The sequence below is a fragment of the Leptonotus elevatus genome, chromosome 1, assembly GCF_054856555.1.
Source record: "Leptonotus elevatus isolate MCC_2025b chromosome 1, RoL_Lele_1.0, whole genome shotgun sequence".
Lineage (NCBI taxonomy): Eukaryota > Metazoa > Chordata > Actinopteri > Syngnathiformes > Syngnathidae > Leptonotus > Leptonotus elevatus.
This window is the reverse complement of record NC_141239.1, coordinates 28473981-28585583: the sequence shown is the minus strand read 5'-3', so window position 1 is coordinate 28585583 and position 111603 is coordinate 28473981. Positions and strand designations below refer to the sequence as shown.

Here is a 111603-nt window from a genome sequence, read left to right as displayed (position 1 = left end):
GCAGATTCTTAACTCATTCACTGCCATTGACGGCTATAGACGTCAAAAATTCATTTGAACTATTTCTAGTAGTTTAACTTTTTTTTAAACTTTTGTTAACAAGAAACAACCAAAAAATATTGTACATTTAGAACAGATATTTGTGATTAATTGTGAGTTAACTATTGAGGTCATGCGATTAATTACAATTACAATTATTTTTTAATAATCTATTTAAAAAAATAAAAATAAAAATCATACTCTTGTTAACAAAAGTGGAAAAAAATGTTAAACGAATAGAAATTGTTCATATGAATTTTTGACGTTTATAGCCGTCAATGGCAGTGAATGAGTTAATAACCTTACAGTGTGTAAAGAAAAACATGTTGACACCCTCGCTTGTTTAAAAAAAAAAAACATCTAAACTTGGATGTTATGAAATCCTCATATTGTTGTGAAGTATATTTTCACTTCCACCAAGGGGATTATTATTATTTTTTTTATAATCCTTTTTTGTTTGTTCATCTGCCACTCTCTCTAACAGGATTTAATTCCCAAAAGTATTTTTGCTGGAGTATAAAAGATAGAAGAAATGGCAATAGAATCGATTATTTCAAACATCAATCCAAAAGCATGGAAGCAAACACACAATCGCACGCACACACGCGCACACACACAGCACAAACGTGTGCCGAGTTGTGCTGCTTGTCAACATTTTCCCACAGTCTCCTCAACAGCCTCCCTCCCTTTTTGGTGATCGTGTCACGTGGTGTCAGGGAGGAGAAGAATGGGAGCGACAAGGAACGTAAAAGAAAAAAAGGGGGAGAGAGAAAAAAGAGACAAGCTGTCCTGCCACTTTTGAAAAGGACGGCGTTGAATGCCGGGGCCCGTGCAGGTTAGCTGTTGCCATGGCTCTCGCCTAGGAGATGCCTCGTGACGAACAAAAATGGGCCTGCGCCTTCACGCTCTCTCTCTCTCTCTCTCTCTCTCTCTCTTTCTCTCTCTCTCTCTCTCTCTCTCTCTCTCTCTCTCTCTCTCTCTCTCTCTCTCTCTCTCTCTCTCTCTCTCTCTCTCTCTCTCTCTCTCTCTCTCTCTCTCTCTCTCCCTCCCTCCCTCTCTCTCTCTCTCTCTCTCTCTCTCACCACTGCTGATTGAGGAGAGAAGAGAAGCGCTTCCTTCCTTCCTCCCTTCTTTCCTTGCCCCGCGTCTGCGCCGACGCTTTCCTTCCGCTCGCTGCGCTGACGTCATCAGTCACCATATCGTGCACTGCGCAACGCATGGAACTCATTTCCACGTGAATGAAAAGCAAGTTTGTATGCGGAGACATTAGGGCCTTTGGGGTCGCCATCCCGCGGAGGGGAAAAGCACTTTGTAGCTTTATGTGTCATTCCGCAGCGCAACAGAAGGAAAAGCTCCGAAGTGGAACTGCACGATGTGTTCCGTTGTTCTCTTTGAAAAATAATTTTCCCAGAGGAAATGCTGCAAAACAATCGATTTGTTCCAAACACATCATAAAAAAAATAATAATTGAGCATTCTTAAGAGTTAATAAAATTATCCAGAGAAGTCAACAACTTTACAAGATAAAACTGAAGTAAAATCCTTTAAAGATCCTCACATCTGCCTGGTCAAAATCCTTTTTGTGTGTTAAACGATAATATCGGTGGCCGATAATTATCGGCAATTATCAACCACTTTGACATCCTACAAATAAACCAAATAATGTTTAAAAACATGACTGTTTTTGTTTTGGCAAACTCAAAATGAGTTTTTCTTTGAAGCAGAGATATCAATACAATTCCGCTTCATGGCGCTTTACACAATGTTTACATCTATTCGTCCATGTTAGCGTTATAGTAGGACTCAAAAGTATATTTGTATTCAAGTTAATTTTGCAAACAATTATCGACATCGGCACGTTCTAAATTATTGGTTTATCGGTATCGGTTGAAAATAGCATTATCGTGCATCCCCAGTGTTAATTAAACATGTTGTAGCACTCGATAATGTAAAAATTCCCTGAAAATGTGACAAAATGTGCACTTAATTCGATCAAAAAGGTATAACGGCGTATTAGGGCCACGTATAATTTTATTATATTTTTTTAGAGGGCGGGAGCAATATTCCGAGAAAAAACACTCGCAAATTTGCCACTTTATAAACTCGCAAATTTACGAGTTTTTTTTCTTGCAAATTTGCCACTTTATAAAGTGGTAGATTGGTGTGAAAAAAAATCTGAAACTTAGCTATTAGCTATAGTCTAATTGTGATGATTCGTTGGTGGTTAATGGGACACCGTTTATAAAATGAAACGGCAGGATGGAGACTGATTCATTCTTAAATTAAAACTTTACTCGTCATTCCCCGCAGCCAGAGCGACAACACTTCCTGATCCCCTATCAGCTGACTAGCACTAACCAATCAGATGCTAGCATACCATAGGTAAATGCAAGTGAATGACGGAGAGCAGCAGATTTGACACATCAATTTAGATACTTGTACAAAAAAATACCAACATTTATGAATGTGTAAATAATCATTCTGGAATCATAAATGTATGTACAAGTAAATATACATTTTAACAAATTAACTTAAATGCTTGATCGTCTGAGTGTGGAGCCATAATTGCATTTCAGTTCATTTGAACTCATTCACTGCCATAAATTCATTTGAACTATTTCTATTAGTGTAACATTTTTTCCACTTTTGTTAACAAGAGCATGAGAACCTAGATTTTTTTATTGTACATTTAGATTACATAAAATGTGTGATTAATCGTGAGTTAACTAGTGAAGTGATGCGATTAATTACGATTAAAAAATGTAATCGTCTGACGCCCCTAATTTTTAATACTCTTTATTAAATCACGTCAGGCAATTAAAAATGTTCCCTAACGATTAATCACAAATTTTATATCTGTTCTAAATGTACAATAAAAAAATTCTAGGTTTTCATACTCTTGTTAACAAAAGTGGGAAAAATGTTAAACTAATAAAAAAAAGTTCAAATGAATTCTTGACGTCTATAGCCGTCAATGGCAGTGAATGAGTTCATATAGAAATTGGATTATTTCTGCAAGTAAATGGAGTTGCGATGATGGCCACGTAGCACTGGACCACATTTTGGTCTGATGATGATGTCATCGATGGAGGTGAAAGTGTGCCAGTTGTGAGGGCGCAATCTGGCTCCCGTCCTACTAAATCAGTAATCCATCCCCATGCTGTCACCCCAAATCCTCACGTGTGCTAAATATATGCATAACACGTATGCAAACAGCCTCAAAACAGACTACTTGTGGGGGATTATCTGTCTGTGTGGTGTCTGATTCCACACGGGGGGGCTAACCCTGATTGCCCCCTTCCTACCCCCTTACAAAAATACCAAGTCAATCTCTACCCCACGCCAGCTTCCACTCGATTGGGTAATCGTGCAACGAGGGTGGAGGCAACTCTTGAGGGTGAGAGGTCAAGGCCTGGTCTGATGCAGAAAGAGAGAGACTTTTATGTAAGCCCGCTGCTGTAATTCCAGACACGCTCGCTGAAAGCAGGCGAGGGGATTGAAGTCTTCAAGTCAGCATTCTCGCAGGGTTTTTTGCTGGGGAAACAATGGAGGGCAAGTAGTCCAGGCTTAGCATGCTAACACTGGCTAATTAGCATACACCATGAGGTTGAGTTTGATTTGACATGGTCTATTTTGCATAGTATATTAAACAGATGAATGAAATAGAGTATCAGTATTCTCAATGTATATTACTTGTATCCCAAAAGTTACTTAATCAAATGTAACTGAGTAAATGTACTGTACTATGTCAAACAATGACATAGCTGCAATGAGGGTGGGATCTTTTTTTGTCCTCTGCTGTTTAAAAAATAAAATAAAAATCCTTATCCACCTCTGACCAGAAGCATCTAAAAGTCCCCGAAGTCTTTTGAGCTTAAAGAACAATACTTTACTCTGAAGGTATGGTCACGGTGTTTGGGTGATAGAGGAGGAAGGTAACTCCCGCAGTCGCCTTTATTCCACTGACCTCACCCTGACCCGGCAAGGGTTAAATCCTGTTTGGAGCCATTTGAGAAACATGAGCAGCTCACATGCGCAACCTGTTTCAGACTCACTAAATCAAAAGCGAGTCGGCTGGAGTGAAGATAAGACTTGCGTACATGTATGTGTGAGATCATTTGTGGGAGTGATTCACTGTTTTAGTGGTTTGCTCATTTTATGATTTTAGGTAGAAAAAAAATGTTGACTCGATGACCTTTCATTATGTGCCGCCATCTGTGAGGTTAGGCTACTTGAAAGGTCACGACCACAGAATAGGTAAGTAACAGCCGGAGGGTTTAGGCCGTCATTGTCGATAAGGCTCAAATTAGCTTCCTAGTTTTCGTTTAGCTCCATTGTCTTAAAGCAAGGGTGTCAAACTCCGGTCCTCGAGGCCCGGAGTCCTGCAGGTTTGAGAGGTTTCCCTACTGGAACTGCAGCTGATTCCAATTAACAGAATCATTATCAGGCTTATTCAGAGCTTGCTGATGAGCTGATCATGAATCAGCTGTGTTGAAGATGGGGAAATATCCAAAACCTGCGGGACTCCGGCCCTCGAGGACCGGATCTCGCCATCCCTGTCTTAGAGCACTGTTTCCTCGAGTACCCCTATCCAGCCTGTTTTCCATGTCTCCAACGGCCAACACAGGTGTTTCAAACAATCAGCTAATCAGAAAGCTCTGCATGAAGACTGATAACGATCCTCAGCTGTGCTGGCTGAGGGAGACATGGAAAACAGGCTGGATAGGGGTACTTGAGGACCAGGGTTGAGAACCACTGTCTTAGAGTATGAACAAAACGTTCAACAAAGCGTTTTCTGATGACAAAATACAAACTAGCGATGTTAGCTTGCAGACAGATGAGGATGCTTGCTGTGGGAGGATCCTGTGTGACGTCATGGTTTGATGGTTTTGCACATTTGGAGGAGGATTTAGAGAGGCAGGTGGCTCATTCTTGTTGTGCCATCAATTGCACCAAATTGTATTTTTTTTTTTTATTGCATTCCCACCGAAAGGGGCTCCATAAAAAAAAAGAAAAGAAGCCTGAGCCTGAGCCTGAGCCTGAGCCTGGATTGCGGCTAATGCTAACAGGGTTTGTGAGGCTCACTTTCAATAAGTACTTGTGACTGCAAATGTGCTATTTGGGGAGGATTTAAAAAATAAAGAATCGAGTTTGTGCAGTCGAAATTCGGAGTCATGTTGTTTTTGCGGTCTGATTCAGGTGTTTCAAAGCACGATCGACAGCCACCCTGACTTGTTCCTCACCTTGAAATGGGCTATCCTGGACTGCTAAACCCGAAGGCTAAAGAAATAGGAACGGAAGGCAACAAGTACCAAAATTCCTATAAATGAGACAAAATATACTTTTTATGTCTAGTTTTATACTTGAGTGTCCACATCTTGTTCATCTTATCTGAATAAATATGACATTCTGGATCCGTGTTTTGATACCTGCCAGCCTGACGCAGTAGCCTAGTTGTAAGTCCCATTCGGACGGCTGCGTTAAAGGTGCTAATATCAGTGGCGTCTCTGGCATGAAAAGTTGAGTGGGCCACAAAAGTAGGCACTTTACATCCACAAGCAGCAAAGCCGACACAATAAATTCTAATTCAATTCAAGATCACAATCCGGTGGAAAAGCGCTATATAAATGAAGTAGCCTACCATTTTTGCATAGCCTTACAATTTAAGGCTGTGAATAAAACCTTTGAATGGTGAAAAATAGGGCTGCGCAATTATTACACTCCACGATTACAAAATTGGCATGATCGTAAACAAAAATAAATGATTATTAATACTCATGTTGAGTTTGAATTTTATATATTTGCACCTTTTTTTTAAATGACTAATTTGATAAATCTTGTTTGCTCCAAAAGGAATTTACATAGTTATAGTGTTTCAAATAATTGTATTTGTCTTCATATTTTTAAATGTTTAAACATTTTCTTGTTTTGTATCAAAAAAACAATGGTTTTGAATAATAATAATTAGTTATTATTTTTTCTATAATCGAACAGCCCTTGTTCAAAAATAAAAATGCTACTCACCAGTGCTGTTCATTCAGCTTAACTTTATTTCCAATTGGCCAGATTTTCTTTGCTGCTTCAAATTCAACACATGGAAACGTTTTGCTGAAATGACTGAAAAGTGTGCCGAATCTGTGTGCAAAATCTCACCTTCACTTGAGCCATAACAAGCTTCATTCATAACGAGACAGCTGCAGCGTTTTGCTCCTTCCGTTTCTGCAGCGCTGCCTCTCTCTGATGACGTCATCAACTCATCTATTCCATTCATATTGTTGCTTTGCTATTAAGTCGTCTTTGTGCTCCCGATGAAAACGAACAAGATGACAGACGAGGTTAGACAGGAATCTCCATGGACTATGATGTTTGCTGATGACATTATGATCTGTAGTGAGAGCAGGGAACAGGTGGAGGAGAAGCAAGAGCCGTAGCAAGACGGAGTATCGGTGTGTGAATGGAAGGGACCTAAGTGGAAGAGTGAGGTTACAGGGAGAAGAGACCAAGAAGGTGGAGGAGTTTAAGAATTTAGGGTCAACAGTCCAGTGCAAGTCCAGAGATTGTGCAGAAGAGGCGTGTGCAGACAGGCTGGAACGGGTGGAGAATAGTGTCAGGTGTGATGTGTGATAGAAGACTTTCAGCTGGAGGTGGCAGAAATGAAGATGCTGAGGTTCTCTTTGGGAGTGACCAGGATGGATAGAATCAGGAATGAGTACGTCCCGAGGGACAGCAGGTTTGGACATGTCCAGAGGAGAAATAGTGAGTATATTGGCAGGAGGATGCTGAGTTTCCAAATGCCAGGGAGGGGGTCTGGAGGAAGACCAAAGAGGAGGTTTATGGATGTAGTTAAAGAGGACATGAAGGTCAGGTAGAGGACAGGCTTAGATGGAGGCAACTGATTGGCTGTGGTCACCCTTGAAGGGAAAAGCCGAAAGGAAAAGAAGAAATGTGTTGATAGGGTCTTGACGTTACTTGACTGATGTCACGTGACGTCCCTTGCCCTTCGGCTGTTAAAGTGCATACTGGCGATTTTGTCCGCCAAGCTTATTGTTGTACGTCGCATCGAGACAGCGTGGCTGAGCCTATCATTTTCTGCCAACCAAACAACATTTGTCAACAAAGGATCCTCCAATTAGCAACTCTGAAACTAACTAGCTAGCATGTACAATGTTATCTTTGATATGCTAGCAGTGAGATTTTTGTTTCGACAGTATTTGATTCACGGTGGCCCATGAGTAGTACAAATAATGATTCAAAAAGGAAACAAAACAGAAAACCTAACTAAGTTAAGCCAAAACTAACCACATATTTGTCTACTAGCTGTATTGTCATGGAAAAGTAAGGGAAGTGGAAGACTACTGAACACATATAGGCCTACAGTAAATCACGTTGTTGGTATACACACATTCCATAGATTTGGAAGTCGATTTGTATTGTTCACTGTTTAGGAAATAAAACTTAGCTAACTCATTTTAATGTTAATGTAATTTGAATAATTCACCTGTGCTAATGATGGCTTGCTAGCTAGCAGATGGATGGTTGGGTGGATAGCGAGAAAGAAAGAAAATGAAAGAATTGATTTATAATTTTATCATTTCTAACTGAATAGTTTATAGATATAATAACTCATGTGCTATGCAAATGTTTGATAGCCTACTTTGTTATACCTAGTGAATAAATAGTATAGGGTGGTACTGTAAATTGCTAGATAGGTAGGCAGGTACGTTTTAATTAGATGACATTTTAACCAAAAAAAACGACTAAATCTAGCTAATGTTAACAATTTCAAATATTTCTTGAACTAGAAAGCAGAATGGATCCGATTTTTTTCCCATAACTGCGCCACATTTGCATGTTGCTAGGCAGACTTCATAGGGCACATTCGACCCCACTAATTGTGCTTACGATGCTGTCGTTGGCAACTTGGGGCTCTGCTGCCAAAGTAATCAGGAAAAAGGACGGCGAAGACTGCCAGAAAGCTAGACAAAAATGAAACTGGAGCAAAAAAAAGAGCCTGTTTGAGATGTGAGGAGTGTCTGGAAACAAAGTCTGTGTGTGTGTGTGTGCATGGTCTTGTTTTTGTTACATAGTGGGGCCTACAGTTGCGGGGCCCACCCGTCCATGTGGGGCCATTTTGCTGGGCCCCACAAGTTTAGACCTCTTTTTGAGGGTCAAGACTTGGTTTTAGAGTTTAGGTTTGAATTGGGTTATGGTTGAGGTTAGGGTAAGGAATAGGGGTAGGCAATCATTTTTGATTGTTGGGGTTAGGGGGAGGGGCTAAGAAATGCATTATGGTAATGAGATGACCCCACAAAGATAGTAAAACAAACCTTTGTGTGCGTGTGTGTGGGTGTGCGTGTGTGCGTGTGTGTGTGTTTAAAATTAGACTCTCTTCCTGCTAATTTTGGACACCTGCGTCCTGTCATAGTTAAAACATCCTGGCTTTCATCCCGGTGTCCGTCTCTGTAAACTGATGCAGTTGTGTTGTTGCAAACACAACAAACTATTGTTCGTATCGACACATAATCCTAAATCGGCTTCAAAGTTTGCAAGTCAGAGTCTGAGCCCGTCACATGACCGCACTGTTATTCTACCATGAATGCTGAATGAAGCAGAAGGCCCTCATTGGCTTCTTTAATGTGACCCTCAAGCTAAAGATTGGAAGCACAGATGTCAATGCATGACCAGGATACAATCTGCCTAACAGAATTTGAGCATGGAAAACTAAATCAAAACTAAATAAAAAATAAAAAATATGTCATCTCAAAGGATCATTGACTTCAAGATTGATTGGAATTTCAATAGTTCTTTCAATTGTAAACTATGGACAACCGATCATCTAATCAATCTATGTATCATGTTGAGGAGTTATTGTAATGCATTATCACATGAGTTGTATCGAACATAAAAATATTTTGCATACGCAACATACGTTATTGACAACTTATGGCATGATCAGACCAAATGACAGGTGACCAAGAATAGAACCTTGCGGTACCCCATATGTCCTCGGGAGTGACTCTGATGCATGGTAACCTGTTATCAGCAGCAAGCGGAGCGCTTCAAACTATTTTAGGACCAATGAGTGATCTGATTTCTGTTGAGATTTTCTAAATAACAATAAGTCCACAGCGTAACTTCGAGAGGTTGTTTTGGCGCCTGATGCCGTTGGACTTTGTTACGCTTGTCTAGCTTCGTGTTACCTAACTAAGGCCTGCAGCACACACTCACTGATGTGAACCACCATGAAAAAAAAAGACAGTTGGCAGTTGATTTTTGAGGACTTAATGTTACTTAAACCTGTGCCAGTCATAAAACCCAACACCAACCCTACAACCATTACCAGTCATGAAGCGTTCCTATTTTACAGCTAATTTATGATGATGGATGCTGTAACGAGCCCCCTTGTTGTGTCTAAGCGTCCCTCGGTGATGATATATTAAGCAAGCTGACAAATCGAGACGGCCGTTAATCTCGGCAGTCGGCCTCCACCTCGTCTTCCCGTGTTGTCGCTCTCCTGGGCCGCACCTGTCACATTAGCCTCAAGTTGTCAGCTGCCACTCCACATCGGCTCGCGCGTCACATGGTTTTGCGTGGATTTATGCCAAAATCAGGGGGAACGAGGCAATAAAAGAGGGAATACCCTCAGGCACAACGTGGGTAAAAGGTGTACCAATAATAATAATAATAATAAAATGAGGGTGTGACTGGCTCATCCCCAAAACAGCATTTAAAGCATTAATGCACACAAGATCATCACTAAATTAACGACCTCAGTCTTTTTTTATGGAATCCCATAAAATGAAGTGGATGGAGAAATGTGCTTATTATTAGTCAGCTGATTTAGCACGAGCAGCACACCGCAACAATTTTTTTTCTTCCTCTCACAACATGGCCACAAATGAGGCGGCAGGGAAAAGACGGGTTGTCCGAGCGGGGGGGTGGGTGTGTCAGCCTCTTAAAGTCCCCCAACCCCCCAAGTTAAGAATGACGGGAGCAGCTGAGACGACCGCACAAATAATAAACGTCACGGCTTGTCAAGTACACTGTGATAACAAGACACGACACAGGAAACAAGGCAACATTTTCACAATAAGAGAAAGGTTGAGCTATCTATCCATTAATCTTTCTTTCTGTCTGTCTATATACCTGTCCCTCCATCCGTCTATCAGCCATCAATTATCCATCACTATGGTACCCTTTGCTATATTTATCCATCCGTCTATCAAAATGTCCACCCATGCATCATCCATCCAGCTTTCTATCCATGTATAAAACGTATCTACCCATCCATCTATTTTCCTGAATACTCGGCACAAGATCAGGTAAAATACTGGGCGTCTAAGAACAGACACATGCGGGACTCCGTCCTTTCCAGGCCAATGATTTTTTTGTTGTTTTTCTGCCTAAGATTCCCAACAGAAAAGTCTACATTACCATTTTCAAAATAGCATGAAAATTGGGTGCAATCCCATATACTATGTTAAATAAAAGTACAAAGTGGTCACATATGGTGGCAGGACTTGAGGAAGGGCTGTGACGCCCTTGCGTGGAACCCCAAAGTGCGCGTAATGATAAGTTTGGCGCCTCGGTTAGTAGCTCACAGCCACTAGTGCGCGTGCAATTCGTTCCTTTAGCAATAACAGTGCATCACATAAACTTGTGGACATATAGGGAAAATAAACTGAAAAATCATACTCAAGTACTGTACACATAACATTATAAAATATATATATATGATGAAAACCATTTACATGCAATAATATAGCATGCAATCCATCCACCCCTTTCTATAGAGCTTGTCCTCATTAAGGTCCCGGGTGAGTTTGAGCCTATCCCAGCTACTGGACTGGTCGCCAGTCAGTCACAGGGCAGAAATAACCATTCACATTCACATCTATGAACAATTTAGAGTTTTTAAATGAACCTAAACAGGCTTGTTTTGGGAATATAGAAAGAAGCTGAGATTTGAACCCGAAACTTCAGCTGGGAGGTAGCTAAATATATAAAACAATATAAATACAGTATGTTAAATTAATGTTTTTGGAAAGACAATATTGAAAAATGGATCATGAATATAAATAATGTACTGTTAGATTAATTTAAAAATAATAATGCTTATACTGCATATTTGGTGTTAGCTTTACCTTATTGTGAAAATACATAACTCATTGTAGATTCAACCTGACTTAACACACTCATTTTGAACAAAGTGACCGAAGAAAAACTCCAGAACTAGTGAAAATCTATTAAATGCAACTGCGCATGCGTTAAGGGTTGTGACCATACAAATAGTAGGCTGTATATAAAATGCGGTTATTGTCTGTCAGTGTCAGCCAGCAATTCATTTATTTACAAGAGCGCGGAGTGAATTTGTGTTGTCTGTGCGTGGACGTGCGTGTGTGAACATGCGCAGAGGCGCAGGAGGAGGAGGGAGAGGGGGAGGAGGAGGAGGGGGAGGAGGAGGGGGCTAATCTTCACGCGCGTTATGCGGAGCGCAGTTTTTGCGTGGCTCTCATCCAGTGAGCAGCAGCACAACAAACTGGACTTGAACGCATCAGCACCTTGCCGTACCCTCCGTGGTGGGCTTTTTTCTTTTCTTTCGCGAGATGATTAAACAAAGGAGTTGAGTGGTAGGGAGGAGGGGGAAAGGGAAATCACCACGCTCTTCTGCGTTGGACCTGTCGGGACACATCCGCGGGTGGGGGTCAGCTGATCCGCTGTTCCATGCCATTCGAGCTGCTGCGACCACCGCCGGTTCCGAAAGCAAGTCCGTGGGAAGCATCTGAGCCGGCGGCGCGCGTGTGGATGCGAAGAGTCGAGGCGGACGACGCGGCTTTTTTCCGAAATGTGACATTTTGTGCACGGACTCTGGTCGACGCTGCGCAGAGCACCTCCTTCACTCGTCCACCCACCAGCGGATCTATTTGCATCGATTAAAAACAAAAAAGGTCGGTCGTGTGCATCATGTCACCATAAATAGCTAATTTCCAATGCATTAGAGTAGAAGGGGCGGGGGGTAATGAATAACCTGCAGTGAATGTGTGTTGTCTGCACAATGCACGATTGCACAAAGCTCAAATGATTTTTTTAATTTATTTTTTAACACACTCAGCATCATTTGACCTCCCCACAAAAAGCATGTTGGTGTAACTCTTGTTTGTTGGCGCTGGCGTCCTCCATTTTCATCCCTCGAACACACACACACACACACACACACGCACGCACGCACACACAGTGTGTGATATTTTGGGGAGTGTCAAGCAGTCCATCATTGTTAAGAGGTGAGGTGTCATTCTTTATTCCAGGCACACACACATTTGTAACAATGCCGCCTCAAACAAACACTCTTCTGGAATGCCCCGGGGAGCCTCCATGTGGCCAACATTGTCAAGAGGAGAAGGGCTGGTGGGGGGTGCTAGAAAAAGAGCATTCTCTACATGTGTGTGTGTTTGCATTCAGCTGCTCCTTAGGTCAGCTAAAAGCAAGAGTGCACCCCCTCTTTTTTTTGTTGTTAGTGGGAACCCCAGCGGCACGGCGCTGCCTGGAACTCAGTTGGAAATGAAGCTCAAATAGCCACTTGGGTGCCATTACGGGAAGAGGACGCTTCCAGTGGAAATGGGCGCCTGTGGATGCATCGGCGTACGTTAGTCTCGGCCAATAGATTTGAGCCTTGTTACTGTCAGTTTGTCAATTTGAAGGAATGCTACATGTGCACGTTGTTTGGCTTACAGCGGTGCCTTGAGATACAAGCTGTCGTTTGATGTTTGTTTTTTTCATTGACTTGGGAGCAAAAATCGGACATACGAGCACTATGCGGTGGCAGTGAACTCAGCTCACTCCAAAACAAGTAGTGGTTTGGCCTTCCCAGTTGAAGTTAGCTGTCAAAGTAAACAACATATTGTTTATTTGAAACAACCACACAGTTGGGAATCTCCGCCGTCTTAATGCAAACACACAATGCAAAAGGTCAAAGGCGGCTAACGAATAGCATCAGAGTGGCAGTGTTGTAAGCTATAACTTATAACCCTTCAGGCATATATACGTTATCATCTGTGAAAAAAATGACTGATATTACTGCAGCTGACTGAGTCGGCACTGAAGCTCTTCTATTATACTGCCCCCTGGTGGCCAAGACACACATATCAGAAACAGCAGAAGAATGTCCATTGAATTAAGCAAAAAATACATACATATTACATATTACATTATTACTGACTGTGTTTACATAAGGTGCAATATACAACAGTGCTATTTTCCTTATTAAAATCACATTAAAAAATAATAATTGTTAAACTTAAATCTCACGTACACCCTCCCCCAAGGAGGCTGTGTTTTCCTCAACGAGGTTGAAAGATTGGAGGACTGAGAATCTAATTTTCACCGCTGGAAATGATGGAAATTGGATTAGTCTGTTGGTAGCACGGTAGCTAAGTGGTTAGCATATCTGCTTCACTGTTCTCAAGTTCTGGGTTTGAATCTTCACCCATTGTAACAACATGCATGTTAGGTTCATTGAAGACTCTTAATTGTCATCGGTGTGATGGTGGGTGTGAACTATGAAGCTGCTGATAGTGCGGTGGAGGTCTTGAGTGTGTGTGAGAGCGTGTGTATTTTTGTGTGGACTCTATGCGCTCCAGTTTTTTAAATTTATTTTTTATTAATGGCAATGTCCCTGTTTTCCCTTTCCATTTATGGGCGTGCATCAACCCATCCACCACACACACTCACATACAGATCACATTCACAAACAGCTCTCACACACATACAGACCATACAGTCACGAGCACGCACACAACCAGATCACACAAAAACGCACATTCTGATCACATAAACATTTGTGTGTGCACAGATCACAAACGCACACGCATGCATATCACACACGCATTTGCAGAAGTCTCACACACACACCCGCACGCACACACTTTTGCTCTGCCTTGCCACCCATCACTTGTTTATGATGTTAACGATCTCCCGCAAATCAATTGCCGCCACTTGCGTGTGTGTGAGTTGTGTATTTATAACCCGCGGAAGTGAAAGACGACCACATGGCTGTAAACATGACTCGGAGTCTATTTTGGACAGTTTGGGATGTGCCCGCACACACCATCAAACCCCACCTGACAAGCCATATTATGTGTTTATGTGAAGGGGGGGGGGGGGGGTGTTAATCACCGGCACATTTAATTGCCAAGTCAATTAGCATATGGTCCTGCTGCGAGTCCCTGTCCCATGCTAATGAGACCTAATTAGGCCGATCGGGGACGCCCTGAAGAGGCTGGCAAATCTTCTTTTCATTTTTCCGCATGTTGACTCTCAGCAGTCACTCAGCCTTCAGTTGACCCCCACCCCCACCCCAACACCCCTAGCCCTAAAATTTCATCACCAAGTCTGACTATTTTATTGCGTCGTACATCATTCTTGAAGATGAAAAGGATTGCTAACATCATCGCGGTGAACGGAGAGACAAACGATGGATGCATGACGTTGTTTAACTCGGAAGTGGATTTCAGTACATTGTGCGTTATTTTGCAACCCCCCCGCAACCACCTCCCACCCCCAACCTAAGTGCCTGCCTGCTAGCTGTCCAAAAGGGGACAAACGACAGCAAAATAATAGCACGATTACTACGCGAACAACGGCGCTGTTGTCTGGAAAGTCCCTCACAACAAGCATGTGTCCTGTCAGCAGGTCCGTGAGTAAGAGGACTTCATGCCACTTGCTCAAATTGAAACAACACACAAGTTATTCTTGCTCAAGAGAGCAGAAGAAGCCTAAAGATCAAACCTCAGCACTAAACTTTATACATTTAAGTTGAGAAAACAGTGGAATCTCAAAAGGTCAAATACAGTTTCCCGGGATAGGAAAAAAAGAAAGTAGTACCTGGACTCCAATGCCAGCATTTCCCATTGAGATGAATTGAAATGCCATTGTAACTGGTTTTACAAATTGTAATATGTTGAATCCATTTTCAGGGTCAACAACGTAAAACCTTCATGAACTGCGCAGGTGACGACAAGTTACAGTGTAACATTATAACGCAAAAAAAGTTAAGCAATGTCAAATAAACCAAATATAAAGTAAAACTACTAATATGACTGAAATCAAGTTTTTAAATGTCTAGTAAGTGTAAAAGACGTTATGTACGTTTTATTTCAAGTATTGGGTATCGTCGATCAGATGCGTATTGAGGCCATTTTTGGGGGTGCTCCTTCCTTTTACCAGTGGCGTGTGTGCATGGTGTGTGTGTGTGTCTGCACAAAAAAAAAAGGAAGTAGCCTCACGGAGTAGGTCATGGACATAAGATTGTTTTTCAGCAAACAAAAGCTCCATTTTGAAGTATTTGTATTAAAGACAAGATGTAAAAAGGCAGACACAAATTTGTTTTGTTCATATGTTTTATACATGTCTGCACTTCACCCATTCACAGTCTTGTACATGCATTATTATTATTTTGTAGATTCTAGCACATTTCTTTTTTGGGATGTGTATGTAATGTATGTTTTTTTTTATAACATAGTACAGACAAGTACAGTAAAAAAAAAATCATTCTGTATTAAGTTAATGTCTGTTAACATATTTTAAATGTTGTGTGTTTCATTTAAAAGAAAATGTCAAAAACAAGTCCAAGGTCCATTTTTGTTAATTCTCACTGTAAACGGTTGGGAAATCATGCATACTGTCAATGCATATGTTGAGGAGCTATTATATTAAAAAAAAGTACCCTTCTCAAGAAATTAGGGTTGGGGTATGTTTATATTTCAAGTCCTTTTCTCCTTTGCATAACTTTTATTAGATTCGGTTTACTCACTGACTTCCCATGCAAATTTTGGAGCGGAAAGTAACCCCAAACCACGACAAGCTACCGATCACATACCACCTCGTTGTAGTACCCAAGCACCCCTAAATGTCTTTATAGCACCCCTAAATGTCTTTATAGCACCCCTAAACCTCTAATCCTAGAATCGCCTGAAGCACACTGATACCAAACACTGATAATTAAGGGAAAAAAATCTGACATTGAATAAGGCCATTTGACACATCGTTGAATCATCATGTGTGTCAGAAAGGGTCGTAATTTTCTGTCATTGTATTGATTGAAATGTTATGTAGCTAACAACTAGCAGAGAAACAACAGATATATATAGAAAGAAAGAAAGAAAGAAAGAAAAAACTAACAAAGAAAGAAGTACACTGAGCATCCGGCTGCAGTCTCAAGTGTCATGATCCACGAGCGCCATTGCTTCGCAAAATGACCTCATCAGCTGGATCGATAAGTTGCCACGTGCACACACACATTGACTATAACGGCCGGTTACACAATGAGAATGGAGAGAAGTCGTTAAATGGCAATAATTGTCTTAATTATTACCGTTGTGCTATGACAGTCGCACGCATTGGACGGCGTTGTTTATCACCAACACATGTGGCGAGCGATCATGTGACCACCATGCATTAAGCACCAAAGGGATTATGTACTGCAACTGCTTTTCTTTTCTCTATGGCTGTGTTGGGAGTCATTTGCATATTCCCTGCTCCCTAATCATGATACAGTACAGTGTAGGGATTATTATACAGCTTTGGAAAAAAAATTGACAACCATTGACAAATGATCCGTTTCTCAGATTTGACTTTTTATATACATATTGCATATGACAGTGTTTATTTTATTCTTGAACCCCTCAAAACACAACAACTGAATTCCAACCTTAACCTTTCGTAAGCACTTTTTGTAACGTCCTTATTTGGTGCCGTGCCCTGAGATGGTTTCTAACGTCAAATGTTTGCCTTGGCTCAAAGGTTGAAAAACACGGATATAGGGAATAACCCGTACTCAATACTCATTCACACTACATAATGGCAAAGTCACTATATAGGGCACGATATAGAGCATAGGGAGTGATTCCTAACACAGCCTATGTGCAGCAGCAGTTGCACAACTGGCAGGAGCTGGATCACCCCCCCCCCCCCCCCATGTTACATAAGACGCACAGAATGGAGTCAAGGAAGAGCAGGGAGAGGGGAAGCCAAAATGGAAGGGGGAGAGGGCAGAGGAGAGGGATGTAATTGGGAAGGAGATGCAGAGGAGACGTGCTATTGAAAGGCCAAATGGCAGGCTTTAAAATGGAGGAAGGAAGAGAAACAAGATGAAACGCTATCTTCTTTGAGCTCGATTACAATTCAACACAATACGTGTCTATGACATTTTCCCATAGAAATCATCCAGCCATCATGCTTGGTCTCTGTCTGTGCCCAGTCAATCGCAGTCAACTCACATTCACGTGTAAGGAAGCTCACATTCATGTTCTTTGGAATATGTGAGAAAGCGGGCAAACATACAAACTCCACACAGAAAGGCCAAGAATTGAACCGAGAACCTCTCACCTCTGAGCGAAAAGCTCCAAAATGTTCAACCAAACAATTAATTACAATGAATTTAAGTCCTTTAGCATAATGCTAACATATAATGTACAACGCTATTGATAGGCTAAAATCAATTAGCATCAGTTATGGTAATTATAAAACTTCAAAAACTGCTACTTCTACACCGCAATCATCACATCGGATTAAAGCCCTTTAGCTTAATGCTAACATCCATCCATCCATCCATTTTCTGTACCGCTTGTCCTCACAAGGGTCACAGGGGTTGCTGGAGCCTATCCCAGCTGGCTTCGGGCAGTAGGCGGGGTACACCCTGAACTGGTTGCCAGCCAATCGCAGGGCACACAGAGACGAACAACCATACTCACAATCACACCTATGGACAATTTGGAGAGTCCAATTCACCTGCCATGCATAATGCTAACATAAAATGTGAAATATATAAGAAAGCGGGCAAACATACAAACTCCACACAGAAAGACTAAGAATGGTAACCTCGAACCTCTCGACTCTGAGCGAAAAGCTCCACAATGTTCAACCAAACAATTAATTACAATGAATTCAAGTCATTTAGCATAATGCTAACATATAATGTACTATTGACAGGCTAAAGGAAATTAGCACCCATTAAAAAACCAATAGGGTGTAAACTAACCGCAATAATTGTGTCGATTGTATCATATTGTTGAACTTCAGTTGTATTTTGTGACTCACAAAAAGAGGATTAGTGTGATGTCCAGCATCTTGTGCTTGCATGTGAAGGTCTACTTTGTGATTTTGCATGTGACTGCCTTGCACGCATGTGATTTTGTGTGCGTTGCCACTGGCTCTTCTGTGTGTGCGTGTCCTGCAGCCAGAGCAACCATCTGTGCGAGAAGGAGTGACAGGGCGACAGAGGGTGGGGGTGCCGGGGCGAGGGTCTTCCTGCCTCATGTTGCGAGGGTCTCCACTGCCTTCTTCTTCATGCTTGCTCATTAAGAGCCGACAAAGAAGAAGAGCGCTCACGAATGAAAAAGGAAAGCATGAGACAGAGGCGGAGCTGTCCACTCTGCTTAATACGGCCGGGCGAGCGCTCTCTTGTCTCCGTCAAGATGGGGGAGGTAACCATGGTTACCGGTGGGGCTGGCCAGGAAAACAATGCTTTTCGGAGGAGCTCAAGTGCGTCTTGAATGTGAAGGTGGCGTGCACATCACAAACCACTGTTTCTGTGTGTGTTTTGGTGACTCATCCCTGGGGTGTGTGGGGGTGGGGGTGGGGGGGTGTTGGGGGGTTAACTAACAGGCACTAAAGTGAAACTACAGCAGGGAAACAGGGAGGGCCAAGAAAATTTCGCCGGGTGCAAATCCCGGCGGGGTACATGAAAGAGATGTAAACACATGAATATACACCATGCATGCATATTAGAACACTCGGGAGGTGCCCCATGAATAATCATCATTTACTTTTAGGGGTAAACAAGTGCTACTCATTCACTGACAGACATTTTACAGCATTTTCAAGAGATACCCCCCCCCCCCTTCTTTTATAATTGTTAGTAATATATACAATGCAGCCGTTTCTCCCAGTAGACCGCCAAACTGTGCTGATCCAAAATGGGGTATCGATGTCACCTACTGGTGGTTGCACATCAGTAAAGTTGCTTCCAAGTTCTAAATTTACAGCAGATCAGCATCCCTACTGAAAAATGTCATTGAGGAGTATGAGATAAAAACACATGATTATTATTTTGGGAACAGAGAAGTGATACATGAAAAGGCCCTGAAATGTTTTTTGCTTTGCACGTGTCGTGTCACCAGTCACATCATTAGGTTCGTTTTAGATTGCCACCATCCGAGCAATATGCTGTTCATTTAAAATCTTAAAACCTTGTGCAAACCCTGATGTGAAACCAGCGTCACAAACGTTCGTCCCTCAGTGGCATACGGGCTTTACAGCTTACCATCCCGACAAAAAAAGTGTTTTTAATACTATTGTTCAGTTTTCATGGCATTAGATGTCTGAAGAGAGCAATCGGCAAATAAAGGCTAAAAAAAAACATCTCGCCTGTTTTGAGCTATTCCGAGATTTGAGACTTCAACTCTGTTTCTTTGTTCTGGAGCTTTAGTGAGTTTTTTTCTTCTTCTGGAGATTCAGATCTCTTCTTTTTCAAGTGCCAAGAGAGTTTCTTCCTCAAACAACTTGACCCATTTTTGTGACATCATCGAAAAGAGTATTACGTCATTTAAAAGCTGTGTAACATCCTTTACAACTTCATATTTTTAAAATGGCCGCTAAAAATATTTGTTTATTTTCAATCCAATGCAAATTATTGTTGTTGCTTCAAGAAAAAAAATAATCACAAAGTTTGGTGATATGCTAATGTCCTGTAGTCATATAAAGGACTGTAACTATAAAAGTAATGTTGTATTATGTTAGCTATAGCATATTAGCATGGCAAAAACGGAGCTTGTACATTTCCTTGCTTTTGAATGTGGTGCATTGGCAGGTTGATAACATTTCTGCAGACTTTAGGGTGAAAATCGGGCCGCAGTCGTTCATGAGTTGCGGCTGTGCTGCGTTTCCGATGGTCGCCATCCTTCTCCTCAGCTTTTATGATCTGGTTTATGAGCACAATGGCTGTCTTTGAACATTTCCCCCTCCCTCACCTACTTCTCTCTTGTCTTGTTTTTCTTTTTAAAGAGATGGCGTTCCCCTGGTTCCCGGTTGTGTTCCTGCTGCTGCTTACCCACGGGGCACAGGGCCAAGACCCCGAGGACTCGGAGTCGCTGCCCACGGGCTGCGGTTGGGGCCTGGGCCGGCCCTACACCCTCCTGTGCGACCTGGACGCCGTGTGGGGCGTGGCGGTGGAGAGCGTTGCCGCGGGCGGTATTCTGGTGGCCGTCCTGCTGGCCTTGGTCCTGCTGTGCCGCCTGCGCCACATCGGCGAGGCGGAGAAGCGCAGCGGCGTGGGGCCCGTCCTGCTGCTGCTCCTGGGCGTGGTGGGCTTGTTCGGCCTGAGCTTCGCCTACCTGATCGAGCAGGACGAGTCGCTGTGTCTGCTGCGGCGGGCCATGTGGGGCCTCCTGTTCGCCCTTTGCTTCTCCTGCTTGCTGGTGCAGGGGGTGCGCCTGCGCCGGGTGGGCCGGGAGCACCGAAGCCCGGGCGGGTGCGCCCTGACGGGCCTGGCGTTGGGCCTGAGCGCCGTACAGGGCATCATCGCCGCCGAGTGGCTCCTCCTGACGGTGCTGAGGGAGGGCCGGGCCGCCTGCGAGTACCTCCCCATGGACTTCTCACTAGCCTGCAGCTACGTGCTAGCGCTGCTGCTTGCCGCCTTGACTGCCGCCGCGCTGGCCCTCTGCGGCAAGACGCGGCAGTGGCGCTGCAACGCCATCTGGCTGCTGGTCACCTGTCTCCTATCCTTGCTGCTGTGGGTGGCCTGGGTGGGCTTCTACCTGTACGGCAACGACTGGCTGGAGAAGTCGCCGGAATGGAACGAGCCGGCGCTGGCCGTGGCGCTGGTGGCCCAGGGTTGGCTGCTGCTCATCTTCCACGCCATTCCCGAGGCACACCTGTGCATGAAGCCGCCGCCGCAGCCCATCGCGCCGGACTACTTCGACACGTCGCAGAACTCCACACGGATGAGGGAGACCAGCTTCGACGAAGACATCCCGCTTTCTCACCGGCAATTTGTGGAGAATCAAGGCTACGGATACAACGATGAGAACACCGCAGGTACGGCGCGGTCACAACCTTAAGTGGGAGGCGGAGCAAGTAGAAGCAAACTGAAACGTGTCACGCACATACCTGAAAATGCTAAACTCACAAATGAACCAGTGAGAACTTTTGTGAGGTTTTTGTCATTTTGATAGGAGAGTGATTCCATGTTTTATGGCTCCAATCAAATCTGGAGGATTTATAGCGTGGTGATTTATATTCTGGGTAATTGTTTGTAGAGAAATTGTGGTTTTCCGCATTTTGTGGGCATTTTGCCAAATATAATCATTTTGGTCTTGGATCACAATGCATTGTTTTGTCCTCTACTGCTGTCGACTTCACTTTCTTAGGTTGTATCTCCATCACAATCATCTAGGTTGCCTGAAAAAAAAAGAAATGGATTCTGGATTTTTTTTTTAGTGCAATAGTGGTCCACGCATCCATCAATCTATCAATATTTTATGAAAGATGACAAACAACATTCAGTAAAAACTCTGCTTACTTCCTGAGCCTTCAGTCCATCTCTGAATCTCACTTTGTTGGATGTTTTTTGTGGGTGGTGAAGCCTGTTTTCATGGGTGCGGCCATCTTGGAAATGGGAGTTGGCCCAGTGTTGACAACAATAATGGACTGCCCCCTATATGTCAACATAGGAATGATTATTAGTCATCTGAAAATATAAGTATTTTTTCTATTCATTTCAGGGGGGAAAACGTTACTGTAATGTCCTCGCATGTGGGCAAGGAGAGCCACAATTGCTAATTGCAACAACCAGTGAAAAACAGAAATACAAACTGACAATTTTGCTCACAAATGAATTGCTGTAGGCCTTGATGCTCACACTGAACGAGTCCCGACATCAGCTCCTGACACTCAGTAGGCCACACCCCTTAAAGGCACACATCTAACACATGAATATTGCAGTACATATAGCAATTAGGAGACATTCCTCCAATAAATACGACCATATAGGTCATTTTGAAAAGGTGCCAAATTACCAAGTGTTTGCAAAAATCCAAAAGAAAGGTTCGAACCCGGTTGGTCTGGTCCAAAGACAAGTGCTTATCTGGCTGAGCAATTTGGCCAGTGATTGGTTTTGTGTTGTCTACATGTTTTGTTAGTATTGACTACATGTTTTCTAGCGGTCTACAACCTCACTGTGCCTTTTCCTAACCTCAACCATTCGTGTCCCATGTAAAGACGAAACGTCACTGAAACGTCATCCTAACCCCAACGACGGCAAATTGACATACAAACATTCGAAAAACACGATGATCATTACCTGCCCGTTAGCTCAGTAAGATTCGTTCAACATTCAACTTCCGAACAGATGACCCAGGTTTGATTCCCATTACTTTCCCCTATTTAACATGGCTGATACATGGCCGAAAGAGGTCGCTAAACTACAGTACGTAACAATTGGTCGTATTTTGGTGCATGGTAAAACGACCAATATGGTCGTTATTGTTGGATTTGTTGGCAATTAGGGCCCGACCGAGATGAATGAAAATAATATATATTTGGCTGATGCAGATTGTGATATTCGGTTGGATAAAAGTCTGATAACCGATTAATTGACTGATATACAAATATATATATATATATATATATATATTTGATTTTAAAAGTGCAAATAACAGCCAATTACATCAACTGGCCAATTAGTCGTAATTAAAAGTAATTACATTTTATAAAACAATTTTCCCCTTTACTTTGTTTTTATACACTATAGTGGTATATGTATTAAAAAGATCATGTTAAATAAAACTTTTTGGGAGAAGTTGGAACTATGGGAGTTTGGGATTGCCAATGTGGAGTAAACATTTTTGACTGGCAAATAGGTTCGAACATATTAAATCTATTCAAAGGTATTTGCAAACACGTTCTATTTTGCATACAAGTATGTTTGAGCGGTTGATTGTATTTGCAAAAATGTTCAAACGTACTTGTAAATACGTTTGTTTTAAATACAATCAAACATATTTAAATACATGATGGGTTGACTTGCGCATGTGCTTGTAAAAAAGAGCATTTTTAGCATTTATGCTAAATCATACCAATATGTTCATAAAAGAAGTACATCAATATTGTTTATTTGTAATTTATATGATTTATTATTATGTCTGCAGTGCATGATTTCCGTTATGTGTTATATTTATGTGCATATGCAAGTCAATATCCTGTGGCATTATGGGAAAAAATGCAAATTCTTTAGCATTTAGCCTCTAAGTATGTTTGAACGTACTTGGAAATACGTTCAAACTTATTTGCAAGTCAAAAATGTTTACTCCACATTGGCATTTCCTCACTTTCGTATGGAACTGATTAACGGCATCTCAATACATCTGAAAAGAGCAAATTGATTTGATGTCCTACAAGTAAGTTGGTCACGGAATTAATGAAATGTGAATTGTGGGTGGGGGGCAACAGGAGGGACATTTCTGCACTCTCAGCTGAAGATGCGCGATGACTCAGTCAATCAGCGACTGACTAATGTTTCCGTCTAGGCCTGAGAAGCGGCAGCGGCGGCGGCGGCGGAGGCGGCGGCGGAGGCGGCGGCGGACAACACAGCAGCAACCCGGGCGCCAGGCCCAGCGCCCCCTTCCGCAGCAACGTCTACCAGCCCACCGAGATGACTATGATCCTGAACGGGGGAGCGGTGAGTACATCCTCCCAGTCGCAGGTACACACGCCGCTTACGCGCCGCTCGCTTGGCTCGCTTCGCCGACCGCCAACCGGACTGCATGCACAACCGTGTGCGCGTCTCTGGATCCTTCCGACAAAGCGAGGGTTCCAGCCGTGAGTGTCTGCATGTTCCAGCGTGGCTCACCGAAAAAAAACCTTTCAGCATTTATTCCATTATATTCAGATTACCGTCTATGTACGGTACAGCCCTGTTACGAATATTGTGAATAGCGAAAATACCCAAGTCATGGAAGGACATGAAGAATTGCATCACATGAAGCGCCTCAACTGACTTCAACATAGTTCCTTGGCACCAAGAGGCCAAAGGATGTCCAAGTAACACTTTTATTACTATTAGCAAGTCTTTCGAACGGGCAAATTTGCAAATGCAGAATTGTGAATATGCTAGCCGGTTCACTGCACTTGTACGCTCTAACTAGTCAGACAACTAAGCGCACAAATAGAACAACTAGTGCACATTTGTAGAACAAATGCCTTACTAGTAACATTACATTACTAGTACAAAAGTGTAGGATATCAAGGATATTGATTTGAGAATATATTGGATATCCTTCATATCTGGATAAAGGTCCATGTACTAGTATGCTCTTTGGCATACTAAGTATAGTTCAGTGTACATCTGTGCGGCAGGTTTATAATAGTTTGGGATTTTCCAATATAGTTAGTTTTTATTTCATTTAGACTTTTTCTTTTTTTAAATTCAGTTTTAATAGGTTTTTAAGGTAAGTTTCTTAGTTTTTTATTTAAAAAAATTCATTTTAGTTTAGTTTTTAGAGAGGGTTTCTTAGTTTTTAATATATTTTTTTCAAAATGCTTCATTTTAGTTCAGTTTTTATTAGTCTTAGTATTAGTTAGAAAAAAATAATATATATATATATATAGATATATATAGATATATGCCATGTTTGTCAAGTGCAAAATAATAATAAAAAAAGGTCACTAACTCTTGTGTTATATTTGTAAACTAATGACTGTTTGATCTTCTGTCTTTTCTGTGCCGACATACGGCAATTATTGAAATAGACCTAATTTGAAATGACCCCTGAAAGCTCAAATTGACATTATAATTAGTTTCATAAACCTAAAATGTAGTTTTTACATTTTAATTGTATTTCATTGTATGTTATTGTGTTAGTTTTCTATAATTATAATAACCTTGTTGTGTGCTTCTAATGCTACTTGTGCAGCAGTAAATGCTAGCTAGTAGAATTTTAGAATGCCATGACATGTAGTTGTCCTACTCGTGAGGAAGCAGGTACTGTTACATACACCTTCAGCTGGATATCAAATATGCTCAAACAGATTTATGAAAAGCCATTTGAGAATATATTTGATATCCTTGATAAACAACTACTGACATTCTCAAATTCCACATGCTTCACTGTGCGCAGATGTCAACTGTAATAGTTTTGCCTCACTAGTAACATGCATGGGCCTTAACTCATTCACTGCCATTAACGCCTATATACGTCAAAAATTCATTTGAACTATTTTTATCAGTTTAACACTTTTTTGCACGTTTGTTAACAAGAGTATGAAAATCTATAATTTTTTTATTGTATATTTAGAACAGATATAAAATCGTGAATTAACTCGTGAAGTCATGCGAATAAATACAGTCACAAATTTTAATCGCCTGACGCCCCTAATTTTTAATAATCTTTTCTTTTTTATTTATTTTTTTAAAAGAAGAAAAGACTATTAAAAATGAGGTGTGTCAGGTGATTAAACTTTTTCATTGTAATTAATTGCATGACTTTACGAGTTAATTACCAAAAAAAAAAGAAGAAGATTATAAAAAATTTGGGGCGTCAGGTGATTACAATTTTTAATTGTAATTAATTGCATGGCTTCACTAGTTAACTCACGATTAATAACACATTTTATATCTGTTCTAAATGTGCAATAATTTTTTTTTATAGGTTTTCATACTCTTGTTAACAAAAGTGGGGAAACAAATGTTAAACTAATAGAAATAGTTCAAATGAATGATTTTGACGTATATAGGCGTCAATGGCAGTGTATGAGCTAAGCCGGATATCAAGATATGGAATAAATGCTCAAATGGCTTTCCATAGAGGTCTGCATTTTGTAAGCACGTGCATGGATGGGCTTTGACACAAATGGTCATTCAGTTGACGTTGATTTGTGTATGGCCGAGTGGGGAAGAGAGTGCGTAAATAAGCCGCAATGCTATCTGTCCTGCCGTTCATTAAACACGATGAATGGCCGCTCTGGCTTTCCATTTAGCTGCTATGCAACCACACAAGGGCGGCGCAGACGCGGAGGCAACAGCGGCTAAAATATAGCCTCTTGTCACCATTTTTAGTACTGTATTGTCGTTGGTTTTTTTATTGCTGAAAGGCTGCGAACAAATCCGCTTCACACGTTCACATATTAAAGCAACAACATGGCACTTATTTTACTACTTACAGTGGATATAAACACCACGCCTTACAATGAAGCATGGTGATGGCAGCAGTATGATTTGAGGCAGTTTTTCTTCAGACGGAACCCGGGGCCTTAGTCAAGGTGGTGGCAATAAACAGCTCCAAATACAAGTCAGTGTTTTCACAAAACTTTCAGGGTTTTATGAGAAAGAAAATAAAAAAAAATACTTTCAACAACTGAACTTTATCTAGAGTTTAAATAGTAGCAGGTATGTGCTGACTCCCATTTAATATGAGGTTGAATGCGATTGGTTCATTTTGAACACAGCCATGATAAGATGGTGTGCACATTTTGTCTTTTTTTTTTATATACTGTGTAACAAAAACCTGACATTTGAATGGGGGGTTATGTAGACTTTTTATATCCACTGTACTCCTCTGAGATTAAGAAATCTATTTTGAAAATAACATTGCAATGTAGACAAAAGTGTGTGTGGGGGGGGGATTTTCAATCGACTTAAAACATTAAAATTTAATTTTGTGACTTGTGAATTATGAACACATTTATTTTGCTAATTATATTGGACTTAACCAAATAGAATGTATTTATTATTCTAATATTCAGTTGTTTTTTATACTATCTCTGATTGGCTGTAAGAAATTGCAACTTTGTATTGCATAAGAGAGGGCGTGAATTAAAATATGAATTAATTTATAGTAGAATTAATTAATTTTGTATTATTGCAATGGTATTTATTTACAATAATTGGGTTATTGTATATATTTTGGTCATTTCCCCCCATTATTTCATACATTTTCCCACTAATTATTACGCATGTGTGGATGGCGGTGTGTAATAATAACTACATATATGCACCACCTGTGCAAGTGCATGAGCGTGACGACGCATGTGTGGTTGTTGTACAACAGAGCAGCTTAAGTTAATTTAATACTAGAAATCAAATTCAGACTCTAACTGAAGTGAAGTATTTTTGTTTATATAATATGCTTTGATCCAAATGGAATTTGTATTATTGGTGTTTTAATCGCTTTTGGCTGTGGAAGTCTATACAAGACTTCTCAGCATATTTACAACTTAGCTCATTCACTGCCATTGACGGCTATGAACGTCAAAAATTCATTTGAACTATTTCTATTTGTTTAACATTTCCACTTTTGTTAACAAGAGTATGAAAACATAGATTTTTTTTAAAATAATCTTTTTTTAAGAAAAGATTATTAAAAATTAGGGGCATCAGGCGATTAAAATTTGTAATGACTTCAATAGTTAACTCACGATTAATCACAAATTTTATATCTGTTCAAAATGTACAATAATTTTCTTTTAGGTTTTCATACTCTTGTTAACAAAAGTGGAAGAAAAAAAAGTTTAACTAATAGAAATAGTTCAAATGAATTATTTACGTCTATAGCCGTCATTGGCAGTGAATGAGTTAGCATTGAAATGGACTGATTTGTAAACATATTGTACAGCTTGTCAATCACAGCCATAACACAATTTTATTTTTGTGCCACACCCTGCAGGTGCCCTCGGCCCCTCCCACTTACACGGGTAGGCAGCTGTGGTGAGCGGAGGGAGATCGTACAGACGGCGAGGGGGGCGGCGCAGAGTTTCGAAGGGGAAGCCAGCGTACTTCAAAAAATACACGGATGCCACTTTCACTCTGTACAAACTGCGTGCCAATCAATTACTGTGTGTAAAAAGGAGGCCATGGAGGACAGAGCTAAATGTCTTCAAGCACATGAATCTCGAAAGAAGGAAAAGTACACCAAAAAACAAATAGCGTGGCTTTTTCTTTGGCTTGACTTCAGTACTGTTAAGCATCCCTAAAACTGTGAACATCATTCATTTGGCTCTGTCCTCCATCAGTCCTCAGTGTCAACAACAACCCCCCCACCCTTTCAAAACGGTGTATACGATGACACATAAAAGGAGCCCCCCCCCCCCCCCCCCAGGCTTTTATGGGTTTTTTGCATGGACACAAGAAGTGACACGGACAACAACAACAAAAAAATCACCTGCACAGAAGCACTGGAAACGAGCATCCCGACCGGCACCTTCGAATCTAGGCCAAACGCCGGGGAACTTTATCACACGGGAGGAAATGGAGCGAGGAAGTTTCTGCAAGACAACACTATATTTAGAGTGAGATGTGTGGAGACAACCGAGATCAGATTTGCAGTTGGAGGTTGGAAAATGAGGAGGAGGGGGCGGGAGAGTGCAAGTGTGGAATCTTCCTTCCTTTGGTCAGAGAAAATGAGTGGGAGCGGCCGTCATCTTCCTCCCCCTTCCTCCTCTTCGCGTCTGGAAGACGGTCTCCATTTCAATGCTGCTTCTATTTGATCCCGTCACCGGCTCGCACTGAGAAGCCGTGTACATACTGAAGTAGTGACGTGTATATACAATATATATACATACCAACAAAAGCCAGATTGCTTGTTTACTTTTTTTTTTCTATTATCAATTAACCACGGGCTGTTTAGACCAGTGTTTCCCAACCTCGAGTGAGCCGATGCACATGCTGTACCACATCAATAAGAATGATCTTGTCACACTTTCTTCACTCTACTTGGTATCAAATCTGGGCCTGTTTTGTTGAACCTTCTGCCCATCTTGGGATCCAAAGCATCCGCTCCACAAACAGAGGCGTGGCTTCAGTGACAGGCTGCTAATTGTAGATTATTCACTATCGCAGGATTTTGTGGTGATTATTTTTTTCCTTGCTGACTTCCTCTTCACTCAACAGGCCAGGCCCGCCTCTTAAAGAAACACGCATTCAATGTCACTGATACGACAGTGTAGAACGTGAGGATGGAGACCCCATTTGAACAAAATGGCACCTGCACCTCATCTGCACATGTTTTGGTATCATATGCATATGTTGTCAAATATATAGAAACTATTTGCGGTGGTGGTCTGGAACATAACGCCGCGAGGGATTACTGTACTTTATTGTGTTGTATGAATGGCAACAGGTGAACATGGAGGTTAATTGTACCTTCTGGCATCCAGTGGATGAACATTTTATTATCCTGCCTGTCACTATACATTGCTGTCATAGATAGAAGATCATTATTTGTAGTAGATCATTTTTACACCAACGTGCAAAGTGCTAAGTGGTTGGGAATCACGAGTTTAGACGCATAATATGATGTGTCAACTGCTATGTTTATTTTAATTCTTTCTCAAATGGTTGCTTTACATTCATGCATTTGTGTGCTCTTACATTCTTTTTTTTTTGGAAACTTTTTTTTAACATTATTATTAGCTAGATCATTTTAAGTTCGGGCAGTGTTTGTTTTTTCGCATCGAGATAAAAAAAAAAAATGCTGTGAATATTAGTCGCATTTCATGCAGTAACAGAGACGAGACTTTAATACTGTTGAGAGTAGCTACAAGCAGCAGAGCAGGGGAACAGGCGCAGCGGAGCCCTCACAGCAACACATGACTAAGAAAAGGCCACTGCAGTGTGTTTATGTCTGTTCTAAAACAGGAACCACTACACGACAGGCACAAACACAGCTTGCCCTGAAAAGCTAGCTACACGAGCAACAGGAACAGAGGCTAATGTGTGATGCAGTGGGTAAGATTAGCAACAGGGGTGGGGGGGCGTTAATATGGGGTACAGGAACAGGGTCAACATAAGGTATAGAAGGGTTTATATGAGCTACAAGAAGAATGTTTATCACGGGGAACAGGAACAGAGGTTATTATGAGTCACAGGAACAAAGATTAACATGAGCAGCAATAACATGGATTAGCATTTGTGACACGAACACGGCTCAGCTAAAGTAGCAAGGGTTAGCATGGGTGGACAGAAACAATGGTTAACAGGGGCAAGAGGAACAAGGGTGAACAACATGGGCTACCTGAACAAGAGTTGACATGGCAACATCAACAGACGCTAACGATGGGTTGCAGGTAGGCTGCGGGAACAAAGCACAGCGTTGGTTACGGGAGCGAGGGTTAGCATGGTCAGCAATGACAGTTAATGGGCAACAGGAACCAGGGTGAGAAATATGGGCAATGTACACGCCAGTTCACATACAGGATCATGGTTTAACATGGAGAGTGGAACAAGGTTAATGTCAATGACTCCAGCAACAAGGGTTAATAGTTAGAAATATAACAAAGTTAACGTCACAGGCTGTAGAAACAAGATTCATCTCATGAGCTACAGCAACAACCGTTAACAAGGGCAACATGAGCAAGGGATGCCACACAAGCTACTGTCATGGGCTACAGGAACAAGGACAAAGTTCACATGGTCAGGAAACAGTAAATAGTGGCAATGGGACCATGGGCAACAGGAACAAGGTTAATACCACCTACAGGAACAGGAGTTCATGTGGTCAAGAACCATGGTTGACTCATTCATTGTCAGCTGTTTTCAAAGGAGTTGCTCATTTTGTAGCCGCCTTAGGGCTTTTTCATGGATCTTTCAAACCCCACAGAACATTATTGTGTTCTGTTACAATTATACACGGAAGTGGCCAAAACTAAGAGAAGACTCCGATTTTCTGTTGGCTTTTTCCGTTCTTTAGTAATCATCAGATTTGATTTCCCCGAAAGTGATGGTGTCTGACCAAAAAGGGGAGAAAACTTGCTCTTTTTTGGTGAAAGCAGAACAGCGATTTTGGCAACAATATTTTGTGACACTCCTGACTATGAAACAAAATCAAGACTAGAAAAAAAAAAGCCATTCAAAGTCTATTGCGAACCAAAACAGCAGCATGTAATATCTTTCTGTCAAGGCTCTAGTTGAATTTTTACCTGGCATTCGTCATTTTCTCCACAAACTGTCAGCTTTTCTCACACTCTAAACACACACTTGCTACGTACTCCCGCAGCACATTTTCTTTTCACACCTTATTCTGTTCAAGTGTGTTGACAAGCACAAATCCATCCCCTAATTTTTATCTTCTACTCAAAAGCTCTGCTGCTCACAAAAAAAAGAGCAATCCAACGTCGCCATCTACAGGAATCTTTTAGTCATTACAGTGGTTTGCAAAGTGTGTGAGCCGTCTTCCACACCGACCTGTTAAAAAAACATACTTGACAAACGTGTCAAGGGCAGTAAACGGAATGACTCCCGTTGACGAACAGAAACGTCCGCGGCAGTGAATGAGTTAACGGGGCAACGGGAACAAGAGTTCGCAACATGGGCAGCAGGAACAGGGTTTATCATGGGAACAGGAACAAGAGTTGGCATACAGGAACAAGGCTTAAACAGCAAGCAGAGGCTATAGACGAACATGCGCTACCTGAACTCGGGTTAACGTTGACGACGTGAAAGTGTCAAGAGCTACCGGGGGACGTTTTCAACACTTGTGATGTTTTCACTCAGTGTGGAGTATTTAATTTTTTTTTTAAAAAAGTGACTTTGTAGATTTTGCACTGTCGACTACCTACAGCTGTATGTGTGCATGCTCAGCACCATTTCTACATGTGTAAGACCTTTCTCTCAGACGTACTTTTGAATACTAGCTATTTATGTGGAGGTCATGTGACAACAATCTTCATTTCAGTGTACATCAGATGACACATTCAATGTCTGTCAAGGGAAGCGGATTCTTAAGCTTCACATTAGAAGGGAAATGGGTCTTAAAAAATATATCTATATATTGCCATCATCGCTTGACCCAGAAAGACTTTGAAAGAGGGTACGAACTCTTCCACCTGATATATCATCTCTGTGTTCTAAATGTGGTGAATTTGCACAACATTTCTATGTAAAGTGGAGGTGGGTGGCTGGTTTTGGGTGAGGGGAGGGTCAGTGTCACTTATCCTCCCCCAGGTTTTGCCTCGTCCTTGCCTGTCCTGTCCTGATGTGTGTCGCCTTCAGACTGTTCCATCGGGACAGCTGACGGAGGGGGGTGATATTGTTTTTCACAGCTGTGACTGTGCAGTGACGCAGCATGCCTAATTCATCCTACCCCCCGCCACTACTAGCAAATATGATATTTAAAAAAAGGAAAAAAAAGAAACACTTAACTCTTTCTGTAACTAATTCAGGAAAATATGTTCAATAAAAGTGTCATGTTTAGGTACATTTGACTGGATGCGACTTTGTTTCAAGGACCCAATATTACGTGTTTTTTATGTATGGAGGACCAAAATTGCCAAAATTTGAAATCATTAAATGGCTAAATAAAGAAATGACTAAAAGTGAAAATAAAAATGAATGAAATAAAATAAAATTTGAAAATAAAATAAAATTAAATAAACTATATATATATATGTATATATATATATATATGAAAATAAAAATAGATCTAAAATTATATAATTCAAAAATGTAATATTAATGTATTTATGTATATACCTGTGTATATATATATTTTTTTCCATTTATATTTTTTAATATCCGTTTTTATTTTCACTTTGTCATTTATTTTTTATTTTGGCAGTTTTGGCCCTCCATATTCATGCACTAAACAAAGAAAAACACTAATCTGGTTACACACAATTGCACATTGCAGAAATTCGACAGTACACATATTTATATGGTGCCTTTAATTTGAAATTAGAAATCCATACAAGCTTGATATTTGTATTATCCGATATATTGACTCGAGCCCTATATGTAAACTAAATCAATTGATTCCTAGCCTATGAACATTTTTCTCAAATAGTGGCTAGGTGTATCATCAAGAAGGAAAAAATGTTTCTCTGCCCAACATGGGTGAAAAAAATGTGTATAGTATGTTATTGCCGTTGTTCAATATTGCTAGTGTGCTAACCAAAACAGCAGCACATAGCACCTTTCAGATGAATTACAGTGTGGAGACTTGCCAGATGTTGGTAGTCCCTACCGCACTATTAAAGATGATCCTGCATGATGTGGGTACAAGTCCAGACTGTGATATGTGGTGATGACATTACTAGACAAATCGAATGGAGCCCAAGACTTTTACTGGCGCAGACTGCTGCCCAAATGCTGCGATCCAGTTTCAGTCAGGCCCGGTGCGCGACTGCGCACATATCACATATCCTCAGAATGAAATGGATCGTTTTATCATGTCGTCCAACAAATGCACCAGCTGCCTCCCGGGCTCCCAAGCGTCCGCAAAGGAAGATCCATGACCCTCGCCGTCCTGTTCGGCCAGGTGTTGTGCATCAGCCGTTTATCACGGGGCCACGCTACATAAAATGGCTACTTTGTGCTGCAAAGACGGGAAAGAGCCAGGATAGCTTATGTGGCAACATTTTTTGTCGATTAAGAGCAAGAAAAGCCACATTAGGTACACAAATTAAATACAATATATTTGTGTTTGGAATTTGGGAGTTAACAGAATGTTGCTAGTAGTAAGTGAAATGTCATAAAAAGCTTCATTTTAATCCAAAATATCCCTATAAATAGCTAAATTTGAGAAACTGACCATTTAGCCATATTCTCTTGACGTGATCCGGAGCTGTGAAAGGCAAAAATATTTGCAACAGCTCTCCAAGATGCAGTTCACTGCAAAATACAACAGCCACAAACCTTCAAAGGACTAAACATGTGCTTACTTTTAACTGGAGCCGAAAAGGACGCCACACATCCTCACTCTTTAACAGTAGTTAAATCATGTGATTTGTACCTGCCTGTGAGCAGATAAACAACAAAACATACTGACAAGAAAAACACAGTGTATCATAACTGCATAGAATGATAATATCTTTAAAATAAAAAAAGTCAAGTAAAATTATTTTTTTAACCGGTTAAAAAAAAAAAGTTGGTAAGTACTAAGTAGAGAAAGAACGGTACTAATGATTTATTCATTTATTTTTTTCATTAGGTAAAATTAATAAACAACATAATATAAATATAAATGCTCTCTGATCTAGAACTAAATAGAGCAGAAAGAAGACAAGTCTTCATAACCAAATAATGATAATTGCATTTAATGAAGTATAAATTAGTTATCTAGCAAAAAAATATTACAAGAAATGGAAAAAAGGAAAAAAAATTGTGATTTTCTTAAATTTGATATTTATGCAATTATTTATATAAATATACAACAATATTTTTCTGGGTTTATACTTTGAAATGTACAAGTATTTTATAAGTGAGTTTAATTGTTAATACACAAACATTTATCATATAATAATTCACATCTGAGGCTTGTGTGTATGTATGTATATATATATATATATATATATTTTTTTTTTAATATAAGATTGAGTGGGTGGAGAAACCTTTTTCTTTTTTATATATATATATTTTTTAATCCCCCGTTATTGAACTATTTATTTGTTTCTATATTGGTGGTCAATGTAAGTTTTGAAAGAAAGATAACGCTGCTCTTTATCACCTGCTTCCCCAAGGGGAAGGTTTCCTGATAAACAGGACAGAAGGTGCAGCTCTGCACAATGGAGTCTCCCTTTTCCTCTGTTCTCACTTCCTGGCCTCAGTGGAACATTTTGGATTAAATTATTTTTTTTATTATTACAATAAGTGTCTGTTGACTTAACGACAGTATGGTGACACGTGAAGCGGAAGTACAGCGAGATTGACAGCATGCACAAGGCAATGGAAGCAATCAGCCGATTGGACGCGCATATCCCAGCATGAAACCCCCCCACTTTGCTGCATTTGATTGCTTACAAGCTTTTTAATGGCCCGTGTGACGGATGCCTTGGGGTCAGCGTGACATCCATCTACGACTGATTAACAGCCTTGTAAACGCTAGAAGAATTAGTCTGTAAGCTCAACCTTTGTGGCCCCTTCAGACCGCATAGATGGTTGCAGTGGACACGACATATTCGCGTGTCTAAGCCAATAAAACGCATCATTTGGATGATGTCAACACTTCTGGTTCATGATTGGATCTTAACTAACCAATCACAATTGCAAGTCGATTTGTATGATGTTCATGTTTAAATGTTATAAGCTTGGTAAGTTTACAACACGTTTAAGCCATATTATCCTAAAAACACGAGACCCCCCCCCCCTTGAATAAATAAAATAAAATAAAATAAAATAAAATATAAAATAAATTCCATGTTTTTCTTATGTGGGAAAAGAGTCAAAATCAGTAAAAAAAAAAAAATCTTAATTTGCCCAGCAGAAAAAAAATGGGGTCTGAAGGGACTACACTGCACACCCCCTCTTGTCAAAGAAGAGGTGTTTGCCTGTCTTCAGCCTAGTTTGGATTTGGAAACATGAACCACTTACAAAAAGTTCAGAAGTTTGGGCTTTAAGGTGAAATTTCAGAATGAACCAAATTCAACATTCTCTAGTCATTTGTTCAATTATTTCAGTACAGTATAAATGTTTTCACAACTTTGGGTTCTCTATCAAGGAGCTAAATGTAAAACATTGTGATACTACACTTTATGAATGGATGACTGCATTTTAAGTAGTGTTGTTCCGATACCGGTAGGCCCCGATACTGCATTAAAACAGTGGTATCGGTATCGGTGGGTACTTACAAGTAACTTGCCGATACCATTCATTCTGACGCTAATATAGGACTTTGGATGCAGCATCTTGTGTCTTGCACAACATTCACTGATGTGTGACATGTTCACTAAGATATCCTATTGGCCCTTGAATGCTCTAAACCAATGGCAGGGCAGCTTTTTCATGTTGAAAAAAACTTAGGTATCGGTATGGTATCGGCATGGGCCGATACTGCAAAGATGGGTATCGGAATCGGTATCGGAATCCAAAAAAACGGTATCGGAACAACACAAATTTTAAGTACGTGAAACACTTTGCAATACACGTGTCAGAAAAGTTCCAGGACTGACGTCACAAAAGACATCTAAAATCCAAAAGAAAAGTAATCTCCCAAGAGTATACTCGAGTATAGTATACTAGACTACACTTTTCCATCCTCTTCGGCTGTGACTTCATGCAATCCTGGAAGCATTCTTTATCATCAACTTGATATCATCCATGACTTCGAAGCTGATCTTGTGGTTGGGCGGTTGCTAGGAACCGTCAGATGCTCAGGGCATTGTGAACAGATATATTGTCAGAGTGTAGCAACCGCAAGTTTTTCTGCCACAACTCTCGCACAAAGCCGGAAACTCGCATTTTGTATTTCTATTGACACCAGTCCTGAAACTTGAAATTTGTGTCCTCTAAGTTGGTGACGATGTTGCCGAGGACCTGGACACCGATTCCGTGCATTCCAGCTCATCCACGCTGGGCAGGCTGGGCATCAGTCGCTCGCCGCCATCCGGGGTGATCAGTGGGGTGTGGAAAGACATGCTTAGCGGGGCGGGAGAGAGCACACTGACGCACAAGTCGGAATTGTCCGACTCTGTGCTTTCAGTGGTCTCTGTCATGGTTGTCCCCACTGCGGACGGACAAAAGGCACATCTTATTAGTCTGTGGGTGATTGTGCACAAGAACGCTTCCAACGAGGACTTGCTTTTCTTCTCTATTTATATCGTATTGAATAATTCAACCACTGAATACAGTTATGTAACATGTTTGCGTACATGTCAGATGCATGGCACATGATTTTCCATTAGCGACGTTTGTGTCTGTTTCCTTTCAAAACCATTGGAAGACTCGCATAATCCGAGTGGCATCACGCGTCCATCATGTCGCAGGCAAGCCATGCGTGATGTGATTGATGAGGTGCCGAGAGCTGCACCTGCCCTCCGTTCCTTCACCTCGCGCCCTCAAAGGATCAGCGCGGGTCCCTCTGCGGGTCACTCACGCAGCTTATTGTTTTTCCGCCTGACTGATGCGCACATCGTGCTGTGAAATGTGAAATGGCAGCTGTTGCCCGATCGGCTTGGAGAGCGAGCGTGCGGTCAGGCAGGGGAAGGGAAGGGAAGAAGTGGGCGGGGGGAGGGGTGGCTTCCAAAAATAATCCCACTTTTCTGTGCTTGTTTTTTTTTTAATGTTTTCACACATCTTAAACAAGAGTGGAATCAAACTGATTTGACTCACATGCTGATCTATCTTGTTGTGCTTTGGAAAGGGGAGAGTGGGGCTGTGGGGGCAGCTGACAGTCACTCACTGAAGCCCCCCCCCCAGTTAGATAGAATGTCAGGTCAGCAGCCATGCCGTGGTGAGGAATGTGCGTGAGCCGAAACCGGCAGCGTTTACAGTCAGGCGGGGACAGCACGCTGCTTAGTCAGCATCATCTCAAGGAGTCACCACACAAGTGGATTTGGATTTTTCTTGGCCTGGTTTTGGTGATGCCCCCATAGAAGGGTACCAGTGTTGGCAAAAGTGGGGTGTGTGGGTAGAGGGTAATGATGTGGTATGCTTTGGGTCATGAACTGTTCCTCTCAGTATATGGTGGAACTGGTGGATGGATGAAGAGTGCGATCGAGAGAGAACTGGTGAACCATGATGATGATGGTGTTATACTTTGACCTCTCCCTTTTGATGGATGGATGGATGGCGTTGACACATAATGTGGTATGCTTTGGATTAGGAGTGTGTGTGTGCGTGCATGTGTGTGTGTGTGTGCACTAGGTTTTTGTTACATAGTGGGGCCAACATTTCAGGAATTCACAGAGTTGTGGGGCCCACCCTTCCATTTGGGGCCATTTTGCTGAGCCCCACAAGTATAGACCTCCTTTCGAGGGTCAAGAGTTAGTTTTAGAGTTTAGGTTTGAATTGGGTTATGGTTTAGGTTAGGGTAAGGAATGGGGTTAGGCAATCATTTTTGATGGTTGGGGTCAGGGGAAGTGCCTAGGAAATGCATTATGCCAATGAGATGGCCCTACAAAGATAGTAAAACAAACGTGTGTGTGTGTGTGTGTGTGTGTGTGTGTGTGTGCACTAGTTTTTTGTTACATAGTGGGGCCAACATTTCAGGAATTCACAGAGTTGTGGGGCCCACCCTTCCATGTGGGGCCATTTTGCTGAGCTCCACAAGTATAGACCTCTTTTTGAGGGTCAAGAGTTAGTTTTAGAGTTTAGGTTTGAATTGGGTTATGGTTGAGGTTAGGGTAAGGAATAGGGGTAGTCAATCATTTTTGATGGTTGGGGTTTGGGGGAGGGGCTAGGAAATGCATTATGTCAATGAGATGGCCCCACAAAGATAGTAAAACAAACGTGTGTGTGTGTGTCCCACAACAGCTGAGTAGGGAGTAAATGTTAGCTGTGATAGAAATGCAACTTGTTGAGAGAAATTAGCTTTGTACTTGTAGACACATTCAAACACACACGGCCTAACATTTCTTTCTTGCGTGGACAAGACGATGTCCAAGCCCCCCAAAATGGCCACACAAAAAGGTGGTTTGGTTAAAAAATAACCCAAATTTTATGAGCCCTAGTTCTGTGCCCTGGTGCAAGCGCAGTCTAAATATGTGTGTCGATGGGAGTTTTTCTTTCTTTTGGCATTTTGCTTGACTACCTCCTTTGTGGGAGGGAACATAGCCGATTTCCGTCCAATCGAAGCGGCTCCCAGCTCAATCCCTTTAAATTCAGTGCAGAGAGAGGTGCACGTCTACATGCCGGAAGGACTTTGCAGGAAATCACTGTTTAATTAATTGATTTCGTCACTGATTCAGAGAGACTGTGCCACGCTGTAAAACATGTATGTAAAGCTCAAAATCATGTCTGCCTGCGCATCGGGTCAAATCCGACAAAATTGCGTTACACCACCTGTACCAACATTTAGACCTGCTTTTAGCTAGTCTAAAACCTAGTCTACTTTTGTTCACCAAGGGGCAATATAATACATTGGTACACCTATTGTGGCATAACATCGTCTACCAAATCACTAAAACGCTAAACTAGACTCATCCCGGCACGAAAATGAGCATCTACCCGTTTTTATGCTGAGTTTACGGGTGCCCATATATAAGAATAGGGCCCTTTGAGTTATTCATTTAACCCTAAAAGTTGTGTCCAATGAACGACCTACAAAATAAACAAAAAAACAAAAATGGGTTGTTTTGTGCCAGAAAACACCAAAAATGGAGTTGTCTAGTACAAAACAACAATTGTTTTCAGAGTGCAATTTAGGTTATCTTTGGCAAAACGTTTTTTAGAATAAGATGACCTAAGTTCCGCCCAAAGATATAAGACATGACCCCCACCCACCCACACCTTACTTCCTCTGCATCTCCTCTTCTTCTCATGCATGTACCCAGCCCCTATCCTCGTTCTGCCTCTCACACACATACACACAAACACACGCCGAGCCCTGCAGACATTTCCTCTCTTCTTGGCTTGTCGTCTTTCTCCTCCTTTCTTTGCCTCCCTTCATCTCTGCCCTCATTCCTAATGTGTCTTTGCCACGCATCCTCATCCTTTTGGCTTCCGCGCCACACGAAGATGAATGCCGCCTCTCTGACTGTACAATGCGTAGAACGCTACAGCTGCACCGTAGCTGGTGCGAACATGGTGGTGAACGTGCGTCAGCGTGCTGTTGAGCGACGCCATTGCGATGAGTTTCCTCTCACCTCGCTTCTCTACCCGAGTCCAGAAATCCGTGACGGCCTTGGGAATGTCACGGGTTACCCTCAGGTTCTTTTGCCACTGCCGCAGCTTCTGCACATGAGGCTGCGCCCTGACCTACATACAACACAAACGCATAACATCATCATCATCATCATCATCACACACACACATATGTGTGACCCTCCAGTAAACTTCTTGTTTTTATTTTCTGGCTTGAAGATGGCTGTACATGGAAAGGTTGCTCGATTCATGTATGCCCTCATACAATACATATTAAATAACACTCTAAAAACAGTTGGGTCAAAAGTAACCCAATTGCGGATAGATAATTGACCGATCCACTTTATGGGTCAATTTGATCCAACTTTCTGGGTTGTTTTATACAAAATGACCCATTTTGACCCAAGTAAAGGGTCTGACCAATATTTATGTGTTGTTTTACACTAAAAGACCAATTTCTTGACTTATAGTTGAGTCAAATTGAGTAGAGTAGAGGATCGGTCCATTTTTGACCCATAGTTGGGTTATTTTTGAACCAACGGATTTTAGAGTTCCTAATGCTCAAAATGTTTTCTTATGATACCTGATGACATGCTGGAATGTTTTCTTACTAAGTGGGAATAAAAGACTAATGTTAAGTGCTTATACTTGCATAGCTTCTAGTGAGGAATGCTGAAATGTTACTTAAAAAATGGCCTGCGCGGTTAATTAATTTATACATTGGTGACAGTTGAAATCTGGAGCAAATTAATTAACATTAATCCAATGGGACAACTGTCACAGAATGAACTGGGTTGGACTTTGGAGGTTCCACCGGCTGAAATACAGGCAAACAGTGAAAATAATCCTGTGCTAGAGAGTCAAAGGCACGTTGCACATTCCGACTTCAAAAGCCACAAAGTGACACTCTGGCCTGTCGTCGCGCGGCCTTTTGTTTGGCGCAAAGCTGCCTGGGACTCAATTCAACTCTGCCGGCGTGCAGCTATGCCTTCAGTCAACATGTTCACCCGGCTGTTCACTTTTCGCTGACTCACGCTGTCGTCATCCAAGTGAGCGACCTGCGCGACCTTTCCCGCAGAAAAACAAGTCAAGGAATGCGAAAAAAAACAAAAACGTTTGGAGTTTTATCAGCCGGTATAGAGTTTTGAAAAATAACCGTAATAATTGTTTTCCATTTCCTCAATATTGCAATTGCAATTTAATACGTGATTATTTTATCAATGTCCTCTACGTGTATTTTTTGAAGAAATACAAACAATTATTTAATCTGTATTACGATAAACAATATGAGACTTATTTGACATAAATGTTTTAGTCTCAGCTCAGAGTACCCATCCTTTTTGGAGTCCTTGGAAGGTGTGTTGGAGAGCGCTCGTCCAGAGACTCGCTCGTTTTGCCTGAGGACTGGCTCACGTGGGCAACGACAGTGAGACGTCACGGATTGTCCATAACGAACACCGTGTTCAATCATAAAGGTGTCGATATGTGCACGCCGCATTTCAATGATCGACTTTGTGGCATCGACATGTTTTGGACACTCGGTTGAAGAGATGGGCGGAGCTGTCAACTGATCACCACCTGCTGGTGTGTTGGCTCCGATGGTGACAAGGCAGACCCAAACGTATTGTTAGGGTCTGCTGGGAACGTCTGGCACAATCCCGTCAGAAAGAGTTTCAATTCCCACCTCTGGCAGAACTTCACCCTTGTTCCGGGGGAGGTGGGGGACATTGAGTCTGAGTGGACCATGTTCCTCCATTGTTGAGGTGGTCGGTGTCTGTCGTGGCTGGGATGCCGTCAAGCTGAAGAGAAGTCTTAATTGGCCTGTGCGACTTATAGACAGCTGACAGGTACCGGCTGGCCAAGCGGAACGTAGCTTCGGTGGCCGCTGAGGCAAAAACTCGGGCTTGGGAGGAATTTGGTGAGGCCATTGAAAACGACTCACGAACGGCTTTGAGGAAATTCTGGTCCACCATCCAGCAGGAAAGCATTGCACCATAAACACTGTGTACAAGTGGAAATGGGGTGCTGCTGACCTCGACTCGGGGCGATGTTTAACGGTGGGGAGAATACTTCGAAGACCTCCTTAATTCCATCGACACGCCTTCCTTTGAGGAAGCAGGGTCTGGGGACTCTGAGGTGGGCCCCCCTATCTCTGGGGTCGAAGTCACTGAAGCTCCTCGGTGGCAGGGCCCCCGGGGTGGATGAGACCCACCCGGAGTTCCTTAAGGCTCTGGATGTTGTGGGGCTGTTGTGGTTGACACTCCTCTACAACATTGTGTGGACATCGGGGACAGTGCCTCTAGATTGGCAGACCAGGGAGGTGGTCCCCCTTTTTAAGAAGGGGGACCGTAGGGTGTGTTCCAACTATAGAGAGATAACACTCTTAAGCCTCCCTAGTACGTTCTATTCAGGTTTGCTGAAGAGGAGGGTCAATTGAGAAGTCGAATCTCAGATTCAGGAGGAGCAGTGTGGCTTTCGTCCCGGCCGTGAAACAGTGGATCAGCTCTACATCCTAGGCAGGGTCCTCGAGGGTGCATGGGAGTTCGCCCAACCAGTCTACATGTGTTTTGTAGATTTGGAAAAGGCGTTCGACAAATGTCCCTCAGGAAGTGCTGTGGGGGGTGCTTCAGGAGTACAGGGTACCGAGCTCCCTGATACGGGCTGTTTGGTCCCTTTACAACCAGTGTCAGAGTTTGGTCCACATTAAGTAAGTCGGATTTGTTCCCGGTGACTCCACCAAAGTTGCCCTTTGTCACTGATTCTGTTCCTATATTTTTATGGACAGAATTTCTAGGCGCAGCCGGAGGCATTGAGGGGGTCCGGTTTGGTGGCCTCAACATTGCATCTCTGCTTTTTGCAGATGATGTGGTGCTGTTGGCTTCTTCAAGTCGTGATCTCCAACTCTCACTGGAGCGGTTCGCAGCCGAGTGTGAAGCGGTTGGGATGAAGATCAGCACCTCCAAATCCGAGACCATGGTCCTCAGTTGGAAAAGGGTGGGGTGCCCTCTCCGGGTCAGGAATGAGATCCTGCCCTAAGTGGAGGAGTTCAATAATCTTGAGGTCTTGTTCACAAGTGAGGGCAGGATGGAGTGGGAGCTCGACGGGCAGATCAGGGCAGCGTCTGCTGTGATGCGGACTCTGAAATAAGAAGATCCCGGATACAAGCGGCCAAAATGAGTTTCCTTCGCAGGGGGTCCGGGCTCTTCCTGAGAGGTAGGGTGAGAAGCTCGGTCATCTGGGATGGGACTTGGGAGTTGAGCCTGCTCCTCTGCTTGAGAGGAACTAGTTGAAGTGGCTCGGGCATCTGCTTCAGATGCCCCCTGGACGCCTTCCTGGAGAAGTGTTCCGGGCATGTCCCACCAACGGGTTACCCCGGGGACGACCCAGGACATGCTGGAGAGACTATGTATCTCGGCTGGCCTGGGAGTGCCGATTTCGCCGGAGGAGCTGGTTGAAACGGCTGTGGAGAGGGAAGTCTGGGCTTCCCTGCTAAAGCTGCTGCCCTCCCGACCCGACTCCGGATAAGCGGCAGATTATGGATGGATGGATGTTTTACTCTTATAGCTTAGCCTTACGATAAGAGAAAGGAAAATGAACCATGAATGAATTAAGAGTTCGACTTCGTCTTTTAAGCATTTACGATGACCACTCGACAAAATTCAACCAAACAAGTGTTGCGGAGTCTTCAGGGAGTCCGCGTGTGTATTTGGAGAATTCTTGCATGAGCGTGGCCACGCGTGGGCCTTCTATTCAAACCATTCATGTACGGCGGCAAGCGGCTCATTCAGCCGGAAATGCAGACCTACTTCTGCTCTTGACTCCACAGCAAACTGGGTGAACGGCAGTGTGTGTGTTTTTGTGTATGTGCCACTCTTAGCTCTTTTCACCCTTATGTCAAGTGGAATCAGCACTCACGCTGGCCCACTTTTTTGACAAAAAACAGCGCATGACGAGTGCACTCGGACAACTTGGTTTAGCCAATGAATGTAGACTTAAAAGTGCCTGTAAAGTCGAATTAAAAATGCCTTTGAGAAATTTGTCACACTAGAGAGAACAGTGTCGTTAACAAATCTGGCGAATTTGAAGGATTAAAAAGAACATAAATACATCAGCAAGTCTATGAAATGCTGTTTCAAATTGTGAAAAAAACACAAGTCATTCTCTCCGCTGTCAAACACTGTGGGTGTACATTCCATGCGTTGAACCATGCCCCGCTCAACTGTCAGTCAAATCTAAGTCCTGAGAAAAATGGATGTCTCTTATCTGTCTTATGTCTACACATAAACACGTTTGAGACGCTAAAACCTAACCACTTAAATATATCCCACCAGGTTGTCGCCTGGCTTTTATACGCCCGCAACTACGTGGCGCTCTAAACTTAAGTGGCCAAGCCATTGGGTGCCCCTGACCACACGCTGCATGTCAAGTCAGAGACTTAACTTGAACAATTCTTCAAGAGGGAATTACGTTCTGATCCGCGTGAGTTTTAACACTTCTTTTAATGCGCCGATTTATTTTAGCTTGTGGTAAATACACGTATTAGGCTTAAAATTCAAATTACGCTTACAGCAACTGTTTGTCGAGCCTCGGAGCAAACCACAACTATTCCTTACTTTTGCTTTAACAAGCAATGCAGCATTCGAGTCATGTGTTTGTTTGTATACGTTTAAACACAAACAGGCTCAACACCTCTGACAAAATAACAACCTGCTCCAATTTCCTATTTGTATATGATTGTTTCTCCGTAATTGCAAAAGGCAATGGCAGCCATGTGACTCGGTGGCCCACATGAAACGCTTCGACGAGCCGAGAGCTAAACCCCGACTGCTTTCCCCCCGATCCTTTGCATTATTAAAGGCTTTACATAATTTCTTTGCTGACAACTTCCTTTTCTATTTTTTCCTCTTCTTGCTTGCATGTTTTGGTTCTTACACTTGTTAGAACCTCTCAGAAAAAAAAGAAAACAAACCAAATAGCTTGAAAGCTGTCATCCCGACGCTGATCGGACGTCATTTGTGGTCGACGTGAAGGATGGCGAAGTGTGTCCAGTGGATGCGAATCACACCGACTTGCGTAAACGTGAAGCCGGTTTATTACACAGTGCCAACTCACACTCAGTTGACCGTCTCCCACAGAGTCTGGGAAGTCTTCGCCATCAGCTGAGTGTGTGTGAGCAGTATACGTATGTGTGTGTGCATTACAGTCGCAGGCATGCATGGATGAATGGATTAGCGAGCGGTGCTAAGGCACACGGTGTAAAGACGATTATGTAATATGTTGAGACCCCCGCAGTCTTTGCTAGAGTTTGACAGGAGCGAGGACAACAGACAATCGCATTAAGCGTGAGCTTGTTTTCCATTCGTCTACACTGCGCAATGTTTTGATGCAGATGCAAAATAGCAAACACACACACACACATTTTTCTTGATTTTTCTGTTATATTGCAGTCAAAGCTGCGTCACACAGGTTATATAACAGCTGAGAGAGTGTAAGAGTGTTTGTGTGTGTGTGTGTGTGTGTGTGTGTGTGTGTGTGTGTGTGTGCGTGTGCATGCGAGGAGGAGTGCTTCGGGTGGTGAAGAGCTGACAAGAGCAGAAAATTTGAATGACGAGAAACGATAATCCTATGAGGCTATTATTACGTCAAAAATATTTGCTGATAAAAATAGAGGACTGACTCAAACAGGAATTAATTTGCATATTTCCATCTGCAAATTTTTAGTAATGGATACAGCCACGGGACACAACATTAGGTACACATACACAATGGGATGGGATCCAAGAGATTAGATTGAATTTTGCTTCAGTTCAATAGACATTGTGCTTTTCCTTCTGGTGTGCACATTTTAGCCATCTGGGGGCATTCCCAGATAAGTACGGATATACAGTACAGGACATCGCCACAAGTTACTCCTCTGTAAAGTACAATATTATTAATAGTTCTTCTCAGAGGACAAAGAATATATGCCTGTGATAGTTGAACGGTGTAGAACTATAAAATTATATGTATGAGGTTTTGGAGATATAAGCTGATACCAGGACTGCGTGCTGGCAGTGAACCCAACTCACAACAAGTAACAGTTTTGGCAGAAAAACTAAATAACAATACTTACAGCATATATTCTTTATACTCAAAGAAAAATGACAAAGCAGTGCAGTGTAGCATCCTCTCCAGTTTCCTAACACTGAACATGCTACAAATCAAACTAGTAACTGAATCCTTATGCACCGACACTTTGAAATAATGTCATGTTTTTCTTTTGGAAATTTGGGCAAAAATTTTTTTTCTTTAAAATCAGATTCATCAATTAATCGAAAAAGTCATCAACAGATTATTAAAATTAATACATTTAACAATGTGCAGCTAATTCATGTGATCGTTAGCGGAAAGGTTAAAACCATAATCGAGACACCTTAAATGTTATTATGGCTTATGATTCTTCATCATTTATGCCTGCATGACCAAAGCCATACATAAGAGTTTGGCCAACTCTGTTTCAGCAGGGTAACAAGATGGCTTCCCTATGTCATGTGACCAGCAGTTGACCAATCACGCTGTCACACTGTGATTGGTCAACTGCTGGTCACATGACATATGGACGCCCTCTTGTTACCCTGCTGAAACCAAGTTGGCCAAACTCTCTCAATGGGGTATATGCCATGGAGGAGGCGGGACTTCCGACTTCCGGGTTTTATACATCAACTTTGCTTCCGGTTCCGGTTTGGGACGTGTGGGCCGCGTCCCAGTGCTTGCGCTTCCGCCTTTGTGCCCCTCGGTTGCGCATTCCCGTCGACAGGTGCGAGTGTTAAGTGTGTCTGTCTCAGCTGTCCGAAGCATTTCAGAGAGCTGAGACACGGTTGGGGGGGCGCAGGGGTGGGGGCGCAAGTGTTGGAACGCGGCCATCAGCGGCCGGAAACGACGCTGATGTGTGGAACCTGGAAGTCCATGGCATCTATCCCATATATGGCTCTATGCATGACTGTATCATACTGCCCCTAGTGGCCAAATCGTACTCACCAGTATAGCCACAACAAATTAAGCATGATGTACAAACTGTTTTATTCACATTATATTTCATTATCTATTCATGTATGTTTTTTTAAGTACAACATAATATAATCTATTCATGTATGTTTTTTTAAGTACAACATAATAGAATGGTCTTTTCCTTATTAAGAGACACATTGCATTTTTTTGTTGTTGGGTTTTTGGAAGCGTCTGAAATGGATTAATGGCACTTCCATATATTTCAATGGCGAAAGATACTTTGTGATACGTGCGTGGTCACACAACGGATTGAACATGCATCTCAAGTCACAACTACATGTTGATTATTGGAGATGTCGTGAAACAAATCTAATCCTTTGCTTGATACGCATAAGCTTAGAAGTAGCTCTCAATAATTAGCAGTAATCCCTCCCTGCCGGTGTCACTCAAAACTGAGCTTTGTCAAGACGCCATTAATTTGAGCAGTTGTACATCATTCTGGAGCCATGCGACAGATTTAGTTAGTTGGTAATTGGTTCCATCCATAAATGGTCACATGCTTTTTGCAAAGGCACAACGTGCCACACACGCATAATCACCAACCCCCCAGACACACACACACACACACACTGAGTCACCGCATGCCCAAAATATCTTGTGTATCTTAAATAAGTTATGATCCTCTTGTGCCAACAACGCCAAAACCTTCCGTCAACTTTGCAGCCCTTCAGTGCTGTGTTCAAGGCCTCCACGAGGAATACAATGAATGTCTTACTAAGTTTGTTCCACTAGTACCACTTTTGCCACATTAGTAGACAATCAAACATTACCACAACTCTAGCTAGCAGGGATGTGCCCCATACTAGCAGCTTTCTGGACCCGACCCGAAGTAGTGGAAGTAGTGGGTGGTACACCCTCATCGTTTTACTACTAGCATACATTTTCTTATGTTTGAGCATTTCTTCCATATGTTTGATATGCAGCTGAAGGTCATTATACAAGTACCTTCTGAAGCCATGTTACTAATGAGGCAAAACTATGCACTAGTTGACAACTGTGTACTAGTAGTATATCCAGCAACATAATATAAAATGTGAAGAGTTAGCACCAACTGCGTTCGTAGTTTTATTAGTAGCACATATTTGTCAACTAGTGCACAGTTTTGCCTCACTAGAAACATGCAGTTGTCCATGACAAGGTTGCCCAACTATAGTAAGAAATGTCACTAGTGACAGCCTAGTCATTCTACTAGTGTGCTGAATTGTCTTACTAGTGAGGGCAGAGAGCGTACTAGTAGTGCTCAAACTGCATTTTCAAGAGAAATGATAGGTAGCTGGTTCTCTACCGCCACCTATCGCCAGTCAATTGAATCTGCATCCAAGCATTTCTCCTGTGCATGAAAACGAAAAGGAACAAATAGAAACAAACATGGCAGCTACATATATTTGAGTGTATGGAAATGTCTGCTTTTTAGTTGTTAGTTGTTACGGTGTGCTGGACTGTTTCTCACAGCGGGAGGGAATGAAACCCGACGTCAGCTGATGACATAAAGCCAGGAGATGCTGAATGTGATGTTTACGCCCTGCAGGCCCAGCGAGCAACTATCGTGAAAGCGCAAACCAATTGCGCCCTCTGCTGGGTTCCACTGGAGTCGAGCCTTTCTGATAGATTTGAAATGTTCTCTGTGTGCTCACGTTGTGTGTTCCCGGGCACGTTGGCTTCCTCACACTTTCCAAAAAACAAGCATGTTGTGTTATTATCTCTAAATTGTCCATAGGTGTGAATGTTTATCTATGCGTCCTGTGATTGGCTGACCAACAGTTTAAGGTCTATCCCACCTCTTTGAACACTTGAACTACATTGTGAATATGCTTTGTGCGTTGTGTTCTTGTCTAACGTACCTTGTAACCCCTCCAGAAGGACTGGATGATCAAAGCAGCCTGCTCGTCACTCAGCTGCAGGAAAAGAGGAATAGGAGGCCTCGGACTGACAACACAAAGTTTCGTTTCATTTGCATAATGAAACAAGGTGCGAGAAATCAAGTTCAGACTTGATACAGACATGTACGACGGCGTATTAGGGCCACGTATAAATATATATATTTTTCAGAGGGCGGGGGCAATATTCCGAGAGAAAAAAACTCGCAAATGTGCCTCTTTATAAAGTCGAAAATTTACAAGGGTTTTTTTCTCGCGAATTTGCGAGTTTATAAAGTGGTAAATTTGCGAGGGAAAAAAACTCAGAAACATACGAGAAATACACGTATAAGTCTAATTGTGATGATTCGTTGGTGGTTAATGGGACACCGTTTATAAAATGAAAAGGCAGGATAGAGAAGTATTCATTCTTAAATTAAAACTTTACTCGTCATTCACTGCATCCAGAGCGACAACACTTCCTGATCCCCTATCAGCTGACTAACACTAACCAATCAGATGCTAGCATTTATGATTATGGATCTGAACTGCTCCTTCTGTGGCTCCAAATCAGAGACTCTTGTGCATCTGTTTTGGAAATGTACGTATGCTCGCAAGCTATGGCAAGACATTTGCAAATTTATTTTGGACAATATCTTTTGTAATTTTGAGCTTTCCTTACCGAATGCTTTGTTTGGATTTTAGAACTATGACAATTCATTTGAAAAATATTATTTTAATTAATCTTGGTAAGTTTTATATTCATAAATGTAAATGTATAAAAGCGAAACCTTTTTTTTCTTTCTGTTTTTGAAAGTGATGGATGTATATTTACAGTCTATCTCTACTTCCAAAAATAAGAAGGCTATCAAAACCTTAATTTTGTGTTCTCATTTTGGTGTTTTTAATATTTCTTAGTTTAAGACCCCTGACATATTTTTTCTTTTCTTTCTTTTTTTCCCCCTTTTTTCTTTACTGTTATTGTGAGATTGTTGTGTACTGTGATGATTGTTTGCTTAATGTTTGCCATGTTTGGCTTTTGATTTCAATTTGTTAAATAAAGCAATTTAAAGAAATAAACAAACAAAAATCACATGCTAGCATACCATAGGTAAATGCAAGTGAATGACGAAGAGCAGCAGATTCGACACATCAATTTAGATACTTGTACAAAAAAAATACCAAAATGTATGAACGTGTAAATGATAATTCTGGAAACATAAATGTACAAGTAAATATACATTTTAACAAATCAACTTAAATGCCTGATCGTCCGGGTGTGGACCTTCGCAAAGTGAGATGTCTTTGTCGCTGGCCAGTGGCCGTACACGACGCTTCAAAGAGCGAATGCTTAACATGATATGGTTAATCTATGCTAAAGCGATTACTATCTCCTTATTTGGAAACCAGACCGGAAAGTATTGGCACAAACAGTCGAGTAGTACGCTACGTGTATTTCTCATAAGTTTTTGAGGGTTTTTTCTCGCAAAGCTGCCACTCGAAAAGTTTTTAAAGTGGCAAATTTGCGAGTTATATTCTCAGAATATTGCCCCCGCCCTCCAATTTTTTTTTATACGTGGTCCTAATACGCCGTCGTAGATATGTGATGATGATAACCAACATTAGAAATATTCTTTAAAAAGCAACACTCACTGCATGCTGAGCCAGGCTCTGACAAATGGGATGTTGTTGAACTGTCGGGGCGGCTGTCCTTGTCTGCGCGGGTTGTGACTGGCAAAGAGTGAGAAAGCAGGAAAAGATGGAAACAAACGCATCACCTTCGGCTCCCTCGAAAATGAGACGGCTGCTCATCTCAAAGGGCTGTTCAAGGACGCAACTGAACTTTTTGACCACAAAACAATATGGTATGGCAGAATCCACGTGACTTACTTGTAGAGCCACTCCACCAGGAAGTCGATGGGGTTAAATGTTATTACCTTCTTCTGAAACACAAATAAATACATTAGTAGAATGATTGCAAAGCATTACAAAAAAAAATAGTTTTTAGTTAAGTATTATTGCCACCATGATAATGAGATATATACAGTTTGTACAGTGCTACAAAATACACATTGCTTTAATAGAACAAACAAGTAAAATGGTAGAAAGTGAATGGATGGGAAAAAAAAGACGCCATTGTGAATTTCCCACTTAAAATCTAATAAACAGCAAAAGTATAGAGGAAATGTCAATGCAATTTATCCTAACATTGTCATGCTTGTTTTCTCACCACCTACCACTTTGGGCACACGTGTACAATGTCAACAATTCTACATTTACAAAGACACCATTTGTCCGTTTTGAGTGATTTTTGGTGTTCAACTGCAAACCAGTCTGGTCCAAAATGAAAACGAGCACACCTGCAGACAGCCTTGCTTCTCCGCTTCTTTCAGGACAGCCTCAAGTGCAGGCACCAGTACAGGGAACACCTTCTCTTCCATGTACTGCGTGACCGGATCTGCCGCACACAAGGCGTAATGAGGACGCTTATCTGATTAGAACCAACAAATGGCGATGTCATGTTACGTTGAAACGGTTGTGGACAGAAAGAAGGGTGAGCTCGTTTTTTGTGGCACAGCGGAGGATGGACTCCAAATACGGAGAAACCAGCATGGGCAGGGTGGTGCAGAAGCGGGTCCAGGTCTAACAGTAGTGCATTCTCCTCCTCCTCATCATCCTCCAACACCTACACATTCGATGGTTAAAGGTCAGGGAAAGCAAGGCCGGCCAGCCTAAACACTATGAAATGCACTGACCTACATTTGTATCTAAATTCTAATATTCGTTCCATCAAAAATTTTATTTATTCCAAACTGTCGTCTTCACTTCATAGCATTTCTTTTCCAGCATATGTATGTTACATTATTATTTTTTTGTCCAATCAGATTTCAGCCTCCATGTGTTGCCATGTCACTGCAATCTGCACAAAGCCTTCACAATTAGGGATGAGTCGTTCGCAAACGAGCCGGTAGTGAACTATGAGAGCCGGCTCCCTCCCTCAAGAGCCAGCTCCGTCATTCTCTCATTCTCTCATTCTCTCATTCTCTCATTCTCTCATTCTCTCATTCTCTCTCTCTCTCTCCGCTGCTCAAGGAGGGAGAGACGGGAAGGGGAGGGGCAAGGGTATGCACGTGTGCCGCGTCTCCGCCAGTCAGAGACAGACAGGAGGAAGAGAAAACACAGAAGAAGATAGTTGAAGTTTTTAGTTTTTCTGAATGCCAATTTGAAATAAAACAAGGTCTTTTATCCTGGACCTGGTGAGTAGCTTATAATATTTGTTTTGTTCGCCGCTGCTGTTGCACTTAAATGACTTCTCACTATTTGTGTTATTTGGTTGTTATTTTGATTGTTGTGGTTGAAATTTTTATTTTGTTGCTTATTTATTGTTTGTAGCCTTTTTAACTTTCAATAAAATACAACAAAAATCATTTTCTTTGCTTGATAATTGTTGCTATTTGCAGTCAGTAGTCATTTATCAAAATGTATGCTAAATTTGTCGTATTTAAAAAAAAAAGCTCAAGTTAAAAGAGCCGTCTCTTTTCACTGAGCCGATCCAAATGAACCGGATCACCCACAAGATCCGAAAAATTGTGGTACACGGGCTCCCTCTAGTGGTATATGCATAAAACATGTTTAAAGCTAAATAAATAAAAACATTACAGTACATTTTCCCAAGTATGATTTAGCTACTTAACTTTAAAGTACAATAAAATGAACAATCCACGCAGCGATGAAAAAATAGGAAGTCTGTGGACATGCTTACCTTTGCAGAGGAGTTGCTCCCTTTGCAGGGTTGTGAAAAGGTCCCGACAGGGCAGGGAGGAGAGGGCAGTCCTGCTTCAAAGTCTTCAAAGAAACACATGAAGACAAATATGACTTTATTTGCTGTAAACATGATCACGTACATTTTCATCTGTAAGTACTAGTTACCATATCAATTACTTCAATTATTATTACCCAAATTTGGATGACTTTAAATTGCATGTAAGATGGCAGCGTTGTCATTTTACCGGCACAAACCTCCTCCCAAAGGGCCCTTTTGCAACCAGCTGTGTTCGGAACTCGGGGGGAGTCTTCAAGTTGGCAGCTAAACATGGTTGATATTGGAACTCCTCAAATGTGAGTTAGAAATTATGACTTTGACAAATATTGACAATTTAACTGGCTACTCAAGTAAACATGAGCGCTGTCAATTAAAATACACAAGAAAACGGCTGGTCTCTGCCTGACGTTGCATTCATCACGGACTACAAGGATTGTATATGTTGTTGCCAAGCGGTTGCTAGGCAGTCACTCGTTGCTAAGGAAGTGCAGACCAATCACCTCCGGCAGTTAAATGCACAGGGTACTTCCATATCGTACATGATCTCATTTCTTTTTTCTTTTCTTTTAATATAACAGTTTTTTTTCATTTAACGATTTAGAAACAGGCAAAGTTATGAAAACGGAGAAAACTAAAACGAAGAGAAACCAGGGGAAATTATGTCTCTTTTCTTTACCTCATCGCTTGTTGTTCAAACGACCACTAGAAGGCGTTCAAGGACAATTAACAGACAACAAAGGCTCAGCAGGAATGCGTGGGAGTAAAATGTAGTTTATTTTTACGAAAACCTTTTATTTTTAAATACTGTAGCTGAGAACAATTATTCAACTTCATATTTGTTTTTTTTCAACAGTTTTCCCTCCTTTTTTCAAGTACCTCTGTTCAGTAACATCACTATACAAACATTTGTAAGATTTTGTTTTCTTAAGTTGTTTTTATAAATGTTTGAAGTAAATTATTGTATTTATTGTTGTACATGCGCGAGCGGCGAACAGTCGAACACTCTCTGTAGCGTCTACTAACAAGTTAAACCCAAGCTAAAATTCCCTACATGCATTAAAGTAAAGCATTTAATAAATGTTTGTGTTTGACATCCAGAATATTTGTTCAAGTCAAAATATTGGGGTTATTTAAATCCATTTAAAATTATGCAAGTAATTAACTGATTAGAAAAAGAGGAGGATGAGTATGGGCACTCGATCAAAAAATATTGAAGACATCCTCATAACATTAAATGTTGAAATAATTAACACATAACAGGTGCTCTTCAAGTTTGGAGGGCAAAAAAAACCTTTTTAATTAAGCGATTAAGCGTGATTAATCAGAATTCTAAAATGTGATTAATCTGATTTAAAAAAAACATTTGACAGCTCTAATAAAAATATAACTAACCATGATTTAAAACCGAAAAGTTAATTCAGATAAAATTCTTTAAATGTAATACCACTGAACTGTTCTTAGGGGGTGATTCATTTACACTCCACTAGAGGGAACCACATGCAACTTTAGGAATCACTGAGGTTGTGAGGTTAAAGCATTTTTTGTTTTGTTTTGTTTTGTTTTGAACAACTTGAAAATTTCAGATTTGGTGACAGCCATTGACCTGTCAACATTTCCTGGAAAAGTGTGTTGATTGATTGAGTGATTGATTGATTGATTGTTTGATTGATTGGCTGACCCATTTCTGGGTCTGGCCAGTCCTTTTGGACCTAAAAGTGAGTTCTGCAGCAATTTTGGAAAAAGTGTGTTTGCCCTCACACTCACATACTTGCAATGCTGATTCTTGCACAATACTTTTCTTAACACCACATGACCAATTTTTGCTCTTTTCAGCTCGAGCATTCTTGCATACAAGAAAATATTCATTTGTCTTTAATTTATTTTGTGCCGGGGGGGCTGGGGGGGGGGGGGGTTGTTTTGAAAAGACAACCCATTGGGATATCGTTACTCTTGAGAATATTAAGAGGATGCTGTGAACATTTTCAATTAAAAGTACACAAACATAAGCAGATGATATTTATGTAATGATTATTTAGTTATATTTTAATGGTTTCCACGGTAAGCGTGATGATTCCCAAGAGGGCTCATTTCAATGCTTTCCCAATAAAGAAAATGACTTGTGTTATTTAAGCGTCGCTGTCATGTGGAGGACACTTTCCATCAGCCTCTCTGGGGAATTGATACGACTCTTCTGAACGCTCAGAGAACAAAGATTAGCCAATAAGCGAGATAACAAGGAACAAAATACAATAAACTTATGGCCTGTGGGCTATTAATGGCCCGTGAGAGCGCTTGATCCGGCCCCAAAACAAACGAAACCTTATAGAATCTGTTATATAACAATGTTTTTTAAAAAGCTTAAAATAGGACATCCTACTGTTAGCAATGCAAATGACTGTATTTGTTATTCAGATGGCCGACTGCTAATGATTGCGTTTTAACTTATGTTCTGCCCTGTGGGGGCTTTCTGCCACATTCCGGTCATTCAACCTTGTTTATGAGCAAAGTTCAAAAGAGCGCGTGTGTTTTTCAAAGAGAAGACGCAAGGATCGACCGCATCAGCGCAGACAATTCAGAGTAAGGGCATGCTCTTTGACAGGGATGCTTCTCCAGTTAAGAGGGCAGAATTTATTTCAAGTGTCAGCAAAATGTGCAGCGAGATAAATGGATTGCTCGAGGGTCTCTAACTGTATCCCTCGGACTGCCAGTGTTAATAAAATATAGTAGGATTAGGAGCTAGCATACTGGAAAAAATGGGGATCCCCCTTCATTAATTCCATGTGCTGCAATAGTTTCCTGGCACTAATCGATTTTGAACACATTTAGTCATTACTTAGAGGTGGATATCAAAATGTTGCTTTTATGAAGATAATTAACTCATTCACTGCCATTGATGGCTATAAACGTTAAAAATTAATTTTAATTACTATTTCTATTAGTTAAAATTCCCCCCCACTTTTGTTAAAAAGAGTATAAAAACCTATAAAAAAACTTTTATTGTACATTTAGAACAGATATAAAAATTGTGATTAATCGTGAGTTAACTAGGGAAGTCATGCGATTAATTACGATTTAAAATTTGAACCGGCCGAAGCCCCGAATTTGTAATAATCTTTTTTCTTTGTTTTATTCATTCACTGCCATTGACAGCTATAAAGGTCAAAAATTCATTTGAACTATTTCTATTAGTTTAAGATGTTTTCCACTTTAGTTAACAAGAGTATGAAAACCTAGATTTTTTTTTATTGTACGTTAATTAGAACAGATATACATTGTGTGATATATTCATGTGTTAACTAGTGAAGTCATGCCATTAGCCCTGAATTTTAAATAATCTTTTTTTATTTATTATTTTTTGTTTTTGTTTTAATGAATTCATGACAGTGAATGAGTTCAACTCAGTTTTCTCAACAACAACAAAAAAGAGGCACAGATACTACAGTGAGGCTGGCAACCGGCACCTCACATGACTGAGTTTAATAATGCAAAATCAATTTTCATGTGATTACTTGCTTCATCAATGGGATCATCTGTGAAATACTCAATTATAAAAAATATTTGATATCTGCAGCCCTATGTGACACATTATCAGAATCATCCTAATTAGAAAACATGAGGAAGGAGGGAGGGGGATGAGAGGGGGGGGGGATCCAGACTATGCCGCTATAGAGAGAGGGGCACAGTATGGGATTAGGGGGGAAATACTGTATCTTAAAATAATACTAAATAATAAAAATACTTGCCTGGCAGCCATAAATGTTTTCAACGCAACAAGAAGTGAGTTAAACCTCACACCTGGCTTTTGGAATTATGACCCAGAATCGTATTTTGCAAGATCTGTGTGCAAAAGAGCCTCATGAGTACAACAGGCCTTTTCCACTCGCTTCATCCAATCGGTGCAAACAGTCCAAAATTGAGTTTGACATTTGGGTGGCCATCGGGCATGAGTCAGCGACCAATCTGCAGCAAAGAACAATTTCCTGGCATGTTAAGATGCTACTTCCTCATTTTCGGCTCCCTCTGGAAAATGGGATGACCTCGGGAGGTGGAGATGGGCCGCGGGAGCTAAATGAAAGTCGAGAGTGCATGCGCTAGAGAGGGGGGGGGGGGGGGGGCAGGCATCTGCGGCTCAAAGTTCACTTTGCCGCCTGACTATTTATGAAACAAAGTTTAGTGACCTCTGCCTCTCAAGGACACACACACACACACACACACACACATACCTTACTGCAGCAATAATGAGATCAAACAAATACAACAAAGGTTAACTTCCAGCAACATCATATCAGTTAATGGAAAAGAAAAACTATACCACATTTCGCTGAATTGTGGTTCCTCAACTACATAAGGAGGAGGAGCCATTCACGTTACACCTTTATTTGTAAAACAAACAAAAATAATGTTTTTAATAGTGTTACACAATATAATGTTGAATGAAAGTGCAATTGTTTGGCAACCAATCCGTTGTGTAGCTCGGCCTCTTGTCCAAAGTCAGCTTGGCTAGGTTTTAGTTGACCAGCAAGCCCTACTATCTGCACCTTGTTTTCATTAGGGTTGCGGGTGAGAGTCGAGGCGGTGTACACCCTGGATTGGTCACCAGCCAATCACAGGGCCCATATAGTGCAAAGGCCATCATGTTGGTGGAGTTAGTGCCTTGACATACAAGTTCATTTGTTTCCTGACCACAATAGCATCTCAAATCATGTTTCCCCATCTAAATGAATGGTTATGTGATTAATTTGTTCCTAACCCCCTCAAAAAACACACAAAAATCCAGTTTTTAAATGTTTTTCTATTTAATTGTATTTTATATAATGAAAGTTGCACTCAATATGTCACACTATATAAAAACACAGCAATGGGGTGTATGCCACGGAGGAGGCGGGACTTTCGACTTCTGTGTTTCCAGTTACTGTTGTTGTGGGCTGCGTCCCAGTATTTGCGCTTCCGCTCTTGCGCCCCTAGGTTGCACATTCCCGTCGATGGGTGCGAGTGTGTAGTGTGTCAGTCTCAGTTCTCCGAAGCATTTCAGAGAGCTGCGTGGTTGGGAAGCGCAGGGGTGGGGGTGCAAGTGTTGGGACGCGGCGAGGGTGTGTGACTTATGGAAGTTGGAAGTCCGTGGCATCTACCCCATAACATTTGCTCTCACATAACCATTTGTTCCGTTCCTTGTTCTTCCTCTGTGGTGTTTATTGGCAGTTGGCTAACCAACCAGTGGTTGGATTTTGTGATGTTTGTTGGCGCCATCTAGCAGTAGGGGGTCTGAAGTGCACTCCTATCTCAAAATTTTTGCTCATAGTTTTTGCTCAAAGGCTAAGTGAAGGATTGTATGATCTAGAAAAAAAATTCCTTTAAGTAATCTAATTTGAATACATCACTGCAATTTAAGCTTGTTATTTCAGAAGTGTGTATCAAATTAGTAGCCTTTGGCAATAATTATACCCCAAAAGTCCTTTTCTGTTTTAAGAAGGTTGTGCTAATCCCCTCAAAAAACACACAAAAATCCACTTTTTAAATGTTTAAAAACCAAAGCCAAAGTTGGCTGGTGACCATGCGGAAGTGTCCTTGAGCAAGACACTGAACCCTGATTTGCTCTCCGTGGAGCTTGCAGCGTCTTGCATGGCAGCAGCTGCCAACTGGTGCACGAGTGCATGTGTGTGTGCGAATGGGTAAATGTGAGGCTTCAATTGTAAAGCACTTTGGGCACCATATGGTGTAGTTAAAGCGCTATATAAAAAGCAGTCCATTGAGGGCCACCGTTTAGGCTCTGTGAGGACATATTTGAATTGTGATTAGTTAAAGCAAAAGTCAAGTTACATTTTTTTATTTACGATCACCTGCTTTTATCTATCTCAGGCCATTTTGTCACCTGCTGTCGACTGAAAATGACATCACAGTGCCTAATGCTGGGTTCAGACGGAACATGAAATATCTTATTGCAAATGGCTGACCCTGGATTGGGTAAAAATATGTGAATTTATTACACAAACACAATATTAATCCGAATACCGTGTTTCGGCAAGTGATGGCGCATAGAACACATTATTGTTAAGAAAATTCTGGACTTAACTTCCCCATTGCTAAGATTTACTACATTAGAATTTAGATCAGTGCTGCTGCTGTTCAGGCCAACAGAGTGTGATCGCTTACATTTTAAAAACCAGCACCTGCATTAGAGATAGGATCGAGAAGATGTACCTAAAAGTGTGGCCGGTGAGTGAACACATTACCTGGACATCTTATACAATTAAGACACCACTTAGCGATCTGACACACACACACATACACGCACACTAAATAAATACCCCCCCCCCCGTGACGTCACATGAGTAAAAGGAGCGCGTGCGGCGCCGGAGCAAGCCTCCAGTGGCATGACATCAACCACAGAGCCACATCCACCTTAATTATCATGTCCTCCCCCCACTAACCGTTTAAGATGAAACTTTTCACTTGGCACGGCCACGAAGCACGATAATTGATTCTTGGGAGAGGTGGGGGGGGAAAGAAGTTTTGGATAAAAAAAAAAAAAGCAGGAGCCACTCTTGTCTTTTTTTGCCACATGCTCTCAGGATGAGACGGAGTACTGACGCGGACCGAAGCAGGCGAACACCCCGCAACCGGTAAATACGTTTTTTTTCCCCCTACACTTTGAAAGCGTTGTTGAGAACGCGAAGTTTATCCGAGGGTTGTTGCGTCAAAGCGAGTTGAGTTACTTTATCACTGTCGCTCAAATGCGACGTTATCCCAAGCCGGTTTCGATCTACAGTCTGCAGCCTGTCAGTGTCGGCATCAGAGAGCTCTGAACACACGCACAGTACAGCTGTGGAAATAATTAAGTGTTAAGTGATCACTTTCTTAGATTTATAGTTAGCCTGTTTGAGTAAGATGAGCATTTTTGTTGAATTCTCTGCTTTGTTTGCAGGAAATGAAAATTAAATAAATAAAAGGATCTGCGATGTTTATACAAGACACTCAGTGTCGTTTTATGAGGTAGGCCTACACCTGCACAATCTAAAAATATGCAACACAATTGTGCAGCGGCTGTGATGCTCAGGCGTTAATTTGACTGTTTCTTATTGTTGTTAACTTGTTGTATTATCATATGAGAGCTGTTTAGAATATTTGTGAGTAAAAATGCGGTCTCCTGTAACACTCTGCTCTTCAAAACAAGTTTATACAAGCAAATTGACATATACCATACTTGATAAAATAATATTTATTAATAAAAACAAGTATTTATAAAGGCCTGCTGTAAAAGTAAAGTTCAGTCAAAATCTAATTTAGTAACTTGGGTCTACCACTAAAAGTGATGCCATACAATATTCATTTGATTTTTGCCATGGTTAACATGAATGATTTTCATAAAAAATATTTACTGTAATTATGACATATTGAAGTTACAAATGGAGCATATTGTCACGTACCCTTTTCTATTTCTCTAAAAAGAAAATGAGAACTTTTCACACTTATTTACATTGACACAATTGTATAAAACTGCAAGTTTTGTTGTTGTTGTTGTTGCTATAGCTCAGTCTAGCTGTTTGTATTTACTTTCGCAAAACACAGTGAACTAGTTGGATAGCATAAGAATGCTGTCATGCGGCACACAAACCCAGTGACTGCCGTACTCAGCGTTTTTCATGTCATTTGTTTTACGGACTAGAAGTGTTTTCCTACGAATATTTAAAATAAGTATGACTTCGCTGACGCCATTGCTTAAAATTTGCATTGCCCTCATCTTTGCAAAATCCTTCAATCTTGAAAACCCACTACTTTTCTGGAAATCTAAATATTGCTTGAGTTACCAAACACTGCATTGCTCAAGGTGATGTCATTCCTTTTATTGCTATCATATACTGGTTCACACCAACATCAATGCAATGCCTTCCCAAAAATCATATTCAATCGGTAGTTTAATTTGCTTTTTTTTTTTTAAATGCCAATTTATTTTGCTGTCATTAAAGTCTGTGCTTGTGCTTCGCCCCCTGACGAAAAGAGAAAAAATATGAAATTGACCACATTTGGACATATGAGGTTTCGATATAAGCCTACTGTATACAAGCTAATGATAGGAATTCAAGCAAACATGAAATTGTATGGCTGCTTGATGATCTATACAAATAAACATGGCCACATTTTACAGTCTTTCTGAGCCCCGACTGACAGTTTGCTACTTTAAAGCAGATGAAGCCAGAGAGTTTACAAACTGCACTGTCAAGTTCAGAACATTTTTAGTCCAACCAATTCATAAATCATTTGTCAGACACATTATTGGATTCGATTGCATGTTTAAGACTGGAACACTGACAAACAGATGTGCACCATGTTTAAATAAACATTTATAAAATTGACTTTTATAAATGAGCTTTGCAGCAGTAGCAGCGGCAGATGGAATATGTGCTAATAATCAGTAATTGCATTTGTGGCCGTGCCTGACAGATCCAGCAGAGTATGGACCAAAACTGACTAAATAAATAAATAAATGACTAAAAGTGAAAATAAAAAATATATATAATTCAAAAACTAAATACAAATGTATTTATTTATATATATTTATATATATATATATATGTATATATATATATATATATATATTTATATGTAAATAAATTGTTTTTATATATATATATATATCAATAAATTGTTGTTTTTATTTCCATTTATATAGATTTTTTTATATTTAATTTTCAAATTATATATATATTTTTATATCCATTTTTATTGTCACTTTTAGTCATTTATTTATTGATTTTAAATGTGGCAGTTTTGGTCCTCCATACTTGAGGTCTCTAGTTTAATTTTCCCAGGAGCAAAAAAGTTAAAATTGTAACAAATGCATCTTAGCCGTGTTTGTAGCAGATTCTAGCGAGCAGCAGCTTCCACGGAAACCGTTCACCTGCCTCATATAGCAACCAAATAAGGTCGAAATACACCATAATTGTGACCGTCGCCCTGCAGCACAAAATTGAACAGAAGATGCACGTCATAACGACATCCGACCTACCTTAATAGATAGCAAATGTCTTCTTCGGTCCAGACAAGTTTGTAATCCAAACAGAGATTTAGAATGAACGTTAAAGAGGTAATTGGTTCTCGGCCGGAAAGCCGTTTGGCTCAGTGCGCAAACGGGCGTTTTTGTTGTTTTCTTCCCTGCTGGCTCTTGTTTTTTTTTTCTCCCCACGCTAGTTTGAAAGAGCAGCGGCTCGGATTTAGGAGCGGCGGAGCGCCACCGCTGAGTGAATTAAACGGAATCACTGAGGTTTAAGCCTCATTTCACCGATTCCTGTTTATGAGCCTTCAGCTCATCACTGACATTTGATTCTCAAACGCGGTCATTCATCATGCATGTAATTATGAAAGGGCCAAGTTGTGATAAGTAGAAACTAGAATGCTGTCTGGCTTCAACAAAATAGTAGTGCTAGCAAGACTATTACCTTTGTAAACAAGCCAATGTTAGCCACCGCTGCTACATTGATAGTATGACTTCTTCACAATATGAATGTTGCAAATTCAGCATCTCTTCTGAATTCCCTCAGATTCCTGAACATCCTTCGCTCTTTTTCTGTTTACTAGCGTGTTAGTAGTTGGATATTCCAAAATAGTCAGCAAAACTCCTGAACAGGTCAGCTTGAGGCTGCTGGGGCATACCGGTGACTGGATTGTGTCCGGCAAATTATTGGCATCTCATCAGTCACGCCCTTCTCTCTAATTGTTTGTTCTTCCTCGGGCTTCAAACCTCCGCAAAACACCATTGACAGGGTAATTAGCAATCATAGATAGATAGATACATGGATGGATGGATGGATGGATGGATGGATGGATGGATATGTCCCAAAGTCGATTTTATTTAAATTATTTTATGCTGTCTTACCTTTGTTTGTGTGTGCCTTTATTGGGAGCACTGTTCATGTTGTACTTGATTTGGCCACTTAGGGGCAGTGTGGTTCCACGCGGTCTGATACACCGTTAAGTTGTAGTTACATTAGAGAGTAGAAGTGAAAAGTCACAATCAAGTTATTCCAATAAAAGTTGTTTTTTTGCAGCGTGGAACCGTTCTTTTGAGTGATAAAAGTGCCGCGAGTAGAGCACTAATTAGAATTAGCGAGTCAGACTGGAGTAGATCATTACAATTCCTTGCACATCTATAGATTGAAGCAAAAATCATCATTGTCAATCAAATAATTTTGAATCAAAAATTGTTTTTAATCAAAAATTGATTCTGAATCGAATTGCACACCCAAAAATCTGAATGGAATCGAATCGTGAGACATTCAAAGATTCCCACCCCTAATAAATAAATAGATAGATAGATAGATAGATAGATAGATAGATAGATAGATAGATAGATAGATAGATAGATAGATAGATAGATAGATAGATAGATAGATAGATAGATAGATAGATAGATAGATAGATAGATAGATAGATAGAATATAATTTCCCCAATCGATCGACATCTTGCAGCTCACAGCCAACGGAGCATATATGCACATACACATGCAAGACAGGCAGCCATTAATCAACCAGTGAGTCCAAACAATAGATGTAAATAAATGGGCCTCAGTTATGAGCCAATGCCCTCAATTGAGGTACTAAACAGTCTAATTGCTGTTGGGACAAAGGACCTCCTGAAGCGTTCAGTCCAGGAGTGTATAGAGAATAGATGTTTTGATAATGAAGAACCCTCAAACAATTGCTGCTTTAATACTCATAGCATAGCAACACATACAAACAGAGCATACAACAATACAGGCATATTTTCTCTGTGCTCTGTAAGAACAACAAATATTTGTGGCACAATTTGGTACTACACCTAACCCTCAATTTGGATTGCATGTAGCCTCTAATGTAAAAAACAATCCAAAAATATATGTCTTATAAAAACCACGATCTCGCGGGGAGCCAATGAGGAATTGTAATTGGCATTTTAATAGTCCGGCAGTGTTTTGGCTCCTAATTGGAGCCAATTGAACAGCATCACGGAGTGCAAGAACAATTTGGGCACGTCCATCTTGTACTCCGCCGCCACGGCTAATATCATTAAGGCCGTTAAGCACGCAAATATATTCAGCATACGTGTACACGCAATGAAAACAAGCGTCTGTGCTGTGCCTGGCCGCGCGCTTGATGAGTGAGCGTTGCATGTTGTTTTAAGTGGTGATCGGCGCACACATCGCAGCTCTCTGGCTGTGTGAGCGCTTCCATGCATACGAAATAAGCACAAGAGCACTTTATGTGTCATTTTGCCTCCACTCAGCCATTTCTACTACTAACAGTTTCGATTATGTAACTCAGGAAAGACTTGGCAGGTGACACATTTGATTACATTTGTTTGCCTGTTAGGTTGTGTGTTTGGCGAGACTCACCATTTCGAGGACTCGGGCGGTAAATTGGCCTGAAGGAATATTCGGTATTTCTGTCTTCCATAGTCATCATGAATGTGGTCAGTATCGCCAGAGGTTGTAAAAGAGAGAAGAGGAACATTGCATTACATTATCCTCACCCACTTTTCAATGTTGTACAGAAAAAGAAATCCAATCGTGGCTGTATGGCGGGTTTTCAAGTGACCATTTTTTTATGGGATATTAAAGCCAACAGGCAAATCCAAATTAAGGATTGCACACTTTCAGTGTAGTACCACTTTGTACCTTAAAACGTCAGGCAGCACTGAGGTCTACTGGAACAGATGTAGCGTAGTTAGGACCAAGAAGAAGAAGAGGTAGCAAACGTCCACAACTATAAATATGTATGCCTGCGAGGATTTTCGGATGCCTAATCTGTTTACATGTGCTGCTGCTACTTTTGTGTTGAAGTAAATGTTAATAATAATAGTTGTTTGAAGAATTTAAATGTTTGGAACATTGATGCTAAACTTTATTTAGCCAGTCTATGGTGTTTCACATCCTATCCTAGCATTAAGATAGCGAACTTTGGTGTAGTGTTACAATACAACATATTTGATACTCTTTTCTTGGATGTGTTATTTTTACAACAAACTTAAATTTGATCATTTCCCTATTGGGGGAATAATACATTCTTCCTTAATTCTTATCTTAACTAGGAGTGACATACAGCTTGAAGCTCACATTGCCTCTAATTTGGAGAGTGGTGGTACTTAAAAAAAAAGAAAAAGTTAAACTATGTTTAATGGGATACTTGACTCATTGAGCCATTTTCAACAGTAAGAAGATAATGTTTTGTCTATAATTAATGTGATAACATTATTATTTTACATGAACAATTAATACCACTGTATATATATGACTGGATAGCCGATAGCCCATACACGCCCGGGCAAGCAGTTGAAGCCGCAAGGCGGCCATCTTACTCCCCCCATTGCGCGAGCAGACTACTGTATAAACTGTACGTATACTGTATGTAGAGATTAGACATATACAGCTCGTAGGCTCTTAGTATAGGGCCGGGGGTGGTCACTGTTTTTTAACAAGTGGCCCGTATGTGCTGCTTTGAAGACCCCCTTTTCTTTTATCGCTTAGTTCCTTACACCCTAATATTAGATTTGGCAGAGGCATCTTCTGTTGAATTACAGTTCTAATTCTTTAATAACAAGTTTCCTCCTGTAAACATAATTAAGCATATCATTTATACATGTATTTAAGGCAAGTTGTAAAATGTCTGAAGTCCTCTTGTTAATGTTTAACAAATTTAAAACATCATAAATCATGTTTTACTTCGTACAGTCTCAAATGTTCTTCAATATTGATTCTGTAAATGCATAGGATCGTTTGCGAGAAACTTTTTGGGAGGAGGAGCAATATGGCGGCCTCGCGGCTTCAAATTCAGATCAGTGATTAATACCTTTAAAAACTATTTTACCACTTGCTGTCGAGTGTCGACTTAATATGACATCACCTGTGCTAAGCAATCATGGCTAAGTTTGCTGAACAAACTGCTGCCGTTAAATTTTTTTTTTTTTTTTATAGTGCCTTATCAACACCATATGGCCCAAAAACAGGTCAGCCGTGATTGGTCGTTACCTATTTCCTCAGCGCAGGTGATGTCATCTTCAGTCGACAGCAAATGGGAAAATGTTCATTGTACATGAAAAATAATGACATTATCAAATGAATTCTGGAAAAGATATTCACTTTTTACAGCTGAAAATGGCTCAATGAGTCAAGTATCCCTTTGAGGCGAGCAGGAGGGATATATTAAAGCCATCTTTTTGCGCTACCTCCAGCTATCTAAATCTTCCCGTATTTCATCCATCAGTCTCCTACCTGACAGCTTCCTTTCCAGCATCCTTTTATATCCAGTGTCCCACCTCTCAACTTGTCCAAACCATCTCCATCTGGCCTCTCTATCTTTGTCTCCAAACTGTCCATTCTCGATCGTCCTCATCAATCCCAAGGACATTCTCAGCATTTATTTATTTTCTTTTTTTTCCCAATCAGCCATACAACACTACCATAAAATAAAACCTTTCTTTTCATTTGAGCTGCTACGCTTCTGTCACAGATCACCCCTGACTTAAAAACGATGCGATGTAGTGCAGTACTAGATGACTCCACAGCACAACCACATTAACAACATAACATAATCTTTGACAGCGCCAATCAAAATGAAGAATGATTCTCTTTGTAAAGGAATGTGATTCCATTGAGCCTTGGTGGAGGATCTTATTAAATTGCGTAGGTGTATCTCGTAAGGGTTGAAAAGGATGGAGTTGAAAGGCAGCAGCTTGTTTGAGGCTGCTGGAGAAAGGATGATGATGAATGGCTTCACTCCATTGCATTCAACATTGATCGTAAGGGCCATCTACTCATAAAAAAGGAGAAAGAAACCTGCGAGAAGCCAGAAGCGAGATGAGCCGAGCGGCAGGACACAAAAGAGTATCAAGAAACAAGAGATGACACTCAGGAGATCCTCAAGCCCGACGTGGTGGGCATAAGTGTGACCACCGCCACCATGTACGCCTGCAGGCTGCTTGTTGGGCTTGGCGCCAAACATTATGAATCCAGGAGGTTGCTAAGAATAGCCCGCCACTACAAAGAGCTGTCACTCTGGATTGTAACAGAGTGCTGATAAGGGTCCATAAGGGTGATGTTGCCGCCGGGCGCAGGCAGCTCACGACACCTTCCCCACACACATGATACACTTTATCAACAGAGATAGGGTGCTGGCTGCTGTGAGAACATATTACGTTAAGTTGTAGGGGAATAAAAGTACTTGGCGCAACTTTTCACACAAAATGTAATTAGCAGATTCAATCTTAAAACTCAGCAAGCAGGCTGTCAATTCTTAGTTTATTTGCACCTTCTTCAAGGTTCTACTGTAGGAATAACCAGGTGTCCCATTACTTATGACCACTCAAGAAAATGAGCTCCACTGTAGCAGTGCTCTGTGGATTAATTCATGCAGGCAATTATGGCGCCTCCTCTGGGGGCTACTTAAATCAGCATTAATATGAATAAACAGTCACAGGTGTCACGCTTTGAAAACACACCAGGGCTGACCCGCAATAAATTTTCCTTCAGCTACACATGACAGCTTTAACAACATGTTAATAAAAATGACATTTGCCAGATTTGATGTCAAAGCTTTTTTTTTCCCGCTACACTTGGGCTGAACAATTTTTCAAATTCAAATCCACATCTCAGTGTAATAGAATGCAAGTCAAATTGCAATTTGAAGGCAAAAAATGCTTAAATATGCTTGACTTTTTCACAATTTATTTATTTATTTATTAACTCATTCACTGCTTTACATTCATTTGAACTATTTCTATTAGTTTAATTTTTTTTCTACTTTTTTTAACAAGAATAAGAAAACCTTGATTTTTTTATTGTACATTTCGAACAGATATAAAATTTGTGAGTTAACTAGTGAAGTCATGTGATTAATTACAATTAAAAAATTTATTCACATGACACCCCTAATTTTTAATAAAATGTTATTTAAAAAAAAAAAAGATAGAAAAGAAAAGATTTTTAAAAATTAGGGGCGTCAGGCAATTAATATAAGTAATCTTAATTAATCACATTAACTTCACTAGTTAACTCACAAATTTTATATCTGTTCGAAATGTACAATCTTTTTTTTCTAGGTTTTCATACTCTTGTTAACAAAAGTAAAAACAAATGTTAAACTAATAGAAATAGTTTTCGATTTTTTGACGTCTATCGCCGCCAATGGCAGTGAATGAGTTAGCATAGTGTCGAGTCACTAATCAAGTTCATTGCAAGTGCAATCCACAAGCAATTGTTTCCTGAAACATGAAAAAAAAAAGCATATTAAATCACAATCGCAATAGTAGGGGGGGGGGGGGGGGTTAAATTACCCAGCAGTTTTTCTATCATTTAGCACTATACTACACACACACTCACTTTCTCTCTGTACATGCGCACAAACACGTTCTTAATATACCCAATTTAAAAAGGGAAGCATAAGAACCAATCCCTTCCTGTTCAGGAGCAGGAAACATCTCCTGCCTATTGAATAGACATCGACTCCCATGTCGCCCGCAGACACTTTTAAACGGATCATTTATTTTTATTCAGGCACGTGCTGCCTTAAATGGATAAGTTGAAAGTTTATCACATCTTCCCCCAAGTGTGTACCGAGCTGTTCTCCAAGCAAAGAGTGAAACCTCTTAATGTAACCTCCAAAACAAGCGTTTATCCCGCCCCCTACCCCAGAAGGAAACCCAATTACTGATGTGCTCTTTAAGGGGCCAATAAAACCACACACTTGGAGAAGAAAAGTGATGGTTTAAATGTGACGTAAACATGAATCAGTTCCCTGTAAAGGCCTCTTTTGTTTTTTTGTGTTTTTTTTTTTTAAGTTCTTATGAGACACTGTCTGGTCAAAAGTTCACGAGACATCCATTAATTAATAAAATAATAAAATAAAACTCTTCATCTTTGGCATTTTGGATAGTTGTGTGCAACTTTGAGGTGAGCTGAGTTTAGTCTGTATGAACTTTTGTGTTCCCATACTTTTGTCCATAAACAATTGTTGGGTATGTTGTAGCTATAATGCGACTGCTAGGGCTGGGGGCTTAAAATTCATATCGTGACAAACAAAATAAAAACAAAGATATCATGTAATTGTGAGAACATTTATTGTGCAAATATCAAAAGCCCAAATAAACTCAGTACTCTATTGTGCAAAGGAACACAATAACATTACTGATAGTATGAATATTTTATAACTTTTGACCTTATAGGCTCCCCCTTTTGACTGATTTATGCAGTAACGTGCTGATTCATTTAAAATTTTCGGACGTGTGTGCTTGCTGTACACCTGCTCTTATTATTTTCTCTCTAGACATTTATTAATTTACCTACTAAATGTGCTTTGTTCATGGTTACTCACCGCTGTAATGCCGTTCCAGCCGGTTCTGTTGAAAGTGTACTTTAGCTGTTTCGCTAATCACGTTAGCATGGCTTTGTCCTCCTTACTTGTCAAAAGCATACTGTTAACTTATTCTGCGCAATGGAGGAAAGGATTATTGACTTAGAGGAGTCTTTCTGTATCATAAAAGGACAGTGTTGAGCTAGCTGCAGCTTGTGCTAGTGTGGCGCCTGTTAGCTTAGCGCCTAGCATTCTCCTGACAGTTCCAGAACATGGTTCGTTCTTTAACCCCAAAAAAAAAACCCAATGCTTCAAGATCTTTGGTCAGATTTGTTTCAGGCTTTTGTGTCCACTAGAGAGTTAAAATTGAAGTTCTATCTTTCAATTTTACTAATTCACACATTGTTCATAGGGTTTAGTTTTCCATAACAATAACAACAAAAGACAAATTCAATCGTTTGGGTGGATGGTTCCCAATCAGTTACTCCCCATTTACAATTCCCCAAATCCTTATTTTGCCGCATGGCCCATGTTCTACACTAGAAGCAGCAGCAGATACGGAACCCAGAACATTCCATCACTTCAGCGCGGCCTGGGTGTCTGCCAGCAGCGTACCTTCCTGCCCATGTGAACAAACGTAGAGTGTTGTAATGGCGCCTGCGCTACAGTGGGAAACGGTCAGATTAATCAAGCTGACAGGCCAAAAAAAAAAAACAGCGTCCCGATATCAGAGTAGGTCAAAGGGATTTTTTTTTTCTTCACTCGGCTTGTGTGGTTCACTAGTCAGACAACATCACTGACAGCTGCTGTAAAGCGTCCACATGGAAGAAAACCAACGAAACAACAGACTGACTTGAGCATGTTCTCTTTGGAGAGCGGCCAAACACAGAAACACTTCAAACACATCCTTCCTGACTTCATCTGGTCAAGAAAGATCCACAGAGGAGACATTTAGGATGATAAAGTCCAGTGTACTCTTCTCGCCGTACCTTCACGCAATACAAAATCCACCTCGCCACAGGAAAAAGACACTAAGTCGGTAGACCTCTCATGTATAATTTTTTTTTTTTGAAACAGCTCTCAGTTTGATACAATATGTCGTTCTACATCACTGCAAACTACGCCACATTAATAAAAATATTGGTGACTTAAGAGATGTGACAGCAAGGAAATAAACAGTAGCAGGCAATGGCAATATTGATTGTTGGCATATTCACATTTCTATATAAATATTCATTTGTGACACTATTTGTCTGGTGTTGTGGGCCAGAGTGGTTGTTGGACGTGAAGCTGCTGACAAATGTGTGTTTTCCATTTGTGCAAACGGTTGCTCATTTAACCCAGAGTTTTCTTAATGTCCTCAACTCAAGACCCACATAATTGTGGTTTTGTTCCAAACCAACAAAAGAACATCGTGTATTGCCATAATGAAGTTACCGGAACAGACAGGAAGCAAATAGCCCTTTTCTCAGAAATGTGCTGCTTGATAAGACGAGTACGATGCGACCAAAGTTTCAAAGACTTTTGGAGTTTGGCCTGAAAGCAATGAGAAATTAGTGTGAATATTTTACAGGAAGAAAAAAAAAGAATGTCTCCGCCAATTCTCGGAACGTAGATGGTTCGTCATGGCTCAGAATCTTAGCTAAAATTTCAACCATAACCCCATTCTTAATAAAGTCAATTAGCATTAGTAGCTTGTAGCTAGCATTTGTTCCTGATTAGCTGGGAAAGCTAGGACAGTGGGTCGTCGACGCTCATACAGCAGCTGGTAGCTCTTTAGTCAGACGTGCTTGAAGACATTTTCACACCGAGTCAGAAACAATGACGTCATTAACTATCATAAGTACAAGTAAACGCCGTTGGCCAACTTCATACCAGCCGCAGACTTCTAACAAGCGCTAGAGAAAATGGATGCTCACATTTGCACGGTCGTCTGGTGGCTAACACGTCTGCCTTGCAGTCAAGAAGTTCTGGGTTTGAATCTTATTTGAATGTTCTCCCCATGGTTATGTGGGTTTTTGTCAAGGTACTGTGGTTTCCTATCACATTCCAAAACCATGCATGATCGGTTAATTAAAAACTACATTGTCTGTTTGCGTGAATGGTTGTTGGTCAGATGTGTCCTGTATACATACCAATAACCCGAATGAGGAGAAGTGATATAGAAGATGGACAGATGATGATTTTATCTGCAGAAATTAGCATTTTCAGTGGATTAGAGTTCTTCTTTTTTTCCCACATGAAATCCTACCAATTTCTCATGAGAGCAAGCTCTTAACGGATTATCACATGGCAGTCGCATATCTGTCAACGCTTGCAGTTGCAGAACAAGGGCAAGTTAATGGAGTGAAAGTGGAGAGCCATCGATCCATATGTTCGTACTTAAACCAGCCTTGAAGAATCCTCTGGCACTTTGCGAGTCATGCCATAAAAATAAAACTTATGGCTGGATTTAGACGGTCGTGACTGGCGTTATCAGACATGTCAAGTGGGTGTGTCGAGGCGCGGGGTCGAAGAGGTCAGTGGGTTGAGATGACGGAAAGATCAGTTGCGCTAACTCGTTCAAGGCAGAATCAACCCAATCAAGAGTGAACGCGGCTGATGCGATTAACTGACTGATGACTCGCCCACTCGCACCGAGCGCACGTGACTCATCGGCCGAGCGGCGGGCACGGGCCGTGTGCGTTAAAATGGTGGCCTTCACGTCTGCTTCATGTCTGGCTGAGTGGGCGGTGTGATTCACGGGGCCCTTTCGGGAGTTTAAATTCCTCTTCAGCGCACATAAAGCCGAGAGCGCAGCGCAAAGATTTACGGCGTATAAATCGATAGCAGCAGAGGATGGAAAGTGACGAGGGCGATGAAAGAACGCAACACGCTTTTGCTTTTCTCTTGACTCTTTTGGTTTGTTCGAATCCACGCTGAAGAGGCCCTCATAATACCTACTCCCCTCTTCACGTGCGATAACGCCGGTCAAGGTTCAAGTGTCATTCGATTAGGGCAGCGCAGCGCACAAACAGTGCTTGTTTGAGCTTTTTTTCACTTGGCTAGAAGGATGTGCGTCAATGCGTCGGCTCGCACGCCCCTTCGCCAGCAATTATAACCTTTATTCATCGGCAATACATGCAAGACTTCGCTTGAGAGGGTTGAGCAATTCATCAAATTCATCGCATTGCAGTAGAATACAATTTTCGAGACTGAAATATGGGGGGAGCAATCTCTGCTCCATTTTAGTCAGTCAGTTGGCTTTATTTTTGGTATATTTTATTTATTGAGTTAATTAGTTATTTACATACAGTGTTTTGAAGTTCAGTGCTTAAGAAGGGCAGTCCACATGTTTACATAACATTGTTTCAGTTCAAGTGGTAAAGCCAAAGATTTGTTTGCATTACGACTTACTGACTGTCTGTTTTCGCCATCTATTAAATCTGATATTGTTTATTGTAATACAGATGAATTTATTACTTGTGTTTGTTTGGAGAAAAAAAAATACACGGTGATGGTAAATGAACATACATAGTGCTTTGCACACCACCTGTTGTGGCGTACATGGCTCAGGAGGTAGAGCGGCGTCATCTAGTAAGGAAGGGAAAAAAGACAAGGTACCTGCACTTTCCATGTATCTATCAAGTTACTGTCACAAGTGTCATTTTTTTGCAAACATCTCATATGATGTCACCCAGCGCGAGCAGACAACCAACACACATTCCGACCAAATTTCATTACAACTGCCTTGTATACTGTAAAGAGAAAATGAGACTAAACTAACCATCCTCTCATAACAAGATAAGCGCTGTGACGAGTAATAACATTGACTTGCAATTTAAATCAGTGACGTACGCTGCACAAAACTGTGTATGAGAAGGAATGTATGTATTGTGTGAGGCCTCATAGTTACAGTAACTACGCATATATTTTGAAGCATATCAGTCATACATGGAGTCATATTCCTTAAGGAGCTACACAGTGGGAGTTTTATCTATTATTTCCCGCTGGCTATATGGAAAAAAATCTATTTCACTCACTCACACACACACGCAAGTTGTCGTGAACATTGTGTGGTCTCAGGGAAGACATATTATATACAAGTTTTTCATTTTCCCTGCTGTAGCGCCAGCGCAGTTCATGCGTGATGAGCTGCTGCAGCATAAAGCGTCCAACGAGAGGAAAGACAATTCCCACCAGTGGGGAGAAGAATCTAGTGGGGCTCCACTCACACATATTTCTTTGAACGTGTGGTGGGAGACATGCAAAACATACAGAAGATAAGTTTTCCAAAAAACGGAAATCGGGTCAAACTGAGCGTCCGCAGTGTATTACCACATTGTGCCACAGCATGCGAGGCAGCACTGAGTACTGGAAGAGATGCAATGTTGAGGGAGAGGCAGAGTAGATCCCCAACTACTGTAGCTTCATCAAATGTTTGCCATTCCCATAGAGCAGAGTGAATATATACCTGTGAGTATCATATGCTCTCTTTGTATGTATTGCTGCTCCATGTGTGTTGAAGTAGAAGTAGTGTAACGTAAATGCTAGTTTACGTTAGCCTGTCATTACCGTTTTACATTATATGCTAGCATTACGCTTTGTCCTCCTTACTTGTCAAAAGCATACTGTTAACTTATTCTCCGCAATGGAGGAAAGGATTATTGACTTAGAGGAGTCTTTCTGTATCATGAAAGGACAGCGTTTAGCTAGCTTGCAGCTTGTGTTAGTGTGGCGCCTGTTAGCTTAGCGCCTAGCATTCTCCTGACAGTTCCAGATCATGGTTCGTTCTTTAACCCCCCGAATGGCCCATGTTCTGACTAGAAGCAGCAGCAGATACGGAACCCAGAACATTCCATCACTTCAGCGCGTTAGCCTGTCAATACCGTTTTACATTATATGCTAGCGTTAAGTTAGTGAACTAGCATTAGATAAAATTATATAGTTTGGTTGAACATTTTGGTGCTTAAATATGTTTTTTGTTTGATGTTTTACCGTAAACTTCTACTGGACATATACTTAGCGCGAAGCAAGCATGCTTTGCGTCTTATTTGGAGAGAGTGTGAAAAGGCGCTAAAGAGTAATTTTCATAAGTGTAAATGTGTAGCCGGCAACCAGTTCGTGTTGACATTGTACTGAGCGGCGCCTGATTTGACAAAAACAACTTGCTCTTGCGTCACGGAGGACAACTCCTGGTGTCGTCAGAGAAGACGCGCCAGGAGGGACTCGTAGGGACATTGACCTTCCATTTAGATCACATGAGTATAAACACACATACTGTACACATGCACACTCCTTCCTGTGGACTGGCACGTGACTGCGGCAAACAAAACAACTGCGTGTCTTCATTAAGCCTGTGATGATGGGAAATGGATGCAGGTCACATGTAACGTATGTTACACAAAGAAAAATTGAAGGATTCAAGTGCCACTTCTACATTCTTTAATTATAATTCATCAAATAAGCTAAAACCAATCCACCCATCAATTATATATTGTTTTTAGATATACAATGGACTTTTAGAGTTATTTTGAAGGAGTGATATATCTCAGCTTTATGTTACTGCTAGAATATATTTTACAACCAAAACAAGAGCAATCTAAAGTAAGCGGACATCTTAAAAGCTGTTTACTTAAGGATCATTCATGTAATAAGGTCTCAAACTGCACCTTGACGCGGCGCAGAAGGTGGAGCCAGTTGAGAAACCCAATTGATTGCTTCGCAAACTGAATTGTCTTTATTCACCAGAGAATTATAAAGAGATTGGTACTATTTTGATGGTAAATAGTTTAGTTGCGTCTTTGTATATTTTGAAAAGCTCTACATAACACAACTACTGGTGTAGGGACGACATAGAAGACTTACTGGTTTCACGGTATAATGCGGTTTTAAAAAGGCATGGTGTCAGAACCACTAAAACCTTCCATCAGCATTGTGAGCTGTTTTTGTTTTGTTTTGACATAATACAATATTATACAATACTATTATATATAACACGTTCTTGATTTAACATTTGCAACCAGCTATGAGTGTTAGCGTGTCTACAACTAGCGAAATAAATACTACAGACTCTTTACCACGGCCAATAAATACTTAAGCTAACATCAGCTTGTTTCTGTTTTGATGTTACTTCACAAAGCAGAGCACTAGCTGCTCCTTTTCTGTATTCTTACTATTTTAGTATTTTTACAGTTGCACTATATTTTGATTTTACATTACATTTAGAAAAATGCCAATTTTTATTTTCTTTTTATAGTTGCTTATGTACTAAATATTAGGTGTTGTTTAAAAATAAAGTATATTGAGTTCAATGGTAAAAAAGGAGCGGTTATTTAATAAATAAATAAATAAAATAAACCTATTTTAGAGCTATAATATCAATCCCATGATACCACAATATTTTGGCTCAAGGTTATACCGTCAGTATCTTATTAGCAAATGAATGAGCTATGCAGCTGAGTAACTGAAACATGCCCAAAAAGGTTGTATTGCCTGGAGCTGGCACTGTATTTTTATTAGACAAGGCTACGGCCTAACTAAATAAAGTTACTTCCCTGCTGTCAACGTACTTCCTTGAAAGCAACGGATGCCACAATACGGCACCGACATAGCTTTTTATATAAGACAAGGCAAATGATGGACCAATGCCCCAATTTGCAAATTGCTAATGTAGGGAGCTACAGTCAGAGTCGTTGTTGTTGTTCTTGGTGTATCCAACCCCAGACCCACGTTTTCTTTATTAAATCATGTTCTGGACCATTTCAAATGTATTTTTAACATTCATATGCTCTAGACCATTAAAAGAAGGACGGGAGACTGCAAATTGTCTGCAAACTCACTTTGGACTCGACTGTTTTACAGCAAGAAAATGCAAAGACAACATCTCCCCTGACTACTTTGAGACGCAATCTTTTCCTCTCCCCACGCAGATTATATGTATTTCTATGCTTATTTGTACCTCTTAAGTAGCCGAGGGGCTGGGACTTGTGTCTATGTGGTGATTCACGGCCGTCAACGTGTGCTCAGGTCTCATCCCCGCCTCCTTCTTCAAGAGGAGCCATGAGACAGCCGTTGCAATGTTGTCATCAAACTAAACAGCATCAAATATTTAACGCTCGCCAGCCCACATGTACAACATCCATCATGCTGCATGTTTGCAAAAAAAAAGAAAAAAGAAAATAAACAGTCATATGAGCTAGTGGGAGGAAGATGCATTTGAACTCAGCCATTACTGTCTGCTCGTGCCAGAGGGTAAAAAGTCGCCTCAGTCACGGAGTGCAAACCTGACATGATGTCTGCACTCACTTCAACAGAAGCTTGTGGTTTTCAATGTGGTGGTAATCTTGTTGGCACAATAAATTAGTAAAAGGGTTCACGGCACTACATTAACTGCCGAACAAGTGCAAAAATAATTTCTTCTATTAAAACAAGCTTGAATTCATGTAAAATAAAACGATTTACTGTCCAATCAGTATAGCTGGAATGTATTAGTTGGTGACACTTTAAAAAAAAAAAATCATACATGTTTGTCTCACGTCTATGTATGTGACATCGGGGAGTCTGCGTGTGAGAGTCTGGCCGTGAACAGTGGTCAGCGGCAGATCTTGTGAGGCTGTGTTACTGTTCTCCTGGCACTCAATGACTGAAATGGCCAAAAAGTGCATCAGCAACACCGGCTCTCTTTTCCCACATGCACATATTATCTCAAATAAAGCCTGTCAAAGTACTCACTCACCCTTTGTTGGTTGAGATGCAACAGGAATGTTTTTAGCGGAGTAAAACTGCGATTTGGTCTTAATTTTTCATCTTGAGGTCACATGACCACGCACAGTTCATGCAGAGGCGGAGACGGTTTCGCAGACAGTTGAAGTGGACAACGTTTTTTCCAATGAGTTCATAATTTGTTAAAAATAAATAATAAAAATAACAGACAAAGTGGGTGCTGACCATCATGATCAATTTAAAAAAAAAAATATTTTATTGAACACATCTGGACATATGAGTTTTCAGGAGGAGGTTTAATTCCGTAAAATCCAGTTTTTGATCAAATTTGTAATATTTTGCTTACTTTATTTAGGTAGCATAAAAAGGACAAACAGTGAGTGGAGCGTCTGTATACATGCTACATAGGGCCAACTGTATGTGTGTGCGTGTGTGTGTTTTTGTGTGTGCATCTGGGACGAGCCCAAGTATAATCTTGTGAGTCACTGCCGGTTGCCCAGCGACAGCCAAGGAATCGACAGTTTCAAACGACGTGTAAATTTCTTGAGCCAGTCTCTAAATGTGGAACTGCTTCTTTATGGTACAAACTATTGTGTGTGTGTATATATATATATATATATATATATATATATATATACGTACGCTTATCTGTTTTACGGCCTAATTAGCTTCTGTTTGCCGATGACATGACCTAAATGGCGTGGCCACTTTAAGACAGCCTTTTTTTTTTCCACTTGAAAAACACTACACTCATAACCCCCTCATGAGCAAATATCTTGATTGAATTTTCACATGTTGGCATAGGCCTCATACTATTAATAATGAAGTGTGAGGAGTTGGGTTGACTTTGTCCATCTCGCTACACTTGCAAGGGCTGCCATTTTTCCAACCTTTTCATGTCGCTGTTGGAAAAAGGCAAAAACATGCCAGCTTTTCTTGGCAATATGAAATGAACTATTGGTTTGGCAAAGCCATGTGGTTTAAGCAGGTCATAGAGTAAAAAATAGAGGTATTAGGGCCATAATTGGGAAAAATATGACAATAAAGTCATTATCTTGGGAAATGTATGTAGTATTTTGAGAAAAAAAGTTGACATTTTTCCAATAAAAAAATCTTAAGAGAATATTTTTTATTTCCCCCCAAAAATATGTATACTTTTTTCTTTTCTTTTTTTTTGGTGTAGTCTTCTGGGCCCAGTATTTCAAAAATGTATAAATATCCAATATGCAATTACAGATGAATGGCTGTAGCCTGCAGGGATGCATATTGCATGACCCAAATGACACGTCTATGACATGCACATCAGGCTGCAGTTCACTGGCCTGATTGAATGAATGACGCTGATGGTGCTATGCAAGCGTGGCGCTGGCGTCTTGGCCACCGAATCGTCTCGCTTCCGCTCCGAAAATTGTTCTACTACTGTTTCTCATCTTGCATGCGTGTGTGTGTGTTTGCACGCCGCTATGACTTGAACTAACGTGTGTGTTTAATTCTCCCATCCAAGCTGGGTCACTTGCGACGAGTGAACCCAAAGCTTGACATGGGAAAATAAACAACTACGAGCGGCCTTTTTTTTCTAGGAATGTGGCTGAAGTGTTAACGTGGCAGCGTTGCGTGCCAGCGCGCATGCACACACACACACACACGCAGACACACACTCGGCGGCTCTTTCGGTGTCACTGAGGCAAACAAGCAGCTGCAGTAGCCAACGAGCAATCAGCTGGGATCAAGTCTGAGGGGCCTCGGGGTAACTGATTATTTTTGCAAACATTACACACCACCTGAGACAAAGCTGACAATTGCGGTCAGGGCCAGCAAGGTCTTCTCTGCTGGCCGAAACACTTTCAAAAGCACTGACCTACATTGACAACCCAAGTTATAAAATTTACTCCATGAAACAGTATTCATTTTTTCCCAACAGTCTCTTCTCTTCATTTGCTAGCGTTTCTCGTGGCTGCACTGCCTTAAGTGTGTGTTTGTTTTTATCCAATCAGATTTCAGAAGCTACTTGTTGCCATGTCTCTTTAATCTGCCCAGGGCAATCAAAATCAGTAGTGCTGGCCAATGGAACGTAACCTTCAGCACTTTAGCAATGGAACTGTTTCTTTAGCCGACCCGATTTAAAATTCACTCTCACAAGGCCCTCGATGACAACAGCCATTCGCCGTCATCTGATTGGTTGTTCAGAGCAAAGCAATCAACTTAATGAGCAAAACACGTCTGTAGCAAATCATTGATTAATTTTTTTCATTGTATTAGATTAATATTGATTCAGCATGACTCCAGATGAAAAATGTAGCACAATTGCGTACTGATATATTGTGTTTTAGTATAGCATGGACGGTTTCTATAATTGCCACACAATATTGGCGGTATTAAGATATAAGTCAGGTAAATCCTCAGTGAAGGTCTGATGCTCAAATGCACACTCCATCACTGGTGTGCGTGCGTGTGTGTGTTGTCATTAATTTGTGTGCAGAAAATAAAATACAGACCTATTATTATTATTATTATTAATAACTCATTCACTGCCATTGACGGCTATAGACGTCAAAAAATAATTTTAACTATTTCTATTAGTTTAATGTTTTTTTTTTTTTTACTTTTGTTAACAAGAGTATGAAAACCTAGAAAAAAATTATTGTACATTTCGAACAGATATAAAATTTGTGATTAATCGTGAAGTAATGTGATTAATTACGATTACTAATATTAATTGTCTGATGCCCCTAATTTTTAATAATCTTTTCTTTTTTTAAATCTTATTATTATTATTATTTTTAAATAATACAAGATTATTAAAAATTAGGGGCGTCAGGTGATTTAAAAAAAAAATTGTTATTAAGTTAGTTAACTCACGATTAATCACAAATTTGATATCTGTTCGAAATGTACAGTAAAAAAATTCTAGGTTTTATAACTCTTGATAAAAAAAGTAGAAAAAAAACGTTAAACTAATAGAAATAGTACAAATTAATTTATGGCAATGAATGAGTTGTATTATTATTATGATTATTATTATTTTTTTTATTTTTTTTATTATTATTATTATTATATATCCAAAGTTGATATCAATGGTATTTATTTGGTCCTTGCACTTCAACACATTAAACAGCATTATAGAAGAACAGCAAGCAAACGACTCAGTAGGACAACATATAACGGATAATTTAAATGAAATTGATCGGGCCGATTGGACACCCTTTTTTAATGGCAAGTATTCAAAAGGATCATCAAACTTTGAAGCCATGCTCAACACATGACAAATGACATATAATACAAATAAACAAAAAATAAATACAACTTTGCAGTTTAAGCCATGTGTTTAGCATAACTGGTGCTGATTCAGGCTCACTTGAGCAAATTCCCGAGAACGAGTTTGTCCAAGTACTGGAATCCATACAAAATGGCTACTTCAAAACAAAAATGATTTTCTCAATTTCAGGCAATTTCTCATTTTGTATGACTGTATTAAGTGATCGCTGACTTTGGACAACATCCATGAAAATAGAAGATGTCTTCATGTTTATAAACAAGCACACACAAAATAGTGCAAAGGCCTGGGGGCCACTAACTAAGTTCCCTGTAGAGCACAGTCATATTTCAAACCCGGGAAGTAAAAAGATAAACTCGGCATTTCATTTGCCTTATTATCAGTAGCCGCAGTGGATTTATCTGATTTCTGATCTCACGAAAACAACATTTGGTTTGGCTTGTTAGTTTATTTCTCCGGGCAAGAGAATACACAACTGAGTATGCGGTAACCATGGCGACACGAGAATTGATGAACTTGGGCTCCATTGAGGATTAGTTGTATGAATGTATGAATCAATGTTGGACTTGGTGAGAAGTTTTTGTTGACTCCATCCCCATTAGACTTAATTAAGAATAGTTTATCAGATGGTCTTAGTGCCAAAGTGGCAAACAGTATCTGAGCTTCCAATCGGATTTTGGCCAAAAGCAAAGCCAAATCACATCGGAAAGGAAAAACCCTTCATCCTTTAAGAATTCTTAATCCTAGTCAAAATAGAAAGTGTAAGAATTGTCACTAATTTCCATTTTGGGTGACTTCCTCAGATGGATGCACATTAAGCAGTAGCAATGGGGGACTTGACTTTAAATTGGTATTCATGAAACTCGACTTTAACTTTGAACTACTGACTTGACAAAACTTTCCCATTTTCATTTTTAATATGTGCATTTTTTTAAGATAGTGTGCCATTTGTTTGGCTTTTGAAAAGAAATATATTTTTTAGTTTAGTTTATATATTTTCAAAAGCTGACTATGTTATGCAGCACTTGTTTTGAATCTCATCAGTAAATAAATAATGACAAGGTCTTCCCGTTTGAAGATTACAGAGCACTTTGCTGCTATCCAAACAGGACAGCGTCGCGACTGAGATTTTAATCCGGGACAAGTAATGAATGTTCATTTATCGGCAAGAGGCTGCAGCACGGATGGAAAGAGCGTATTTTATCAATGTGATCAGATTGAATGTAATCTGTGTTTAAAAGCAGAGTGCATTGTGTAATCAAGTGAGTCTTGCTATGATGGCCGGTCGCAGGGAAATTATGACATTGCAGTAGAACTTTATATAAAACAATAACTCAAGTGCATAAATCTCATTCTACTAATGTAATTGAAATCATGAAAACATTAATTGATTTATGAACTGAAATATAAAAGTGTCATGTAAACATAACCCTATTAAGTAGAAGTCCTCAATTATTTTTCACCATTTCAGTTTTAATGACATTTTTGGGGTACGGCTACAACTGACCTCAGTGACACAAAAAATGGAAAAAATGATCCAAAAGTCGGGTTTGACAGCCAGCGTGTGGAGCAGTGCTCAGGGCTGGCATGTCTGCTCGTCGTGGCATACAAATTCCTGCCACGGAGGCGTTAGGCAAATCACTGGATATTTTCAAGGCTCAAACATGACTTATATGTAGGAATAAGCATAAGAAAGATGAGGGATAAAGTTGCTCAGTTGTCCTGGTCATAGTAGAGATATTTGATTGACAGTTGAGCAGGGTCTGATTTCAGGTCATTGAGTTGACACCCACAGCTTCTGAGAGTGGAGGCAAAGGCTTGATTGTTCATTTTGAAGCGTCATTTTAGATACTTTTTAGTTTTTGTAATTTGACAGGGTTAACAACACTCTTCTTTGTGATATGTTAAATTTACGGGGTTCAAAAATGCCTTGTTCAATGATTTACCATGGTTTATTTTATTTTAATTTTTCAGAGGAACTAATGTGTCAGTTTTTGTGCAGCTTTGCCATTTTTGGCTACTTAAAGGAACATTTGGTAACAAATTAATGAATTAATCAATCAATCAATTAATTAATTAATCAATTTATTCATTTATTCATTTATTCTTTTATTCATTTATTCATTTGTTCATTTATTCATTTATTCATTTGTTCATTTATTTATTTATTGTATTTATTTATTTCTTATTTTTTATTCATTTTTTCATTAAATTTTATTTCATTTTATTTCATTTCATTTATTTCATTTATTTATTTTAATTCAATATTCACCTGGAAAATTTTACCTATAGTCATTCAACATAGCTACCATGGCTTGAAAATGAAAACTAGAATGACACAATTTGTCTCTCGGATGTCTTAAAGCAGCACTAAGGAACTTTCAGTTGATGTTAATTGTAGCTGCGTCATATGGACAAAAGCGGTATTGTTATACCTGAAGGAAGACCACATTTCCCATGAGGACAAGTGCATTGCGTCGTTTTTGAGCTCACGCCAGCGAGTGAAATCCGGGCCAATGTTGATCCTTGAATGTCCTTTTATACAGGTAGCCTCCCTTTTTCCATTTTGTCTCCTCAGACAAAACTTTTCAGTTATTTTGCAGCTTCTGCCTGGAAAGCAATAATCGCGCATCATCATTCAAGTTGACTTCCATCTTTGAAACGAATGGGGAAAGGGGGAAGTGACATACTGTATGCCATAAAGCAATCAGCACATTTGTAGTTTTTTGTGTGGCAGTGTTCCTACCGTCCTCCTCAAAGTTGCTTAATGCCAGTAAAAACGTTACAGACCCCCTCAGGCCATGGCAAAGGTATCATTCGACTACTTTTAAGTCCATGTTTCATCAGAAGAGTTATGAAAATATTTTATTAAGGTTTGAAAAGTTCCTTAGTGCTACTTTAATGGTTTTGTGATGCTGACTGTTTCACTCTGTTGGCAATTTCTTGATTTTTCTCCGCTTTCATTCCTGACAAGGTGGCCCAGTTAAGCAACACAAGGCCATAAAAAACAATCTATAAAAATGCCATTCAAAAATCCGTCCACCCACAAACATAGCAGAAAGCGTGTACAGTGTTGTGGGAGGAGATGATCATCGAAGCGTCCCTGTGGATTTTTTGCTGTGGCCTCTTCCCCCTGACATCGACTAACAAGCGCATTCACGCTCTTCCCACACATGACGTGAGCACAATGCAGGTACATGGCTAACGTTTCACAGGCGTTCATCATTGTTTGCCAACCATATTCACCAGATGTGACCCCTATAGAGACTTGACAAAAACAAATCAATAACGCGCCCAGCCAAGGAGGAGGAGGGAGAGGCTGGGAGAAAACCACTGCATCCTCATAGATTGTTATGCAAGACCCTCTGCTTTTGGGTTTCAGATCACAGGTTAACCGTTAATGTCCTTTTGTTTCCTGTTGGTTCGTATGCGAGCGGAGGATGTGACTTTTTGATACAGGAAATGGGACTGATTAGCCTCAAGCAGGTTATCCAAAGTTAGTCGTGTTCTTGCATTAATGCCGCATTGACGAACTGACCGCGATCCCGTAACAACCTCGCAGTGCCTTTGACCCCTGGTAGCATAGGGTTTGGATATCCCTTGAAAATCAATAGGGTTTTTCATGGAGATCAACATTCCATGAACATTCGAACAAGGTTGGCTGAGTTGTAGAACTAGAAAGGGAAAATTGTTAACCCTTTAGTATACAAGAGACAGGTCACGCATTTTGAGAATAATGAGAGATACAGTACCAGTGAACAAAATCGGATTAATTGTCTAGGAAATATCTGTCCATTTCTCCTCTGCCTCATGTAACTGGCACCAAAACACAAAAATTTTGCTTTATTTCATAGCAAAAATGACACGAGAGTTATGCTTTCTTATCCTCACAGTAAAAAAAAAAAAAAGATTATATGAGGTAAAATTTTATGTAAAATACTTCATACTACAACTTCTTGGGTATTAATTACTGTGAATGGCTACCGGTTACATACACACTTCTAAAATAAAAAAAATTGCTGGAGTCACCTTTAGTGATTTCTTTTTTCAATAACGAGATTGATAGTGATCACGTCAATGATTTCTCACAATGATGATCAATAATCATTTAACAAGTTAGCAAACATAAATATCAATTTCCAACACTGTGTCTATAAATCTCTGGAAAAAATGTAAATTTCCAACTGATCAATTCTACACCATCCCTAGGAAATCACAATGTCCCATCACTAGTGAGTTATTCATTTTACAACATCTCCTCAGTTATGGTGGTGATATTTTTTTCAAGTAGCTCTAAGGCAGAAAGCTGAGCGGTAGGGCCCTAAAACAGCATAACAAGCATACGCATTTGGACTTTGATCGCAGTTTGGCCATTTCTGAGGGGTATTTTCCAAAATCAATGTCTTCTCGGGGGGGCTGAGTAATCAGTGACACTGAAAATCCTTATCTAGTCCGTGAAAACATTCTAAAACGGACATCAAGCTAGAGGCCCGGCAGAACAATAGAGGCCCACCGACTAAATATTAGTTGTGACATATTTTGCAAACACGGCAGAGCAGACTCACGCCGCCGGACAGCGAATAGTCAAAGTCCTGCTCTTTAATAATCCATTTGACAAGCGAGAGCCCTGGCGGACTGACCAAATTAGGCCATGACCGAGGTGGCGAAGGTTACGCGGTTGTTAGCGACGCGTGTATACAACAACGGGGAAGCCATTGCTCACAAACACACGTCCTGTATTGCGTCTATGTGACACAACACAAGAGTTTAGCTGTCAGTAAACTGTTAAGTGGACCTTGCTGCTATTTCAATGAATTTACCAGGAAATGTCTTGACCAAAATTGTCAACAAATATATGCCTCCTATAGTTACTTCATGGCGCATTATCCAAACTCTAGATGGGAGCAGATTGCGCGATTGACGTGACGTCCTGTCTAGCTAGCGGCTAGCCAAGGTGCATAGCGGGACGTGTAGCCCATTATCGTCCTCATGTAACTTCAGCCTAAAGCGGTTGAGTGCGCGTGCGCATGACCTCACATCATGTTCAAAATACGTTGTTGTTGTGTTTTTTTTAATACAAGGTCTTCGTGCGTATGCTTGACAAGAGTTGTCCTGCATGTTTGCTTTGTTGGTCATTCATTTAACGAACATCTGTTCAGGCTACGCCGGAAAACAAAGCGTTTTTATTCAATTCATTTTTTTTGCAGCAGAACCGTTATTATGTTGTAAAGAGGCTTGATTTTAATCCCTGTTGATCTCCTTCAAACGCATACAGTGTTGTTTGATTGTTCCATTTGTTTGCGCATGCAAGTGAATGAATGAGGAACCCTCCAAACAAAACAATAGCGAGTGTTAACACAAATTGTCCGACATGCACTTGAATATCTTGTACTTTTGTGCCTACTCAGCAATTTTTCCTCATTCAGTAGTGCGTGTCACGCATTTTTTACCCACACAAACATCGTCCAATCGAATAGTTTTTTTTCAACCAATTCAGCTCAAATGACAATTCAGTTGAGCGTTCATCACTGAAAAAGTCCAAGGCAAATGAAACAAGGTGAAAATGAATAGCCACTATTGGAACACTGACTGTTAGTGAAAGCCGCACACATAAGTGTGAATTTTGAATTATTTTAGTCACAAATTATTATTTTTTAAATATATTCATTTGTCCTGTTTCCTGACAAACAAACTGGAATCACCCATTGCCCAAATTGCTGTTTTGCCCAAGATCAAGAAAGCAACTACTAACGTCACAGGGTGCCTGGATGGTCAACATTCTGAGTCTAGTAAATGCCCTGATAAAAGCCACCGACCATGATTGTATATGATATATGATCTTAAAAGCAAGTATCACCTAAATGCCTATATAAACCACATACACAGTGCTAAAACATACAGTCAACACACCAAGCAGCCTAACGGGGTATATGCCACGGAGGAGGCGGGACTTCCGACTTCCTGGTTTTCACACATCAGCTATGTTTCCTGTTTGCAACGCGTGGGCCACGCCCCAGTTTGTGCGCTTCCGTCTTTGTGCCCCTCGGTTGCAACTGTGTAATGTCTCTGAGTTGAGAGCGCGGTTGAGGGGCACAGGGGTAGGGGTGCGAGTGTTGGAACGCAGCCATCAGTGGCCGGAAACAACACTTCTGTGTGAAACCCGGAAGTCATGAGCCCGTGGCATCTACCCCATACCAAATGTCAAAACTTAGTTGGTCAGAAACCAACACAAAACTTGGCGACGCAATATGCTAACTCCACAACTCTACCGCTACTAACAGCTGGAATGCTACATATTGGATCAGCGACAACATTAAAAGTCTTCAAAAACACACAAACCAAATCAACAGCCAAAAACACAAAAAACATCACAGCCAAAGGCAATAACGATTTGTCTTCCCGGTGACGTCTTCTGAAGAAATATCAACCGTAGTGGGAAAGCGCTATAACCGAATTGCTCATGTTTATTTGGAAAATGTGTTGACAACTTGACTTGTTTTAGCAAGGTGACAATCTTTTACATGTGTTTAAATTAATTACTTAATTAATTATGATTAAATTCCTTCTAAATAAAAATAGAATGACTTATTACCTCATTCAAATGATTTCTTTGGCATACTTTAGAGGAAAATTGTAACCATCTTTGCCTTACCTGCCAATGACCCGGCCCATCTGTTTGTTTTTAAAAATCCAACGTGGCATTTGGGCATGAAAGTTTGCCCGCCCCTGTGTGAGTTGCCAGTCAAATATGTGGATTTAGAGACTGCAAAAAGTGTGTCAAAAACCTTAACATTACATTAAATGAATGCCTATAATAACAATATAAGCACATTTACTTGGCTTTTAAAGAATACATTTACTTTAGCATCAGGTCAAACTTTTATTCAAAAAACATGCATGCAAGGCATCTAATTGTTTCATTGGAATAACCTAATCGTGCTGTTTTGGAAATTTTTTCAACCCCACTCGCTGCGTTTTATGGAAATAGCATTAATCCAAATGGATGTCGTTTGCTTGTTAGTGAGAAATAGAAAGTGCTTCAACATGGTACCGTGTGCAACATAAAACAACAGCGTAATTATCCTGCAAGTTGGACTCCAGCCCCCCACCAATGCCGGCCTTGCTTCCTGTGCTCATATCTGAGCAGACGTACCATATTATATACTGTACATGTCACGTCGGCACGGATCCAGCAGGCAGGATTATTCATCAAGGCTTCTTTATCTGTCTTCATCTGCTCCGGCCTAGCGTAATGGTAATTAACGATGCTAAATCAGGGATATATACATTGCTCTGAATATTTTCATTTCCCCCATCTCATGTTCATCAGTGCGCTTAAGAATGGCACAGAATATGAATATTTCATACACAAAGAAAAAGTGATGAATACTTAATAGGCCTTATGGAGCTCATGTGGCCTTGAAGATCCACATCTCAAGTGCGACAGAGCTGCAGCCATAAGCAAAATATCGGGGTCACGGGGCATCTCCCGCTCTGCCGCCTGTTAATCATTGTCCTCCAACTGGCAGAACAACAACGCTAGGCCTTCGTGGTTGTTAGCAAGGCTGGTTGTGTTTGTCAGGGGAGAGAATGGAGAGAGTGAGTATGATAATAAGAACCACGCTACTATATTTAAAATGTGTGGGAAGAGCTTGGAGAATTTCCTTGTCACTTTCACATTAAGTTGCAGTCATGTAAATTGAGCCTTATTTTGAATGACAGTGTGTAAATGACACCCCCTAAACATATTTATAATTGTCTATATGAATAGTTTACGCAGTAAATATATAACCTTTGATTTGAGAAGCACACTAGGTCGACACAAGATGGCACCTAAGCGTTGTCAAAACTGATTTGAAGCCTGGATTAGCGGGCCGTGTGAATTTGGTCGAGTCGCACTGGAAGTTATGTCATGTGGCTGACAAATTTGACCGTTGAAGAACGCAGCCCACGAACTCAGCTTCCGTTGAAGTGACACATGTCAAACAAGCTTATATGTCGGGGAGCAGCCTTGGTTGTTAGTCTGAAACTATATAAAAAGTGTTTGGGGTTCATATCTTGGCGTATATTTAGGGTTTAAATGATTACTATAGCCAATCATAAACATTTGTGGGTGGGACATGTCTACTATTTGTCAATTTAGCAAAACCGCATAAACTGCCTTCTGTAATTCCGCTAGCGTAGTGCTAACACACAACGCAAAATGCGATAGGCAGGCTAATGGTAACATATTAAAATAATAATTATGCTCATAGGCATAATGTTTATCCTCTGAGAAAAGTGACTATATTGTTATTGCAATTTATTAGTGACAGTCTTCACTGTTTTGTCGTTAAATTGACATGTAGTAGGTCTGTATGTATTATACTGCCCCATGGGGGTCAAGGCATGTACACCACAAGGAGCAGCACAATGCACAAATTCTTCGTTCTTTACATTTTATTGAGTTATGTTCTAACTTCTCACCTTATGTCTTTCATACAGTACAATTCTGTAAAGTCTTCACTGTGCACTTTTTTTTGGGGGGGGGGTGATGGATTGAGATTGATCTCTATGGGGAAAGATGTTTTCAGATGCCATTCCCACATTCTTCACTTGATTAGGCTGCTCTTTCTTCTGGACTAGTGTTTAAAAAAAGCAAAAGCAAAATGCATACCCTGTCACATGACGAAAACCCTTCATGTTGTACATACATGATAGTGATGTGGTGACTCGGGTTGATCTGATGCCCGTCGGCGCCCGAGGTAATCAGCTAATGCTTCCTGTAGGTCATTCCACTGTACAGGCCATTAGGAAAGCATTCCTCTTTGCTTTAGATGCTATCTGAGGTCCCGCTCCCATGCCGTCGGACATTTACATTTTCTTGCCTTTGTTTAGAATGTTCAGACAAAACACAGCTGAGGAGAGGGGGGAAAAATGTGTCTTGACTCCATACATCTGTCCTCCGTGTCAGCCCGCAAAGACCAGAACCGAATGAAATTTGAAACGTTTTAGCCAAAAATGTTTCCACGGTCAAGGTGTTTTTTGCAGAAACGTTTCAGATTTCGTCACGTTCTCCCGCTTCACGTTTAAGCGCTCTCCTGCGCGGGCCATGCGAAGGTGAGTGACAGCAGGCCGACGTGCGGCCGGGCAACATGAGTGAGTCACCAGGATGGAAATGGGACGGGTCCGACTCACAATGACCTCTTGAGTATACTACACTTTCCAATGTGCCTCTTTCCGCTTTTGGCTCATGTGTTACGTGACATTGGCAATGTATGTGTGTGCGTGTGCGTGTGTCATCCAGGTAGTGTGGATAAGGCCCCTCCTTCCCCCAATGAGGTGAAAACCCTCCACATCCAGCAGAATTCCCCCCTCCCCCAGCCCACACCTGCACCCCCATTGACAAAGGCATGTCGCGGCTCTTCCTGCTTTTGGCAATGCTCCTCGTCTCCGGCAGCATCCAGGTTGGTCCGCTACATGTGCACACAATGGACACAACAAGAGGTACACCCATTGGTTAATTGAATCAAATCCAAGATTTACAACAATCAGAGGTATCGATTTGAACAATATGTTTATTCTTGTGGTTGTTGTTGATATTCTTACTTTGCCATATATGGTCATAGATGCTTGTGTGGTAGCTAACAGGTTTTAAAACAAACATTTTGAGTCTCTCTTTTTTTTTTTTTTTATAAAGTGCAAATTGTTTCAAATAAATGTAATTAGGGCTGTCAAAAGTAAAGCGTTAACTCTGGAGATTAATTTTAACTCGTTAAAGCGTTACAAAAAATGTATTCAGTTTTATTCACTTCCTGTTACGGCCTATAACCTGCAGCCAAACTTAGCCACTGGTGCAAATACAGACATAGGTAGTTTTACTTTCAGTTTTTCTTGACACTTGCTGTAATTTGTGCACTTTTCAAATCCAAATAGCATATTAGATGTGCGTCTTCATATACCAACTTAAAGTGAAATAACTTGCTCAAGTTCCCTCCACTAGGCTTCGCAAATCAGCCCCTCTCAAATGTGCTGCCTGCAAGCGAAAAGTTTCCATGAGAAAAAAAGATGGCTTGTAAAGCTGAGTCTATTTTGATCGTTTTGTTTAACAGCTGTATTTTACTGAAGTATTCTATTCAAGTACCCAAAAAATTTGATGATAAATATACTTTCTATTTCATGATTTTACTTTAATTCCAAGATTTTACTCAAGTAAATATCTGTTACAAGCTTTGAAGAAAAAAGTAGAAGCAGAAGTAGAAAAATTTGATTAATCGCGATTAATTAGTTAAAAAATGTTAATCGTTTGACAGCACTAATCTATTACTGGTGTTGGGCCAAAACCTTGTTTGTTCAAAACGACATGATTTTTCAGCCATTATAGAGAATACATTTTCAAGACTTTAAATTGGTTAATAAAAATGACACCCACACACGAGGGCTGACCAAAAGCATCGATTTTTGAAAAAATATGAAATTTGCCTAATTGTGACTTCCAAGGAGCGATATTGGTGTTTTCCATGTGGGTCGTGTATTTCTTCCTCACCTCCGTTGCCCTCTGAGAAAATCCAGAGCAACGTGGTGATGTGCTCATCTAAGCAAACTGTCATGTTTTGTTAACGCCATGTGTTTAATGTCACCCTGTACGCCCCCCCATCATGCCTTGTGTCCGTCTCAAATTCTTATCGCGCTTCTGTCCCACCTGGTGACCACGGAGGGCCAGTAAAAGCATGCAAAGAGTGTATCTGGTATATAGCATATTTGCTCATCACTTGAACCTCCCCTCCCTACGCCACTTTAGATGTCCCCCGCCGTCACCATGGATCAACTGCACGAGAGCTGGAAATTGTACATGGACGAGTGTGAACGCAACAACAGCAGAGCCCCGCCGAGCATTGGTGAGCTAAACTACCCTCATGACAACAAAATATTGCACACGAACAACAAAACAATGCACTAGTAAAAGCACTGACCTACATTTACGACCAAAATATTTATTGCATGAAATTGGATTCCTTTTTTCTTAACACGCTATTGTAATCTTTTTTCAGGGTTCGGAGGGTTACTTTTAAAATGTAATCCATTACAGTCACAAGTTACCTGCTAAAAAACGTAGTTAGTAATGTAATCCAAGTGCCATAATATTAAAGTAATGTAACTATTACTTTTGGATTACTCCAATATTGAGTATGCTCATGAAGACAAAATAAAAATAAATATTACCACAATATAGATTCTATACAATGTGCCCCTTCTATTTGCGGGTGATAGGGACACGGGCAGCCTACAAATAGCAAAAACCACGGGTGGTTGTCGACACATTTGACCTCCAAAGGCGTAAAATTAGCAGGTCAACCGAGTCCTTCTCATTCTGTGCGCAAGCAGTTTTATTGTTTTTACATTTCACTACACTATGAGATTATTCCTATTTCCATTGAGGCTAACTGGAGGACTGTGTTCAACTACAGTGACAAGATAAACTGGGAGAGCCAAGATGAAAGCTCTCATAAACACAAGTTCATGAGTGGAAGCTTTCAGCTTAATGTCAAGATGAAAGCGCCATCGTGGTCTCAACGGTATTGCTTCTGTGTTATTGTTTCCCGCAGTGCTCGTGTGCAACAGAACCTTTGACAAGTACGCATGCTGGCCCGACGGGCTGCCTAACACTACGGTCAGCGTATCGTGTCCATGGTATCTACCGTGGTACCAAAAAGGTATGATTAATAATGTGGCAGTTGATACGTCCTGGAATACTTTTATTTTATTTTATTATTATTATTTTATTTTATTGTATTTATTTTTCCTTAGAGAGCTCAGTATTGTTCATGCTGTAATTTTACCTATTTGACATGTCATCATCATTACATTTATTTTTTAATTTTGAATTTTTTTTAAAATGTTTTTATTAAAAAAAAAATACATTTTTTTTTTATTATTTTTTTTTTTATTATTATTATTATTATTTTTTTTTTTTTTGTATGTGGGTGAGTATGTGCGTGTGTATGTGTGTGTGCATGTGAGTGTGTACTCATTAGTTCACGTCCCGGAATACTTTGAAATAGGTTAAGTGTGTGGTTTTTTGGGGAGTGTAGTTCAGCACGGCCTGGTGTACCAGGAGTGTGACGCTAACGGCCAGTGGCTAACCATGAAGAACACCAGCGAGTGTGACTCCAGCGGCCCCAGTCAGGTAAGGCTGTCCAACATTGATCATTTGAATCCCTCAAAATCCCTCAAAAATGATTAAATGACGCTGTTTGTTTTTGCAGCAGTACTACGGCCACATTCGGATCATGTACACAGTGGGGTACTCCCTATCTCTGGTGGCTCTGGTGTTGGCTTTAAGCATTCTCATATTCTTCAGGTAAAAGGCGAATATCCTTGTTGTGGTTTTAAAAGTGGAACAAATGTGTCCTGTCGCCCAACAGGAAGCTGCACTGCATGAGGAATAACATCCACATGAACCTGTTTGCATCCTTCATCCTGCGAGCATTGTCCATCCTTATTAAAGACGCGCTGATGGAGGCTAACATCGCATCGCAGGACCTGAGCCGGGACCAGGAGCAAGGATTCTCACGGGCCTCCGTGTCACCCGTGGACCTGCTGGTCAACAATGAGGTCTGTGGACAATCTTCAAGACTCTTATATTATGTCAATGTGGGAATTCACACCTAGCGACAAGAAAATTCTCCCAAAGAGGGAATGCTCAGGTATCAGTGAGGAAAATCCATGAATGCAATGACTCTGGCCTGGCAGATAACCGTGAGCTGCCGTGTTGCCGCGGTGATGATGCAGTACAGCATCTTGGCCAACAGCTACTGGCTCCTGGTGGAAGGCATCTACCTTCACAACCTGCTGGTCATCACCGTATTTACAGAGAGGAACTACTTCCAGATCTACCTGTGCATCGGCTGGGGTGAGCCGGACCTCGACAGCTGCAAGTCAGCATAGAAGACTGATGCACAATCATGCTAATAATAATATCGTCATCATTTCTTCACAGGTACACCGTTGTTATTCCTTGTTCCCTGGGTGATCGCTAAATATCTCTATGAGAATCATGAGTAAGTTTCTGCATTGTTTTCATGTTGCCTTTTGTCTTATTGTCTTTCTCAGCTAAACTAAGGTTGAAAAAAAATGTATAAGAAAAAAAATAACTCAAGGTCAAACAATCTAAGATAAACTAAGCTTAGATAAATTAAGATAAATTTAGGTCTCTCAGGGGTGTCAAACTCATAATAGCTCAGGGGCCACATGGAGGAAAATATATTACCAAGGGCCAGATTGGCAAAATCATTGTACATAATAATGAAAAAACATTTCTTTTTAAATGCTGTCAATTTTACGCAGATTTTCGCTATTTGCAGGCCAGCCCTAAATTGCGGGGCCCAACTGTAAATAACACGAATGCAAATGGACCACTGCAACACTTTGCCCATAGGAGTTCCGGGCGTGTTATATCTACCTATTTTGCATATACCTGCATATTGTTCCCAGAATGCATTGTGTGGTGCCGTTAATCAAGTTATAAGGACATTGATCCTTTTCATATGTGTAGTAGAATGTGTCTCTTATTCAGCACGTTTGTGTTTGATTTATGTTAGTCTATGTTTTTAATTTTTTTTATTAAACAAACTAACTTTAAATTGCATGTAAAATAACGACATCCAGAGCAATTCCGTGTACAAGTTGCATTGCTCATCTGAGGATTGCTTGTGAAATTACGAATTTATATGCTTTGATTGTGGCCGGTTGATTAATTGATCCGACATTACTCTTTTTTTTTTTATTAATTTTTTTACTTTACGCAGTCATCTTGCGGGCCGCATTACACCCTTTTGGCCATATGTTTGACACCCCTGCTGTAAATGGTGGCATTTTCCCTCCAAATTTGCTGTTTTTTGTATGTTTTATTATATATATTTTTTTGAGTACTACTAGTACTCAAGTAGGAGTAGTATTACTTTTGTTGCCCATTTATCAGTAGTATAGTAAAAATGAATGGAAATATAAAAAGTCAAAATTGACTTCGCTTGTCAATTTCCAATGTGCGCCCATAAAATTTCAGGTTAGGGGCCACTGTGCTCCTAGTAAAAAAGTTAGTCCCGAACGCTGCTAAATTAATCTTATTTAGGAGCAGATAAAGTGAAACTTGGATACTATAAAAGCTACATTAAGATAAACCAACTATGCTAAAATAACTTAAACTCAGACTGTTAATTAACAGTGCAGGTAACTATTCAAAACTAATAACCTAAGGTAGTTAAGATTAACTAAACAAGGCCAATATAAAACCAATTAAAACAGATTAAGATTGCTTAAATGGCAGTAAACTAAACTAACTATACTAACTAAGTATATTCCCTTAATTGTTTTGAGCAGTGTAAGATAAACGACTATAAAATAGAATGACTAACTAAACTATGACCAACCTAATTAAAGAAAAAAAAAATCTGAGCTAAGATAATGCAACTCACCAGGTTAAACAAAGCAAAAACAACCAAATCTAAGATATATTATGATCTCATAAAATGAACTGACATGAACTACACTAAGCTAGACTAAATATGCAAAACAAACTTAAACTGGGCGGCATGATGGATGAGTGGTTAGCAAATCCGCCTCCCCGGTGCAAGTCGAACCACAAGAGGCCACGGAAAAGACAGTGCTGCTGCTAACTAAAATTAAGATGAGCTCAATTATGACAGGGTGGCGATTTGTACTGTATCACATCTTAATATTTTGAGAAACCATGTTCAATTCCAACATCCTCTGAATACAACTTCCTGGGCGGAGGCAATAAACTAGCAAGATTAGCTTTCATGAACGCCAGGGTGGGGAATTCAAACGTTAGCGCAGCATACAGGACACAGCAGCGTGAATAACAACAAAAACAAAAGTGAGTAATCACAGTAGATGAAGTGAATAAAGTACAGGATATATATGACACCTCGTAAAGTTTATAGCAGTGGATATAAAGACATTTAAATATGGAGTGTAAGCACTAAATAGCAGTGTTGCCTGCGTAGGATCAAATGTTGTCAGATTGTCTTGCTCCCAAACAAAGTCAATGTTGACGCTAAATCTAACACCTCATTAGTGCGCTCACTCCACTCCACAAACTGCACCGCACACACTCTGTTATGAGCAGCCAAATATGGGAATTATGTCAAAGCACTTTTTTGGAAGCCGTCACAGGCGGCTGCCACCTCATTAATATTTCACGTAAACATTCGGGCCGTGGCTTTGTTACGCAAGCGGTCTAAATGTTAACACCGAGTGTTGATAATGCTGTGGCTGTTTTACAGGTGCTGGGGTCAGAATATAAACATGAACTACTGGTGGATCATACGTTCCCCCATACTGGTGGCAGTTGTGGTAATCTTTGTTTACTTGACCATATGTATTTTACTCAACGCGCTATTAAAAAAATAATAATAATACAGTGGAACTTTCCAAGTCGGACACCCTAAAAGTGATACAACTGAAAGCTCAATGAAAATGTTTTTTTTAAGTAATATTTTGTATTTATTTATTTTTAAATATATTTCTGATGGTTTCGTTTTACTCTAAAATCACCAATATTGACAATAAAATTCCCATCATTGGTAAGGAAATTCTGCCATCTAACTTTACTCCCATTGACAAGGAAATTCATCCATAGCAACGAAGAAGCTCTTACATACTGACAAGGAAATTCATTCATTAATATTGATAAGGAAATTCTCTTGAATCCATGATGAAATTTACACACATTGACTATAACATTTTTAAATTTCAATGAGAACATGTACTCATACTGACAAGTAATGTTAATTTTATCCGCCATTTTAAAATGTAGTCTCAGTTTTAGTCCAGTTTAAATCACGATTGTTAGTTTTTATCATAGTTAGTCAACAACAACCCATTTTTATTTAGTCGACTATAAATCTCGCATTTTAATATTTATTTTAGTCCAAGAAAACATAATTATGTTTGTCTTATTTTAGTCAACCAAAACTGTCAGCATTTTAGTCCAGTTTTATTCAGGACATTTTATATATAATTTTGTCAGCAGATTATGTTGAACATTTTGGATTTAAAACCATTTCACATCAAATTTCTACTTCACACACAATTACAGTATATCAACAAGTGGCTACTATGGCTTCGTGCTAAGAGCTAGTAAATTAGCCAGCATTAGTGCCAGTAAGTTAGCCAGCATTAGTTAGCGATTGGATTAACATAATTGTCGGAACGTTATAGCCGTTGGATTAATGTTACCTTATAACTATAATTGACTTTTTTCTTTTTCTTTTTTTACTTTTCAGTGTGAATCCACCTCCTGTCTATCCCGTGTGTTTGTTCGCTAGCTGCAGATTTGAAGGGGGGGGGGGGGGTGTCACTGTGTGTCACATGACAGATTCGCAAACGAGATTTTACAAAATCATATGATTTTTGTTTTGTTTTTGTTCATGAACTAAAATGTCCAAAATATTTTAATCAAGTTTTATTAAGTGAAGTACATTTTCGTCTCGTCTCTATTAGTCGACGAAAATGCATACTGTTTTAGTCCCAGTTAATGTTTATTAATGAGGGTTTTAGTCTAGTCTATTTTTAGTCCGGTGAAAATGTGTGTTGAGGAAATTATTTTTTGTTTAGTTTTCGTTGACGAAAATACTGACAAGGAAATTTTTGACGAGGAAGCTCTTCCATATTGACAAGGAGATCTCCCGAATGAACAAGAAAATGTACCCACATTGACTATGAAATTCTGCCATGTAAACAGGATCTTTTACTCACAAGGAAATTTCACCATAACGAGGATATAGCAACAAAGTAATTCACACCTATGGAATTTCCCATATCCACAATGACATTCACACATACGGACAAGGAAATGATCCCATACCAATTGATAAAGGTAAATCTTCCATGCCAACAAAGAAATTCATCCATAGCTACAAGAAAATTGACCAATATTGATGAGGGAGAAAATCTTCTATATCAACGAGAGAATTCAGCCATATCACAGGATAATTCTGAGATAGTGAAAAGAGAATTTCAACAATATTGACGAGGAAATTCACACATACGAATGACAAATTTCTTCCAAAGCAACCGGTAAATTAATTTGTCCAAGAAGAAAAACTGTTGACAATAGATCAGCTTGTTTGAGAGGTGATCGCCTTTAACTCAATCCCTGCCATTGACGGTTGTAGATGTCAACAATTCATTTGAACTATTTCTATTAGTTTAACATTTTTTTCCACTTTTGTTAATAGTATGAAATTCTAGAAAAAAATGTATTGTACATTTAGAACAGATATAAAATATGTGATTAATCGTGAGTTAACTCAAGTCCTGCAACTAATTACGATTTTAATTGCCCGACGCTCCTAATTTTTTATTGTAATTAATCGTATGACTTCAATAGTTAAACTCACGATTAATCATAAATGTGATATCTGTTCTAAATGTACAATACAAAATGTTTTCTAGGTTTTCATACTCTTGTTAACAAAAGTGGAAAAAAACGTTAAACTAATAGAAATAGTTCAAATGAATTTTTGACGTCAACAGCCGTCAATGGCAGTGAATGAGTTAATAATTTGCAATATGTTGTATGATGAATATGTCCCCAAAAATTGACGCTTTAATACGTTTCTAGTGTGCAATCCAGATGAATATTCCTAAAACTATAGCGCCCTTCCAAAACAGACTGTGACCACACCTCGGCTCGGATTTGCTCCTCAAAGGTCATCTGCGAGCGTTTATATAAGTGCGATTTGTCTTGACTCTCATGTCAGGCCTGTCACACACACACATCCCGCTATTTTCCACGCATTAATCGTCTCGTTAAGTGGGCTGCACCTCGCAGGAATTCCTGTGTTTGCGTTGCCGCGGGGACCAGCGGGCCTGGTTCCCGTTTTAGTGCTTCCCTCTCTATCCCAATCCTATTGCGCTCAAGATGCACATCAGTGGGCAAAATAATCCCTAATCCTCTTGATACACATTGTTCTGATGAGCAGGAAATGAACACCTTGTGTTTGCGCGGCAATATGAAGAAATAATTCATCTCGGGCCGCATTGTCAGTAGGATTACACTTACATTTTCTGGCCTGACCTCAACCCCACATTGTGTTAATGCTAACGATTTGTGTAAGTAACAAGTTACTTGATGCAGTAAAAAGGTCACATCACAAGGGATTTCCATTAGAGGGCACATGCTGTTTCTCGAAATGCCACTTTTTTTTCAAGCCTCTCCCATGCCCATAATTACGCTGTTAAATGATGCAGCCTCGTATTATGACAGTTTACATGAAAATTACACAAACTAATGCATTGTCATATTTTCTGTTTAATGTTGAACATTTTTGCATATCTGAAATCATTTTCTTCTATATCGTCAAGGATATCATATCATATCGATGACAAAATTATTCCATTTCAATAAAGACATTCTTTCACTTCAATAAAAATGGTCTCCAATATTAATGAAAAAATATCCACAATCAAACTTGTGTTCCACTTTGGACGTTCCACTGTCCAGTGCTTATTTTTTTTATGCTAAATTATCTAGCAGACTGTATGTTATCTTACAGATCAACTTCCTGATCTTCATCCATATCATCAAAATTCTCGTGTCCAAACTGAGAGCGCATCAAATGAGATACACAGACTACAAGTTCAGGTGAGTGGGAATTGGAATGTGGATTTGGAAATTTCTCATCTGACCGCGTTGTGGTCCGTCGCAGGTTGGCCAAGTCGACTCTCACCCTCATCCCTCTGCTGGGCATCCACCAGGTGGTCTTTATTTATGTAACGGACGAGGCCACCGAAACCACCATTGGTCTGCGTCTCACCAAGCTGGTCATCGACCTTTTCTTCTCATCATTCCAGGTACAGAAACACGTGAAACGTAGCACATGGCAGATTTACATTTATTTCACATCTGTACAATTTTTACGGTTTGTGGTCAATCAGGAAGTTCATCCATTCCAATGAAAAATTTATTCTATATCAAAAAGCGCAATTTCCTATTGTCAACATCTCCCATATTAACTCATTCGCTGCCATTAACGGCTATAGACGTCAAACATTTATTTGAACTATTTCTATTAGTTTACCATTTTTTACCATTTTTGTTAACAAGAACATGAAAACCGAGATTTTTTATTGTACATTTAGAACAGATATAACATTTGTCATTAATTGTGAGTTAACTAGTGAAGTCATGCGATTAATTATGATTTTAAAAAAAATAATCGCCTGACGCCCCGAATTTTTAATAATCTTTTCTTTAAAAAAAAAAAAAAAGATTAGCAAAAATGTTTTAAAAAATAATTAAAATTACTTCTTTTTTTAATGAAGAAAAGATTATTAAAATGTTTTAAAAAAAAATTAAAATTGCTCTTTTTTTTTTAAACCAAGAAAAGATTATTAAAAATTAGGGGCGAGAGGCGATTACATTTTTTCGTAATTAATCGTATGACTTCACTAGTTAACTCACGATTAATCAAAAATTTTATATCTGTTCTAAATGTACAATAAATTTATTTCTAGGTTTTCATACTCTGGTTAACAAAAGTGGAAAAAATGTTAAACTAATAGAAATAGTTCCAATTAATTTTTGACGTCTATAGCATAATGATGAGGAAATACTTTCATAATGACAAAGAAATCCTCCAATGAGGAAATAAGAAGAACTGAAATCAAGAAAGTCTTGTGCAAAAATCATAAAACATTTACTGATATAAATGGATTTATGACATTTACAAGACATTTGAAGGTCCCAGCACAGAAATCCTCACTTTTGTTCTTGCTGTAAACTCTTCGTCTTCCCCAATGACACGAGTTGCTGCTTTGAGTGATGACTCAGCCTGTCAGTGGGGATTACATGAACATAATGTGCTGCTAACTGGCTGTGTCATGTTGTCACATTACCGTTGACCGTTTGGCCACCACGGCAAAGATGTGAAACTCGACTGATATTTATAGTATGCAAGGGACGCACTCACCAATGAGACATTAGCGCCGCAGGGAACTGCAAAACCCACGCCATACTAAACACATCATTCGAAGTAAGACGCAAATCAATGTAGGTGAATGAGGCTCTTCTGTATTTACTTTTATCCAAGAGGAGACTGAGGGTAGCAACATCGGAGATCGTGAGCATCAGAACTGAGACACAGCAGTAAAATGTTTGCCCTTTCAAGCCACGTATCCCCAAGTGTTGACAATGACCCAGCAATAATTCGACCAATGAAAGACCAGTGTTGGTTCCGTCACCTATTCCCGAATCGCTTGTTGCAAATTCACCCATTTGCCGATTATTTTGGGACTGTCGATTCTTCTCTCTGAGCGGAGGGGCGGAATCCAGACTATGTATTGTTTAAACAGATGTAAGAATGTAATAAGGGATCCTAACTCAACATTTCATTGATGAATGATGAGGTGTCCATGTTGTCTCCCTAGGGTCTCCTGGTGGCCATTTTGTACTGCTTCGTCAACAAAGAAGTAAGTTACCTCCAGGGCTGGATTGGCACAAAAAAAATTGACCCTGGCATTTTAGCATGGGTCTGGGCCGACTCCTGAGTACCTCTGGCTATCACGTAGCTCTGCCACTGATGTTGATGTTTGCTGTCATGATTGTAAATAGATTCATGGGTTTCCCCCTCTAAATTGTGGGCCGCAAAAAAATACAGGGAAATAATTAAATAGCGCTGCATCGGCCTCAAAAGGTGCCGGCCCACCGGGCATCTGCCCTGAATGCCGGATGGCCAATCCAGCCCTGGTTACCTCCGTTTCATTCTCAGCTTGTCGAGTTTTCGCACCCTCCTTAACGTGCACGTCCGCAGGTTCAGTCAGAGGTCCTGAAGAAGTGGAAGCGTTGGAAGCTGGGCCGAAACATCGAGGAGGAATATCGCCACACGTACAGCAACACGCCCAACACCAAGACGGCCAGCCTGCTCAACCACGTCTCCCAGCGGCTGCCCCAGGTCGCCGACGGTTCCGCCAAGCCGCCGACGCCCGTCTGCAGCCCCGAGGAGTGGCACGTCCTGGTGGCCAACGGCAAGGTGGCGGACCAGCACGAGGGCACGCTCACTAACTGCACCCTTGTGGAGGACATGGGCCTTCTGGACAAGGCCAAAAGCGAGCACGCCGAGAGCCGCCACTGACTTGAAGCTCTCTTAATCCTGCACTGAGCGGCTACGCCGAGCGCTGCGGAGTGGCCTGAGGTGGTCTGTGACGGCGTATCTCAAGGCAGACGAGCCACGTCAAATAATACGACAACAACTGAAACCTCACACAGCAACTCTATTGAAAGAAAAAAAAGAGACTTCATTGGAGCATCTGCTTTTGTTTGTGTGCGTGTTGCAGTAGCTGAGGCAAAACTGGACACACACAAAACAATCGATTGCAGGGCGGCACTTAATCAAGCGCAGACCTCCGCCAAGGCCCCGAATCGAAGATTCCTTCAAATACAGCCTTGCCATTCCAAAAAATGTTAATATGGGGGATACAATTTACAGTCAGTGCTATGCTTTTACTGTATCATCTGACCAGGGTATAAGTCTTATTTAAGGCCACTTTGATCAAATTTAAGACGATCTATCCTTCAGTAAACGTGAACACAAGGAGTGTTTTTTTAAATTCTACCTAATTCTGGTTGAGCTATACTTAAAAAAAAAGATAAATATTGACTCATTAGCTCGACAATTGGACAGCAATGAGCTGCTTTGAAGTATTTTAAACAATGTTATAAGGATAAGTGAAGAAAAATATTTTTATAAGGATGATTAAGGTTTTTTTTTTTTTAAGGAGCCACAGACACTCGAACGATATGGAGGACCAAAACTGCCGAAATAAAAAATAAATACATGAATAAATAAATAAAGAAAGAAAGAAATAAAAGTGAAAATAAAAATGGGTATAAAAAATATATTTCAAAAATTAAATACAAAAAATAAATATAAATGGAAATAAAAACAACAAAATATACACTACTCACAAAATGTTAGGGATATTTGGCTTTCAGGTGAAATTCATGAAAAAAGTCAAAAGTTGATTGACACTACAGTGGTATCATGTCATGAAAGTAGGACATTTAAGTGGAAGGATGCAGTGGTCATTTCCTCATTTCAGGCAATTCATTTAAAGAAACGTTAACAACAATGGTGGGTACACCACAATAAAAAAAAATGTACGTCTCAATAACTCGTCATGTGCCCTTGAACAACAATTACAGCTCGACAACGACGTCTCATGCTGTTCGCAAGTCGACTCGGTGTCTGCCGAGGCACGGCATCCCACCTGTCGTTGAGGTTCTGGGGTGCAGTTTCCAGCCTTTGCATGGCGACTCAGCTGATCCCACAGGTTTTCAATAGGATTCAGGTCTGGAGAAAGTGCAGGCCATTCCATTTGAGCTACACCAGTCTACGACAGCCGTTCCCTAAAGATGCCACTTCAAAGAGCTGGAGCGTTGTCGTTTGTGAATTTTGCCGTTAAGCTACTCATTTGAGAACAGCAACTTGTGCAAAAAGTACTGAAACATTTAACGGTTGGACATGTGCGTTCAAAAGCTTAGAGAAGGTCACATTAAGTTCACCTGTAAAGGTTTAAATGCATTTCAGGTTCGTCCTGAAATTTCACCTGAAAGCCAAATATCCCTAACCTTTTGTGAGTTGTGTATATCCATAAATAAATAAAAGCGCAAATAAAAACCATATTTATTTTTACTTTTATGTATTTATATAAATATATATATATATATATATATATATATATATATATATATATATATATATATATATATATATATATATATATATATCAGCAATTTTAAATCACCTAGGAATGTAAAAAACTCAAAAATAGCTGTTATAAAGTAGTAATAGCCACCTAGCATTGCGATGTGACGCAATCATGAAACTGGCTTGAAATGGCTTTCATGAGGCAAGGATCATTAAGACTAAAAATGTTTTTTTAAGGATCCGTGAACTCTAATGCTAAAAATGTAAACCGCATGAGAACGTAAAATCCTCAATAAAATCTGTAAAAATTTCGACATCAAATGTGTTATGCAACCAGGAAATTAACATAACTTGACCTTTTGGAGGGAAAAATATTATTTTTAAGGATCCACTTTTTAAGGACACTTCGTCTAATGCTAGATGCAGTATGTAAAACCTCCCAAGAACAAAATTAGAAATGCTAACATGTAGCCACCTAAGGTTGTGATGTTAAATACGTGACACAACCAGAAAATTGGCTTTACATAAAATATTGTTTCAGAGTTGTCTTAACCGCGTAGGCTCGCTTTTTCTTTTCTTTTCTTTTAGGGTAAACACTGGAAAGTTGCATTTATAAGAATCTATGGATGCCCTGTCTAACACCAGAAATGTTCAACTACCCAAAAACGTAAAACGAAAGAATTAGGAATGCTAACATTTAGCCACCTAGCATTGTAACATTGAATGTGCGACGGTACCAGGAAATGTGCTTGCCGTTTTGGAGTTGGATCAGTCTCTCTTTAATACAACTTGTTTAAGATGTTTTTTTCCCCACCAAATTCCCAAATTGTTGGTCTCCATGAATGGCACAGGTGCTGATTGGGAGCGGGCCTAAGTTAAGGTGACAGGTGCAATGTTATCTTTCAGATTGGTACATTCTTCATTCAGAAATGAAGTGAATCCACACCAGGACATTTTTGTGCAATCCTGCGACCCTTGGCGGAGGTTTTAAATATTGTTTGCTGATTTTGGTCTGTTGACATCCAGCGAGTGCGCCGTGTTCATGGGAAAGTGACAGCTGTTCTGGCCAGGTCATTCTTGGTTTACATGTAGAACCGTCCCCCCTTCCCCCCGAAAGAGGTCAAGGGAGGCTATGGGATAAATTATAAATAACACATAATTGCTTGTGCAGCCTTCAAAGTGCTTCTGTCGCTAAATCCGGCTCCTGTTCTTGCACACGGTGCGGACAAAAGTATTAGGAGAGCTGGCTACTGCATCTACAGATAGTGAAAGAGGTCAAACATCTGTAATGTTTGCATTGATCACCATTCAAATTCAACTTAAAGCGCTTTTCATACACAAGGTAATTTAGTGTGCTTTGCATGATTTAACTCATTCACTGCCATTGACGACTGTAAACGGCAAAAATTCATTTGAACTATTTCTATTAGTTTAATATTTTTTTCACTTTTGTTAAGAGTGTGAGTGTACAATAAAAAAATATATTGTACATTTAAAACAGATATACAATTAATCGTGAGTTAACTAGTGAAGTCTTGCGATGAATTACAATTAAAAATTATAATCGCCTGACGAGTTGATTATTACAAATTTGGGGCGTCAAATTTTATATCTGTTCTAAATGCACAATAAAAAAAACTAGGTTTTCATACTAAAAGAACATTTTTAAATTCATAGAAATAGTTAAAATGATTTTTGACGTTTATAACCGTTAATGGCAGTGAATGAGTTAAAAACCATACCTCAAATAGTCGCCGGGTGTGTTGTGCATTTAAGACAAGTAAGTGCCTCCCTAAAATGAAAAAAAAAACACCCTGCTCCAAATAGTCACCCTGTGAGGCAAAAAAAATAATGCCTTGCTCAAATAAACACCATGCAACAATTAGTCGTTTGGTGTGTTTTCCACTTAAAATAAATAAATGGCTCGCTCAACAGTGCCACAATTAATCACCGGTGTGTCATTCATTAAAGACAAATGAAAGCCTCCCTCAAATAGACATGTCCAATTAGTCCCCTGATTTATCTTCCATTTAAGATATACCTGTATACTATATATGCCTCCCTCAAATAAACGCCATGCCCCAATAAATTTTCTGGGTGTGTTATCTATATAAGATAAATAAATGCCTTCCTCAAGTAAATGCCAGTTCGTCGCTTGGTTCATCATCCATTTAATTGAGCTGCTTGGTGCATTCTCCACTTAAGACAAAAACCTCCCTCAAATAGACGAGGTACCTCCCTCAGAAACATCATCATCATCTATTTAAGACAAATAAATGCCTCTCAACTTACAACTGTAGTAATGCAAAAGCACTCTAGAAAAATGATGGATGGAATCCAGCCCAAATGTGGGCTTATTTATTGATAAAGACATGTCCCAATACTTTTGTCCAGGTCGCGTTATCATCCTATCCTCTCGTTGCCCTGGTTTGCGTGTTCAAATCAAGACTCCAAATGCACGTCACCAGCATGAATGCACCTGAACGCGGCGCGTGTGAAGAGTTGCTCTGTGTAAAGTTCAGGCTGTTGCACAAATTTTGCTGACGCCACGTGACTGGTCGCCGTCCGCGGGGCACCCGCTGCTAAAAGGGCGTTAAAGGACCAGCTCCCGTCACAAAAAGGGTTACTAAAACACAACATGCACGGATGGCCTCACTTTCTCCTCAGGGGCCGCGAACACTTTAGAACAAAAGCACGAGAAACAAACAAAAAATACTTTTTGGTACGTTTTCTTTTTGTGTGTGAGAGAGAGAGAGAGTGTGCGTGTGTCTTGTGTGTTAATTTATCATGCAGTGCATTCACTCACTTCATCTTGGTTCAAGGCAGAATTTGTGATATGTTAAGGTGTTGCAGGTGTACCTAATGAGGCATCCAGGGTGCCTGTGTGTGTGTGTGTGTGTATTATATACATGTTTCTACAGGCAGTTTTTGAGTGGCTTGCTGCTGTGTGTTCATGTGGACAAATTCAGTATTTACATTACAACGTGGCAGATATAAGGTCATTCATTCCCTGCTATTGGAATACGGTAACAGTACTGAGCCTATTCACACCGTGGTGCTGCTGCATGGAGGCACCGTGTTCCGTTTTGACCTGTTGTGCACTATGGAGTCATAAAGAATTAATATAGTATGTATATTGTCAGTAGGGTCATTGTGTCCTTTTATTGCAAATGGATAAATAAGCTGTGACCTGGTTGTTGTTCTTGTTGGGTCACTTTACCTTTTTTCTAAGTGCTATTTGAATGTATTCTCTAAAATGATCCATGTTTCTCTTCAACTAAATGTACAGTCTATTTGATGTGAGTGCTCAGGTGTGCGTGTGCGCGTGTATGCGTGTGTGTGCGTGTGAATATATTGTGTCCAAAATGGTGGAAGAAGAATAAAACGACAGTGTCAAACAAATTTTTTGAGTAATGACTTTTTTTGTTTCATGTAAAAACAAAGACGACGATGAATAGCTTGAATGTCATCTATAAATGTCCTGTTTTGAGTGTGAATGCCGAGATGGAATTCGGCTGCTGTTCAGTGCAGGCCACAGGTGCTGATATTCTCTGGTGGGTTACAGGGTCTCGACCAGCCCTAACTCTTGTAAAATCCTATTTACGTTGTGTATAGCCGAAAAACTAGTAGCGTAAAGGCCTGGATACACCAATCCCACGTCGGCCAAATGTGACCGACGCCTACCCTCTGTGGCGTCGGTCCAGACATCAGCACGCCGCGTAGAAAAATTGCGTAAAAACACATCGCGCTGACTATTACCTACCTTCAGCGCATGCGCAAGAAGTAATTCCCCTCCGTACCATCGACGGCGGTAGTCATTATCCATAAAGGCAACCGGCAACCTCTTTACGGGGGCGGGATATAAAAACGTAAACAACTCATACCGGTGTTGACAGCGGTGCCAGCTTAAACGCGGCGGCCAGCTGGTGAAGCGAAAACGGGCGCTGGAACAAGCTTCGTTCCCGAACGCTGCTACCTATCGTCGGTTCGCCCGCAAAGCTTCGGCCGTGCTGCCCCCTGCGTTTTGTACGCGGTGCCGACCTCCAGCTTCTGAAGGAGCTTCCTCGAGGCCGCCGGGCACAAGGGCCATGCACCCCCGCTGCTCCCACAAGGTTCGCGCTGTTAAATGCGCGGTTATTGACAAACAAAACCTTTATTTTGAGTGAGTTTTTCCTTTCCAACAACTTGGATTTCCTGTGCCTGACGGAGACCTGGACTGTCGCTGGTGAGTCCACCGCTATGATTGAATTACTACCGCCTGGCTGTGCTTATCGCTCCGAGGACGTCGGGCCGAGGTGGAGGAACAGCAACTATTTTTAAAAACAAAAACATATTTAAACGTAAACGATGTCTACTTACCACATCGTTCACAGCTTTGAAGCCACCTTCATTGAAGTCGGCCAAACTGTCACTGTGTCATTTACCGACCTCCAAAATACAATAAGGACTTTTTAAACGACTTTGCAAATCTTCTTGCCGAAATCCTGCTGAAATATAATCATATCCTCTTTATGGGAGACTTTAATATTCACGTGTGCTGTCCTGAAAAACCATCAAGTTGAGTTCAGTACTGTTTATCCGCGTTGTCACTTGCCCGTCTTGCCCCGTGCGCTGATTCGCTTGCTAACAGCCAATCACAGTGATCAAATGCCCCCTCCCCTCCCTTGTATTCCAACTCGATCAGACTTCACGACAGTCAAACACCAATCAGACGGCGCATGCCGTCGGCCTAACGCTGTCCGACTCCTGACGTCGGATTGGTGTATGTAGGCCTTCATAGAAAGCTGTTAGCTAGAAAGCAAAAAAACACAGTCATTCATAAACATTGATGGCTGATTTTGGTGTGCCAGGTAAATAATGGTTTAAAAAAACAAACAAGTTTTTTGTTTGTTTTGTTTTTGAGAGAGAGAGAGAGCTCAGTATTGTTCATTCGGTAATCTTACCGATTCGACATGTCATCATCATTGTTCTCTCTCTTTTTCTTTTCTTTTTTTTGTGCCTGAGTACGTGCGTATGCGTGCGTGAGTGTGTACTCATTAATTCACCTAAAACCTATTAAAAATCCCATACCAAAAAAGGAAGAGCCGGAACCAATATTTCTCTATTTATTTTGCTGACAAACGACAGAGCGGAGCTATAAACACGGAAATGTGACGCGCCTGATGGCGAGTCGGCCTGCTGATGGCCGTCCGTTGCTGAGGTAACAACAACACAACTTTAAATAACTTTAAAATGGCGTGATTACTGTGGGAAATTCATGAAAAAGAAGGTGCAACGGACAAGGCAGGGGCGCCGTAAAATCCAAACGACGTAGGTCGCGTACATCGTCATGGCACCAAATCACTATTTTTGTCTACATGAAACTCCTCAACTCACTTCAACCTAATTAACTCATTCACTGCCATTAAATCATAAAAAAAAAAGAATATTAAAAATTAGGGGCAACAGGCGATTACAATTTTTAATCGTAATTTATTGCATGACTTTACTAGTTAACTCAGGATTAATCACAAATTTTATATCTGTTCTAAATGTACAATAAAAACATTCTAGATTTTCATACTCTTGTTAAGTGGAGAAAAAAATGTTAAACTAATAGAAATAGTTTAAATGAATTTTTGACGTTTATAGCCGTCAATGACAGTGAATGAGTTAATTGGCACCTATATGCTGCCAAAGTACTACTTTTGTCTAAACAAAGCTGCTCAACTCATTTCAACGTATTTTCAGGGCATCAGGATACCAAAAGATGGCACCAAAGTACTACTTTTGCCTAAACGGAGCTACTCAACTCACTTAAAAATAGTGTGTGGGATGGCACCTGCGCACTACTTTTAACTCTAAACTCGCGTCATAGTTCATACAATGGCACCCAAGCAACTAACTTAGTCTAAAAGAAGCGCCTCAACTAAATTCAACATTGCTTCTTCCGAAATCGGTCACATTTGTGAATCTCTGGATTTTGAATTGCTGTAATCATTGATGTCATCTATCAGCTTTCTATTATTATTATGATTACAACTCCATGTAATGCACACTCACACACACATTCACACGCACGCACTCGCACGCACGCACACTGCGATCAAATAGAATCAAAGCAATGGCGCAGAGCACACAGGTGGAGCGGAAGCAGCGACATGACTAAACTCACTGGTCTGAGAAGTTCAAGCATCTCTCCGAGGAGGACGAACATCATTCTGGATCCTGGGAATTGGTGACCCCGGCCTGCCCTCATCAATACTGAAACATTCATATTTTATTCAAACCAGACAAGGCATTTGCCGTCAAAACTGTGTGTGAAGACTGTACAGTACACCAGGAGCAACATTGAGTCGTTGAGATGGAGAATGTTGGTCAAGGAATATGGAAAGAGGAGGTCAATATGTCATTTCTTCATTTGGTTACTAATTACATTGAGAACATTTTGGAATTCCCAAAATGTCCTGAATGAGCCGAGCAACATGTTGAAGTGATCAGTCAAGAAATGTGGAGTTAAATATATTACGTATCTGTTAAATTTGGTTATATTATTGTGAACATCTGGAAAATAGTCCCTTAACTTAACAGTGTAAATCTGAAAATAAGAAAGATGGGCAACGTGTTTATTTTTTTTATGTCTCATTTAGCATTTCTTTATGTGAGGTGTTGGCCATGTTCAGACCCAAATAGGCCCTCAGTAGACTTAATAAAGAGATAATTTTTCCATCTACGTCGCCAGTCAATATATATTTTTTTAATAAAAAAAAAAACTGAAGGCATAATTATACCTCCCAGTTGAACTCTAATGACAGACGTTAATGGAATATTTCAAGATTATTAAGTGTCTTAAAGTGTAACGCCCGCAAGCTGTTCAAAGAGGAGCACTTAACCGTCAGACGCTAATGTTGCTGATAACGTTGCTTTTCTTTGTTACCTCTTTTAAATGAATACACTAACTTTTTTTTATATTCTAAGCGTCACCCTCATCTTTTTTTATTCCAAGCGTCTACATAAATTGGAGCAAACGGGAATTCAAAAGAAAAAGAAAACCCTTGTTGTAGTCAAAATGTGTGAATTTAGTGATATTCACGACTTCCCGGGAACTGAAATGTAAATAAAGTGACTAGTGAAGGTACTGAAGACGCTAACGCGCCTAGAATAGCGTAGGAGTCCGCCAGGCGGTTTAAGAAGGTTAAGCGTCCCCATGGGGTGTTCAAGCTGCGTTGCTTCTGTCTGACTTTCAAAGTGTAGTCTTTGGCTGGAAGTGAGCAAACAATCATTGGAGGCTTAATAATGTCAGCAGACGCTTTTAAGGGGCCATTAGCTCCTTCATGTTGTCGGAATTGAACATGCAATGTGCGGCCTTATCGTCGCACGTAGACGAGGCAGCGCGTATTGAATTTTCACTTGAGGGATTCAAATGAGGCTGCGCAATCACAGTTCGGAGGTTCTGGGTTGGAATCTTGACTAAAAGTTTGCCTGAGTAACTGGGGGAAAAAAATTCCATTAAAAAGTTTTCTCTGGCTTACATTTGAAAGCATGCATGATGCATGTTAGGTTTGATGAGCCTCTAAATTGTCCTTATATGCGGATGTGGTCATAAATGGTTGTTTGTCTCTATGCGCCCTGTGATTGGCTGGCGACCATTAACAACAAATCATGTTAACTAGGGTGGGAATCTTTGAATGTCTCACGTTTCGATTCAATTCCGATTTTTGGGCCTGCGATTCGATTCAGAATTGATTTTCAATTAAGAATGATTCAAAATGATTTGATGGACAATGATTGTTGCTTCAATCTATAGATGTGCAAGGAATTGTAATGATCTACTCCAGTCTGACTCGCTAATGCTAATTAGCGCGCTACTTGCGGCACTTTTATCACTCAAAAGAATGGCTCCACACTGCAAAAAAAAAAAACTTTTATTGAAATAACTTGATCGTAACTTTTTCCTTCTACTCCCTAATGTGGCTACAACTTAACAGTGTATCAGACCGCGTGGAACCACACTGCCCCTAAGTGGCCAAATTGGGTACAACATGAACAGCGCTCCTAATAAAGGCACACACAGACAAAGGCAAAACAGTATAAAATAATTTTAATAAAATCGATTTTGGGACATTTAAAATCGATTCTGAATCGGACTAAATGAGAATCGATTTTTTGGCACACCCCTAATGTTTACTATACTACAATATTGAGTTTACACTTAAAGTGCTCTATGTTGAGCGGAGTTAAGTTAATGAAGGTTTTATGACCATGGTGACAGTTTGGGGTTTTATTTTTTGCATAAATGGAAGAGTACTTCAACTAAAAAGTGCCAGATGGGCTCATTTCAGAGCATTTGGATGAAAATGACATGAAAGTGGCTGCTTATCAAGACTGATATAAAAACATGTTTATGCAGGTGTTGGAAATGAGTTTAAAATGAAGTCTTTAAAATAAAACATCATGTTCTGCGCCCCGAGGACAAACACACGCACACAGAGAAACATAAACATTTTTGGGGTCTTCACATTAAGAAACAATTGCTGTCATTTCCTGCCTGTGACTGCTTTTGCGCCTGGCGGGCAAATTGAGTTGATTTCAAGACAAACAAGCGGTGGCAAATAATACAACAGCTGCGGTTGCGGTTGGTGGCGTCAAGTTCATCAGGGTGACACTCGGCCTATTACTAAGCGGAAGACGGCGGTTAGCGGGATGTGGTTCGGCGCGAGGCTAGGGATCATTATGCCAGAAACATTTTGTGACCGATGTGACCCACAATATTTTCTATATTTCTTTAATAAACAACTAGGTAGGAAACAGGAGTCACCTTTTTAGTGTATGTCTTGTAAGGAAAGAGAGAAATTATATAGAGAAGCAATGAAGTATACAAGAATTACTGACTCAGACTTAAAACTGAAAATAATCTGCTTCGTAATAAACAATAGTTTTTATTTAGGCCAAGCAGGAAGAGGAGAAATTGCATAAAGCAAACACGGGAATGCGCTGTGGAGGGACTGACACAAAAGCATTTTATACAAAAACGCTGCGCCGCCTCATGGTCACAAACATACAGTTGCTTCAAAAAGGCAGTGCAACAAATAACCTCAGGCAGTGAGCCACATGCTGCTTCACCAGAAACAGTAATAAACAACCGGGAAACACCTAAAGTCATCTATTGAAGTTTCCTTCTTGCAAAAAAGAGCAGCAATTGCACAGAGCAGATGTACGGAAAGCAACAGACAGCACTGAAATTATATTGGCAGTGAGCCACATGCTGCTTCACCTATCTGATTGCATATGGAC

General features: G+C 40.4%; 3 protein-coding genes across 5 annotated transcripts; 2 read left to right on the top strand and 1 right to left on the bottom strand.

The window, feature by feature from the left end:
• The first annotated feature begins 11487 nt into the window (after positions 1-11487).
• On the top strand, positions 11488-32278 carry gprc5ba (G protein-coupled receptor, class C, group 5, member Ba). Of its 2 annotated transcripts, none has more exons than XM_086089029.1 (4): positions 11488-11986; positions 20097-21128; positions 23618-23793; positions 27752-32278. In XM_086089029.1, the coding sequence occupies exons 2-4, from the start codon at positions 20099-20101 to the stop codon at positions 27794-27796; spliced, it is 1251 nt and encodes a 416-aa protein (XP_085945155.1). In that variant the 5' UTR covers positions 11488-11986; positions 20097-20098; the 3' UTR covers positions 27797-32278. The 2 variants fall into 2 exon arrangements, with proteins under 2 accessions (XP_085945155.1, XP_085945164.1); XM_086089038.1 differs by having other exon boundaries at positions 11489-11986; positions 23618-23769.
• Positions 32279-35224: 2946 nt separating this feature from the next.
• On the bottom strand, positions 35225-52740 carry iqck (IQ motif containing K). 2 transcript variants are annotated; one of them, XM_086089009.1, is made up of 9 exons: positions 52511-52740; positions 52264-52346; positions 51027-51186; positions 50861-50958; positions 50391-50443; positions 50154-50231; positions 48486-48570; positions 39600-39711; positions 35225-36520 (listed from the first exon to the last, which is right to left on the bottom strand). In XM_086089009.1, exons 1-9 carry the CDS (start codon positions 52593-52595, stop codon positions 36303-36305), a joined length of 972 nt encoding a protein of 323 aa, XP_085945135.1. In that variant the 5' UTR covers positions 52596-52740; the 3' UTR covers positions 35225-36302. The 2 variants fall into 2 exon arrangements, with proteins under 2 accessions (XP_085945135.1, XP_085945144.1); XM_086089018.1 differs by having other exon boundaries at positions 50391-50440.
• A 5967-nt stretch (positions 52741-58707) lies between these two features.
• gcgra (glucagon receptor a) lies at positions 58708-102375 on the top strand. Its single transcript, XM_086088995.1, has 14 exons — positions 58708-58943; positions 88905-89064; positions 90399-90495; positions 91204-91311; positions 91690-91784; positions 91864-91958; positions 92023-92212; positions 92351-92510; positions 92598-92658; positions 94903-94972; positions 98179-98267; positions 98332-98476; positions 100052-100093; positions 100435-102375. The coding sequence occupies exons 2-14, from the start codon at positions 89011-89013 to the stop codon at positions 100753-100755; spliced, it is 1527 nt and encodes a 508-aa protein (XP_085945121.1). The 5' UTR covers positions 58708-58943; positions 88905-89010; the 3' UTR covers positions 100756-102375.
• Positions 102376-111603: the final 9228 nt, after the last annotated feature.

Coding starts and splice junctions, on each gene's coding strand:
- gprc5ba (XM_086089029.1), top strand. CDS start 20,099: ATGGCGTTCCCCTGGTTCCCGGTTGTGTTCCTGCTGCTGCTTACCCAC. Junction 21,129..23,617: donor CAACGATGAGAACACCGCAG/GTACGGCGCGGT, acceptor GTTTCCGTCTAG/GCCTGAGAAGCGGCAGCGGC. Junction 23,794..27,751: donor GTACATCCTCCCAGTCGCAG/GTACACACGCCG, acceptor CACACCCTGCAG/GTGCCCTCGGCCCCTCCCAC.
- iqck (XM_086089009.1), bottom strand. CDS start 52,595: ATGTTTAGCTGCCAACTTGAAGACTCCCCCCGAGTTCCGAACACAGCT. Junction 50,959..51,026: donor CTGTCCACAACCGTTTCAAC/GTAACATGACAT, acceptor TGTGTGCGGCAG/ATCCGGTCACGCAGTACATG. Junction 50,444..50,860: donor AGAAGCAAGGCTGTCTGCAG/GTGTGCTCGTTT, acceptor TTTGTGTTTCAG/AAGAAGGTAATAACATTTAA.
- gcgra (XM_086088995.1), top strand. CDS start 89,011: ATGTCGCGGCTCTTCCTGCTTTTGGCAATGCTCCTCGTCTCCGGCAGC. Junction 91,312..91,689: donor TCTACCGTGGTACCAAAAAG/GTATGATTAATA, acceptor TGGGGAGTGTAG/TTCAGCACGGCCTGGTGTAC. Junction 98,477..100,051: donor TTTTCTTCTCATCATTCCAG/GTACAGAAACAC, acceptor TTGTCTCCCTAG/GGTCTCCTGGTGGCCATTTT.